Raw genomic sequence first — 144,179 nt, forward strand, 5'->3', positions numbered from 1 at the left:
ACACACACGTATAAACATAATATGGCTGTTTCATGTGGATTTCCTAGCTGAGATTAAAAGGTGAAATGTAAGTAGAAGGAATGTGATATGTGAGAGATGGGGAATACAGCCTGCAACCCGTGGCAGGTAAAAATCTACATTTCCCTCTCACGCGCAGTGGATGAGGTAAGCTTTGTGCGTGCGTGTGGGTGGGTGGGTTGGGACATTCCATTGCTTTGAATCCACAATACTGTACTTCGTTGTACGACAAAAGTAGCCGCTCTACAAGCTCACTTCAGGACACGTTGTTGTGAGCATGTAGAAAGTTTTGTTACTACTGAAATTCTATAAAAGAATGCCCAAAATGTGGATGCCAGGATGAATGTGGTTACCTCGGCGTCCAGCGGGCACATGCTTCATTGCCTTGGACATGGTCACTCAGATGTGGACACACAAGTCTCTTTATGTCTTGGACATTATTTGTAAGGAGCTATCCACAACCATTATGCAGTGGTGAAAAGTATATAAGTACATTACTTAAGTAAAACTTTGGGGTATTTGTATTTAGAATTTATTCAATACTTTAAATTCTACGCCACTATGTCTCAGAGACAAATATTGTACTTTTACTCCACTACATTTATTTGAACAGCTACTTTGATTATTATTACAAAACATACATTAAATACTTTAGCCTTATATATATTTTGGGCATTTGAAAATAGCCGATCTACAAGCTCACAATGCGTCACACTTGAAATTGCACATTCTGCAAAGTGAGTAGGCTACTGTGTATTTTTGGTACTTTTAAGTACATTTTGATGCCGATACTTGATGCCAATACTTACTCAAGTACATTTGAATTCCGGACTTTCGGAGTAGTTCTACATTGCAGTATTGTTACTTTTACTAGTGAGTACTTGTTGCACCACTGACCAAATGGGAGAAATGGAACAAAACAAGTTGTATTGTTGGGACGTCGGCTCCCCCTATTGGCAAATTAATTCCAAAGCCACATTTAACCACTTTGAACCTGGCAGTGGCATACCTGTTTCTAGGTGATTTTTTTTTTACCGATGCAGATTTACAATGAATGCATTGCGATGCAATGTGTTGTAGGTCAGCTATTCTCACCATGCAACACCATCATACCACAGAGTATAAAACCGGGCCTAACCACGTGAACCTTCAGGGTTAAGCTGGGTTAACTGAGTTATTTAGTTCTGGTTAATATACAGCATTTTCATTGAACTCATGTATCAGTTATTCTGAAAAGTGTAGCGGTCGAAGCACATCCAGATGCTTTGTTCTTTACATTACTCTGTCAGGAGAGAGAGAGAGCGATAAAGGAGCGTCTGTCTCTCTCCCCTCAGCCTCGTCAGCCGGTTGGACGGTTTGCTGTGAGGTGAAGTCATGTGGGTCCATGCGGTCCCTTCATTACGTCCCCCGACGATCCTCATCAGTCACTGAGGATGACTCATTTATCACCTGCCAAGCTGCAGCTTCAGCACTGACACCGTTTATATTGGACTTCTGTGGGATCTTAAAATACCATGCAGCAAACCAGATGACTAGAGCCAGACCGTTATATTAGTCTAGCCAATATATCGGACAATTATTTGCCTTTTTTGGCAGTATCGGTGTCAGCAATGTATGCAGCTGATGTGTCATGATCTTTAACCTCTTTCAACCTGCGGCACGTTCGGAAATAGTGCACTGAGCTCACTGTGCAATGCAAACTAATAGGCGAGTGCGTCCGGTGCGGCATTTCCGAACGCGCCCCTGGGCATGTCGTAAAAGGTTTAAAGGTAAAAAACTTCAAGTCTTCAGAAAATTTCAAAAACAGACTATCTGTTGTGACGTAAATCAATATAGCGGTAATCAATATTTGCAGCGAAATGTTTTGATTTGTGCACTTTTTGACTAATTTACAGCCAAAACATTGGTAATGGGCTAGGACAATTCCAGATTTGAGATCTGAATCAAAACTCTGGCATCGGTCGAGATCGACACATGAATATTTGTCTCTTTCTTGTCTCTCCCTCACCGTCTCTCTGTGTGTGTCTCTCTCTCTCTCTGTCTCTCTCTCCAGGTGTTTCAGCACTGAGTCAGAGATTTTTCTACGTGAGGTGCTGCTCCCTAACCTAGTGTGGCATGCAGGCCGAACTTCTGCAGCCATCCGCACCTCGGCCCTCAGCTGTCTGCTTGCAACGCTGCATGGAGGGGCCATCGCGCCCGGACAGGTCCATACTCACTCACACAAACACTTTAACACTGGCACTCACAAACACACGCAGAGGGATCCATGCAACACACACAGCGTATACAGTGGGTCAAAGACGACAACAGCGCTGTGTCGGAAAGCACCCATTCAGCATAAGCTCCCTCGGAGAAGGCGCACATGTTCAACCTTTTGTCTGCAGAAGCGTTTGACAGTACGTACGTCGGCTGTAAAAGAAGGGAAGTGGTTGGGGCGTTCCACTAACCCTACAGGAGATGACATTTACCTCAAACTCTCCCTCTGTTTAGTCCATTTCACATCTACATAGATGGTCCCGCGAGGCCATTTAGTCAAATATACTGTCCCCCCCGTCCCGTCCCGCCCCCCCTTGGCCGCAAGAGTTGGCCAGAGCCGGGCAGCAGGTGTATACGGGGGCGAGCGGGTTCACATACCTTTGTCCCCACCATGGAACAATGCTTCCTTTATGCTGCACCGTGCTTGTGTGTTGAACTCGCAGCTATCATCGGGACACATTGTGACCAATCACACACAGTCACAGACACACACACACACACCCTCTGACCTTGCTGTGTGTTGTCCTTGTGAGGTGACCGGTCAGAACAGATTGCCACACCTTTTAACAGTCAAAGGCTTGCAGTGTGCATGCCGTGTAGGAATGCACCAATAATTCAAGTTAAATTCAAAATCTAAGTGTTTATAACTAGGCAATAACCCTAACCCAATATAAATATAAGATACATTTAAGATACTATACTATATAATAGGTGCTATTACTGCCTATGGGCAACCACACTAAGAACACATGGGTGCGTGTGGGTTGGTGCATGCTTGCATGCGCGTGTCTGCCTGAGAGTTAGAAAGTATTTCCCAAGGTGAATTAAATAGTCTGTGTCAGTGGGACATTGTTCCCCAACTCCTTCCTGTTAAAACAATTAGCTGCTCCACTTACACTTGGCACCCTCAGATTGTCACTGATGTAATGCTCACTTCTTTGCCAAACCCTCTTTCCGTCTCTCCCTCCTGGCTCCTTTTTTATGTTTTGCCTGCACAGTTACGATAGCAAACAGATACTGTAGCATGACAGCGGTTTTAACCATCTCCTCCGCAACACATCCAGACTTGACGACATGCACGGCTTCACCCTGTTTGTCCATTTCCTGTGTTTGTCATCTTCTGCTGTGATGAACGTCCGTCACTGACAGACAGCTGAAGTCACACATTGTGTTTTTCTACAAACTGACCATGAGTCCCGTCCTAACGAGCATCTGCCATACTCCAGTTTATCTCCTCTTTAATTCGTTCTCCGCATTTCAAAACCCACACATTCATAAAAGTGTCAACTTCCAAAACACACAGATTTACTGTTCTGCATCCCACTGGTATTTCAGGCTTCGTTTTCCAAGCTCTCCATGTTAATAACTGCACAGTTAGGCCACTGTCTTTCAACATAATGCTCTGACTGCGACACACATTGAAACATTAGTGAACATTACCGTTCTGTGATCCAAGTGAAAAAAGACCCAAGGCTGATTCTACAACAGAAAAACATATGTTGCTATATCAGTTGTGCTCAAAACCTTTTCATGTCAAGGAAACCCAATATCTTTTAATTTGGCCGCGGAAATATTTAGTTCCAGGGACCCCCAGAAGCAAAGATTTGAGTTAAAAATGTTCGCTTCAAAAGATATATCTTGAAAGATTTGCACAAATCCTTTCTAAAGCAGATCTACAAGTTCCTAGAAGTGACACGAAGTGGCATGCTATGAGCTTGTAGAGACGGGTGGCAGCCGGAAATTAGACGTCACCCGGTTAGCGCCCCAGCCTGTGTCTTCCGTGAGGAAGAAGCCCAACAAACCCACGGTGAGGCCTTTAGGAGGGCCATGCAAGCCTCAAGCGGAGCCTGCTGCACCACCAAGGGCAAGGTGGTGCCTGCGGAACCGTTGCGGCTTGAGAATCCACCATTCCTGAATGAAGTGCCTGGTGCTGGGAGTCTGGTGCAACGCACAGGGCCTGACCTGGTGAGAGCAGGAGTGGACCTGGTGAGACGTAGGAGGGGCCCGGACAGGTGTCAACCCACAGAGCCTAGTCCTTCCATGTGCCAGAATGGTACCTCCCAGTCCCGGCAGAGTAGTTCAGGAGGAACGGATTGTGTGGCCCTGGTTTTTCCCTAATGGGACTTATCGAGGGTAGCGACTTGATCACTCCCGGCTGGGTCACCTGAGTGAGGGGTATGATGTTGCGAGACCCGAAACCCCGATGACCTTGGGATACATCACTGAGGATACGTCCCAGGTGCATCCATTTATGTATGTATTTTGTTATAGTATATCTGCTATTTTTAAATAGCCAAAGTAAAAGATATTACTTTAAAGTGATTAAAATCTAACATGACACAGATCCTTTCTCGGTTTTAATGGGTTAAAGCTGCCATACCATAACTCTACGCACCCTCTACTCAATCTGCCCAGTTTGATCCAAAATGAAGAATAAAGCTGTCCCAATTGAAGTGATCACTGTGACAAACAGCAGGCCAGTGCTTATAATACAAATCACTCCACTGGGCGTGGGCGTTTAAAAGGAATTTGGACAAACCTGCTGCTCAAACTGTGACTGCAGTTGGTGTGCTTGGAAGAGAAGCTGACTCCGCAGGTGCTGTCTGCCCTGGAGGAAGACTCTCAGATGGCCAGACTGCTCGCCTGTCGCTCCCTCTTCACCATGCTCAAACTGATAGGACCTAGCCTGCATCCTGATGCCCTCAACAAGATCTACCCAGGTAGAGCAGTAGGAATATTTGTCGCTGAGATGTAGTGGAGTGGAAGTAAAAGTATTGGACATTGGGAACCCCTTTTGGTGTTACCAATACCATTATGTTATGCTTTAGCTATTTAAAAATAGCAGATCTACAAGCTCATCGCGCGCCACCGAGTGGCGCGCTACGAGCTTGTAGGTCTGCTATTTTTGAAAAATCGAAGAACGACTGACATAGAAACATAGCTTTTTCGGAAAACTGTCAGGACATTTTTTTAATCTTATCTCAGGTCAACAATGGGTTAAGTATGTATATTATGTATATGTTATTATGTATATGTTGATATATGTGATGTATGCCATGCTTTTAGTTTTTGCTTAAATGTATGCCATGCTTTTGTTTTTGCTTAAATGTAAGTCGCTCTGGATCAAGAGCGTCTGCTAAATGACTAAATTGTAAATTGTAAGTAAAGTACAAATACCACAAAATTGTACTGAAGTAAATGTACTTACAGTAGTTACTTTACACCACAGCCGTGCTGAAGCGCCTTGACGACAGCAGTGAGGAGGTGCGTGCCGTGGCTCTGCGGACCCTGGACCTGTGGCTGTCCAGCCTGAGTAAAGACTACAACCCCCAGACCTGTAGGCTGCACCTGGAGCTTCTGTTCCAGCAGCTCCTCCTGCATCTGGACGACCCGGACGCCGCCACGCAGGAACGAGTGCTGGGTGAGACTCGGGGCCAGGGGTTCTGACAGGAACGAGTTCTGGGTGAGACTCGGGGCCAGGGGTTCTGACAGGAACGAGTGCTGGGTGAGACTCGGGCCAGGGGTTCTGACAGGAACGAGTGCTGGGTGAGACTCGGGGCCAGGGGGTTCTGACAGGAACGAGTGCTGGGTGAGACTCGGGGCCAGGGGTTCTGACAGGAACGAGTTCTGGGTGAGACTCGGGGCCAGGGGTTCTGACAGGAACGAGTGCTCTGTGAGACTCGGGGCCAGGGGTTCTGACAGGAACGAGTGCTGGGTGAGACTCGGGGCCAGGGGTTCTGACAGGAACGAGTGCTGGGTGAGACTCGGGGCCAGGGGCTTCTAACTTGCTAACCTCGAGATTAGGTTGGAGCGTTCATAGCTTTGACACTATAGGATACGATGCAACTTGGGAACCTAATAATACCCGTTGTCAACTTTTCATAGCACCCATTTTAACTATCTGTCTGTGCCCATACTGTGTATGGAGATCTCTGTAGTATCATTACCCGTTGTCATGGCACCCATTTTAAAGGACCACTTCACCACTTTTCAACCTATCTTCATATAATAGGTCCTCACTAATAATCATGACAAAATGGCGCAATGTTTTTCTTCTCGGTCTGTGTCTCATAGGAGGGCTGTGGGCAGTTCAGAAGCCGTCTTCCTTCCAGTGACATCATCGATGGGGAATACAAGCTAATAGAAACTGCAGGCTTTCTAGTCCTGAAAAGTTGCAATGCGAAAATGGAAGCCATCGTTCTCATTCAACATTTTTATAAAGAAATCTTGTTTAAATAAATATCTGCCTAATGATGATGTCACTGGAAGACGGTTTCTAAACTGCCCACAGCCCTCCTATGAGACACAGACTGAGTAGATAAAAATCGTGCCATTTTATCATGATTATTAGTGAGGACATATTATATGAAGATAGGTTGAAAAGTGGTGAAGTGGTCATTTAACTGTCTGTCTGTGTCCCACATGGAGATCTCTGTATTTGTCTGTCTGCCTGTGTGTGAAGAGTGCAAACACACACACACACACACACACACACACACACAACGTCCAGTCCCCGACGACACACTGCATCCACGTAACCCTCACTTTCTGTCCTAAACTAACTATTAATTTAAGTATATATATTTTAACACCATATATTTCACTGTATAGTTTATAGGCAACAAAGTCTTATGCACACCTATATGCTCTGAGACGGGTGCGTAGGCAGGGCTCAATGCGCACAAAGTGCACAAAGACCCGCACACCGTCTGCACTTTATTTAGGCAACGTTTCGGTCAAAAACCTTCTCCAGGCTTCTGCTGATAATAGGTAGCCACATAGCTATATACATACACATAGATCCACAATGACCAATCACTGTCGCCCTCGTTAGTAGGGATGAGACCCATAGCAGGTGGTGACTGTGTAGTTTATGAATTGTACACATTGATATGGTTCCCTGTACAGGTTTGACACGGCCAGTGTGAAGGCAAACCGCAGCAAATGAAACATGCAAGAATGATACAACAAAGATTCACTCCCCTCACACCAACCTCTGGTATTACCTTCTCCTGTGTTCTACCCAGGGCTTCATACAGTGAGTTCAATGAGCATCTGATGCTCATTGGAAAACTGTGCGTGTGGAATGCTGTACTAGGTTAAAAAAAAAAAAACGTGAGGGATTTTAAACCACTGACCCTTTGTGTCTGGTGTAAGCTCATGCTCACTGTTAATCATCATAATAACTACAACCTGGATAAAACCTTGTTATTCTCCAGGTGGTCTTTAATTCATTTTTAACGAGTCTCTTAATGGGTGATCATGACGGGACGTTGATACCACTCCAGATAAGCACAGGGAGTGGGGTTGTGTATACGACATTGCAAGAGCACTTAATGTAAAACATATTTAGCCTACAGTGTGTGCGTGAGTGCGTGTGTGCGTGTGTGTGTGTGTGTGTGTGTACGTTTGATGATGTTCTGTGTGATGCCATTCATTATTCCGATACTCATATCATGCTGGTAGAGATAGTGGAGAGGGCGATGATGGTGAATATGAGGTGATGATGACACCAGAGTCTCGCTGTGATCAGAGGCGCTTGCACATGGGATGAGAGGCATTATGGGGGAACCCCCTGCCATAATCCAAAACCATCTCGTTGCCCTGGCATGCTGCCAACACACACACCCTTCATTTCAAAGGCTCTGCATTATCCTCCTTTTCCACTCCATTTATCATCAGCAGCAGCTCGGACGAAGCCCCCTGCCAAAGGTAGTCTGTCAAGGGCCGGGGTGCTAGGGAGTGAAACATCCAGGGACGGGGTGTGTGTGCGTGCGTGTGCGTGCGTTCGTTCCTGAGGCCTGCTGTGAGAGACACACACACACACACACACACAGCACTCGCATACAGGTGCCCTCCACTCAACACCACTTCCCCCTCTCTCCTCTGCCAGCACACCTAGCATTGAGGGCTCACAGTGGGGCTAACGTGAGCCTCATGTCCCCGTCTCCCTCTTCAGAACATCTCAGCACAGGCCCGTCCCCCGTCCCCCCCCTGTTAATCGCAACCACATGGCGACGCCATTTCTCCACGCACCCATCCCACATAATCCCCCTGTCTTTTATCCGCCTCCCTTCCTCATTTCTCCCTCTTCCTCACTTCCTCTTGTTCCTCCTCCGCTGGCCCGCCCGGTGTTTTCCAAGAGACTCAACGATCTGTATAACTTCAGTGGCTGTGTTTTTATTTATGCGCCCGTGGAAAGTCTGACCCTCTTTGTATAGGTCAGGGGTGATGGTGGTGGGGGGGGGTTCTGAGTCCCTCTGGACTTTCACTTTCTCCCACTCGCATGGATGTTAGTTGTCATTACCTTTGACAGGAGGCAGGTGAGCGCTGATGCCTTGGCCAGAGACCGGGAGGCCCCGCCAGGTCCGGTATCTCTCGTCTTCATGCGGGGAGACGAGAGAGAGAAGCACAGGATTCTCACTCGCCAGATGCAGCAATAGCTTCCATAGCCAGACGAGAGCGCTTTTGAACCCCATCCAAGAATAATAAGTTCCTTTTCTTCTTCTTTTTTTTCCATAACCGGTAGTTGTTAAGGGTGTAGCCTTGACTACAGAAGATGGAATTAAGAACAGGGATATAAATCTACTTCATGAACCAACCGTCACTAAAATACTTCTGTGTGTGTGTGTGTGTGTGTGTGTGTGTGTGTGCGTGTGCGTGTGTGTGCGTGTGCGTGTGCATGTGCGTGTGCGTGTGTGTGCGCGTGTGTCAACCAGATGTCTGGGTTTGAAGCAACATCTTGACAAACCAGCACACCTGTCCCATCAAATCTCTGGAAAATGCTAATCTGTCCTGGTTTTCATCAACATCCTTTTTTTTTTACCTTTTTCCCTTTCACCTTGCTGAGCGTGCAGAACTGTCTCCAAAAAGCCTTCCTTTTAGGCCCAGTGACACAGGGCCGCGCCAGCTCTGATACAGATTCCAAACGTCAAGCTGAAATACACATGATCCGCGGATTTCCCACATACGAGAGCTTTGAGTGATATCTGGAATGGAAACAAAGAGACATTTCTTTTTTCTTTTCTTTAGTTTCCAGTATTCGTTCTCAGTCTCACTTAGGGTAAAGAAACGTGTGGAGAGAGGAGATGCTCTGGAGTCGGGCTCACATTGTGCTGCTGAGTGATCATCCACTCGTAACGCTGCGGACACAGATCTCAACACATTCCGGCACTCTCATGCATGACTCCGTTTGAAGCCACCCCCCCCTCGCCCCCATCTCTTTCTTTTTATCTCTCCATCTTTGTTCCTTCTATTCTCAATCCCATTCTTATGGATCTTGGATTTCAAAAGCATATCTGTGTGAAGTGGCTGGACGTCTGCAGCATTCATGACAGCATGACGGACAGCAACCCCCCCCCTCCCAGTTCTCTTCTCTTCTGGTAATCCCACAGTCCTTGGCAGAGCTATAGCGTCTGCTACCTGCTCACACGCTCACACACATGCACACACTTAAGGTTGGCACGAGCAGATCCCCCTGCATGCTCACAAGTCGTCGTTGTTCTCCTTTGTTCCCATGATGCCTCCCCGACATTTCCCCACTTCCCACTGCAAGACAGGACAGTGTACACAACTGGTGAAAGAGACGGGAAGAAATCCCCTCCACCTCTTTTGAGGAACAAAGGCGCATTCCGCCAAGTATCAGATGATGAGTTTACGTGAGGGAACGCGCCCAGAGTGACAGCGGTGTCACCGCTGGAGCTGTTCTCGTTCAATGTGGTTTCCTGAGCATTTGCCGTTGACACCAGTTCATGTAACTGGATACCATTGAAGCTCTGCAATTTGTCCCTGCTGTTGGAAACTGGATACAAATCTGAAAGGGACATATCGCCACCTGGTGGAAGGTTATAGCATGTGCACATCTGAGTTGATATAGTTTGCCATTTAAATCTGGCGGCCTGATGGCTGTATGTCAACACTGCATTTGGCCAGAGCATTTACAGTATAGTCTGTGGCTAACCCTTACCTTGGCTTAAGTTGTAAGTAGGGTGAGAACTTGATTTTTTTGTTACAATGTATACAGTATTTTTATTCAACACAACATGTTGATAGATTTAAATCATCTCTGAAAGAAAGCAGAACTGGACCCCCCCCCCCCCCCCCCCCCCCCAATGGCTTTAAGAAAAAAGCTGAATTGGACCCCTGGCGCCTTTTAAGATAAACTGGACCACATGAACCTTAAAGCCTTAAAGCCCATGTTACAAGTGAGAAATAAATGAAATCTTCATAAATATTTTCAGATCTTGTGACCTCTGTCACAAATATCATTCAATGCCGACTACAGAAGTTGAAATACATTGAGGATGTGGCATTTCTCACTACCTACCTACTGTAACACTATTATGAAGATATGTACCAATGTCCCTTAGCAGCAAATGATATGACGTCATATGCTGGCACGGGACATACGGAAGCAGACCTTCTGTATTCACTGACGTGTGTGTGTGTGTGTGTGTGTGTGTGTGTGTGTGTGTGTGTGTGTGTGTGTGTGTGTGTGTGTGTGTGTGTGTGTGTGTGTGTGTGTGTGTGTGTGTGTGTGTGTGTGTGTGTGTGTGTGTGTGTGTGTGTGTGTGTGTGTGTGTGTGTGTGTGTGTGTGTGTGTGTGTGTGTGTGTGTTCTCAGAGGTGCTGAAGACGGGCAGTTCAGTCTGCCCGGCTCTGCTGAAGAAGGAAGTGGAAGCGGTGAGGGACAAACAGCGCAGCCCCGTCTACTGTGACCAACTGCTCCAACACATCAACTCTGACTCTCCCCTGCAGTGACTCGCTCATTGTAACACACAACAACTGGAACTCTGTACCTCAGTGGCAAATAATCACCTACTGTATGTGGACCAGTAGTGCTTGTGAACAGTCAAATGCAAAGTGCACTTCATTATGATGGGACAGATCTTTGCACGAAAATGGTCCAGCATGTATTCATTGAAGATGACATACCATATGCTGTGTTGTTACGGGACCTTTAAATCATCTAGATATACTGTACTGTTCTGTGTCCCAAAATTGTTGCCTTATTTCCATTTGTTCTACAACTAAAACGTGTACATTCTTATGAATATATTACTTAGGTGCTTTTCTTTTCCTTCACTGCATTGTTTTAATACTTATTATTTTGGGAAGATTTCTACGAGTAAATTGCTTTAACTGTGTTGGGTTGTGTTTTGCTTATCTTTTGTGTTATGAATTACAAAAATCACACACACACACACACACGTTTATTTTGCCATCGATTTGAATGCTACATGAAGTCACGGGGTGGAGTATACACATTGGAGCAGTTATTAGCACCACTCAATATTTATTTGATGCTACGACAGGTCTGTATTTCTCCACAGGGATGAGTAATCTCACAATCTTATTTAGTTTATAACACTTCTAAACAATGTTTGAAAAAGTAATACTCACACTTAACAAAATGGTTCATTCATGCTGCATACCATGATTCTGGAAATATAGACTACCTGTCCACCCACACACTAATTCCAATCCAATCTCAATACTTTGTTAAAAGTTATATTCTCAAGACCTGTGTTGGGCACCGGCCTACTTGGGAACAATGCAAGTTAGGAACAATCGGAATCAGGAATGCATGGCCCACCCGTTATGCAAAAGCCATTATATCCGTTGTTATAACACATATATGGAGATATCTGTCTGCCTGTATCCCTTTTATGCCTAGGGAGGCGCCCGAGAGGCATCCTAACCAGATGACCAAACCACCTCAGCTGGCTCCTTTCCAGTAACTATGATATTTGATATTCTTTTAATGCCATATTTAGCCAGTACGACCGCAAATGTCCCATGGAAGCTGATAGCCTAACCCGCAATACTGTTCATTTACACCCGCCCCATTTTCAATTCCAACTGTTTTGTCTGAGACCATGTGATGTACAGCGATATGTGGCCTCTGGTGGGTGAGTCAGAGGTACTGCAGCAATAATTCCAATCTACTCTCAAATCTAAACGGGTTTAAAGTACAATGGGTTATATGTACCAAGTATGAACGTCATATAGTATATATTTGTTTTTTAGCTATTAGCCAGATTTTGGTACAGAATAATACCAAATGAGTCGCCCATTTACCAACTCACTCCGGGCGTACAGCCAGAAGAACTGCTTAGCCTGGTATTCCTAAAGTAACCTAAGTAAATTATGCTTAAACGGTTAAACCAACCTTATTCCTAACTGTATCATTAGTAAAACTATATGTCTAAACCTAACCCTATTCCTAAACTTAACCACAGTAAAACTATGCCTAACCATACCATACCTTAACGACCTACGTGCAAGTGTAGTATGAATGTATGCAAGTATGTGCAAATTGTATGTGAAAGTGAAGTGCTGATATAGTATGAGCAAGTGAAGTATGTATGTACTGTATGTGCAAGTGAAGTACCGTCGATATGTGCAAGTTGACTATTCAATTCTGGCCTATACCACTTCCCATATCGAAGACAGAACATCCCTTCATTAGCCTTAATACAGAACACCTTTGTCAACCATGTGTGAAGGGAGACAGAAACACAGGTTATAGTAAAATAAAAGCATAAATCTATGTAAACATCATTTACAGCATATATAGAACGCATATAATCTATATGTTAATGTAAGCGACACCTAATTCTAATTTAAACCAAGTGAAAACTGAAACGTGATGGGCTCTAGGCTGGCTGATCTGCTGCTGTGTCTTGCTCAGGGACACGTACATCTCCTTCTCTTTGTTGTTTTCTTCAACCATGTCACACATATGCATGGTGAATGGAAGGAGTATGTAACATAACATGTACGTCTCTTCAACTTCCCTTTTTTCAGGGGACATTGCATAGAATCTGCGACATATTTACAGTGATTTGTACTTTGTACAATGATTTGTACTATTTGCACCACTGAGCTGCATCCATCTTGTTGACTGCATTTACAGCTGCAACACATTTACACTGAAAGCAGGCATGGCACATATAGCCTACCTATACTGTCTAACCTGAGTCCACCAGATGGAGGCGGTATTGATTCACAAGTTCACAATATATAGTAGCAGAGCATACAAGGACACACATTAAAGGTTTACACTTACAGTAAGGTTACATTCAAGATTCATGTGGATGGCCCAGGCCGTAGCGTAACGGTCTGGGCACCGGACTGGTAATCCAGTCGCAGTGTGCCGCGGGTTCGACTCCCGGACCCGACACGGCCTTTACTGCATGTCATCCCCCCATCTCTCTCCCGTTTCCTGTCAGCCTACTGTCTGTCCCTTCAAAAAACAATAAAAGGCGTAAGCCGCAAAAAAATATCTTAAAAAAAAAAAAAAAGATTCATGTGGATTCATGTGAACTCCTTCAAAACCGCTCTCAAAGGGCACCTACGGATGGCTGCAATTCGAAACTGGCCCCCATAAAAAAAAGAAAAAATCACTGTTTTGCCTCATTCACTGCCTATTTTATATTATTTTAATGTTGTTTTATGTTATTTATTATATTTAACTTTTGCTTTTCTTTTTTCTTTATTGCTCTGTAAAGCACTGCATTTCATGTCATGAAAGGTGCTATACAAATATAGTTGTATTATCATTATTAAATTATGTGGGGTTGTGGGCATCAGTGTAGACGAAAATAGCAATGCTTTGATTGGCTGAGCAAAGTACATATTGATAAGATAAAAGTGAGGGCAGAAAAGTGAAGACGGTGTGAGTGGCCGAAATTAGATGCATGATGATGTATGATAAGAGTGCCCCTCAATTCACACGGGTGTGATTTTGAAAAAATGCCTTGAAAATTGCAGATCTACAAGCTCACAACGTGTCGCAGTTGTGAGCTTGTAGATCGGTTATTTTCAGCACACGCGCGCACACTCAAAAGTTATGGCTGGGGCGTCTGCTGGCCTATTGGTCCAGGCGCATGCCACATATACAGTAGGCTATGGTCTGACAGCGTGACGCGTGTTCGAGTCCCGTTGCATGTCTCTCCCTGTCTCTCTCTCCCTCTTTCCTGTCTTCACTGTAACTATCAACAAAGGCACAAAAGCCAAAAACAAATCTTAAAAAAAAAAAAAAAAGGGTTAGGGTTGCTGTATACATTTAGGAATTCGTCTCTCCCGGTGGAAAACCCTATGGCCTATGGTGTGCACCCGCTTCAAATGTTCTATCAACCGACAACCGATAATCATCAGTAGTTTACTCAGCAGGCTAGCCCGGAGGCTCCGGCAGTGAATGAGGCAAAAACAGTGATTGTTGTGAGAACAACACAGAAAACAAAATAATCAACTAAAAGCAAGCCTGTGTCTGAGTCACCCTGATGAACCTTCCTCTCTTTGGCATTTCACTTCAGAAGTGCATTACATTTGTTTTAACTGTTTTTTGGTTGGTTGGTTGGTTGGTTGGTTGGTTGGTTGGTTCATAGTTTTTGCAAGGAGGTTCATTTGCAATGTGAGGCTTGAAGGCTTCAGAGCAGCTGGAGAGCTGGGGCGATTGAGGCCAACATCTTTGTAGGATGTTTGGTCTTCATGGTATCCAGATGAGCAATATCCTCAATTCCTCATATATTTCAGATCGACCAGGCCCTTTCCCAGAAACAGTACCCACACAATTGAAAGTGAAAGTATAGGCTATGCAATTTACAAGGAATGCTGTGCTTTAAGATTTGTTTTTATGGGGGCCAGTTTTGAATTGCAGCCGTCCGTAGGTGCCCTTTGAGAGCGGTTTTGAAGGAGTTCACATGAATCCACATGAATCGTGAATGTAACCTTACTGTAAGTCTTTAATGTGTTTCCTTGTATGCTCTCCTGCTGTATATTGTTAACTTGTGAATCAATATCACCTCCATCTGGTGGACTCAGGTTAGACAGGCTGCTCAGTGGTGCAAGACAAGTACAAATCACTGTAAATATGTCACAGATTCTATGCAATGTCCCCTGAAAAAAGGGAAGTTGAAGAGACGTACACGTTATGTTACATACTCCTTCCATTCACCATGCATATTCACGTGTGACATGGTTGAAGAAAACAACAAAGAAAAGGAGATGTATGTGTCCATGAGCAAGACACAGCAGCAGATCAGCCAGCCTAGAGCCTATCACTTTTCAGTTTTGGCTGGCTCCGATTAGGAAACACAGAAGTGAAATTACTGCCACCGAAGCAAAATCATAGTAGTCCGGCAGTCGAGGTGGAAATTTGGTATAGTCTTTTTTATTGGCCTAAAATATTGTCTACATATATTCATGAATCCACTTGCTGACTGGCTGTCTGTATTGGGCAATTCTTCTTATAGGGGTTTATATGTGACCCTACCATTAACATCCTATGGCTGGCAAAAATGTCAAACTTTCCTTTTGCTTTAAGTAGCATGTAACATGTCAAACTAGGGGGTTTTCATGATTCTGAATCCATTCCAAGCATTAGTTTTGCACACAATACATTCCTTAGGCTAAAAACTGCCATAGCCACTTGCCCAAAATGTGCTGACCTCATCACATTTTTGCTGACTTGCTGACCTTTAAGTAGCATGTTACATGCTACTTAAAGGCAAAGCAAAAATAAAGTTTGACATTTTTGACATTTTTGCCAGCCATAGGATGTTAATGAAAAACAAAATTGCCCAATACTAACAGCCAGTCAGCAAGTGGATTCATGAACGTACAGTATATAGACAATATTTTAGGCCAATAAAAAAGAGTATATACCAAATGTCTCACTTTAAACAAAAGAAGCCTGTCGGCTGCCGGACTATAGTGAAACTGACTTACATGGCTGATATGGTATATGGCTCTCCATTGCCACTTCCCCCCTCCCTCCCATCTTCACACCAACATCCGCACTCAGAGGTATGTCACACTCCTTCAATACTCTCTCTTTCTCTTCCATCTCCTACACACGCACGCGCGCACACACACACACACACACACACACACACAGTCACACATGTAGGCCTATACACCAAATGTCAAACATTTCTCTTCTATTGAGCGTTCTGCTCCACAGCAGTACTGACTCCACTCACTGTGAGCGTACATGTCTCAGACCCATACAGCAGTACTGACTCCACTCACTGTGAGCGTTCATGTCTCAGCCCCATACAGCAGTACTCACTGTGAGCGTATGGCGTATTGTCTAATAAACTAGCAGTACTGACTCCACTCACTGTGAGCGTACATGTCTCAGCCCCTTAGCAGTACTGACTCCACTCACTGTGAGTGTACATGTCTCATACAGGGTTGGGGGGAGCTAAAGAGTGACGCCAGGTGCTGTTGGAGCTAAATCTTAACTTCAATATCCCTCTGCTCCTGCTGTCATTCAAATCATTTTTGTGAGGCATCGCTGTCACACCTGGGGTCCCCCTGCTGACTGCAGGTATGACCCTTAGAGTATATACTGTCTAAGGTGTGACTGGTGTATGTGTGTGGCAACCCTGTCATTAGCGACCCGGCGTGGAATCATTGCTACCCGTCTAAAACACAACCATGAGTTGAGGATTAATCTGTTTGAGTTTATAAACTAGATGTGTGTATACCTGAGTATAGTATTTGAGGACAGGATTTGGCGAAAAGGTGTGCCTGTGGAACATTCTTACGATTCAGCTGTACTAGAGTTTAATCCAATACTCAAGGTAGTTCATAATGCTGATTAGACAGGACTGAATTGTTTTTGTTTTGTTTAAAAAAAAATCCTGCTATGCCCTTCATTATCTAATCACCTCCTGTTCCACAGGCACACCTTGCTGACATCCTGTCCTCAAATACTGTAGTCTGCAAAGCTAGCACTCTGTACTCTCGTATAATAACCATGAGTTATCTAGAATGATGTGCTCAGTAAGGAACGATTCTCCATCAGGATGGCACTATGGAGCAACTCAGATGATTGGAGCATCTTTCTATGGAACAGGGTGCAATTAAGGCACGAATGACGTTTCCACGTCAGATTACATCTTCGTCATGACCTGATGAAGACGTAATCTGATATTGAAACGTTGAAGTTGTGTATATCATCACAATATACAACACTATCCCTCAGTGCATAGTGCAGGACAACACAGAAGCATACCACATGGTGTATACATACTATACAATATACTGTGTTGTACATACTAAAATGTTGTACTTGTACAACGAATACACTGTGAACTTTGCTTGCACAAGTTAGGTAGCAGCTATACTGGGGAAGAAAATAAATGCTTTTTCATCATTAAATAAAAAATAACTGTTGTTATGCTGTAAACTGCTGCATTGTTTTTGAAGGAAGTCAATCCAAAATAAGTTTTACTCTTATGTACTGTAGAAGACGTAACAATCTGAATCTTGTGGTGCTCGAATGAGCCACACATGCATACACACATTTGCTGAACATACTTTCATACTTTCACTTTCTGTTTTGTGACTTTTGTCACACACAGACACAAACCAGGAAATGGGGTGTAGCCTATTGTAAATCAACTCTTGCTCATTTAAGACTGCTTCATAAGGCTTGATCGAGAGCACACGCAAGGAAGATTTATTTTAACTTCAGAAATTGGCAAAAGACAACGTAAGTATTTTTACTTTGATGGATTAATTCTAAGCTCAATATTGTACTCAATGGGGTGAAGGGAAAAGAGTGTAACTTTAATAAAATAATTCAATAATGCTCCATTCCCATTGAATATAAAGTTTGTGTGACGTCCCATATGGTTAACAAAATAAATACAAAACTGTTTAAATGGCATAATACAATTTATATAAGATTTTGATAGTAGGCCTCAGTACAATAAAAGTGTGTATACTATATGTGTGTGTGTGTGTGTGTGTGTGTGTGTGTGTGTGTGTGTGTGTGTGTGTGTGTGTGTGTGTGTGTGTGTGTGTGTGTGTGTGTGTGTGTGTGTGTGTGTGTGTGTGTGTGTGTGTGTGTGTGTGTGTGTGTGTGTGTGTGTGTGTGTAATGATATATATATATACAGGCAGTTAGACATTATATTACCTTTTGTGTCACTTGTGTCAGTATGTGATATTTATTTGATAAAAAAAACGTGTTAGATATACTTCTATATTCCCATAATAAACATTGTACAACATATACACAATTTGAAAATACTAAGGAAAGTTCTGGGACTGGAACAAGGAAGATGGAATGTGGGGATAGGAAAGGGTACATTATAATATCACATTAATGTAATATCACTTCAGATCACTGATCATTTAAACTTAACATTACCTCGTGTCAAATTTAACACTCCCCGGAACAGTCCCTTCTAATCTATTCTTGATTAGCAGAACGCTCTCTGAGCAGTATGTTATGACTCCGTCCTCAGTCATGCCTTATCAGGCCATGTTGTTGCTCTGTCTGGAATGAAAGTACAGCATGTCTGGCATCACTAAACTCAGCAGAACTGGATTAAATCAGGCAGGACTACACTAGCCTACCTTTACCTAAGGGAAACAATTGCCTTACTAATTGACATTTCTGACATTTATAACTGACATTTTTCACCACTCTTTTATACCACTCAACACCACTCTTTTATACCACTCAACACCACTCTACACTTGATCTTGCCTGCCTTATCTCCGGAGGCCCTGTGTGAGTGTCATGTATAGGGACAGTGTATAATAACAGCAAAGAAACACATGTTTTACATTGAGACAAGCAACCACCAGTCATTAATCCAATAAAAAGAAAATGTTGCAAACCGTCCAAGCACCGAAACATTACAATAAAATATTCCAAACGTCCAGGACCCTATTCCAAACGTCCCGGACCCTGACAAGACAATGTTCCAATCGCCCAGGACAATGACATTACTAGAAAATGTTCAAGAGCGTACCATAATCCACCTCACGACCTAATCCATGTCACTGGAACCGAGAGTGTTCATGGCCCAGAGCCAACAGTTCTTCATACTGGCAACCGCGCGCAATTGTCCCGTACCGAATCCATATCAGATGGCGCGCATGTGCCCCTGAGGCCGCGTTGATGATATATCCATAAAAGTTGCGCGCGACCAAATCTTGCGCACATCCTTGACCCAGGACGCTCATATCAGTCTGAGCAAAAATAGTCCTTCGTCACAATGTGACTAGGATCCTATTCCCGATCATGAGTTCAGGATCTGGGTAATCTGAACATGGGACGTCGTTCAAATGGCACACTTGCATCTGGTCTCCTAGCCCCCCCGCTGGGCCGACGCCGACCCGCCTGGCCTGCGGTCCGACGTGTGACCTGTCAGATGCCGCCCCTTGCAGGACGCGGTCTGCGTCCCGTGTAGGCCGTGGCTGGTCTGGCCCTGATGCAGACATACAGGGGGTCTGCAGCACCGACGTGATGGTCTGGCCCGCACCGACGCGATGGTCTGATGTGCACCGACGCGATGGTCTGATGTAGGCCGTGGTGGTTCGGCCCTGATGTAGGCCGTGGTCTTGGCCCAGCTGCAGCATCCGATGTAGGCCGTGGTCTTGGCCCAGCTGCAGCATCCGATGTAGGCCGTGGTCTGGCCCTGATGTCATGGTCGGTGGACCCTTGCAGGCAATGGTTGCTGTTCAATGCCCGAGGCCATCTCCCAATGTCCCCAGCTGACCGCTTAAGCCCGCTGGACCTGGTGCATACCAGGGCTGGGTCTGGAGAACCTTTCTGCATTTTGCAGGCTGCTGTGTCCTGTGGAAAAACTTGAACAGCACAGGGTCTCCCCCCCCCCCAAAACAAAGAATACACACGCATACTGTGTGTGTGCGTGGGGGCCTATGTCCTGTCTTCATGACATATTGTTTTCCTCAATCAATATGCCGCCAATCGATCAATCACCCATCCAAAAGGAATAATAATACAATTAAAATTTAAAATGTGTATTTTTGAGCATGAGCATGTTGCGTGGCGTGCCTAATACTTACCACCCATGACCCCTGAACACTGGTGCTTTCTGGACCTCTGCCTCGTGCTGCACACCTGCTCTGTGTAAACAATTGCTAACGGCCCACTGTTCTCAGTAGATAAGACACAGGGCCTTGCATTTTACAGCACAACACCGCTCAGGGCCTTCTCCCAAATTCTTTCAAACCAGAAGCCCAAACACTCGTGTTATGGATTAATCTTTCAGACCATATTGCGTCATACATCCATCTGCAACTACAATTTGTATTTCGCTTCTTGAAACACATTACACAGACACAATTCATACGAACGGCGGTAGGGGACATAAAAACAAATTATAGTTATTCAGCATGTCCCAGGTCCTGGTCCCGCCTGACTGCATTCCTGACTGCTTCTGTGCTTTTCTGTGAAGGAATATAAATATATTAGGGTTAACTATAATTAGGGTTAACTTTACTCCCACTCTTAACCACGCTTGTGAAACCCAATGTGGTTTTATCACAGATTATCAACTCTGTAATGCTGGCAACTCCCTAACATTACTCATGACGCTTCACACACTACTCTATTGCTTCCTCTCTTAACCATATTTTTCACTCTGGTCCTTTATAGCTTGACGGACCTTACATAATTTTGCTTTTCTCCCCTGAATAACACTTCATATACCTTCCACTTCATTTATGTCTAAACACTGTATCCATATCCGCTATTTATTTATTTGAACTGAATATGTACTTCTCCCCCCTCCACAAAAAATATGCGTCCATGCTGTGGAATGGAAAGAAGCCCCCGTCCAGCCAAAATCTAAAGCCTTCTCTCTTGACTGACCACTTCCTCTCTCAATCAACTGGGGTTTTAGCAACTGACCCACTTAGTAATTAAATACAAATTATTTCTGGCCTAATAGTGCACTGATTATATTACTACACAAAACTTGCACCCCTATCTTCTCTAATAAGCTTACCATAACATTGTCCCAAAACACCACAACAAACTCGCTGATGGATTTATTCATGAGCATACATTTCTGCTCCTTACCCAGGTGTACCTACTGGGTGGGACATGTTGTATAGGGTGTATGTGCTGTGCTGTAGTCCTGTATTACTTTTAACCCACTGTCTATTGTCCGAATGTTGTGGTCATAATTTAACTTTTCTATTGTCCTAATTTGACAGTTACTTACTTGACCTATCCGGACTTTATAAGACTAAAGTTGGCCTAATCCGATAAAACACAGTTACTTGTCATTCACTATTGACTGGGCCTAGGATCTATTGGTTTTTATTCCTCCTTAATCCTTATCTAGATGGAGTTCCCTTCCAAATGGATTACAGCTTGAGCTTATAAATTGCACCAAAATTCTGCTGAAACAATGGGCTAAAGGATGAATTAGCCCCCCTAATTACATTGACTAATGACACCTTTCTTACGAAAATGTCAGATCTACCCTGATGCACACACTTACTACTAAGAGTGATGCCACTCTTAGTAGACAAAACATTTCCCTGTTGTCTATCTTTCTGTGTGTGTGTGCGCGTGTGTGCGTGTGCACATTGATATGTGCCTGGGCGCTGCTCTAACCCTAAATGTGAAAATAACTTGCCACACTTTTCCGAATTCCACCATAAAACTGGTAAAATAAATATTTAACCTTCCCATTCAACATCGTGCTCTGATGTAGATGTAGATATGACGACAACACTGCCCGTAGTCACGTGATGGAAAGCCCCGCTTCCTTTCATATGAAACAAACAAAAACAAGTGTTCATTGTTCAATTCAATCGAGTGTGTCACCAACTGGCAACACACAACCCATCGCATGAAATCAATGTGTCCCATCCGACATAAAACAAAAATGCCCCACAGTTCAGTGCCAAACAAACGTTTCAGTGGTCAAAAACTCCACAAAATGTCTTTCTGCTGCTCCTCTCAGCAAAATGTCCCAAAGTTCATTGGCAAACACGCTTAGTGGTAAAACTCCACAAAATGTCTTTCTGTCACCTCTTAGCACAAAAAGAAAAGTCCAGGTTTATTGTCTTGGATGCTCCTGGCTGGGCTGTTGATGATTCAGCTTTTAGATGTGAGCAGAAATGGGAACCATAAATATTCATAATACGCTGGGTATTTTCTTTTTGAATGTGGCAGTTTTACTAACATGTAATTTGAACAAGAATGTTGACTAAACTTACACTTCCTTTTAGTGTGTGTGTGTGTGTGTGTGTGTAGTCGTGAGAAATCTACACACATGAAGTGCTTACTTCATAGCAGCTATATGACCTGCGCTTAGGTTGACTATTGCCTAGAATATACACCTGACCTATAAGCTGACTACACCTTAGAATATGACTTGACCTACCAGGCCGACTACGCCTGGAGTATAAACTGCGCTTCCTGAGTCATATCCATCATAGTTTAATTTGATAAACTCCCTATATGCTTCAGGCCTGTCTGATTCATATTCAACACACCCCCCCTCCATATAGGGACACTAAATTTGGGATCATGCATTTGGTGCAACCTAAAGGGCTGTGTAATGATTGTATTTGACTGGAACTCCACCAAATTACCGCATTATACACTGAATAATGACTAATTTTCACTTAGGTAATGCTTACATTTCTTGATACATACTACTTAACCTGGCCAATTTGCGCTATTCATTTTATTTATTTATTTTTCTTAGTGCATGCGGCCCTACCGGCCATACGAGCTTGTAGATCTGCTATATATATATATATTTCTGACCGCTTAGTTGGGTGCCTACATGTTCTATCTACCGTGACTTTTTGGCCACTGTCCTAACTACAAGGAGCAGTGTAATAAACACACAGAATAACTCTGTTCTGCTGACGTACCAAACGTCTTTTCCAAACTCTGTCAAGTCACAAGAACTACACCAGTCCGCTTCAAACAAGTTGACTACGGTGAATGCGGCCCGTTTCCTTAATTTTTTACTGCCGATCTATTTCACTCCTGATAAATATCCTCACTTGTTACCACCTTGGCATACTGAATGGCTGGCTTACATTAAGGTAAACTCATTTAAATAGTAATGTACTCGACCTAGCCAATTTGCCTATATTTACAGCTGAATGAGGCCCTTCCTGCCATTACCCGGCGTTTGTAGATCTTTCTTTTGGTGCCTACATTAATTTGAAGTATTTGTACTTATCTTGTCCAATTTGCCCTTGTAGCTCTATTTTCTTAATCACAGCCAGTGCCCTGCCGGGCATAATGAGCTTGTAGCTCTGCTCTTTTCTTTACTTTTTACTACTTGGCAACCTGTCACTATACACGTGACTAATCATCTCCTATTTAGTGCTCCTGATAAATAATCAAGTATTATTTGTTACACCTGAACTTTGGCCCAATGCCATATCACTTATTTGTCCTGTTACTTTACAGCATTTACTCGTCATTAATTAATATACTGGGTTTCCTGATGCGTTTTCAGTGAGTAATATTAGCTCATACTGAGAGCTTTATTTGAGTGTCTAAGCATGTCTTTGACCTTGGCTATATGAGATAAGAGATAACACATTCCGTGAAGCGCCAAACGCTCTCCCGGCCCAAATGAGTTCTAATACTCCGCTCCTAGATTAATACTGAGTTTCCCCCTGACTCTACAACAATCGAAACCCCCCCAAAAACAACTTTATAGCACTTCTAATCCTTCTATGAAGGCAATTTTTTATTATTATTACACTATTTATTAGTCACGTGCCTAATCCACTTCTGCTTTTGCAGTGACCATTCGCTCTCATACTGAGAGCTACACATTAACACAATCAATACAATCACAAGGTTTATTACACTTACGGGATCATATATAGTAATCACTTCATGTCCTACTGACGTCACTGACTAGACATCACAATCACTGCCTGCAGCACGTGGCCTGCGGCCTTCAGCGTGCCCCTAACAGACCTAGAGTATGTTACAGTTCAGACAGTGCACTATACACATATATCCATACATTGCATATTCACGTACAAGTACCTGTTATCGGTACACAGCCTGTTGGATATTACAACAGTTGGGGTGTTTGTTCAGTAACTTGTTTTTAGAACCATGGAAGATGGTAATGTATTGTAGATTATTGTGTTCTCTGACATGCACAATAACTTCAACTCAAGCTTGTGTTCAGTCTTAAAGCAGTATAAGAGAATGAAACTGACACGTTAACATCCTCTGTTTGTAGGCTACTAGGAATCAACCATGATTGGTCAGACCTTGTTGCAAACTCTGCAAGAGCTGACAGCAGCGCAGTTAGAGGACTTTAAGTGGAATCTGCATCAGCCTGAAAACTTTGTAGGCAACTTGAGGCCACTAGCACAGGGCGTAGTGGAGGAGGCTAATACGAGGCAGAAAGTTGTCAACCTGATTATGGCAAAATACCCGAATGATGCTGAGGAGATCATGATCAAGGCTTTGAGGAATATCGGGAGGAATGATCTGGCAAATAGAGGTAGGTGAAGAGAGGATACAGTACATGTTTACAGGTTTATGAGGTCGGACTGGTACAATAATTCAGAGTCTACAGTAGACCACCCTAGTACCTCCCTATACGGAAATATCGTGAAAAAAGGTTATGGCCATTTTTGTATACCATAGACAACCAATATAAGGTGATTAAGGTGTTTGATGAATTGAACAATGTGGACCCTGTTGTAAACAAGTGTAATGCTTAATTGGGTCGTCCACTCACAGTTGACAGTCTTTGTATTGAGTTCGTGCTTAAAATGTACTGTAAATTCTACAAACTGTTAATAAAGATTTCAATCAATCAATCAAAAAAAGGCTAAATTCCATCATGCGACATGTCAAACTAGGGGGTTTTCATGATTCTGAATCCATTCCAAGCATTATTTTTGCATGAAAAACACTCCTTGGCCTAAAAACGGCGATAGCCGTCATCACAAATGTGATGAGGTCAGTAGTGGATATGGCCCCAATCTCCTCCTCGATTCACGCTCTTCGTTCTGTCTATTCCTCTGGCAGTCTATAGGAATCTAGACGAACGACCGCACCCCGAGTAGAGCAACAATGCCCGTCAGCTCCTAATCCCATTCCACATTAATCTGATTTTGTTTCAATAAATTGTCAAACTTAAGTAGAGGTATGGTCTCTTAATAGTGAACAGTAATTTAAATAAAACACAAAAGCTTATCAATGTTAAAATCAAAAGACAAATGAATAATAATAGGACCTAAAAACAAATAACTAAATAGCCTGACTAAACAGGTGAGTCTTTTTTAATGTAACAGATGAATGGATGAATACGGTTTAACATTTAAATCAGATTTTCTGATTCTTCAGTGATTGTGTTTTAGTCATCTATTGTTTGACCCATGAGCTTTTGATAGTGATTATTGTTTTCTCTCTAAAATCTCAGGTGTGGAAAGACCTCACGCAACAGGTAAGAACTTTACTTGTATCTGACCTACTGTCTATATTTGACCCTGAAATCAAATAATATTGAAATGGACAATGATCAAATTCATGCTTGATGAAAAATTTATAAATCCCACACATTCTGTACACCTAATAGTAAGACAATTGTATTCATAGAGCACCCAGACAGTAATATACATAAATTACTGTTTACCATAACATGCAATTGAAATAAAACACAAAAGCTTATTAATGATAATTATATCAAAAGAAAGAATTATAAAACAATCATCATTCATATTTTTCTCATTCAACACTGCTATTAAACTTTAACAAGTGCAGTGTAACTTTACCTTAAGATTCCCAGACTTTCAGATTCTTCCCTGAGATTATACAATTTTCTGAAGGAGTACATTGTGTCTACTGTTTTGAGGCTGCTTGCCTTCTTCACATTAGGAACATGAAATTAATTTATCTTTTCTTCCAAATGTCTCAGGTGTGGACGCACCTGGTAAGACTGCAGGTAAGAAAACTGACTTCTCTCTGACCTGTATATTTGACGCTGAAATCAAACTACTAGAACTACTAATTCAATGAGCAAAGAGAGCATTTGTATTTGATGTCCTTTTGTTTCAGTCACTATTGAACTTGAACAAGTGCAATGCACCTTTACATTTCTGAGGACAGAAATCAAGTAACATAATAGTCTTTTTTTGACAGACATGATGAAAGCTGAATTTGTGAAGGAATGCCCTAATTCAGCACGTCACAGAGGTTCAGTTTATAATAGATGAGGATGCTCAAACAGGAGCAGTATAATGAAATCTGTAATGCTCAAATAAGAATGCTGCTTGATAAAATAACTCCAAGGGGAAAAAGCAATCTGAACATTGATGTTCTGAAACATCCCATCTTGTTGAAGACCAAGTAACCCCTGTGATGTATAATAATGTGTCACATGTAAGTAATTTAAGGGGATTTATCCTTAGAGGATTTATCCCTCACAAATCATGTTTTTGCGACAAACGGTTACGAAGGAAATTAAAAATGGCGGAAAATCTATCCTGACACATGGGGATGCATCATGCCCCAAGGAATCACGACCTATTCACGACCTACGGTTCATGAATTATAGGCCAAAGCGTAAAGTGGGCTGTTATAGCACAACAATGAGGCCGGCCGATGCATTTTTCTTGTAATTAATATCATTTTTGTAATTATTATGAACCTCCCCTCCCAGTGTTGTAACTTTAGCCTTTACAGTTTCTGAGAAAAATATACTTGAATGTGAGTGGGTCAATGGGGGAAATTTAATTAAACTCTTAGCACAAACATTTATCAATCAAAAGACAAATTAATAAAACAATCATCATTCAAACAACCGGCCAATATGAGACAAATCAAAAGACAGGACCTAACAGTAAATAACTACCTGTATGTAAAAGCCAGACTAAACAGGTGCAAGTCTTTAGTCATCAACAGTCAATAGATGAATGGATAATAAAGTTGAACATTTAAACATTTAAATCAGATTTTCGGATTCGTCAAAGATATTATCCTTTTTAGCAGTAATCTAGTGTTTGATACAGCTTTTGATGGTGATTATTGTTTTCTCTCAAAAGCCTCAGGTGTGGAAAGACCTCAGAGTACCCAGGCAACAGGTAAGAACTTTACTTCAAATCAAACCAAGACCTACAGAATAATGACATGGACAATATGATCAAATTCATGCTTGATGCTCTTATTTTTCTCAGTCAACAGTGCTATTAAACTTTAAACAAGTGAAGTGCACCTTTACTGTAAGATTCTCAGACAATTTTCTGAAGCAGTGTCTACATTGTGTCTGCTAGCTCTGCTGTTGCCATTTTTTGTGGCTGCTTGCCTGATTAATTAATTAAGAACTAGCAAAGAGAACATTTGTATTTTTTAGCTGTATTGGTGCAGTGCACCTTTACATTTCTGAGGACATAAATCAAGTAACATAATAGTCTGCCTTTTTTTGACAGACATGAAAGCTGAATTTGTGAAGAAGAACAGGAATGCCCTAATTCAGCGTGTCACAGCTGTTCTGCAAATAATAGATGAGCTTCTTGTAAAAGACGTTCTCAAACAGGAGCATTATAATGAAATCAAAGAAACAAAGCCCCGTAATGCTCAAATGAGAATGCTGATTGATGAAATAATTGCAAAGGGGGGGAAAGCAAGATCTTGAGTCCCTTCTTGTTGAAGATCTGTCTTAAAAGCTAACTGTCCCAGATTTAGTTGTTCTTCTGAGAGAATTTCTTCTTTAGGGAGCTATTTGTTGCCATTTGCGTATTTTAAAAAAACAAAAAAGAAGAAAAAAAAACCACTACTTTCCCATTGAAAAGCTTCTAACAGAATTGTGTCAATACAGTGTCAATACAAAATATATCAACGATATTTGTTATATCTTTGGGAATGTAAATGTGTTTATTTTTTCCAGATGAGCAGTACAAGATGAGCAGTACAAGTGATGAGCAGTACAAGTTGAACAGCAAACCTACAGGTCTCTGTGTGATCATGAACAATGAGAACTTTAAGGATCCCGAAGATAAACGAAATGGAACAGACAAGGATGCTGGTATGAATGTTGTTTGGATACTATCCCTCATCGTTTCTTACATGTTTACAAATTGAAGATCGCTCAATGGCTGCACTTGATGTTAATTGCTCTTGACAAAGGTGTCTAACTTAACATCTAAAATGTATACTGTATGTGAAATGTAAACACTATGCTCTGAATGTTTGGTGGTTGAAGCCTTTGAATCAAGGTTGTTTGTTTCCACCACTGCAGGTGATTTGGCACATACATTCAGCTCGCTGGGTTTCAGGGTGTTGATGTGTAAAGACCAAACCAAGGCCCAAATGGAGGAGTCACTGAAACGCTTCTCTTCGAAGGACCTCACTGGGCTGCAGCAGTCCAGTGTTAAGGAATGGTCCGGCTGGGCGTTCACTGACCTAAATGTTAATGATTTTCCACAGCACGGAGATGCCTTTGTTTGCTGCATTATGAGTCACGGAGATGAGGGTTGTGTTAAAGGAACAGATTGGGAGTCCCTCCCCATTAAATACATAACTAAGACTTTCAATGGACAGAACTGCAATGTCCTTCTGGGTAAGCCCAAAGTGTTCTTCATTCAGGCCTGCCAGGGTAACGGCGTTCAGTCTGGCATCGCTGCAGACAACGTAATCCCAGAACTTCAAGAGGACGCTCCAGTGGTCAAGGTCAAGCTGCTCATTCCTGTGGATGCAGATGTCCTGGTCGCCATGGCCACCGTGGAGAATTGTGTGTCATTTAGACACACAACTCTCGGGAGCTGGTTCATGCAGTCTTTGTGTAAACAGCTAAAAGAAGGCTGTTGCAGGTAACTCTCAAAATACTAATTAAGATTATGAATAAAATATAAGATGATATATGAATATATAATTAATTAAGGAATGGTAAGTAAAACTTTGTCCACAATATCTTTTAGACCTGACCATAATTGTTGCCATTGTATTACTGCATACATTGTTTAATTGACAGCAATTCAGTCAAGTGCCTGTGGCAGTGGTGGTGACTTGTTGGCGTGTTCTAAATGTTGTGTTTTTGTTACAGCGGTGATGACCTCTGTACCATTCTACTTCGGGTCAACAATGAGGTGAGCCAGAAGGTGGGAAGGATTCAGATGCCCGAGCAAAAGTTCACACTGAGGAAAAAGCTGGTGTTTTCGCCAATGTCCAAATGATTCCAAAATACCCCAAACACTGAGTGCATTCGCACAGCACAAAACATAATTATATTTGGCTAATAATGAATGTCCTGTGTAAAAATGATGCTGTTAAACAGGCATTTTTATATATCAGCACTAAAGATACATTTAAACAAATATCAAACTGTATTATGTACTAATAAATGGGAATGGGATAAATGTGGAATAGAGCATGTCTTGTGAAACTATGAGTGGGGTAATTTTTCTTTCTTTTTTTTAAATGGGGTAGTATTTTGTGTATTAGCAGTAATCTAGTGTTGATGGTGTTTTCTCTTAGTGTATTAATTTTGAAATGGAAAGGATGTACTGAATGTAATCTGTATGCTTTTATTGGCGGAACCAGTGTTGTATGTAATAGTTTTTGTCATATAACTATTGTATGATGGTGTTATTATGGGGCTAAGTACAAAGGTACAGGTACTCTTTTGTATTTGTGCGTTGTTTGTTTATTTTAAAGGTGACGATTCTGATGCCTTTTATTGATGCTTACTATATGATCAATATAATATAATATAATATATAATATATAATATATAATATAATAATGTAAGAAAAGCATATCATTCAATAAAGGTTATACAATTATAATTATTGTCTTTGCAACTACATACATAATTGTGTCTCACCTCTCTGAAGGATGACGGTTACTTCTTTGTCAACAATACAATGTTTAATCCTGCACATTGAAGACTCTGGAATGTTTGGTCTAGTTACTCTAGTATAGGCCTACTTACTACTACTGTGAATAAATTGTCAGCTACAACAACAGACATCTCTTAACAGGGAATCTGATTGTTAAAACTATTTACTACTGGTCATAGTGAGTGCATTTAGTAAGTAAACAGGGAATGCAGCAGTAAATGCCAGTAAACTACAAAAAGCCTTGTTTTAATTGTCAATGATATACATGGTTTGTTTAATCCACCGTGGTGCATCAGGCTTTCTTGAGCATCTACACAAACACAATTGGTCCTGGATTTTTACAGTTTGAGGTCGGAAATGCACCACTGTTGTGTAGCAAGGAGCGTAATATTGTTAACAGAGCCGGGTTAAATCACCACAGGGCCTTGTGCTAATTAGCTCCCACATGGTCCACATTAGCCATGGGGCTCAACAAAACCAATACAGTAAACTATAGGCCTAGGCTAGGCTAAACAACAAATCAAACACTCAAAGATAACAATTTAAAAAAAGACTAGAAGTGGTGAACTGAAATAATGATGTCTGCATTAAGTAGTCCAGCCAGGCATCAGACACAATACATACAGGCAATCCCTCTGGTGTTGTGGGTGTGGAGATCTCTTGTGGACCAGACCCATTGCAAGATGGTGCATGCATAGTCGAAGAAACATTGTACAAGGGCTCCTAACGAATTAGTAATTTCATATTTTCGTGTGATAATAATTCATAAAACATTACAGCTTTTCACCAGAGATTTTTTTTAATCGCACAGGCAGACTCTTCACATACTAGAGCATTACTGAAATAAGTGTCAGAGCTGAAATCAAATGTAAATATAAAATGCTTAAACATGTAGCTAGTTGTAATTTTAGAGACCACAGAAGTGAACCTTTCAAGCCTGTTTTCTCAACTCGTTGTTTTCTACAAGACTCTATAAGCCATATCTCCAAAACTGGTGCGTCAAACTGAACAACCAATATGTCAATTTGAAGCTATGACTTGCAAGGCACCAACTAGCACATCGGGAGCAATTAGGGGTTCAGTGTCTTGCTCAAGGACACTTCGACAGTAACTCTGGGGGAGCCCGGGTTCGAACTGGCAACCTTACGGTTACCATCCAGGCACTCTACCCCTGAGCCACCGCCGCCCCCTGTGGCAATGGCAGTCCAATGGCAGTCCCTCAATCAAATTTGGTCACATATTAATTTGTCACCCACTCTAACCAAGAAGCCATCTGCCTTGCTGAGATTACTTTTTGATACAAAGAGAATGGATTCAGTTTTTCCGAGGTGTTTTTTTTTTTTATCAGCAAGCCAGGTGCAGATTCTACCGATTTCAGAGCTGAGGGCCTTTTCAACCTGCAGTTTGAAAAAGCCAACCTTTTCAACCTGCTGTTGACGCGCCCATAAACAGCCATACTCCATGTTTATCCAATAAACAACCCTAAACTGGTCTTTCCTAGTGAACTGTTATCTGGGGGACACCCTCCTCCCCACCCCAATCATGTGGGACCCCACAGAAACCAACTCTCTGAGGTATTTACCATCTGAAAGCATACCTTCAATTCTAACTCCCTTTTCTGTGGAAGTTCTTGGCGTCCGACTTCCCAGTAACTGACAACATACATACATACTAAATGCCTGCCTAATGGCCTATATTAAAATCTGTGTCTCACTCACTCACTCACTCACTCACTCTGGTGTTGATATCTTCCATCTGGACATTTGTGGAAAACCCTCAACATTGAAAATTCTGTAGTGTACATAATAATGATCAAACTAGAGTTAGACAGTATAGGCCTACAGTACCTTTTGTCTTTGTGTCACATAAAATAAGTGTTAAATATATTACCATAATAAACATTGTTATGTCAGTTCAGTAACACTTATCTATGGAAAAGTCTGGGAACCTTATTCTAAAGTAACAATGTTTAATCTAAAATAAAGCATGTCTGAAGTCAAATCAGACACAAGTAGCATGTGCTTAAATTCACATTTAGATTTTTTCTGAGATGATAGAATGGTGATGGATGATGATGGTCATGGAAGGGGAACCTTCTGAAAGCGACTGAAAGCAACTTCAAAATCTCCAAAAAACGGTCAAAATGACCTCTCAGACATGCTAGTGTTAACAAAATAAAATTAATCCAAATTGTTTTTAGAACCATGGAAGATGAAAATGTAGATTGTTGTGTGTTCTCTGATGTGCATAATAACTTCAACTAAAGCTTGTGTTCAGTCTCTTCACACCCAAAGCAGTAAGATAATTAACCTGACATGTTAACATCCTCTGTTTGTAGGCTACTATAATCAACCATGGATGCTCAGAAGCTGTTGGAAATCCTGCAGGAGCTGGAGGACAAGGACATAGTGTCATTCAAGTGGCAACTGCGACAGCCTGAACACTTTGTAGGCGGCCTTGGAGGATGCTAAATATAGGGAGCGTCTTGTCAGTCTGATTATAGGGAAATACATGAATGATGCTCAGGAGATCGTGATGAAGGCTTTGAGGAAGATCGACAAGGATGATCTAGCAAATGATCTGATGAAATAGCATGGCAGTGAACATTTCAATATCAAAGTCACAATTTGATAATAAAACGAAGTTATCATTTTAAAGATAATAGTTTTCTCTTTCTTGTACATTATTGTTTTTTTATGCATTTTTAGCTGAAATTCTCATTACCTGTATTTTAGATTGGATAAGATATATGGATTTTACTCAAACTGAATTCACATTATTAATTATGTTTAGTAAAAGAAATTATTGGGAAAAAAGGTGTCGGCCATGGTCACGGTTCTCATCCTCTCATTTTTGAAGGACTGTTTAAATACACACAGAGAATTGCAAATAAAGTTAGATTTTGAATGACTCAACACATCAGTACATTCAAGATGCCTACCAGTTTAGCAGATCTTTACATAATCTTACCCAATGGAAATTTACATAAAACTTCATAAAATCAATGTCAGGGGGGAATTCATCATCGGGGAGCATTTTAAAGTGTATTAATGAGATGGAAATGATATAATATAATGTAATGTAATCTGTATGCTTTTATTTGTGGAACCAGAGTATTTGTTTGTATGAATTAATTTGGTCAAGCCTGATTAACTACCCTGGTTTCCTCCAAAGTTATGTTAAAAAACTTTTTTTTTTACTTCTTGCAATAAACATGTCTAAGAAATTCTTCTCATCATGGAGTCTCATTTCACTAGATGATTCGAGAGGACTCTTTGTGAACCCAGAATGTTAAGTAAAGTTCTGCAATCCATTCTGAAGATACTGGAAGGTTTGGTCTAGCAATTTGATCATTTCTTTGGAAATGTAGTACATGTAAACATACTACAGTACATTTTTATATAGTAGGCTCTAAGCCAGGGGTGTCAAACTGGTGATCCGTGACGTCGTCTTTTGCGGCCCGCCTGCCTCAAGCAACAACAAAAAATAGCCAAAATATAGGCTAATAAGTAAGGCTGCATGATATATCGAACATGAACCTTTATCAGAGTGGAGAATATAAGTATAAATCAAGTTGAGCAAAGCCACTCTTCTCTGCCCCTCTCTCTAACAGATCGCTTGTTAAGTGCCTGCCAGACAGACAATCAGATGAAATGAAGGCAGGTGTAGAGTAAAGTGTAGACTAGTGAACTGAACCTGTTTTCTTTATATCAAGTACTTCATACCAGCCCCTTATGAAACTACTTCTCCCCAAATCCAAATGGATTTCATTTTCCATCCTTCCATCCTTCATTTTCCATCCTGCATACATCTAGCATACAATGAGAACTGAGAAGATCTCCACAAAGGTTTACTCATCAAAACTGATTATAAAACTGTAACCATCAAAGCATGCACTCAACATATAACGGTTATGTGACCATGGCATGAGCATAATATAAAATCTTATAAGTTTTATCTGATATTGATTAATATGGGGGGTGGGTTCAATTCATCGATTATTAATCGGCAGAGCTGTCGACTATTCAATTTGGCTGATGGTCACTTTGTGGCATCCCTACAAGTTACGAGTGAGTAAGTGACTATCTCTCTTCTATACTGGTGTGTGGCGTCTCTTGCGTGATATGATGAAGTGGAACGGTGCCAGTAGCCCGTCCACATTATAGGGACAAAGTTGTGTGTGTGTGTGTGTGTAGTGAAGGGGGAGGGGCCGCATCGCGACTTGTTTCTGTTCAGAGAGAGAGAGAGAGAGCCCACAGATGTGTGGGCATGGGGAAATCATGGAATAGTTTGAACTAAGAAAATGTAAAAATAAGGCATTTTCCCACATTCCAGTTTTCCGACTTTTTATTTGGCTGGGTCGACTGTGTGTGGCTTGCTGGCTGGCTGGGTCTGAGCATACAGAGAGATAGATAGATAGATATTATAGCAGTGACTGACTGAGACATCGAGCGTGCGTCCGGAACTGGTTGTGGCCCCCATCAAGTGACCTTTTGACCAATGCGGCCCTCGCCCCAAGTTGAGTTCGACACCCCTGCGTCTAAGCTAAGGCTATGTTTAGTCAATACTTTAAAACTTCTTGAAAAGATGATGTAGTAATGTAATGTAAAAATAGCACTTAACCGATTTAAATAAATATTATATAGGCCTTGTGTATTAGTAGGCTATATATAATGTTTTTGATCAGTCACAGAATATTGATGAAGTTCTAATAATAATCATTCAACATTGTGTACAAATATTCTCATTTTATTTGGCATTGATCTTAGCGAAGCAAACAAAACTGAACACTGAAATGTTTGAACATACTGTAAATACTAGGTTGATACAAATTCAGCACCATCAAAGAGGTGTATATTCCAGAGTTCTTCAGCATAAAACATTTGAATTATTATAATGTACTTGTGAATGTGTCCATGGAAACTACCATTTGTGATGGCCAGCACAAGACCGATATTTATTAACACAATTAAAAGCGAAGGCAAGTATACTAGATATTGACAACACAACTGGCCAAATGTGCCAGATTATGACACAACATAGCAGGGATATTCATTTCTCTTAGGCACACGTTTTCAAATGGCATCCCTTTATCAACAACAGTCTTATTACAGTAGCTTACATAAAAGTATCTTACGTTTTTTTCTATTACTTTAAATCCATCAATCTTAGAGTTAACTATTACAGTATATCCCACACAAGGCATCTGCCTTAGCAAAAACCTAATCACATGAATATTAAAGGACAACTTCACCCATTTAAAACCCAGGCTTGTGGAGCTTTTCCAGCACTGAGAGCCAGAATTGACTGGGAAGTGTTATTAACGTGTTTACTTCTCCCATGTTTAAAAGTTAGCGAATTTGCCTTTTAAAGTATTTTTTAACAAATCAGTAATCACTGCGAGATAGCAAGGTGTGTGGTATCAACAATAAATAAGGTAGCGTGTGGTACTGCATACAATCATTACAACTTTATAAAGTAGATTAGCAGCGTTGGTGTACATTTTATTCAAGTTCACATGTCAGGGAATGTACTGTAGGAGTCTCCTGTTAGCCCAGAGAGTGCTGCTTCTTCAGGCTGTCTGACCGCCTCACTCTCTCCTCTGGGGTCTTCCTGTACCAGCTCCTGACGGAGAAACAGTGACACCACACTTTAAACCAACGGTTCCCAAACGTTTTAGCCCGTGACCCAAAAGAGAAATTAGACGTTTGAAAATAGCAGATCTACAATCTCACAAGGTATGAGCGTGTACAGTACCCTAATTTCCGGACTATAAGTCGCACCTGAATATAAGCCGCACCAGCCAAATTTTGAGAAAATCCCAAATATGTATACAAGCCGCACCGGACTATAAGCCGCAGGTGGCCCCCTAGTGGCCGTTACGTTAGCTCAGAGCCTTAGATGGCTCTGCGTTAGCTGTAAAAATCCATAGATTAGCCGCACCGTTGTATAAGCCACTGGGTTCAAATCATGGGTAAAAAGTCGCGGCTTATAGTCCGGAAATTACGGTAGATCTATTTTCACTACTTAAACATTTCTTTTCTAATTTATGGAATTTCTTGGATTTTTATTTATTTTTTCCTGAAATTATTGAATTTTGTTTTCAATCGATGAATGTTGCTTCTTTTTGGGAATGTTTGTTGTAAATATTTTTGAAATAATAATAATAATTAAAAACCAAACGTAGGAAACAAAACATAAGGGACCCATACAAGTGGTGCTCAAACTTTTTCATGTCAAAATTATGATGTATTTGGCCGCAGACCCCCCCCCCCCATCTCAAAATAGTGTGTTCCAGAGACCCCGATAAGCAAAATGTTAAAAATCTTCACTTTAAATAAAATAATTCTCAGATATTTGCAAAAATTTTCACAGTTTCTCAAAGATTGCACGAAAATATAGCTCAAATCTAAAATGACACAGATGCTTTGCCAGTTTTAATAGAGAACCCAAACCAAAAAGCATTGTTTAAACTAACACTTTTAGAAAAGTGTTAGTTAGAAATTAGAATTAAACATCACAGAGACAGAGATGTGTGTAAAGAAGGGGTCTACTGACCCCTGGCGGTTTAGCTGTCCTGGGGAGGGAGAGTTCTGTCCTTGGCTTGGTTTCAGAATCCTAGAGAGAGAGAGAGAGAGAGAGAGAGAGAGAGAGAGAGAGAGAGAGAGGCAATGTACATCAGTGACATTTAGATGACAGAGGGAGAACAAACCCCGAATAAGACTTGACAATGGTTCTGTTTAATAGAACATAGAACTCCAGACGTCTACGTATGGTACCTGTTGGTAGTAGGACTATTTGATTTCTGTTGTATAATCTTCCTGACCTGGGCTGGAGATTCACCAACTCTGAAAAAAAAAAAAAAAAAAAAAGAACATAGCTGATTACATTAACCACTGTAATCACTTATTAATTATTATTAAGCATAGAAGGACAACATAAGCAAAACTATTTGTAATTATTATTTGTTTTGAAACCAGACAAAATGTTTCAATGGTGTTGAAGTGTATATGTGACTAAGATATATAGTCAGGATTCAATTCAATTATTTCAGTTTGTTGGCACATTTAGCAATAATTGTGGATCTACTGATGAGGTGATGTCTGCTCATTTCATACAAAATACATCACTTCACTGGTGGAACGGCACTTTATGGAGTTTGAACAAAAAACAGGACATTTTAAATCTATTAAAGAATCAAGAAAATATAAACCAATAAGAGCAGAAAATGTGCTGAAAATCTGTTAATGACTATACTTTTTATAGACAAGGTCAATATGATCAGAGCACAAATTTCCCCCCCTGCTTTTGACCCCTCCATGGCCGTCACCTGCACAACTACACTTAATCATTTCCAGCCTATATCTTTCTCTAAACTTAGTGAAATTGTCTCGCAACTCAAAACATCATCCTGCCCTACAGACGCTATCCCCACACACCTCTTTAAGGAGGTCTGGGAGACCATTGGGCCTAGAGTCCATGCTATCATAAATAGCAGCCTTGTCTCAGGTATTGTACCAGCATACTTTAAAACAGCAGTGGTGACACCCCTGATAAAGAAACCTAGTCTGGATACCTCTGTTTTATCTAACTACAGACCCATCTCAAAGCTTCCGTTCATTTCTAAGATCCTTGAGAAAACGGTGCTGTCTCAACTCCAGTCTTTTTTGCAGCTTAATAGCATTTTTGATGTTTTTCAATCTGGGTTCAAAGCGTTTCACAGCACAGAGTCAGCGCTGTTGAAGGTTTTCAATGACATCCTGTTGACCACCGACTCTGGGGACTCTGTGATCCTACTACTAAGCTCTGCTTTCGACACTCTCGATCACAATACTCTCATATCTCGTTTGGAGCTTTGTGTTGGTGTCAGAGATACCGCTTTAGCCTGGTTCTCTTCCTATTTATCGGAGAGATGCTTCTCTGTTAAATTTGGCGACTTCGTATTGTCCTCCACCCCCCTGTCCTCTGGAGTCCCCCAGGGCTCGATCCTTGGGCCTATTCTATTTTCTTTATATTTACTTCCTATTGGCCTTATCTTTAAGAAACATGGCATTTCGTATCACCTTTATGCGGATGATTCGCAAATATACATGCCCCTTAAAAAGGACAATAACGGCTCCCTGAAACCTCTGCTTGACTGTCTAAGTGACATCAAGGCATGGATGGCTCTTAATTTTCTAAGTGTCAACGAAAGTAAAACGGAGGTTATAGTGTTTGGACCTACCGGTCCTGGTATCGTTCCCACTGACCTAGGTTCCCTGCAGCCATATGTGAAGCCTGTGGTCTCAAACCTTGGCGTCAAACTAGACAATGCCCTTAAACTTGACAAACAGGTCAATGCGGTAGTTAGCTCTAGTTTCTATCATCTGAGGCTGCTGGCCAAAATCAAGTCGGTGCTATCTTTTAGTGATTTTGAGCGAGTTATACATGCCTTCATATCTACGCGGTTGGACTACTGTAATGCCTTGTACGCTGGTTTAAACCAAGCCTCCCTTGCTCGACTCCAGCTAGTCCAAAACTCAGCCGCTCGTCTACTCACAGGTACTCGCAGACGTGAGCATATCACACCTGTCTTGGCCTCCCTTCATTGGCTCCCTGTCCGCTTCAGAGTGGATTTTAAAATTATTTTATTTGTCTTTAAATCTATAAATGGTCTGGCTCCTCTTTATTTGTCGGACCTTATTGAGGTTTATACTCCTGCTAGATCACTGCGGTCTGAGGGTCAGCTAAACCTCAGGGTCACAAAGAAGACCCGCTTAAAGTCCAGAGGCGACAGAGCCTTTTCTGTTGTAGCCCCTAAACTATGGAACGCACTCCCCTCCCACGTCAAATTGGCCCCCTCCATCGAGACCTTTAAATCCCGCCTGAAGACCCACCTCATTACCTTGGCTTTTAACCCCGCTTGAGTTCCTTTGGTCCTTGTATATGTTTCGTCTCACTGTGATGCTGTTGTTTTTCTGTTGTTTTCTGTAATGTGTCTCAGTTGTTGTCACTGTTTGTACTTTGTTTTCTCGCTGTTGTTTTTCTGTGTGGTAGCTTTAGTGCACTTGTTTTTATTTTATTTTATTCTCCTGTACAGCACTTTGTAAACTCTGAGTTTTAAAATGTGCTATATAAATAAAGTGGATTGGATTGGATTGGATATACTGTATATAGTACAGTATTCACCCTGAAACAGTGCACCCCAACCCAGTGGTTCTTCTGAAACCATCTGTTCTTCTGTTCTTTCACATTTCACTGCATCCAACCATCACTAATGTTTCTATTTGTCCCAATGAATGCAGTGCTTATGAACCAATGTTTGTATTTGTCCCTATGAATGCAGTGCTTATGAACTAATGTTTCTATTTGTCCCTATGAATGCAGTGCTTATTAACTAATGTTTCTATTTGTCCCTATGAATGCAGTGCTTATGAACTAATGTTTCTATTTGTCCCTATGAATGCAGTGCTTATTAACTAATGTTTCTATTTGTCCCTATGAATGCAGTGCTTATTAACTAATGTTTCTATTTGTCTCTATGAATGCAGTGCTTATGAACTAATGTTTCTATTTGTCTCTATGAATGCAGTGCTTATGAACTAATGTTTGTATTTGTCCCTGTGTGACGTTGTCTGGAAATGCGTCTATGGGGTGCCTGAGGTGGGGTTTCGCACCTCTGAAGAAGAGCAAAATGGCTGCTGTGCAAATATAGTTCAACATTCAAGCTATGAAACACTTAACCGTGCTCATCTCACCTCTTTTTTCTGTCCATTGACCTCTGAGTAGCAGCAGACAGTGTCACCTTCTCCTTGGGGCATTTGGCTTTCTCCTGTGGATGAAACAAACAGATCATCAGCAAAACAATGATTATGGCGTGTAATTTCCAATGATGAAACTGACTTATTTTCCCCTGTAGTGTACCTGTAGACTGTGATTGGTTTAAATTACAACCACTTAGTTTGTGGTTATTATTATACTTCGTTAACCAGGGTCCCCCAAGACTTTATATTAGTGGTTCTCAAACTTTGTGAATTCAAGGACTCCCACAACTCTTTGTGTACAAATGGAACCAAATATGTTCCATTTGTACACAAAGAGTTGTGGGAGTCCTTGAATAGCATTCTGAATCTGAGTTACCAGGGTCTGAGTAAGGGTCCATTTGAAACAACCTCAAGAAACTTTGAGGGTCACTGCTCTATACTAAAGCCCTAACCACACCAAAGGGTCACCATTCAACTCCTTGGGTCCAAACGGTTGCAAGGAGTTAACGCTAAAACCATCTCGACCCTTTGGTTTGGGCCATTGAATTCCATGCGTTGAATCACTAGGGTCAACGTGGGTTGAATACTGGATAACTCACCCCGTTGCTTGCCCGTTTTCTTCCCGGAATTGTCACCAGTGAGGGGGATAACTTTGTAATAATATTATGCTATTGGCTGTTTTTGGAAATATATAAAAATATACTCCTGTGGAAAGGCTATATTATTTTACTTATATTGACCCTATAAACTATTTAGTATATGTAAGGTTTTGCCCACTCTAATGGTATCTCGTCAGATAATCCCCACATATCCTACAACAACTTCTGTGAACTGACTTCACTGTAGTAGCTTTTCATAAATTATATTTGTACTTAGGCTGTCTGCTGTCATGAAAGTTTATAGTTAGAGATATTCAAAGTCCAGCCGTCTGTTGTCCAGCCTCTCCCACCCCTCACTGGGGAAAATTCTGGGAGGAAAACAGAAACGGGTGAGTTGTCTTGTTACCACACTGACGTGGGTCAACGTGCAACAAGACATCACACCGCAAGGACAACTCTAAAACCCTCTTGACCCTTTGGTGTGGTTAGGGCTTAAGTCTAGTATTTTCCCCCTTGTAGATCTGTTATTTTTGCAGAATGTTCACCCCAGAATAGGGACTTTCATGTGGTTAACAGCAAGCCGGTTACCATCTCTCGTAGCCTCCTCTCTGCACAGAGCTCCCTTTCTTGCTGCAGCAGTGCTAGTCGCTCCTCCAGAGGCATCTCAAAGAAGATGTCATGGACGTCATAAAGGGCTGCGCGTAACTGAGGGACAAGAAATAAACACCTGTTGCTGCTCTGGTCTTTTGGTCACACTATTACAACTATTGAAAACATGTAGCTATAATCGCCTGCTATAATCGCCCGCAGAGTTCAACAAGGCGCGTGTGTTTACCTGGGCTCTAACTCTTTCCTGTAGGGAGAGGTCCTGTGATGAGACTTTGTTTCTCCTCTGTGGATGTTCAGTCTTGAATGTGTGGATGAACTCCTGCGTGTCCTGAGCAGACAAACATATATAAGTATTAAGTACATAAACATAGCAGTTTCAACAGGTTACTTGACCCACCATTACTATAGTAGATGGGGAGTAAGTAGCTTATCTGAGAAAGGTGCTTCTCCAAACCTTATGTCTCTTACAGAGCTATTGAAAGGCAGTGCTCAGCTTCAATTGGTAATGTTGAAAACAACAACCCCAAGCCAGAACTCTTGGTTTACTAATGGACTCAGAGCTGAATTTCCACAGCCACATTAAGACAATTACAAACCAAGTCAGCTACTAATTAGGAATATATCAAGGATTAAAGTACTGTCTCAGCAGGAAAACCCCATCCATGCATTTATCTTGATTCTTCAGCAGACTTAACTACTGTAATTAAATGGTGTCTCTACAGGTCTCCCTAAAAACATCAGACAGCTGCAGTTGATTCAGAATGCTATTGTTCAGGTCTTCAACTCTTCACTAGTAAGGCCAAGAAAGTATCCTATCACTCAATTTCTTAGATATTTACACTGGCTTTCTGTCTGACAAATAATTGATTTAAAAATACTATGGTTGGTTTATAAAGATGGATGGCATACAGCCAGAATACATATCTGATCTTCTGCTAATATCTTATGAACTGTCCAGACCTCTCCGATCGTCTGGGACAGGTCTGCTTTGGATGTGCACACTGGTGAGTTTGTGTGTGCATGTGTGTGTATGTGTGTGCACTGCACTCACCAGCACAGTCTGGCGGAGGTGTTTGACTTTCTCTGTCTTGAGCAGTCTGCGGGTGAGGAAGCCACGGGTGATAGCACCTAGTCGACATAGCGCCCTCTGCTGTTCAGCAGTAAGTACCTGGTGAATGCAAGAAAATAGAATGAAAATGTTATGAGAGACTATGGGATATATATCTTTTCCAATTTTACTATTTTTAAAAAACTTTTTAAATTGTTTAAATAGCTGCTCTATAAGCTCACAGCGTGTAGATGTAGATCGGCTAGTTGAACTATTTTAAAATAGTAAGAAATGGCAAATAAGTTTAGGGATAAGGTGGCGCAAGATGGAGCCCTATATGTATGCAAATGGGGATAAAGACTAAAGAGTGCAGGGATGTGGGCTAAAGCTGTCCCCCACCTGGCTGAGCCTTGCCCGGGGCTTGTTAGCACCCCAGGTGGGTCCCCACAGGTACACAGGAGACTGGAGACAGGGGGAGGGAACAGTGGAGCTGAGAGGAGAAGGGAAACCTGAGGAGGATAATAAAAGAGACTATGAGCTTTCACATACATGTTAGAACTTAGAAGTGTATAAAAAATAGAGGGTTACTTTACTGGTTTGTACAGTACAGTACAGTTCATCTAACGCTGTTTTTGTCATCTAACAAACCCAACAGAGAGTTGATTTATGAAAACATAAACCATAGCTTTTTGTCAATGCTGATGTACTAACATAAAGGCTCATGTCTCATATGGAAGAATACGTTCTATCAACTTGGTCCCTTGTTAGGAACAATCCTTACTGAGTTCTCATTTTGTCAGAAATGTTGAATTTAAACGAGGTAGGAAGTTTGCGTCAAGTGACTTAACGTAAAGTTAAATGCAAGTGCGGTGCCTATGGTAATCAAGAGGCCATGGTTCCAATCTACCTAGGAAGCATAACAAGAAACAGCCAAAATAAAAGATTAGATTAGACTGTACCTACCTATATGACCAGGTGAGCGCTCAGCCGGGGTGTGGGCAGGACTTAAAGCAGGATAGTCACTCACAGACCTACGATCCCACCCACCTGCATCCCCACTCAGAAGTCGGTCACATCCATTCTCCTAAAACACGTGTATACGCCAAATGTCAAAATCTCACTTCTTTGGGCCAGCTACAAAAATGTGAATGCCTTGAGCACTGCACCATCCATGTTCAGGCCAATAAATAGTGTTCTTTTAGTGTATGTGACATAACTTGTATAGCTCCAATAGGAAAAAGACTTCAAACAAATACTGTAGTGTTATATCCTTTGTTGTACTACATGTTTTGAGCCGATAAGGTGTAATATCCCATCCTGACCTGTCTGAGGCGGTGTTGTTCTTTCTCCTGCTCAGCCAAGAGCAGAGACATCTGCAGGACATGCTCTTCCTCCAGCCTCCTCTGCATGTCTTCCAGAGCCTGAACTCGCTGGTGTGTCTCCACTGAAGATGATGACGCACACGCACACGCACACACACACACACACACACACACACACACACACACACACACACACACACACACACACACACACACACACACACACACACACACACACACACACACACACACACACACACACACACACACACACACAGTTAGACTTCAGTTCATCCAAAGGAAACGTTTTTAAGAGAAACTGATTGTAAGCAAAGCAGTCACCTGACTGGTGCTCAGTGGGATTTCTGAGGGAGGCTGGAGTGATCCTGCCATTGTTTGGCCCTTGAGGGCCATTGGTCTCCATCTTGAATTGGACCTGATACAGCTCAGTGGTCACATGGGGCCTCAGCAGGGAGGGTGAGGGATTCTCCACCTCATATGACTGGTTCAGGGGCGCTGCTGGACTCCAACGGCTCGGGGGCAAGCGTATGACTCCTGCCATGAAGCGCGGGACCCTCTCCTGGCTGCGGTCCACGTGGTCGACTCCAAAGAGGGGGTTGAAGGGATGCAGCTGACTGTCAAGGGTATGACAGCGCCGACGAAACCCCGGAGCCATATAATCACAGGGTCCCACTGGACTGGGTGAGGGGCCTGAAGCACTGAGGGGGCTACACATCTCACCAAGCGGACTGGAAGCGCAATGACTGGATCGACGACTGCTACTTCTGCCGCCAAGCCCACCTCCTCCGCCCCCCACCGCCACGCCCCAGTGATCAGTCGACCTCATTCCTGCTGACAACCCCTCTCCCCAGGCCGCCACGCCGGCACTTTCTCCTGACCTTACTGGACTTCTGGGGATGAGGTCTGCCGGGTCAATGGGGAAGGAAATGTGGATGTTACCCGCAGAGACCGGGCGGGGCCGGCGCCTGCGTTCACGAGGACTGAGGCTGGGTTCTGGACTGGGGAGGCGAGCGTAAGACTCCGGCAGACTAGGTGAGAGGCTTCCAGACGGGTGGGTCTTGGTCTGAGGTGGGCCGACAGGGCTGTGACACAGGCTGAATCCAAACTCTATGCCGGTGTCTCCCAGTGGACTACGGGTGTCATTCTCCTTGTCAGAGAGGCTCTCAGGCAGTGGTGTATGGCTGACCTTGTTGAGGACCTTCGGCCCTTGTCGGCTCTGCTCTCTCTCCACATAGTCTCTGGATCTTTTCAGCAGGCTGTCGAGACTCATGTCCTCCTCCTCTTCACTCTTCTCATCATTCTCCTTCACTTCCTCCTCTCCTCTGTAGCCGTTGGTGAAAGAGGGGGACTTAGGATGAGGGTTGATGGCATGGTCACTTGTTTGATGCTCAAACGCAGGGTTCCTCTGCAGTCCAGGTGTGTCAGTGACCAAGGTGTAGCTATTCACTATCTCAGTTTTAGGAGAGGGACAACATGGAGGAGTTGGCTGTTTGTCACTCTCCTTATTTGGCACTCTGTGTACCTGTTTAAGGACAGTTAAGTAATCATTAATTCATCAATCACATTTTTGGCACTTCCTACTGCCTGATCTGATGACAAATCTAATCATATTATTGTAAATCAAATAATTTTAATTAAATAGTTTTGCCAGCTAGACTTATCTTCCTCATTACTAGCTAAATGAGCTCATTTGTGATGTTTTGTGCCCAACATAAATATTTTATCTGAAAGAAATTAGTGTGGAATCTGAGCTGAACTTTCCTAAGAAGCTTTGTGTGTGGTGCAAACATGGCAAGGCAAGTGATTTCAAAACCTGAAAATATTTTCTTGTGGATAATATTTCAACAATTTGAGGTGACAAGGCCGGGCTGTCGTCAGGTTAAAATAGTTGTCTAGTAAGTAGAATGTAGGAAGGGTTGAGCGTGAGACAGACAACAGTCATAAACACTGAAGTGCCACAAGAGATTGCAAGTCAGACTGTCATTCAACTTTTGAGCTATATTTGGGGCCTGACACACAGACCTAATTAATAGAAAAAGCCACACTGAAAGCCACACCCCTGAGTCGGGAAAACAATATGGTGAAGCCAAAAAACAAAAACAGACTACATACAGTAGATGGAACCTTTCAACTGTATTTAATGATTATGTCTAAGGATTATTTCAATAGTCTCTTCTCTCAAAAGAGAGCTCAGTACAACTAAACATTGTTAACTTGAAACATTGTCCTTCATTACCTGTCTCAAGCAAACTAGGCTTTTTCTGCATACAGTACAGACCCGTACAGATCCGTTCTGGACTATCACAAACCATTGCATGGCTGAATGGGGCTTACTAATATGTAACTTTAGCTCAATAAAATAATCAAAACCGTATAAAGAAAAAAAATATATATATATTTTTTTAAAGTTAGTGTTAGTGTTACTGTATGGAAACCTAGCAGTGACTCCCATAGCATCCCTAACATCTAATTGCCTGAATATTTTTTTCCCCTCCTCATAGGCTTTTGTCTTTTTGTTCATGAGAACATAATACTTGAAATCTGTGTAATTAGATCTGTTATTAACATAAAACAACCAATAGTAACAACATGGAGCACAATCGATTGGGAACAGATATCACATATAATTATATATTGAGGCATGAGATAACTTTTGAGTACTTAGAAAAGCGTTATATACTGTAAACATAGTATTATTATTATTAATATTAACAAGACCTCCCATTCAACCATGTCCATGTCTGTGACTAGGGTTTGAACATTCTGCTAACCTGAGTTTGGTGGAGAATGTCCTGGACCCTGGTCAACAGACTGTTCCTCTGCTGGGTCTGTCTCTCCATCTCTAGCTGGATAGCCCTCTGTCTATAGTCGCACATCTCCCTGCGTTGCTCCACGTTCAACTGGAAACACAATACACACAAACTCAAAAAAAAAAAGCCTGTCACTGATCCAGCTCATTCATCTGGTCTGTTCCTGTAAACTCATTTAGTCAGCAGTCAGAAGCAGGCCATGCTCCTCCTGACTGACATGAATCAGCCTGGTTGTTCCTCAGCAGTTATCCTCTCTCTTGCGCATCTAAGCTCACATGCTTCAGAGCACAGTACAGCACATCAGAGCACAGTTACAGTAGTTTTTTTCAACATGCAACCTTAAATCAAATTAACCACTTTCAACCTAACGTCCCTATTTTGGGCATGTGATATTTGTTTTTTGTTTTTTTTTGTGATATGCAGAAGCTACATATTTTCACGATATACACATGCAGCTTTAACTTCAGTGTATCTCTCTAGCAGTGGTTATGGTGATTTTCGAAAGGAACATGCAAAGTGTGTGAAAGACGGTCAGACCTAACCTAGAAATCATTAAATTCATCAGTCATTATGGTATCAGATGAAATAGACAGCTTTTCTTCACCAAGATTGGTGTAAAATGTGAACTTTGGTAGTTTTTGGTAGCAGTAAGGTTTGCCTTATTTCATCCCTTGCAGTGTGACTGACTGACTATTGCACATGCATTACATCACAACGTTGAAACGATATATATTTCAGCCCTAGTCTGGTGTTACTGTTCAGATGCAACTGCCAATTTTATAAGCTACCAGTTAAACTGTATTCGCCTGATATCTCAAATGTCACTACTTCCTGTTTGGACAGATAGAATGACAAGAATCAATGTGAGTTGGTAGGATACGAACAGCCCAAAATCTGGAATGGGAACCAATGATGTTGTAAAGGGAATGGCCATCAAATAAATATTACGTTATATCCATTTACTCAACTTGCAGGTCTCTATTATTTCAGTTCCTTACCAGAGGTGAAAGCACAGCCCTTCCATGGAAATGGATGAAAGAGACAGGTTTAAAGGGACAGCATGACACCATCTTCTTGGATTTCTCCTCCTGCAGTATGGTGAGATTTCGTAGACAGAAGTCCTCATAGCTGTCCATCGCTGAGTGTCCACACCTTCACACTCTGTTTGGGAACAGGAAACACACGTCGTGTAGCCTCGTCATGCAAATGTGATGTTTACTGGAGATACATTTATATGTCGCTGGAATGTGAACACACTTGAATGCAAAGCAACGGCCGTGTTTGTGGTGCGGGAGCCATGAGGAGGATGCGGGTTACTATAGACAACACTATCTGTGATTGTTAAACTATGAGCAACTGGCAGAGCAAGATAAGCACAACAAAAGAGGGTCTGTCTGCCCCATAACAACAGAATCACACACATTCCAGCCATTCTATTCTGTGAGGCGAGGCTCTGTGTTTACCCCCATTTCCAGACTAATGGCAGGCAATGAGGGATCACATATCTAATCAATAAGTGTACTGTAGCTATTTCTGAAATGCTTGTCAGCAAAGGCAATGGGATAGCATCCATGCATATCCTTTCTATGAGACCATGCCATTTCTAAACTGATTAATACAAAATATAAGCTATATTTAAGGACACATATATTTTTCCATGTATTATTGTGCACAAAATACAGGCCAATACATCTCAAGAAATACAATATACAGATGCATCACATAGCTAAATCTTATATAGTATTATAATAGCATGCTAGCCTAATATAATAGCAGTATCTGTTTGCTTCAGCATCAGAGATTTCATATTTGATCTTTCCTCCCAACATATTAAATGTGATATTAATGGATTTCAAGCTTCTCATTTCAAAGAGGTTTATATAGCCTAATTAGCCTGCAGTATAGGTGCAATCACTCAGCCTAGGCTACAATACAACGATATAGGATAGCCAGCTATGCCTACAGTAGCTACTCTGTTATAATAAACAGCATTGATATAGCTTCGATCTTAAAGGTAGTCATTTGACAAACATATAAAGCCACGCTAGGAACAACATTTGAATCTAAAATAGATATACCAACCATCCTGTATTGCTGCAGATGTGCCAAAGCAGAATGACATTTCATGATTCACAGCTGCCTTTTTGTCTTACCTCGGTTTCAACGTCGCATTAGCAAATGGAAAAAAGCGCCGCGTTTCTCCTTTTATTCAGATAAGCATGTACTCTTTTTATCAACGTTAGTCGCTACTGATAATTTATGTTTTCTTCTGTCTTCTCCTTTCCATCGAGTTGAGTGGGTTCCTTCCCATCATCATCTGTCTGTCTGCCACTCTTCCGGGCCACAACAGCGCCTCCTAGCAACAGCACATGGGCTCCGTTCCATTTCAGCCCTAAGGCCATCTCCATGTTACCTTTACAGGAGCTTATATTAACCTCGCGTGTCGAGTGACTCGCGTCCAACTTGATTGATTGAATCCATACATCAACATCAACAAGAATTGGCTTGATGCTCGATTTATTACCAATTAAATTACCATTATTATAATTACCAGTTTTGACAGAGTATAGTACTGACTGTCTGACTCTCTGACTCGTGTCCAAAACGCTATATTACTTTACTTATATTGACCCTATAAACAATTTAGTATTATTTAGTATATGTAAGGTTTTGCACACTCAAATGGTACCTCGTCAGATAATCCCCACATATCCTACAACAACTTCTGTGAACAGACTTCAATGTAGTAGATTTTCATAAATTATATTTGTACTTAGGCTGTTGTCATGAAAGTTTATAGTTAGAGAAATTCAAAGTCCAGCCGTCTGCTGTCCAGCCTCTCCCACCCCTCACATTGGGGAAAATTCTGTGAGGAAAACAGAAACGGGGCGAGTCTTCTTGTTACCGGACCGACCAACGGTGAGAAATAAATGGTAGGCCTACAGTGCCTACCACCATAAAATAATTGCAATCGTGGTGCAATTAACGTGGTCAATTTTATCGTTTAGTTAGATCAAAATTAAGCATAAACATGCAGCTGAAATTCTGCAATTAATTGTGGAGATTGTAAAACAAGTTCCAAATTATATTCACTTTTTTTCCAAGACCTTCATTTAAACAGTTTACAATTTTCCAAAATGAAGACAGGGATCTTTTTCCAGAACTCATTGTTTATTCATTTCAGCAAAGATGTATCCATGAGAACATGTTACACTTTAGTAGCAAACAATATCATAAATTATATTATGAAAGCAGCTGCCAACTTATTTTGTGGAGTGACTGACTCATACATAAAAACTGCTCATCTGAAAAGGTGTCTGTCTGTCTGTGTGTGTGTGTGTGTGTGTGTGTGTGTGTGTGTGTGTGTGCGTGCGCGTGCGTGCGTGCGACGCGTGTTCCACTCCTGCATGGGATGAACGATTTTACAACTCTTCATGTTTGGGTAAATTCTGACGTGTAGGTTTGGCAATGCGCACGTTTGCCTCATTGTGCCGGAGTAATGTTTCAATATCGCTTTCCTTGAAAGGGACCTTGGAATTCTGTAATAAAAAAATAAAAAAATAAAGTTTCAATCTAACAAACACATGGATATGAATGGTTTAATAAGTTCAAAATGGATACTACATCCATCCTACCTCGAAAGACATGCGTTTCACACCCGTGCATGCTGTGGACTGCTCATAACATAGGACCACTTCCAGATGCTCTGGCTCTTTATTCAACAAAGCTGCACGGAATTGCTCATAGTGAGCATCTGAATAGAGAGAACCAATAAAAATATTAGACATTTAAAACACAAGCACAAACACACACGTCTCACACACACACACACTGTCACATACACATGCACGCATGCGTGTACGCACACACACACACACACACACACACACACACACACACACACACACACACACACACACACACACACACACACACACACACACACACACACACACACACACACACACACACACACACACACACACACACACACACCTGTGTAGTGAATGTACAAGACTTCATATACCATACCTAGCAGGTGTTTGCAGGAGGATATCATTTTGTCGTTGTTTGTAGACCCGCCACCATGCTTGTAGAACAGAGGTCTCTCACATACACTCCCACTGATGAGTCTTTCAACCTCTTGCTGTCTGCTCTCAACTGGGGATTCCTTCAGTATGTTTTCCATTTCTAGAAAGCAGCATATCAGTATTTCAGTATTTCAGGTCTTGAAAATGAAAAAAATGGCAGATCAAATGAGCTTTATAGCCCTAAATGTAAAGTGTTGATAAGGTGTTTCATGAAATTAGGGAACTTTAGTCACTCCGTTTTGCGATATGAAATGGCAACTAAACAGACTCATATAGGCTACTATATCCTACAGTTGTCAATAACTCCACACTTGTTCAGCAATCCACAGACAACTCCAAACAGATTGGCTATCCATCCTATACCTTGTGCTGTTGCAAGACAGCTTTCACAATAGATGTCTGTAAAAAGAGAGAAAATTAAGTTAAAGTTAACTTAACTGAAAATGTATACAATTTGTATAAAATACTGTGTACAAAAATCATTCTGACCAACTACTGTGTATGTAGCCTATACTTACAGCGGTCCTTGTCTTGAGATTGTGCCACAAGCAGCTGAAATGAACATATTGTGAAAAATAAGATTTTCATATTCAGAACTACACAGGAAACTAGTATCAGTTTGTTTAAATGCACAAAGGAGTAAGGTGGATGTGCAGAGTGGAATGACACCTTCACTGGGCTCAGTCATATTCCCTTTCAGACATTGAAGTCACATGATCTTGGGGACAATAGCATGACATCACTGGCATTTTCCATCCTGTTTTGCAGGTTTTCACTGACAATTTCAAGATAATCCACTAGCCCTATTATTGTATAACTTCCCAAAATGTTTCACATACCTTAATGAGCCCAAATACACATTGGCAAGGAATGTGAACTTTGATGAAGCAAGGCCTGGGGGGTTGGTTGGCTATGGAGGGTCTGTCCATCTGATCGTGGACAAAGATACCAGTGACAGGGCCTACAGTAGGTGCAGTGTTGTCCCATGAGCGGGAGAACGGATACAGCTGCTTCTTAAACTGGAAGGGAACTATTGTGCGACCAGACAGAACTGTTCAGGCTGTCATGCACTTCCTTCCGTACCTACAGTATTATGGACACAGGTTCCTGCTCCGGACCGATTATTCCTGACCTGGATTCTCAAAGGACAGCTAGCTGGCTCAGTGGTTTGAAAAGTTGAGATCTACCGTCTCTATGGCAATGCCGACAAGCAATCCCAATGACCATGTGGGGACTGAAGGGATCACACCAGTACCGCTAGTATAGCTGTTCTAGTGATGGTAACCACAACAGCCCCACAACAGTGCCCACAAATCCCGAGGTCACACAACCTGCAATGAGAGCAGGACAGCAATGCGGTCTAGCTGATGGTGATGTTGGGTCAAAGCCTGCAATAGCCAGACCTGCAATGCTCTGAGGGGTCTGCAGTGTCACCTTTGGACAAAGAAGGTGTACTATCCTGTATCCTAGGGTTTGCCCCAGTTCACCGCAGCCCGTCCAGCTATATTATGTGACAAACTGTATGGTGCCAACTGCCAAAAGACCCTACCTGTAACCTGACGTTCACACAACCTGCCGCAACTGTACAATGTGCATTCTTGGCCCTTTCCCTGTCAACGATGATATAAATCAATATGTCTTAGTCACTATCTGGAGACTATTTCAGGAAGTGGCCATGCAGTTTCCAGACCAGAGCTCAGCTACAATGGCAGCAAAAATGATGTATAGTATGTTCTTCTGGTTTGATGCACTAGAAGAGTGAAGTACTCTCATAGCAACCCAGAGCGCAACTTAAAGGCTTTCCAAGATGTCTGTCAATAGCTGGGGCAAAGCAAGGCCCACACGTCCTGTTTACCCTAGTTTACCCCCAGAGCAACAAATTGGTAGACGGTTTAATCAGTATACCTGACAAAGGCCCCTGAGGCCGAAACTTTGTATTGTTTTCCGCGTTATTTTGGGAGCTTTTAATACAGTGTGCGGATCTCTTCTTTCCTTTCTCAGTTATTCTTTTTGATCCTGCACCTGTTGAAATGTGTGGATGTGCGTGCACCTCTTGACCATTACGGTTTAATCTGAACATGCATGGCTACCAAGCCATTCTCACTGGCAGCCCATGCCAGTGGGGACTTTGTGACAGAGGCTGGGGTGTGGGTGTTTGACCGGACCATACTGGGCTGACTGCATGGGGGGTTCCAGAAGAGTCCAAGGGGTTCCAAGCAAAATGAGAAATACTATTATCTCACCCACAACAAGTATGCAGCCTAATAGGTATCAATTTGGAGGTCCTTGATTATATGAAAATGCTGTTTCAAGTTGCAGTGCCAGTGATCGACTGTTTCTCATCTAAACCAATCGACTGTGCAATAACTGTACATCAGCCACAAGATGGTGCCGAATGACAATCTGGCATCCAACTTGAAGGGACGTTCAAGTTTCTCACAGAAGCCATATTTGGACCGTTTTACCAAATAAGGAGTGGATACCATGTCACGTGACGTTACTGTCAACGGAAAATATTAGCTTGCTTTCTGTGTGCGGGAAAGGCGAGCGTTAAGAGACAGCATAGAGCATAGCAAGACTGCTTTTTGAAAACAGACTTCCAAATCCATGCAAAGATTTAACCCTGGAATCTATCTTCAGAATAAAGCCATTTTGTCCATCAGTCCCATCATCATTACGCGGAATACGCGCTGTTTGGATTTGACAGGTAAAGTCGACACGCCTAAAACGTTTGTATTCATTCATATGTAAATGTATATAGCTACATGTGTGCCTCGGTCGCGTTGTGTTGTGTGGTTGTAAGGGTAAAAGCTGAATGGGGGTATGGCAACGTCTAACTTGCAGCGTTGTTCAGAGATATGTTGTTCTTGTTCCGAATCGGAAGCAGAATCAAACTTCCTTTTCTATAGCCTACTGGCGGCCTGGCACATTAGCACACGTATCTTTATGCGGCTTTGTGCGACTTAATATTTAGCCCATTCGGATTCGGAACCCTGTATTTGGCAATTGGATAGTTGGATACCCCCGGCCGTCATCCCAAATAGAAAAAGGTACAGGCTTGAAAGGGGCTATTGTTGTGTGTAGTGTAGCTATAGCTATACTTATCTGAGCAGGCTTGTTTTCTATGTTTTTCTGACCAGAGCTGTTTGCCCACGTTCTAATAGTAATAGTGCACAGTATATGTTTGAAATGAGTTGCCATTACATGGGAAGAAATATAACTTTTATTCTAATTTCAAAAGTCGGATCTCTCCTGCGTGTCAAATTTCCTTGAGTGTCACTTCCAAGGAAGGCTAACCTTGCTTGGTGTCAAAAGTCCGCCATTATAGCCTATTAGTGTTGACTCAACTTGACTGTGATTGGTGTCAAAGTTTGTTCAAATTCAAACTCAAAGATGGTAGACTACTTTTGGGCTACGATGATTTGGCCGCCAGTAGATGGCGCATCGTCCCGTCCCCGAGTTCGAGCTTCTCATCTTGGCAGTTATGTAAATGAAACCTTTTTCTTAAGTTTAAACAAAAACAATTCTGGTTTTGTTTCTGACAATGTTTATCTATTTACGGGACAATTTTGTCATTGAATTACCTTAATCATGCTTATATATTGTCACCTTCCCTTTTCTTTAGTAACATGAATTGTGTTGTAAAAGTTACAACAAATATCTGGCAGGAGAAATCGTTTTTCATTGATCCTCCATACTTTGTAGTTTTCAAGGTCTCATAAATGTTGGTGAATGGAATAGTTTTTCTCCTGACAATGAGTGTATTAAGCCAAATAAACCGTTAATAGGGCTTTACTGCTGTGATTACTGTTGATCCGGATTTGATTGTAAAGTAGATCATTGTCGATTTGTCAAATCAACTAAAGACAGGCGGCAGCTCAAGTGTGACTGCATGGCATGACTCTGTTATGTATTTTTCTGTCTGTCTAATTTGGTGATAATTTGTGTTTTTTTAGGCTGTTTCTTTGTTTATTAATTAGTAGTAGTAGTAGTAGCAGCAGCAGCAGACAAACAATAATAATACTTAGTAGGCTTATTATTATATTGCTTGTACATCCATTAACAGTTTTATGTGATTCTTTATTGGATTTGGATTAAAATAAAAGCATGTGTAGGCTAATGCTGTAATGCACACATTAGCTCCTGAGCAGATGTGTAACATTATATACCTCTATTATTTAGTAATTTATCTGGGGGAACATCTTGAACAGTTGTTCTTGTGAATATGTCATGATCCATCTGCGTGGTGAAGTCATGTCAGGCCATTATGGACTGGTAATTTCTTCGTCCAGGCTACCGCTCCAGTTAATTACAAACACCAGATCTACAAGCCAACAACGCGTCGCATCGCGATGCGTTGTTAGCTTGGAGATCTGTCCTTTTTGTGGCGACACTGTCACACGACGCAGTATCTGCCCCATAGACTGACAATAGCAGAGGCCTGGAAGTGGGAGGATCAGCGATGCCTTCAGGCTCGGCTTTGTTGGGTTTGGGAAGCCATTTTGGAATTCTGCTTGTTGTGTGTATGAGCATAACACACTGCAGGAGCTTATTTCAAACTTTTCTGTCTGTCCCAGCAGGGAAATTGTTATTGTTGTCCGGGGATCGATCTCTCGTTTGCAGAATCGTGAAATTGCGCACGCCGGGAATATCGAGCCGTCTCGGGATGCGAGAGACGTGGAGCGTTGCGCGTCCAGTTTCTGTGGATTAACGCTCCTATAAAGAATAACATGGACTCTCACTACACCGGCAAGTGATGCGATGAGGATGGAGTGACCATACGTTATCTTGTGGATTTTATTTTATAGACAAAATATCCTTTTAATTTGATTTCAGAATGCTGAGGCTCCTTTACCTTGAACACAGTTTGGACAGCAAATGCAAGACAAGGCGATTTTCACGAAAATAATTATGTTTATTGTTTAGTGCTTTCAGTAGCCCATAGGTTACTGGTGTATTCACAACAAAACGACCAATAGCCCTGTTTGATTTGATAACAACGATGAGAACAGACAGTGCGTCGTCGCACCGGCTGCATTCAGTGCATTCATGAGTGACTGCGTTGTCGTCTAAATTTAGCATTAAGCAATGTGAGAGTGCAACGGGGTTTATATGTAATTCAGAGCCACACAGCAGCCATTCGTATATGGTATTACCGTATTACTATATTTGTGGCCGCTATATGCATTATCTGAGTATTACATTAGTATTACATTGGACCCTCAGAATGGTTGTTTTGACAGTGAGAGGGCCAACCAGTTTGTTTTGAACACACTATTGTTCTGCGTAAAGGAGCCAAAGTGTAGTAGAATTGAGAAGCGTGTGTGCAGTGCATAGAAGATATCTCACTGTATCCATCATTCCTTGTTGACTGTGTGGGTGTGTTTGAGCCTGATATTGTTCAGCCTGTGTTCCTCTGTCTTAAATGGTCAGTCTTGTTAAAAAAAAGAAGGGAAAAAAGAGATCCATTCATTCAAACGTGTCTTTGTCCTCACCAAGGTTTTATTTAGACCTAGTGTGTGTGTGTTGGCTTTATTGCATTATATCTGGTGTAATTCTAGTCCAACTATGGTCCATGGAACAGAAGGGATATTTGTATCTGTAAAATGTCCTCATTCAGTGATCATGATGGAATGCAATCACTGTTGGTGATCCAAAAAAACAATCCTGGCAGAATTATATAGCCCTTGTGGCCTTTTGCTATTTGTTTATCCCTCCTTTTTGCATACATTTGTAGCTTAGGAGAGGATTTAAACTCTAATATTACGGCTCTTCAGATTTTGGAGATGGAATTTGAGGCAAGCCATCTGTTATTGTACACTCCTTAGAGTCCTTTCATCATCTGTTTGGCACGTTTGTTTGAAAGCTGAATGAACGGTAGTCATCATCAGGACGTCCCTTCTTCAGGCTGAAGCTGCGGGAGGAAAACACATGCATCTGAGCTTTGCTTTCAAACGTTTACATTTCAAGGACCCCCAGATTGGCATGCAATGCATTAGTACCACACACCCGTATGACGGAGTTAAAGACTGTTTGGTTCCGAACTATCAATAATAATAATTTAGCTAGCCTGGGACCCACCCCCTTTCCATGCAAGTTTGTGGCATCATGGCATGGCAAGTGAACTGGTTGAATGTACTCTAATCACCTCAACTTGAGGCAAATGCATTTCTATTCTTTAGCTGGCTGCATTTGTGATCTCCCTGGCTGGGCGGAAACAGAGAACTTACTCCATATAACTGCTATACCTGCACCCTATTTAAACTGGAATTTTGGTTCATTGGTTTGTAGAAAAGGGAATCCGAACAACATGTTCACTCTGTCTAGGCAGTCAGCTTCACTCCTGAAAAGCCCAGCCCTGTGGGTGAGGAGTTTCCCTTCCATTACATAAAATTGGCCCCACCTCTGGCTTTTCCAGCCAGCATTCGCTGTCATTATTGAACTGGACTACTTGGAGTGAGCTTTGCTGTGTGGAATGAGGGAGAAGAGAGGATCCCCATTGTTTCAAGTCCTGTCTCCACCAGCCAAATCTGTCGCCTTCTGGTTGCAGACAGGGGAAGAGAAGAGGCGATTGATTCATTCCAGCCCTACTAGCATTCACATTTCACAGCCTTCGTCGACTACTAAACTGAACCAGGATGCAGCAGGAGGTTAGCCAATTCTTGTCCACAGGCAGCCTTTAGTCTGTAGCATTGTTGTCTTCTGCTCCTGGGGAAAGGGTCTGCATTAGTAACTGCTGGAGCCGTACTTTCTGTTCTGATGGCAGCACAGAGTAGCAGCCAGTAACTGTAGTGTGGGTTGTTGCGTTGGAGTGCAGCCCAGGGAACGGGACCAGAATTGGTTTAATAGGGTAGCAGAGGGTTTAGCAGCATAGCATTGTGTTGCTATACAACATTATATTTTGCTTTACTCTGCTCTTCTTAAATAGAAACAGAGATCATTAATATAGAATAGGACTAATCAAAGTGAACACCTCAAACTGAGAGAAACAGGCTGAACAAGGCATCGCATGCATGTGATTTTGAGTGTGTTTGTTTGCGCTGTTGGGTGGCATGACTGACTGTCTGAGTAACTGTTTTGGTAATCGCTTGTCCTAGCCATGGCCTAAAGAGCCTTCTCCTCCCTTGCGTCCTGACTCTAGCAGTTTAAACCAAGAATGACCATGGATTTCTCCCAACTGCACACATACACGCCGCCACAGTGTGCCCCAGAGAACACCGGATATACCTACTCCCTCAGGTGAGACCTCACTGCTGCCAGCATCAGTCCATATACAGTACACAGCATATCTGTCTGTTGGCTGACAGGTAAACAAAGCGCCTGCAGTCTCCGAGGCTAGCTGACGGGAGACATGGAGTGAACTAAGAGTGAATATTGTTCTCGACTTGCTGCTGCTGTAGGAAAAAATATATATTCAAAGAAATCTGCTCAGCCAGAAATGATGCGTTCCATATTTAAAATGGTCTCTCCAGATGTGTTATTAGTCTGCCCCTTTTCCTAAACCCAGTCTGTTATGCCTGTAAAACAAGCATGCTGTTGAGCCCCGTCAGCCAAGCCATAATGTGGTGCAGTATTGTCAGAACACTCGGCTCATTAGCACAGTGCTGCAGAATGAAAGGCTTTGAGTGTGATGAATTACCCCCCCAATGGTTGGGTGACATTCACTGCTGCTTGTGCTCAGTTTCTCCTTGATGCGTTTTCTCTCCAGGTCTCTTACGTGACAAGACCTTTTTAACAGCGATGACGTGATATTAACTTTAGGAAATCTGCGTGCATCGACAGCACAGACCTGTTTCCCTCACCTGAGTGAATGCTTTGATCATGAGATGTTTCATCAGCTTGCCACATAAAAGTTGTGTGGGTAATTGCTACAAGCTAAATGACATAAAATAAATAAAATCTCTTCATGACATTTGTGTGGATAGCGGATACATTGTTGTGGATATTTGAGGCAGACTTATTTAGCTGTTCTGATCATCTCAAGGTTCAAGGTTGTACTTTATTGTTACATCTTGTGTACAGGTACATAAGAGTAAAAATAATTTTTCTTTGGCTTCCTTACAGACAATGCAGCAGCATATAGATAGCATACGATTCAAACAACAAAACAGCAAGCACAGCAAACGAAGGGATAGAATAATGAGTGCAAGAAAGAGCATTCAAAGAGTAAAAATAAAATAGTAATATATGTATATGTGCATGTTTTCCCTGTAGTAGCAAAAGTTAGGAAAACTTTGAACAGCTTCACAGTAGGTAATGTTCCATATATACAACACAATTTAGTTCAATTTATATCTGTTTTCCCTGCTCCTGATAACCAGAGCAGAAGTGCATGGCTGCATGCTCTACTTTCCTTATTTTCCAATTAAATTAGTCCCTTCCCTTCCTTGTTTAATCAGCCCCATGATTCAGTGTGACAGTGTGTGTTGGTGTGAGTGTGTGGTTGGTTATAGGGGAATGACCAGTATTATGTATTGTGGAGCAAAGAATGCCAACAACAACAAGCTGTTGTTAGAAGCAAGATGCACTTAACCATGCTTCACTTAAAGGAGCACTAAACATTTCCCCCTGAAATGTAGGTTCTTCCTGGCAAAATAGCCATTCTTTGACTTGATACTGAGCCTTCTACCAGGTAGTGGACACAAATCATGATGGCCTTGATGTTGAGCATATGACTATTATACACATACTAAGCATATGAAATTAATTTAATTGAAAACATTTTAAATGCCTTTAAAAAAGTAAGGCCTCATTCATACTTCGGTCAGGTGTACGAAGGTACGCCGGAAAATTATTTATGCATATATACACAGTTATACGTAGTCCATGGCATGTACCCTTGACATAACACTAGCCTCTTAGTTATGTCATAGTTTATGTCCTCCTCTAGCCCTGGTCTTCAGCGCTCTATCTCAGCGTTGGTGTGGTTTGCACTCCTCCAGGGTGTGACATGATGGAATGCTGCTGTCCTCTTCTCCAGAACTGTCAGCATTTGGTGCTGCAGGCTAAACAAGTGAACCAACATATTTGATTTGGGTGTGGCTAGACCAAGAGGTAAAACACCTTGCCTTGAAATGACCGTGTACGGCGTGTAGCAGTGGTTCTCAGTCTGATTGGGAATGTGATGGTGCTTGCTGCATGACCTTTTAGCAGAACCTTTGGTGGCTTGCCATCACTTAAGTGATAGTAGTAAACTATACTGCTATACTGCTCATTGAAGGTGTACACGGGCACGTTCCAACAAACAGCCATTCGATTTTCTGCCACATCTTAGTTCTTACACAAATGGAGGATGCATTCCACTGTCAAAGAAAGCCTCAGTCAGCAGATGTGAAGGATCCCATACTGAAAAACAGTTACAGACAGAGACTGCAGACTGCTGTCTCTCAGTGACTACAATAGATTATCAGGCTACGTTTAATAAAGGCTGGCTTTTAATGTCAGCTGCACTTATCCCTTTAATAGGGGGTGGGAGGAGTGGCAGTAACTGTGACTTTTTGCCTGTAGGGTCAGGGTGTCGACATGCTATGGATGAAGAATAGTAAAGAAAGATATAATTAGCGTGTGAAAGAATAAGAGAGGGGTGTTCCTAACATCCAGATTCTGGCACGGCCACTTTCTAATAGCAAGTCTAACACAACAGAGGTGTTTTTACAGCTTGTCTCTGCAGGTATCTATCCATCTCTTAACGGGGTCGGTCTGCATATCCACTAATCTCACAAACCGCGGGACCAATCAGTGGCACATTTCATGTGAACGCTGCTGCCAGTAGGCCTCAGAATTATATATATATATTTTTGCCATTAAGCAAGAATGTGAACCCAAGCATGTTGAGTACACCAAAGTTTTATGTTAGAAATGTTGAGTACAGGTCCCCAGCATGTAGAAACTGCCAAAACTAATGCTTGGAATGGATTCAGCATCATGAAAACCCCCAATTTTGATATGTCACATGCTACATAAAGCATGATGAATTTCTTTTCTTTTTTTGCCTTCTATAGGTTGTTAATGGTATTGGTCACATATTATGCCAATTCAGAAAATTGCTCAACATATGCAAGTTGCCATCCGGTAGTTTCTACAATGCTGGGGAGTCGGGACCCATACTCAACATTTATAACGTAAAACCTTGGTGTACTGTAACTCAACATGTCCAGGTTCACAACGGGGCTCTATGTGCTGGCAAGTCGACTAAAAGAGAGTAAGAGGACTGCATATTACACAACATTACACAACAAAGCAACACAAGTCTTATTAAAAACAAGGCCGATCTTTCACTTGTGAATAAAAGCATAAATCTTTTATGTATGAGGCATCAGCTGATGTTGATTTTTGTATGATTTATTGGTCGGGCCCCTGGTGTGTAAAGATCTTAAGCCTGTAATGGGGAGACAACTAGTGGAAATGGACCTTGTGTCAGCTGGTGAAAGTAAGTAAGAAAGCTCTGTCCGAACACCGCTGGGATGTCGCATAATGTGACAAGATGGGCAGGAACAAGTTAATCATGCTCCTTTGTATGCGGTCAGCTGAGACCCTATTAATGAACCTTTCTGTCAGTCTCTACTGTAGCAGCACTGATCCTAGGATTAGACTAATAGTTACTTTCTGCTTGCTACTTTAAAGATCAATGATCTTATGGTCAGCAAAAGACCAATGGCTCCCCTGAGACGAGACCAGACAAACTAGCATACATACATACATATACAATACATAGTCCCTATGTATGTATATCTGAGTACAAACAGCTGCAATACCGCTGGGTGACCTAAAGTGGCACTGTTGAGTAGCGTATGTGTGTGTCTGTGTCTATGTCTCTATGTATGACCCTAATAACTATGTACTGGTATGTCTGTTTAGCCAACACACACACACTCGGCACCATTCAGTTCACACGTTGGTGTGATTTTTCATCTCATTTGGCAGCCGAAAAATTATATAAAACTATATTGGGAACAGTTAATTTAGAATGTCAGTGGGTGCAATGTTATGCCAACCAAATGATAGATTTTACCCTCGCCTTTCATTTCCCTCCCAAAACCGGCAGGTGAAATCTTCCTTTACTACTGTACATCGCCATCGTAAAATTGATCTCTCAAGATGCATGATCAGAAATTAGTACATTGCCATTATGATCAATCTGCGTGGAGGCAGCGTAGATTCAGAGTAACTAAGGAAGTTTGTTGGCCCGTAAACAAAGAACTGAATAGCTGTGTGCGCAGCAAAACGGCTCCGGGAGCGCTGAGCAAGGCATTGCCTAGCAACGGCCGCTGTAAAAAAAAAAGAAAGATTTTAGCGATCCCGTTTTATTTGATAGGACGTGTGGATACGTCTTTAGCATAAGTGTTAATTGTTAATGTGTGTGTGTGTGTGTGTTGAGTGTTCGCATGTGTGTGTGTGAGAGCGCGGGTGGGGGTTACTTCATGAACGTGAGAGCAGGGGTGAGAGAGACGGGGTCAGGTGACAGAAACCGTTGGCCCATCTGTTGTCAGAAGTCAAAAGACCTCTAGACAAGTTGCATTCAGAGTGGGAGACAGAGAGAGGAGGTGCCAATAAAAAGCTTAGTTTAATTTCCACCCCACACCCAGAGCTATATTAGTAGCCCCTAGTGCAGAATTGGCTGGGGCTAGCTCCATGGAGAATCTGAGATGCCATCAACAGTGCCAGTGAGACTGCTGTCGTTTCACAGATTTATAACAAAACATTATTTTGTTATTGGGTTAACTGACATCCAACATTGAAGCTCATTGTTGACCCAATGATTTCCGTTAAAGGATTGTGCAACTGTTGGTCGCGTTGAGGGAGGCCTTCTTGCATCTAATACTGTTTGACAAATAGTAAGAGTAACCTCAGGGCCCTCAGGAGGGCCCTCAGGAAGGCCCGGACGGTTAGCTCAACCGTCCGGGCGGGCACCCACGCTGCCGAGCCAGCCTGACGGCATGCCGCGGGTTCGACTCCCGATCCCAACGGCCTTTGCCGTGTCTCCTCCCCCATCTCTCTCCCCATTTCCTGTCAGTCTACTTTCAACCTATCAATAAAGAAGACCGTGAGGCAGGCCGGTCTACTTTGAAATATCCAAATGCCTCAGGGGTGTGCAATATTCTCTTATTGGATTATTTTACAATTCTAGTTAATTATAATATCATTAAGAATACTTACAGGGGAAATCCATATAGTCTTCTAAGAGTAAGGTTGCACCTGTAATCCAAAACCATGATTGCACTATATTCATTTGTGATAACCAAAACCTGGCTGGGTTTATTTTATTTATCTCTGCATGAAATTCTCTCTTGCTTTCTTCAATCATTTCTGGCTATAACAATATGAATTAATTCATGAAAACGTGTCATTTGAACTAGAATCCATTTGAAATGCAATCATGATTAACTTACTCTTTTAAGAATAGTTAACAATAGTTAACAAGCCTTCTGCCATTTTCTTTCTCCCTGGATTATGACATAGCAAAGATAGTGAGGCTATTTACACCATGCTAAACTCTGTTGATTGGGAAGGACGGCAAGGTCAAACAACAGCAGTGCATACTGATTACCGCTTGCATAGCAAATGCATACATGGAAATATGCATTTGAATGTGGTTAGTTAAGGGCAGCAGGAAAGTATGACGTATTATTTTCATATTCATTGAATGAATATGAAAATCTGTTTTCATACATTCCTGCTGCCCTTAACTAACTATACTGTAAAGCAACATGATACCTACTTGTAGACATGTATCATGTTGCTTTACAGTATCTAGATCTATGCTTGAGCAATGGTCTATAGACTGTACTGAGTTGTGTCATACAGAGACACCTGGTCTTTGCAGCTCTGCAGCATCTGTGTTCAGTTACTAGGCCCCTCCATATTTTATGATCAGTCAGTGGGGCCTAAAGTCATAGCTAGTGTTTTCCCTCATGTGAGATTTGATATGTAATGCTAGTATGTAATTACTAGAGCAGTAAATGATAAGAGAGTCAGTTGTAGCTTAAAAAGGCAAGCGTAATAATAATGACATGTATGTGAATGACAACTTATTCCACTATAGTTTAAGATTCAGGCCTGAAAATTTGATCCCAGCCAAACTTGAACCATCTTCTGTTCTGTCCAAATAGCTACATCCATCCAACTGAAGGAATGAGCGAAAAAGCATTCAGCCTGACTGGGCTGCCCAGGTTTAGTCATGGCTGTCAAGTTCTTTCAGACAAGAACCACGGTGCGTTCCAGTAGGCTACAGGTGTTTCTGAGTATATACTTGACAGTTGTTGTCACACAGTACAGTAGTCTGTTGTCACAGTTGCTGGGACATCTGTTGTGAGAGTGAGTTTGGACCATTGGCCTAGTGGAAAACTGTTTATACTGGAAACCTCTGTATTGATATACATTTACCGGTATTCCACATTGTCATTGACCATGTTATTTTGAAAGTTCTCCTCTTGAAACGATACATACAGGCTTTAAACTTCAGCATATCACCCACTTGGGAATGGACCAAGTCCGCCTGGTTGCCATAGTGGCATTTCCATAATTGAAATATTCCAAGACATTGCTGTCTTGTTTGTTTTGGTGCAAGCTTTGCAGCCAGCTATTTGCTGATGCAATGATAGACTTCACTTCCTGCATCTTGCATACAGAGTACACAATGTTTCGCACTAAAGTGAAACATTTGGTTAGAATTTAATAATTGAATACTGATTGAGCAGTTTAAGTTAGCAGAAATAGGTCCAGGTCAAATTAATTTGTAAATTCCCATCCACAATATCTCCACTGCAGACATTTTAACCATTGCCACACGTTGTGGCGCCCGGTGGGGTAAATATACAAAGGATTTGGATTTGATCAAACTTATTGTAGTCGATACCAAATGGCTCAGATAGTTGTGATATCTGCACAACTATCTTAACATCCCTGCATGCATTTGTCTATAGTTAAACACCACTCACTTACTCTGGGGCCCAGGGAGCTGTTTGGATCAGTCTCCATGGCAACCACGGAAACGTGAAACGGCTGACTGAAGAGCATGTACTGTAGAGTGAAGGCCGTTAACTGAAAAAAGAGCGGGGGGAAAAGTGTAGGGCAGTCTGTGCGAGGGAAAATTAGGTTGGCAATCATAATCACAGAGCCAGCTTGTTCCCACCCGGAGATAGACGGATGGAAATATGAGTGCTTTCTGTATGAGTCCCTGGCCTGGTCTCTGATAAATATAGGCCTCAGGGGGGGAGACCACTGTCGCTGCTCACTTAATGGTTTTAGGAAACAGGAAGGTGGGACCTGCCCTTCTGTGCTTGTGTAATATACTGTACAGCACTCTGCTTTTATGTTCCCCATAGAGCAGGAGTGGGCGCTCTTTTGGGGCATAAGATGCTCAATATAGTCTAATTTGTGTAAACACTGAGTGTGGTACTAGTGTTGAACGGGAGTGGCTCCTATATACTGTATATACGATATACTTTGTCCTATGGCAAATAGCTTTGTAGATCTGTTTTCCAACTTCTGCTACTTTTGGACATTTTAAAGTATTTATTTTGAAGAATTATGAAACATTTTGTAACAAATTTTAAGTCTGCAGCTTTTTCACTTGTTTATTGTTTACGGTATTTGGATCCCCATTAGCTACTACCTTAGTAGCAGATACTCTTCCTGGGGTCCACACATAAAACACATTAATATGAAAACATTTTACAAGACGGTATAAGAAAACCAGTTACAATTACAAACTTAAACTACAACTACATTTAAAACAATTAATTATTAAGTATTGTGCATTATCGCATAAATATAACATCAACAACCATGAATACAATGTCAGTTTCATCAAAAATCAAATGATTTGTTTTTCTTTTTATGTTTTTAAGGGGTGATTGTCCCTCTATTTCAGGGGTGCCCTAGATCACAATGGCTCTGCAGGTAGATCACATGGCATGGTCCTAAAAATATATTTAATTTGAATATAAAAAATGGCATCTGACACAATTAAGGTGACTTACTTGATTGACAAGTTGTTATACAAAAATCCATTGTCTTATGTCTTACTATATGTAACGCTAGTGCCGCTATGCCAAAGCCCCAAAGCCCCCTCAGGTACATTTTTAAGTGGTGCAACCACTTCTACATCCAGCTTGCAATGTCCGTGTAGCTGTGTACCTGTGTGTGTGTGTGTGTGTGTGTGTGTGTGTGTGTGTGTGTGTGTGTACCTGTGTGAGCACGAGTGGTGTGCGCATGTGTGAAATTGGAACGAGAGAAGTATGTGACATGGCTGCCACCTGCTGGACGCAAACGATACAGAGAAGAAATTGGAACGATACAGAGAAGAAATTGGAATGATACAAATTGGAACGATACAGAGAACCAATAGACGGGTGTTGCACCACTTGGTTCACACTGGTGTGATTTTTAAACACATTTCAGCAATGGGATCATTTTTTTGGTGGGTAGATCTTATTGAGCTGGTCATTTTGAAAGTGACTCTCGTGTCAAAAAAGTGTGGGCAACCCTGCTCCATTTCTTCCTCCATCTCACCTAAACCTTAACCTGCCAACTAACGCTTTTATTTGAAGAAGTGCTTTCTGATCTGCCTTCTCACTCCTTATTTTCAATCAATGTGTTTGCACTAAAACAGCCAAACCATTTTCTTTTCATGTTGATACCTGACAGATGGTTGACTTGACCCCTTCATCCATCCATCAAACACTAGGAATGTTCCATTGGTTATATAATGGAGACAGTAGTAGGCATACATGTTGTGACTGCTAGATTCTTGCTCCTGCCTCTGTGGTTTATTGAAAACTGTGTGTGTGTGTGTGTGTGTGTGTGTGTGTGTGTGTGTGTGTGTGTGTGTGTGTGTGTGTGTGTGTGTGTGTGTGTGTGTGTGTGTGTGTGTGTGTGTGTGTGTGTGTGTGTGTGTGTGTGTGTGTGTGTGTGTGTGTGTGTGTGTGTGTGTGTGTGTGTGTGTGTGTGTGCAGACATGCATGATGCACACAAACGCACACTGTGGTGCATTTGTGTGTATGCAACTATGCATGTCTGTGTTTTCTGGCACACTTTCCTCAGGCCTTGTGTAACCACACCTGCGGTTTGGGGTTGAGATTTACAACCCACGTGGTTTCTATAATCTCTGTGTGTGTGTGTGTGTGAGCACTGTAGAGCAGACAGTCATGGATTTAGAGTGGGGGGGGGGGGGCGTCAAAGTTCTCTAGGTTCTGACTCGACTTGTTTTGCCGATTCTAAACCCCTGCTTCATCACATTGTTTTTTTCAGGTCTAATTTAAATATTAGCAAAGGGAGATCTCTGCCATGTCTGATTTCGTCATCCACTATTTGACTCCAGATTTGATTATATTTCAGGCAACATTTAACCAAATGTTCTTATTGCAGTCAATGCAGTGGGGTTGTCAGGCTCTTTTTAGTTGGAATGTCTTGTGGGCCGACTGGACAGCTAAGCACCGGATTATGTGTGTGTGCAGTGTGTGTGTGTGTGTGTGTGTGTGTGTGTGTGTGTGTGTGTGTGTGTGTGTGTGTGTGTGTGTGTGTGTGTGTGTGTGTCTCTCTCTCTAGCAGTGAGTCTCTATTTATATCACTGACGTGGGAGCTGCAGGGAGAAAGAGGCACATGGATCGATAGTCTTGAAACAAGTGAAATGGTTTACAAACAAAGCAAAACAACATTACAGTAGAGCCCGTTAGCCCGACTGTTTTATTGGTCAGCCGATGCTATTGGTTGATATTGGCCTATCGCAGCTATTTTGGTGTCGGGCTATGCAAACTACTATTTTACAGAACATAGGCGCATGCAAAAAGTGGGTAATTATTAGGGATGCACCGAAAAGGAAATTCTTGGCCGAAACCGAATATAGGAAACAGTTGGCCGAAAACCGAATATGATTAATATTCTATATCTTTTTTTTCCTACCATTGCTGTCATGGCTGTACTTTAAAACTACCTGATTTATGGCAAAAGAAATTGTTAACTTAACTTGTATAATAATCACTATTATGGGTCCATAAAACATTTATTCATTTTGAATGCATTAATTGCATACACTATTCGGTGATATTTTCTGCCTATTCGGGCCGAAACCGAACAGGCCAAAATTGCATTTTTAGCCATTTTCTGCCGAATATTTTCTGCAGCTGAATATTCGGTGCATCACTAGTAATTATCCTCTTTTGGTGTTTCTTTTTAATATATAGTTATTGAATTAGCATGCTTTACTGTTTCATTGTACTGATTTTGACTATAAAATATCCTGCCTCTATATAGTACAGTTATTTACAGGCATGCCGCATGACTATCGCGTTTGCGTTAGTTTGATAAGCCCTTGTGCTTCAAGGCGACGTGATATCATTGCCAGCTGTGTTCAGTTGAAGAGCAGTGGGCCAAAGTACCCATCAAACATGTAGAGCAGGGGGTTGAGTTGTGTCTGTCACTAGTACATTGGATGGCCTGGCTGGATGTCTAGGCTCTATTACAAACGGTACTGCCTACTTCTCACACACACACACACACACTCTGCCCTGCTTAGTGATGTGAAGCCACAGGCGCCGTCTCGGGGTCATTACCAACGCATGCTTGCGTCATTGTGTACTGGCAAGACACACTACAACATAGATGCAACTGTTGAAGAGGAGTGCACTGGCTCAGCGTGCAGACAGGAGGGTGGCTAATAACACTGCAGTACTATGTGCTGCGGCAGTAGCTTCAGTGTAAGACACGTGTGTGTGTGTGTGTGTCCACTGCATGTCACAGTGCATGTGCACCACAGCTGCTGTTTGCATCGTCAATAACACCGCTGTTGGAGAGGGCTGCTGACCATGTAACGAGTTACTTTGTGAGGGGGGGCATACCAGGTTTAATATATGTTTTTCTTCTTGTTTTCCACCTTCATAGTCTAAATATATGCATGCCAAATGTGAATATTTGACATGATGAGTTGCCTCAGGTGTGTGCTCAAGCATGCAGTGCCTTTTTAGGCCGGCTGAAAGCAATTTTAATAGGCTTGAGTCAAAAGTGCCAACCCAGCGTTTCAGGTGTTGCTGCACACGTCGAAATCTTCCTGAATTGAATTGAATTTGACTACACACAGACATCATCATGGCTGTGTGTAGTCTATAGAACTGGAAGCTGGGAGGTGTGCTGTCGCAGTGTATGCATGCGCACGCACAGTAATGGAGAAGTGATTATGCCAACATGTTCTTATCTCACCCTCCTGCACAGACTGTTAGCTCTCTGGGGAGTCAGAGTAACCTTGGCATGGCAGACACTAGACAGTAGCCCTATAACCCTCCACCCTGTTGGTAAATCTGTCCTCTATTTCCACATACCAGTGTGATGTTTGAGTAAACTGTACGCGCGCGCGCACGCACACACACACACACACACACACACACACACAGTATCAAACCTCGCAGATGACTGTCACGTTGCTACGCTCAACTTAACCCTCATTAATAGTGGCCAGCAGTGGTTGTCAAATTCTGTCAAACGGTACCGATGTGTTGCATTGGTTCTGTGGTAGGAGGTAGGAGGCACGTGGAAAAGGAAAGCCCATAATTGGCTCTTGGTGGGGAGGTGTAATCCTGGAGGTTTAGTGCCAGGTGTAGGGACGGAGAACAACATCTACTCTATGCTTTGCTAGTCTTTCCCAGGATGGCTGGGGAAGATGAGCCGAGTCACTTGTTTTTGTTAATTCAATATTCTGGGTATGTCACAAAAGCATGACTTTTTTTAATCACTTTACAACAACCCAGGTGTGCTGTGCCTACAGTGAGGCCTTGAGGCTCGTGAGGTATGCCTGAGCGAGCCGTAGGGCCAGTACAGAGTAGACTGAGATGGGTCGGCTCAGCTGAACTGTACAACGCATGTGTTTATTGCACGCGCACACACACAGAACACAACACATACAGTCATGTTCAGCACAATAGGAGCGGTATAATGGCTTTGTCGTCACATGTGTTCCATTAGGCTGTTTTCTCGTATAGGTCCTTGCAGCATGCAGCATTTGACTGTGTCACCAAATGTTTGTCCTCAATGTCCTCCAAAACAAACAACAGCTCTTGTTTATGGAAGGGACAGGGAGGTCACTTCCACTCCAGTGTGTGTCACTGTGTTTAAAAGCAGGAAGTGGACGGCCTGTTCTCAAAGTCGGTGATAAGAAGGATGCATCGCTCCTCCTTATCACCCACCCACCCTGCCAGTCCTGTCTTTTTAGTCTTTTTAGGGGGTATTTGTCACTGTTAGGGATGGGAATTAGCGATTAAGTCATTTGTTGATAATACGTTTTGATCGATTAACCGGTTAGTTGATAAGCGCCGTTTTATATATATATATCTGATAATCTTAATTTCCCTCAATGTCAAACATAAAAATCTACACTTTGCTGATATACAGAAAGAATACAAAAGGCATATTATATTCCTTAACCCATTTTGGGTGGGAACCCCTTTTGGTGTTAGCATTATGTTTTGCTTTAGCTATTGAAAAATAGCAGATCTACAAGCTCATAGCGCGGCACTCTGTGGCGCGCTATGAGCTTGTAGGTCTGCTATTTTTGAAAAATCGAATAACCACTGACATAGAAACATAGCTTTTTTTTAAAACTTGGACACTCAGGCGTGAAGGAAGCATGAGTTCAAGTCCGTTGCTCTCCCCTTGTCCCCCATATATGGGGACTAGGTTGGTGGAGGGTGTGTAGAGTCCAGGATCACATTAGATGATTGACACAGGGGTGAAAAATGGGTTACAAAATCGTGGGATAAAAAATATATATAAAAAAAAGAAACATAGCTTTTTCAGAAAACTGTCAGGATGCAGAAGTCAGAAGACATTTTTAGGTCAAAATGGGGTAATCAAATATTTATTTGACCATTTGTGATACAGAGCCAGGCAATGGCCTCTTTGTGTGAGGAATGAAATGAAAAGTGCACCGTCTTGTCTGTCACATCACAGCAGAGACATTTCTGTGGCTACCAAGGTTTTCTTACCGGCCCACATATGCGTTCCTCGGCAACGTGCCACGCGCAGACAGCACAGAAAACCACCCAATGATAGAACTGCAGAATTTTTAATTAATTATTAACTGTTAAGTTTAATTAATTATTTCTTAACAGCGATTAACTATTAACATGTCCTCTGCTTGGAACCTATCTTTAATGGGGGCAGTGGATGGCATTAATAAATAGGACTCCCGGAGAGCAGCTATAGAAGTTAAGTGTCTTTCTCAGTGGCACTTTGACAGATAGACTGGGTAGGCTGGAGGGTGAACCAGTGACCTTATTGGTGGCTGATAAACAGACGTGTAGCAACTCATAATGTAATAACGTTTCATATTGTAATAACGGTTCATAATGTTTCTACAAGACGTCCAGTCGTCCATTCTACCCACTCAGCGTTTGCCCTGTCTGTCCTGTCTGTCCTGTTCTGCTCGTCTATTGAGAGAACTGGAGACTCAAAAATATTTTCTTATGTCTGCATAGCAGGCAGCGGTCTTTATTCAAAAACATTTTGGCAAGAGGCAGAGATGGAGAAAACATGTATTTTAGATTAAAATAAATTTCTTTTTTTGAATGTAAAACTTTCATCAGTTTCCGCTAGGATGCTGTTTCATACTTTTTGCTATCTAACCAGAACTCTTAGCTTTCAGTGTATAGTTAAAGGTAGGTTAAGTGATCATCTTTGGTTAAAACAAAAAGTTTTTGCACTATATTCTCTACGAGTCTAAAAACACGATCCAGCGAGTTCAAAGGTGAATTCTCAGATTCATCTGCGTGTTCGTTTATAGGACAATTAATTACCGCGCTCATTAGAAGCATTTCCTGTGATATTATTAAATTTTGAACAGCAGACAACTTACTTTTCAGGCTCACGATATTGATATGCACGGCCCGATAAGATTTAAGAAGGTTTCTTGCATCCCTACTCGATGTAGAAAGGATATATTTGGAATAGGCTAGTTGAGTGCAGGCACAGGCAGAGCTAACCGCCCTCATCCAAGTCTCTCTTGGTTGGAATGTTGGCCTCTTGACTTTGTACTGACTCTGCCAAGAGGGGCGTTGCCATAGTGAGTCAGCTTCTCTAGCCTACTGTAGTATACAAGTCAATATTTACTAATTACTATTCATCATTTCTTGTACTTTTTCATACATTGCGGTTATGTTAATCTGATTATTGTTCCTATGGGGGCTTGCCTGTTGTCACAGAGATCCCATTATTCTTCTCCGTTTTTCGCGTGTGTATTGCGGAGTGAGTCATTTCCTGGCAGGCCCCTTTGGCGAGTTACGAGGAACGACCGCCTCACAGCTATTTTGTGTTTTCCCTCAGTGCTGCCTCTCTGCTTGTTTTGGTTACTAGTACTACCGTTCATATGTTGAGGCAGGTCAACGTGTGTGTGTGTGTGTGTGTGTGTGTGTGTGTGTGTCAAGTTGATTTCCCTACAGCAGTCATGAATATCTCCTGTTGGCTGACTCATGTTTGAGGTTACCTAGTCACCTCCATTCACCACACCTCTCTCACTCTCCACACCTTCATCTCTCTCTGTCTCTCTTTCACTTGTCATTTCCCATGTCATCTCTCTGGTGTCAATATCTGTTCTGTTCACACTCATTTTGTAACCATTCCTCCCTCAGCTCCAGCTACTCGACGGCAGCCCTAGAGTTCGAGAAGGAGCACGAGATCGCGCCCGTATTCGACTCTCCCAGGATGTCACGGCGGAGCTTGCGTCTTCAGACCAGTGGCGGTCTCCATGGCAACGACAGCCTGCAGGCCGACTACTCCCAGTCCCAGCAGCAGAGCAGCAGTGTCGGCTACAGCAGCAGCAGAAGAGAGGCCCGGTAAGGCTGTCACAGCACGTCTCAGAAACACACACACACACACACACACACACACACACACACACACACACCCACACACAGTGTGACTTATGTACTCGCAGCGGCAGCTCGCACCACACCAGCCTGTCTGTTGTATGTGTGAGACTGTCTGCCAGTGGGTCTGTTCAAATGTCCTCACCTCTGTCTTCATCACACGTGTACATCACATCTAGGGCTGCAACTATCGATTATTTTCTTGGCAAATGTTACTTTTTCACTTAATCAAATAATTGAGAAGCATGTTTTTTGATCAAATGTTTTTTATCTCTAATATCAACGATTCAATGCTGAGAAAATTCAAATAGATTTGTAATCGGTTACATTAATTAGTCCATTTAACGTTTGCAGCCCTATCCAGTGCCACAGGTGGATACCAGTTTTGGCCCTCGTTGCCACCGAAGTCCATTATAAATAAAAGAGAGAATTTGTAATATATTTTTTTCTTTCAAAAAGGCGCCCATGGCAACGAGGGTGTCACGGGATAGGCGTCCAAAGGCGTCATGTGGCACTGAATTTAAACGTTGCAGTCCATGTATGCTATTTGAAGATGATAGTACGGTAGTACCGTAACTGAATAGGTTCTCCAGAATTCCTTGAACATGGGACAGTCAAGGATCTTGACCAAACAAGTATTGTGTCATTATGATAACTTGATAAGCTTACCTTTTTATATTGTGCGCCATATCCACTACAATAACCTTCACCAGCAAAACAAAGACGTTTTGTAAAAGTAGTTTGATTAACTGTTTTGTGTTTTTTCCCCCGTCTCTCAGGACGGTACGAAGCAGAAGGCAGCAGTCCAGTTCCAGCAGCCAGTCTCTGTCCTCGAGCCAGACAATCACTCCGAGGAAAACCCTGTCCTTCTCCGCCACCAACACACCAATCGGCAGCATCGTGGAGCAAAGCGACGCAGCCGCAGATGCCTCCCTATGCACATCCTCTCAGAACCAGTCCAGCCTGAGACAGCGAACCACCACAACCACAACCACCACTGTCGATGGATACTGGGGTTAGTACTGTAACTGCGCCGTCATGTACTTTACCATTTATATGACTTTTAGGTACATCCTTTTTTTTATTTTATTATCCCGATATTTTTGTAACCCAATATCAATTATCTAATGTAATCCTGGGCACTACACTCCCTCTGCCAACCTGGGGAGAGCAATGGACTGACCTCATGTTTCCTTCAATGCATGAGGATTCCAATCCTCTTCTTTTCACCTGACAGGAGGGAGGCGCGTGGAAGGAAGGAACACGTTATTCCAACCAGTTTCTGGTTGGAATAACGTGGCGCCTGATGAAATTATTGGAGACCAGGATTACTGCATGTTTTTTGTAAGGGTACCAACCCTAGGGGACACATGCAAACTCCACACAGAAAGGCCCTTTTTTTCAACCCCACCTAGGGTATGGGCACTGACGCGCCCACACCTATTTTATGTATATTTTCCCTAAAGGGTTTGAGAGATGGGGAGACCCCTGTTAACTAACAAACACTTAATCACAATGATTTGGCTTCTATCTGAATAATGGAGCTTTCCCTTTTTATTTTATCTTTGTATTCTTTTAACAAAAATCACTTACACTCCCTTCGAGTTTAAATTCCAGAATCTACGATTGCATCAATCAGAACAGAACAGTTCAAATGAAACAATGTTTCAGCAATTTTGATCCATATGAGTCTACAATGTTGTTTATTTTCTTAATTACTTTTGCTAATATTGACATGTTATCGACAATATCAACATTTGAATTGCCTACTACAGTATTTTTACAGTATTTAGAAGATGAGTAAAGAGTGAAACGTATACTGTGGGGGCAGCATGCCATCTGATGTTTACAATGCATCACGTGATGGTATGTAGCATTGCCGCCAGTCAGGAAACACATGTTGGCCAATGAATCTGCTTGACTGAGATGAGGTGAGATCTCGCCAGCCCGGTCGACGGAAAAGTAAACCTCGTGTCAGAAAAGAAAATAGTGTCCCACCCCAGTGAGTCACTCCACAGCACAGCTGCATTCCAAAGGGAACTGAATTGTAGCTCAACTCCTCTTGTTGGCTGTATCCATTTAAAGCTGCAGTGTTAAATGTAGGGATTAATGAGTTGTGTTAAACGCTTACCAATGGGATGATGAGGCAGGGTTAATCGATGTATGTAAAACTCCTGTGATGGTTGCGCCGGTGATTAGCTACAGAACGAACTGGGACTCCCTCAAATTGATTTATGAGTGAAGTCAATGAGCTCTAACAGGCCATAACTGACAACTGCTTTTATGTCTTTACAGGGTCAGGTCACGGTGCTGAACTCACAGGTCAGTAATGGTTAGCTTTCTAGTATTGGCTCACTTCCCTTCTCCAATCGATTATAATAAAGTCTCAAATAAGTTTTAATTTAGCAATTGTTCTCCTGAGTAACTTACTCGGCAAGCGAGCTTGTCGATCGGCTATTTTCAGCGAATATATTAATGTATAGAGCAAAAGCGGAAAAGACTCTAGACTAGCATAGAGCCCTGAGGGACTCTGGTCAACCACTTAGGGTTTTAATGGTCTGTTTGTAATGTTTCTCCAGCGAGGAGTTCCAGCGCTGACCACAGGTCGTCGAGTTCCAATGGGGGTGTGTGCGCCAGCGCACACAAGTCCCGCACTGAAGTCCACAACGGCTACATCTGTAAAGACTGCTCTATCCACTCTCCCAGGACGGAGGCCCTCACCACCCACTCTGCATTCTCCTCCTCCTCCTCATCATCATCTCAGGCTGCTGCTGATGCTGCTGCCACCGCCTACAAACTCTCCTCTTCCTCGGCGGCAGCATTATCATCATCATCATCATTCTCCTCGTCCTCTAATATATATTCCCGAGACAAGAGCCGGAGCAGCAAGACAGGTGAGATGTTGATTAAAGGCATGATTCTGTGATGGATGACTGTCGCCGTGGTGTTTGCTCTTGTATGTATTTATTTTAGGAACCGCACATTGTGTATTCTATATGATTTTGATTTCTGGCACAGGAATCCAGTTTCTCTTCAGCGGTAGAGGGGTGTTATGGTCGGGCAGTAACCATCATTGGTGTTTCTCTCCAGGTGTCCTGGTGTCTATGTCTCACACGTGCGTGCACTACAGCAGACGAGCCCTGGCTCCCATAGTGTCCTTAGTCACCCTTCTCTTCAACAGTGTGCTCTGGCTGGGCTCAAGGGCCAAGAGCCCCCCTGGAAAAGGTATATATACATAACACAGTATACCACTGGGTGTTTCTCCACCCAGCATCAAGTTCCTGTCCTCTGATTTCTCTCTTCTCTGTTTGATGTGGCTGCATTTTGTATGGGTTGGCTCTGTAGCCGGTAGGGTCTGTCCATCGACGTCTGTCTGTTGTCTGCAGCTAATGTTACACATTTCCGGACTGATCTGTGCCAAATGTCTTGTGCATACAGCCAGCAGGCAAAGTTATATACCTCCACACATTTATTTAACTTAAATGTTATAATGGAAGTCACAGTATCCTTCAGTATTGTGAAGTGCACTGGAATCTTCAGCAGTCTCTGTGAAAATAACTTGACAATACACTAATATTATAATGGTCTTCTACTTAATTTATTATACGCCATCATAAAAGAGTGTCGTACACCGAAAATAGCTGACCTAGAGGCTCACAGTGTGAGCTTGTAGAAAATCTATTTTCGGTGTACGGTGAAGTGTAATACAGGCTACAGTTGGTTTCTCTTCCCCATGTTAGTTTTCACCTGAGCTGCCTCCTTGTCCTCGGTGACTGGTCTATTCATATCTCCCATCTAACCCCTTTTATCAGACTCATGCAGGCTTGTCTCCTAAGGTTTTCTTCCTCGGATCTCTGTACTTGGAGACCTGCTTCACTACCTGAACCGTTCCTCCAGCCTGTCTCTCTAGCCAGCACCCCGGTATGGAATCGTGGCTGTTTGACTAACAAGCAATGTGTGGTTGTGGGTTTGGGTGTGTCGCCACCAGGTGCCCTGGCCTCATTCTCGGGGTCCGTGAGACGGTCTGTGAGCTCCGGCGTGTCCCACCTGTGGCTGTTTAAGCAGAGCACGCTCCACAGGATGATTGGCTACAGGGCCAATGGCTACGAAGGAAAAGGTACCCACCTCAGAGGGGGTAAAAGTTCAGGGGGTGGCAGTCCCTGGACCCCACTGCCCTTCTATTTCTTATTAACTCCTATTCTTATACTTCTTTATTTCTCTCCCTCATTTACATGTTGTGTTGAAAGATGTTTGTGATGAGGATAATGGTTTTTATATTGTGAGAGGAAATGCACATCTGTCACTCTGTTTTCTTTTCTCTCTCAGCCAATCTGTTCTTCTCCATTACTATGCTCTTTTCTGTTCCACAGCTCATGGAAGTGTTTCCTACATCTTAACTCTCACTGTTTCTAATAGGTCTGTCTTCTGTCTAGTACTGATTGTAAGCATAACTCAAAGTTGCATGCATTTCTGTTCCTATACTTCTTCATAAGGAAATGGACCTTGTGTTGTTTGTCACCTTGGCGACATGCAAATTCTTTCTTTCTCTTTGGGACCAGTGGTTTCTCGTGGAATATAGAATTGCATTGTTGCTTTGCAATTAAATGTATTATTGTCTGTTTCAGCTCACTCCAGTTTCTGTGGAAGCATGAATGTGAAAGACCTGGTGACTGTAGATTCAGCACATCTCAATTTAAACGGATCCTTGTGTAAGTAGACAAACACACACACACACACACACACACACACACACACACACACACACACACACACACACACACACACACACACTATCTATACTTGGCATTGAGACTCATCGTAACCCTGACTGACAGAGTTAATGCTATGCGTGACCTGCGTTAGGACGAGTGGGCAGAGGTTGTGTGAACCTCTATTGACCACTGTGACCCGCTGGAAAACAGATGCTGGTCCAGCGCTCCCTTCCGTTTTTTTGAAGACCAGTTTATGAATTAGGCTTACTGTTCAATGACATTTATTCTGCACTTTAGTTAGAAGTAGACCATTGGGTGTGTACATTTCGGACCTCCCAACGCAGAAATGATTCATCAAAATCATAATTCATGAAATCCAATATAATTTTTATGTAATTCATCCATTTCCTATGGGCCTCATGGCTCGGCAAGGCTTACTTACTTACCGTCCATCCATCCATTTCAACATGTAAAACATTCTTTATTTTTTAATTAACATTAATAATGATAAGGAATAAAAATAATAGTTTTCACAAATTTGACTGGATGACCTGATCTACTTGCCATTAGTAGAATATGGACAAATAGATAGATCAAAGTTCCAAGCAAAGTTATTGTTGCCTTTGTTATTATCATTCAGTTTGACTTTTTACACACACACACACACACACACACACACACACACACACACACACACACACACTTTTCAATAAACCACAGAGGCAGAGCAAGAATCTAGCAGTCACAACATGTATGCCTATACCGTCTCCATTATATAACCAATGGAACATTCCTAGTGTTTGATGGATGGATGAAGGGGTCAAGTCAACCGTCTGTCAGGTATCAACATGAAAAGAAAATGGTTCGGCTGCACACACACACAATTTACAATTACAATTTACAATTTAGGCATTTAGCAGACGCTCTTAATCCAGAGCGACTTACATTAAGCAAGAACTAAAAAAGCATGGGAATAGATCACATAAAAACATTTATCAAGAAACATGCGTAAGCTAAGAAAGTAACAGTGGAATATCTATATAATGAAGCTATACATATGTGACTGAGAGACTGCCATCGCGCACATTCCAGCTTTTCACCAGAGGAGAAAAACTTTTTTTTATTTAATTTTTTCCAAAATGAGTTAATAGCACAGGCAGACTCTTCACATACTAGAGCATGTCTGAAATAAATGTCAGAGCTGAAATTGACATGTAAATATGAAATAAATGCTTAAACATGTAGGTGTAATGTTAGAGACCACAGAAGTGAACCTTTCAAGCCTGTTTTCTCAACTCGCTGTTTTCTGCAAGATGTTACTCTATAAGCCATATCTCCAAAACTGGTGGCTCAAACTGAACAACCAATATGTCAATTTGAAGCTATGATTCCCTGCTTTGATATGACATATAAACTATACATCTATACTACTATGCTATACATATGTACTATGACGTGCTATGACTACATACAATGCAATTATAGTGCTGTCTACATAACATGCTATAAGTCTGTATCAAATGCTATCTAAGTCTACAGAAATGCTATCCACACACACACACACACACACACACACACTGGAATTGTGCGTTGCTTTTGTCCGTTTACGTTTGCCCTATTTTTCCATGGATTTGTATTATTTGTTTTTGTGGCTTTCATTGGATCTGCTGATGTTTGTAGTTGCTGTCCATGTTAATTTATGATTTGATTCATTGTGTGTGTTCTGTCTGTTTGCTTCCATCCTGTCATTGGACTGACACAGGTGATGACTGTAAAGGCCGGCAGTACACTGAGACTCACTCGGCCCTCGTCCACACTAAAAAGTCCTCGAGGTCTCGGCGCCTGGTGGGGGCGCTGTGGAGCCTCCTGGCTTACACAGGTTAAACATCAATTACCATTGTCCCGCTAGACAGAGACACATCATACTAAATGGATGGGGGTTAATCGACCTACTTCTCATTGTTCTAAAGGTACATTTTCCCCTATGTTGTCCTGCAGGTTATTGCCTCCTCCAGCCAGGCTACTGTGTGGTGAGAGCAGGCAAAGCGCTTGGTTCGGGAGCTGGGACAGTGGTTCAGAGACTTGGTTCGGGAGCTGGGACAGTGGTTCAGTGTCTTGGTTCGGGAGCTGGGACAGTGGTTCAGAGACTTGGTTCGGGAGCTGGGACAGTGGTTCAGAGTCTTGGTTCGGGAGCTGGGACAGTGGTTCAGAGGCTTGGTTCGGGAGCTGGGACAGTGGTTCAGAGGCTTGGTTCGGGGACTGGGACAGTGGTTCAGAGGCTTGGTTCGGTGACTGGGACAGTGGTTCAGAGACTTGGTTCGGGGACTGGGACAGTGGTTCAGTGTCTTGGTTCGGGGGCTGGGACAGTGGTTCAGAGGCTGCTGTCACTGCTGTGGATGCTCCTGGCGGCTCCAGGTTAGTTCTACTCATACACAGCAAAAAGTATTAAGAATATAACTGAGAGACACTTAAGGGTCATTTTACACTCAATCCATTTTCTAAGATGTTTCCCTCTTTCCTGTCCAGTGAAGGCAGGCAGAGGTTTGCTGTGGTTCCTTGCAACAGGATGGTACCAGCTGGTCTCTCTTGTGTCTCTGCTCAACGTCTTCTTCTTGACGCGGTAAGAAGCTTTCCCTCATCTCAACTTTTAGTAAAGTAAATGTTTGCCTTTGTTGCTACGGTCATAGAGAGACTGAATTGCTGAATTACAATTTAGGCATTTAGATGCTATGCTACTTACTAAACAACTTAAAATGCAAGATTGAAGTCAATGACATGAACTCTTGTCAAACAACGGGTTAAAAGTCAAGTGAATAGAGTGCCAAGACATAAGTATAAGTATAAGTATAGCATATGTAAATACTTGGCATATTTGAACCAGTCACATAATAGCGGTGAATTTAAATGGCTTTCATATAATCTTAATCTTTTTGAGCACTGCTCAAGATCCAAGCCTTTGCAGTGAATTCTGGGTATTGTAGGATCAGACGGTGAAGCGCTGTGTTCAGATTGGGACAGAAAATGTATCTCAATGGGAATCTCATTTAATCAAAAGGCTGTGCACCAATCAACAAATTGATTAACCACCCACACATTTCATAGTTGAGTATTCTTTTCGGTCTTCATTTGGAGGCTCCCGGTGACCGTAAATGGTTGAATTATTTATTTATTATTATTTTATTATTTATTTTCATCTTGATTTAACGCAGTGTTCTCTCAGTGGTGGGGAAGAAAGGTTGCTGTGTCAGTTTCCCTTTGAAGCGTTGTGAAAGTTTTGATTTGTGAGGATCTTGGAGTGTTTATATCAACATCACATGTCTGCCTCCAACGTGGACGATTGTCTGAAATGTGTTTGTGGATCTGTGTTCCAGATGTCTCCCCAAACTTTGGAAACTCCTGCTGTTCCTCCTGCCTCTCCTGCTACTCCTGGGTGAGTTTGTTAGAGCTCAGACTTATAGCACTATGCCACTGTAGTGCAGCTGTAACCCACTTACCCTCGTACACACACACTCGCACATACACAGATGTACAGATCTGTCAGCAGTCAGACGCTTGGAGTCCAAACCAGCACACGTCCCTAGAGAGCATGCTTGGAATCCAGTACCAGAATCAGGCCACCCTCTCTGGGCTCCCAGTGACAGAACTACCCATCACTGTGTATCGGTCTATATCCTTGCATATTGTTGCACAGCCAGAGTTTGTTAGCCGGCACAAACTCTCCCAGCCGGAATGTTTTTAATCTCTTCAGATGAATGAAATTAAGACTTTATTTAATCTTTATTTAAAGTACGTTTTCGGCCAAGTGACTTTTCGAAATTTGTACCAACATGTATACCAATAAATATATTTGCCACTAGTTAGCAACTCTGGGATGTTTTGGGTAAGACTGTTTTCTTCCCTAGTGCATCTCTTATGGGTGGCCGTGGTGCTATAGGACCGAGACCGCTAGAAGAATACAGCTTTAGAATCTTCCCAATTATCTGAAAAATGTCCTGGACCACATCGACCAGCAGCAAATCTTTTTAGTGGAAATGTTGTTTCCACTGCTTGTACATGTACTGTGTATTTCCATACCTTAACTCGGTCCCAACGTCTCTGTCCTCAGCTTTATGGTGGTGGTGTCCGTCCACTGCTGTCCTCCTGGCCTACCTCCCAGCCATAAACCTGACTGAGTGGAGGCCTGTGAATCCTCTCAGCCTCCTGCCTGACCTGGCCCCAGCCTCGGCACCAGTACCTGCTGCCTCTGTCCCCACACCGGAGGCTCCACTAGTGCAGACCCCAGAAACCCCAGTCTCACAGGCACCGGTGAGAGAGACAGAGTACACGTGGTGTTTGTGTGTCCGTAGTATATTTGACTTAATTATGTTTTGGGGGGAATGCCACTATTGAATCTCTTGTATTACGTTTTGGGGGGAATGCCACTATTGAATCTCTTGTATTTGTGTAAAATGAGCTCACCGCTCTGTAAATACCACCAGTCCTTCCTGCTTGACAAAGAAATGGCTTCAACTAGGGCACAAAAGTCAAAAGACAACAATTGACAATTAGACTATTATATATGGGTAGGGTGATGTCAAAATCCACAGTGGAGTAGAAGTAAAAGTATTGAAAATTATAAATACTTAAAGGATCACTTCACCACTATATCTTCATATAATAGGTCCTCACTAATAATCATGATAAAATAGCACAATCATTTTCTACTCAGTCTGTGTCTCATAGGAGGGCTGTGGGCAGTTCAGAAACCCGTCCACCAGTGACATCATCGTTAGGCAGATTGTTTTTTTTACAAAAGTATTTAGATTTTTATTATCATGAGAACAATGACTTCCATTTCGCATTGCAACTTTTTAGTACTAGAAAGTCTGTTTCTATTAGCTTGGATTCCCCATCGATGATGTCACTGGTGGACGGGTTTCTGAACTGCCCACAGCCCTCCTATGAGACACAGACTCACGAGTAGAAAAACATTTGTGCCATTTTACCACGATTATTAGTGAGGACATATATCAAGTTAGGTTGAAAAGTGGTGAAGTGGTCCTTTTAAGTAAGTAAAGTACAAACACCTTAAAAGTACAGTACTTAAGTAAATGTACTATCCGCCACTGCCAATACAACGATATCATAACCCATGTGTCCCATGGTGTCCCTCCTTCTGTCTTCCCCTCCATGTGTCCCTCCTTCTGTCTTCCCCTCCATGGTGTCCCTCCTTATGTCTTCCCCTCCATGTGTCCCTCCTTCTGTCTTCCCCTCCATGGTGTCCCTCCTTCTGTCTTCCCCTCCATGTGTCCCTCCTTCTGTCTTCCCCTCCATGCAGCCCGTCGTCCTTCCTCCCGTGGTGGTGTCCAGCCTGGACTTGGAGCGTCTGGAGCAGGTGGAGCGGCAGCTGGCTCTGCTGTGGGGAACGATGCAGGAGGGAGACCAGAAGCAGGAGCAACGCTATGGGAACATGCTGACCCTCTACAACGCCCTGGAGGAGCATCTCCACCAGCAGACCGACAGGGAGAGTCTGGGACTCTGGGTCTCCTCGCTGTTGGAGCAAAGACTCCTTGTGCTGAGAGGAGAGCTGCAGCAGGAAGACACGCGCAGGGCTCAGGTACAAGCCCGACGTTTATTATTTTAGAGATGATGTCTTGATATTGACATTTTCTTGTTGGTTTGAGTGTGTTGCAATTTTATTTTAATTACGCAGCATTCTGCCTCAGTTTACATGGCTTTGGAAGCACAAGATTTCAAGCTAATGTCAAGTTGTTGCTTGTAAATTGTCCTGTGGGATAATGTTGATGTTTTATTATTGGAAAATAAGCGTGTCTCACTGTACATTATCATTAAGTATCCTTTGACTGTATATGGAGAAAAGCACTTGACAAAATGCTTATTCTCTGTCACATTTGAAAACTGTGCTAGAAAAGTACATTTGAAAGTCAAATAACACCTTTCAGTCAAACGAGCCAGCTCTAAACCCAGCCCACCTTTCTCCTTCTCCTGTTCATTTGTTCATTTGTTTGTGGTGGTGTGCACTGCAGAGTGACGAGGAGCAGCGGCAGGAGCAACAGAGCCAGAAGCTGCAACTGACAGAAATTGAGGGGCTGCTCATACTTCTTTCTGCCAAGACTGAGGTACAAATCAGTGTCACAAAATATAAAATTCTGTAACTAGGGGTGCGCGTGGGTGCATATTCCGTTAAACGGTTAAACAGGGCTTCCTCTACTAACCGCTTTCAAATATTTGGTTATTCTATGAAATGTATTTTTTAATTGAGATATTTTCATATTTTATCCATATTTCTGTCATAATAGAATTATGCTTTTAACAAGCAAAATATCAGGCGCCGATCACCCAGGGCTGCCTCGAGCACCCATGAGAGACCTCTATTTTAATGATATTTAGAAGCAAACGCAAAGGTAGGAGCGCACACCAAGAGTACAGAGGTGCTGACCACGGGAGACAAACTTTAAAATAGAAAGGGGAGGTTGCACAGCCGCCTTCAGGGTATGAAGAAGGCAACTTGCTTGTCTAACGTTGGTAACAATAAAAAGAGTATTTTTGGCATCGGGACTACGAGCTGTGCGACCTCCCCTTTCTATTTTAATGATATTTAGGACACAAGAAACACTTTCCTGGGATTTTTATGTGTGCAATGTGTTTTTAGATATTTTGGTCATGGCGCCATGTTCATGTCCAAGATTTGTCATGGAAATGTGGTCTCACTTCCTTCCTGGACTACAAGTCCCACCTCCATGAAGCCTCCATAGGGTGTACATTTCAAATTGTGCTATTGTCATCTACTACAAATGCTATTAACATTGAGTGACTGCAGTTTCTTCCACCGGTGAAATTATTTTTTAAGGGGAATTGGTCAGCTTTGTTCAGGCTGACTTGCTGGAGTATATTGACTTTTGCGCTGCGCATTGGCATGATGTAATTAATTATTTGGGAGCAGGTGTATATGATTCGAATATTATTTTCAACATTTTAAATGGCTTTCATATACTCTTAATATGTTTTGTTTTAAACTGAGATTTGGCCTTTGAAATGTGGTCAGTTTTGGCTATTGTCTGGGGCTTAATTTCAATTACCGTAATTAATTTTCAACTATTCGAATAAACTATTTTACAAAGGTCATGTACACGTCAGTGATATTAACCGCTGGGAACATCCCTATCTGTAACTTCCCACGAGACAGTACATGCTCCAGGGCCGAGGTTTTTAAACTATGGGTCAGGCCCCGAAGTGCGGTTGAGGGAAAGTGATTCTGGCATACTTTATTTTAGTATTTTGATTACGGTGTTTGCAACAGATTTAAGCTACTACTGTATGCTTCCATTTACAAATGTGTACTGTACATAATGTGCTTTATTTAAATTTTGAAATTGCACTATAAATCAACTGTGGGGGCCCCGCAAAAATAATTCCCGTAAAATGGGGTGCTGGTATAAAACACTTGAGAATCTCTGCTCTAGGGCATACACACCTATACCTACGAATAGCAGGGTTATTATTTACTGCTCAGGCATGCAGGTTCTCGAACGTAAAAGGCCTTTGATGGAGGATGATTGCATGTTTCTTTTAACTATGCATACCGCTACCACGACGTTGCCGTTAATTAAAAGGTTGTGGTCACGCAAATGAGACTGAGGTTTATGTTGATGTGCCGAAACATAACACGCTGCTGATCACTGTCAGTAAGCTGAATGGTTATGTAGCTCTGGGTGTGTTTCCACACTAATGCTGATTGCCTGACTTGCTTGTCTCACGTATTTATGGACCTGTGTTTATGTGCTTGTTTCATACTTGCCCTGATGAAGACTCGTTTAAGTCTAAACATGTTGAGTCGAAACAGGCGTTTTAAACTTTAATATAGTAACGTGATTTTATAGCCACCCTCTTTTTTTTTTAAACTTTTTTGGGTGCTCGGATTGCCCCTCTTTCTTGTGCTATATAGTCCCTTTGATCCTTGAAGCACCATTCGTACCTTTTTTACTTTTTGCACCTCCACTGAGCACCGAGTTGATTTCTTTTTTCGCCTAATGGTTATGTGTTTCAGGAGATGCGGCAGAAGCAGCAACAGTATAAACTGGAGAAAGAGGAGAAAGAAAAAGAGGCAGCCATTCCAACACCAGCTCCAGCGCCTGTCAGGTATACAAGGCTTTAATTAGTGGGTTCATCATAACTTTATTCTCCGTTATACTTGTTATATTTTTTGTTTACACTGTTGCCAGAGGCAAATCCATCTAGAATACTGTGTGTGTGTGTGTGTGTGTGTGTGTGTGTGTGTGTGTGTGTGTGTGTGTGTGTGTGTGTGTGTGTGTGTGTGTGTGTGTGTGTGTGTGTGTGTGTAAATGCTGTTTGTATGCATGTGTGTCAGCTCAAAATCATCAAATCATTGTGATATGTGTGGATTCGTTCACAGACTGCACACAGGGACAGGAGCATTGTCTTGTTTCTTGAAAGCTGACTTCAAGGGGTAAATGTGGTCTGCAAATAACCTTCTCTTTCTCCATAGTGTGGGTGTGAAGCAGGAAGAGCATGATGCTTTGCTAGCGGAGGTGCAGAGGCTTGAAGCGGAGCTGGGCAGGATTAGACAGGACCTCCAGGGCGTTATGGGATGCAAGGGAAAGTGTGAGCAACTGGACACACTCCAGGAGACGGTAAGTAACACAGGCGCTCTGTCGCAAATTTGGCAGGGAAGGCATTAAGCATTTTTTAGGAAATCAAAAAGAGTTGGAAGCATCTGATGCATCCTAGTTGGGTTCTTTGAATTGCTCACATCATTTTTCGGAGTCAGTTTGGCTGTTGCCTGAGAAGTTATTACTACAGAAACATGGTGCTACTTTTCTAGGTTTTGTCAAGTCATGGAATCTTTTCAAATCAAACTTTATTTATATAAGACTGGCAGGTTTAGTGCCACCCCTGAAGATGAGAGATATTGTCTGTTCTGTGATCTAGATGAAATTGAAAACGAAGTTCACTTTTTGTTTTACTGCTCTAAATACGATGACTTAAGGGATATTTTGGTTAATAAGATGTCTTCTATATGTGGGGATTTCCTAGATTTAAAATTTAAATGACTATGTAAAAATGGAGATATGTTTTGCCAAAGGGACTTTCGTTGTAGCAGATTTTATTTGTCAAGCTTGGGAAAGAAAACAGAGTACTCTGTATACATCTGAGGTGTAATATAATGAATTATGTAATGTAAACATGCTGTAAAATGCATAAATTATGTAATGTAAAACATGCTGTAATTGCAAATGTGAAATGGTGTCTTATAAACCCTTGAGGGTTGGGCACAATGTGTGCATGACAGGAAAATAAATAAACAATCAATCAATCAATCATATAGCACATTTTAAACAACGATTACGTAATAAGACACATTCCTAACTACGTACCAAGGTGATGAGGAACACAGATAAGAGGTTTACTCTTAAGCAGTGTTGGGAGACTATTTTATAAAGACTACAACACAGCATGAACATAATACTATATACATTCATCTTTCCAAATTCATCTTTTCACAGATATCATCCCAAGTATCAGCCCAGGTGTCCTCCCAGGTGCGTAAGGAGTTGCAGGCTCTGTTCTTTGGCAGTGGGCAGGCCGGAGAGGAGCAGGGAGAGCTGCCCGAGGCACTGGTCCTCTGGTTGTCCCAGCGGTACGTGAGCGGAGCGGACCTGCAGGCCTCGCTGGCCTCCCTGGAGCTGAGCATTCTGAGGAACGTGTCCCAGCAGTTGGAGATGAGCAAAGTTCAGACTCTGGCCGAGGCACAAGTTCAGACTCTGGCCGAGGCACAGGTCCGTGCACAGGCCCACGCCGACACAATCACCCAAACGGTGTCCACCAGCGTCCAGCACACTGCCACCGCAGAGGGACTGTCTGAAGAGGTACTGGGCCACGCCGTACTGCTGTTGTCCACGGCAATCATTAAACAATCTAGAAATCTTGTGTGTTGACAACTTGACATGTCTACGAGCTCCTAATGTGACTCCTCTGTCTCTCACCTAGCAAGTGCAAGTGATTGTCCAGAACGCCTTGAAACTCTACTCCCAGGATCGGACAGGCCTGGTAGACTACGCCCTTGAGTCTGGAGGTAAGAATAATGTCTCTCTTCAAATGAGTTTTCAGCCACAAGCCACAATACTCTTAATGCAAGAAATTATATAGCTGCGCACCGCATAGCCTGGGGTCCACCTATGCTTTCTATGGCATAGGCAGCTCCTGGCAGGATCCGCCGGGAGAATCTAGATGCAGCTGCGCGACATGAGACTAATTCATTAGAGCGACAGAGAGAGAGAGAGGAGTGTGTGTACGTGTGTGCGTCAATTTATCAAAGGTGCAGACGATCAGGAATCAGCAGAGAGTGATCGACGTTTGCGCTACTCTATGCTGCATTGAAGTGGACTCGGTCCCAGACTTTCTTTTTCTCCCTGGAAATAAAAACATCTGGGTTTCCGAGGCTACGCACCGCATAACCCGGCTATGCATGCTAATATTCTTTACTGTAATGGACCATATAGGCATTAGCTGTGTCAGGTGATATTAGACTTTTAGAGCTCAAAGGTCAGGTTCTATAGTTAAGCCAGTGTGATGACTCACGTGACCAGTATGCTTCATAAAATGCATAGATGAAAGCAATGGAGACCGTTTAATGTTGTTACAGATACAGTACATAGCAAAATCCATAACTCTTAAGAGTTATGAACGCTTACAGGTTAAATTGGTATTGGTACATTGATTTAACTCTGAGGATTTGTTGATTTATTTAAGGCAATATTGTTATATATTTATAGTGCCAGTGTTGATGTTCCCTGTCTTTAATCTCTGTGTTGTGTAGTTTCAAACCTGGCCCTGCCCTGTGGTTACACGACTGTCTGTTGTTTTCCCAGGTGGCAGCATCCTGAGCACCCGCTGCTCAGAGACCTATGAAACCAAGACGGCTTTGATGAGTCTGTTTGGGCTTCCCCTGTGGTACTTCTCCCAGTCACCACGCGTTGTCATCCAGGTGAGGCTCACTGGTGTCCCACGTAATCCCGGGAAACAACCTAGGAACCTGCACACCGGTCAGATACCCAAAAGGGAGAAATACCTCACAATAACTTGGTATTGTTAGTCCTTTAAACACTGACTTAGCTTAGCTAACAGTGAACTAGCATTATAAATAGCCAGCTGACCTCCAATTCCCACCTCTAACCACTGTGATTCGCTGAGATGTGTGGACGGAGTGCTTGTTTTGTTTAATGTGACCATTTATTTTGTCCACCACGGCTTGCCAACTCTGACGGTATGACTTGTCAAGGCCTTGCAAGCGTGACTTGTTTTCAAGTATTTAAAAACTCCTGCATTTGCTGTAAAAACTTGCATGAACCAAAACGAGTGCTGCCCAAAACAACTGGCTTGTGAATTGCTAGGACTTCAACAGAATATTCTGTTCACAGTCAACACATCTGTGTGTGATTAAAAAGGACTATATGAAGGAGCATGAAGTCACAGCGTCCCCTGGTGGAGAAGAAATCTCAGAGCATTATGTCACAGCGTCCCCCAAAAAATAGACCAGGCTGGTTAATATGACTGTCTCTGATCTAGAGAAAAACATCACTGAATATACCATAAAATAGCTCTTCTGCAGCCGACGAGTTCTCTCGTCATCTGGGCCCCCCCCTGCCCGATACTCCCCCAGTGAATGATATGGTTCAAATTTTTAATCTTAAACTAGAGTCAGCTCTTGATATACAGTAGTGGCTCCTTTGAAAACAAAAAAGAAACATAACACCAGACCCTGGATAAATGAGCATACACGCTCACTGAAGCAAGAGTGTCGTAGAGCTGAGCGAGCTTGGAGAACAAAAAAAACTCACCATCCACCTAGAGATTCTTAAAAAGTCAACAGTCGCCTATAACAAAGCCTTGCGTCTAGCAAGGCAGGCATATTTCTCTGGCAAAAATGTCTTGTTCTGGAGAACAAGAAAAATGCCAGAGTCCTATTCTCTACCATTGAACGACTTTTAAACCCCCCCCAGTCCTACAAGCAGTCATTCCCGGCCTCTAAAGCTAAGTGTAATGAGTTTGCATGCTTTTTTGACAACAACATTTTTAACATTAGAGCTGATATTATGAATGGTGCTGCTGCTAGCGCAAACCTTCAAACAGCAGCTAATGGTCCCAGGGTAGATCTCTCCAGGGGGAGCCTATTATCGTTCTATTAATTGATGAAGACGAACTCCGCAAAACCATATCACAGATGACATCATCCTCCTGTTCATTGGATATTGGATGTGTTTCTACAGAACAATAATGTCCACAACAAATTCCAATCTGGCTTTAGGAAAGGTCACAGCACAGAAACAGCACTTGTAAAAGTAATGAATTATCTTAGGGTGTCTGCTGACAAGAAACATGTATCCGTTCTCTTACTTCTAGATCTAACGGCTGCATTTGACACGATTGGTCATTCAATTTTAATACAGCGTCTGGAGCACTGGATATGCCTGTCTGGTACGGCCCTGTCCTGGTTTTCCTTCTACCTATCAAACAGAAGTTACTTTGTCAATCTAGCCGAGTTTGACTCAGACGAACACGACATCAGTTCTGGTATTCCACAGGGCTCGATTCTTGGCCCTCTGCTTTTCTCCTTGGGCGAACTCCATTGGGCGAACTCATTACCAATCACGGAGTCAATTTTCATTTCTATGCTGATACCCAACTATATCTCTCTGTGGCTCCAGATGATCCCTGTGCTTTAGACCCGCTGTTGACCTGTCTGTCTAGCATCAAATGTTGGATGAGTGAGAACTTTCTCAAGCTAAATGAGGATAAGACAGAAGTTCTCATCGGTTCTAGTGAGCAGAAAGAATCAATAATAAGCAGACTTGGCAACCTGACTGTAGAAAGTAGCAGTACAGTAAAGAACCTGGGGGTTATTATTGATTCTGAATTGAATTTTAATTCACACATTAATCATGTTACCAAGATTGCCTTTTTTCACCTTAGAAATATTGCACGAATCAGAGCCTATTTGTCCTTGGACAATGCAAAAACGCTAATCCACGCCTTTGTTTTTTCTCGGCTTGATTACTGCAATGCACTTTTTTCAGGACTGCCTAAGAAAACAACTGACAGATTACAACTTGTCCAAAATGCAGCAGCCAGAGTTTTAACTAGAACTAAGATGAGAGAACATATTACTCCAGTTTTGGCATCACTGCACTGGCTTCCGGTTGTTTTTAGGATTGATTTTAAAATTATTTTACTTGTCTATAAAGCTCTCAATGGTCTCGCACCTTCCTACCTACATGACTGCCTGCCTAAATATGTCCCAAACCGCCTTCCACTGCTGGCCTGCTCGCTTTGCCTAAAAAAATGGCAACTAAAAAATACGGGGAAGCAGCTTTTTGCTTCTACGGGCCGTCGGCATGGAACAAGCTCCCACTGTACCTTCGTCAGGCAGCCTCTGTAGACATTTTTAAAGCTCAGCTCAAGACCCACTTCTACAACATTGCTTTTAATTGATCTTTTATTTTTTGTTATTCATGTCCTCACTGTATTGCATTACTGCTTGTTTTTTAATGTCGTTGCCTTGCTTTTCTTTTATTCTCCATTGTTCTGTAAAGCACTTTGAGCTGCATTTCATGTCATGAAAGGTGCTATACAAATAAAGTTTTATTATTATTATTATGTTGAGGTTTTTCTCCCTGGTTGAATGTTGCTGCCGGTACTATCACCTCTAAAAGACTACAGTGTGTGTGTGTGTGTGTGTGTGTTTTCTTATTTATTTCTTATTGGAGATACCCAAGAGGCAATGGAACTCTACATTTTCTATCACCTTCTGGAAGGGATTAATATGTCAGGCTCTCAGATTTTGTTGAGTGTGACCGAATGATGAAAACCTGTGACTTCCATAAATCCACATGCCTGTGTCAAAACTCACTCATATGTCCTCCCTCACCCTCTTCACCCCGACAGCCTGACGTGTATCCAGGTAACTGCTGGGCGTTCAAGGGGTCCCAGGGCTACCTGGTGATCAGGCTGTCCCTGAGGATCCGCCCAACTGCTTTCTGCCTGGAGCACATTCCCAAGACGCTGTCACCGACCGGCAACATCACCAGTGCCCCGCGCAACTTTACCGTCTTTGTAAGAGACATTCCAGAACACAATTAAGGCCCATGTGTATTGTTTAAGCCGGTACTGTGCATTTGTGAGGCTGTAGTAGTGATATAGTTTTTTGTATTTTATTTTTTCACATGCACAGGGTCTAGACGACGAGTACCAAGAGGAAGGGAAGCTGTTGGGTCAATATATCTACCAGGAGGATGGGGATTCAATGCAGTCCTTCCCTGTTACGGTAACTAAATCGCTTGTCCAGCTACTCTTTAAGCAAACATAAATCCACCAGACGTATTTTATTTGGGAATAACGTTTGTGGTTAGTATTTTTGTTATATTTTTGCTAAAGTTAGCTGACACTGAACTGAAAAGAAACGCTGTGTGTCCCCGTCAAAAGTTTTATTGTGAAAAGGGTCCATTGCAGGAGAGCAGACACATGGGATTGTTTGATGCCATATTTACTCTGTTCCAAATGACTTTAAATCAAAATCACAATTTTTCTAATGTTTGCCTCTGTTACTGTAAATGAATGATTATTTATTTAGTGAAAATAGCACATCTATAAGTTCGTGATGCGTTGTGAGCTTGTAGTGATCTATTTTCAGTTATTTCTGTACACCATCATTGTACAGCATAAAATTAAACTTGAGGTATATAAGAAATGTATATACAAAAGAAAATCATATAAAGAAAAACCTGCTTCTCGATCTACAAGCTCATATCGCGCCACCGAGTGGCGCGATACGAGCTTGTAGGTCTGCTATTTATTTTTAAATCGAAGAACGACTGACATTTTTAGAATCTGATCTCAGGTCAGAATGGGTTCATCAGATCAGTGTGTGTCCGGCGGAAACCTCGTATGAATCTGATCTCAGGTCAGAATGGGTTAAATGTCGTATAATGTCGGAGTACAGTGTGATATTTGAAGCCCTCGCCAGCATACAGCACTGAGTGTGTCCTCTCTTTCTCAGGAGCAAAACGACAGGGCGTTCCAGATCATTGAAGTGCGGGTGCTGTCTAATTGGGGTCACCCAGAGTACACCTGCCTCTATCGTTTCCGAGTCCACGGAGAACCACGGCCTCAGTGAAGCAGCTCCGTCTAGAACACTCATACAGTACATATCACACTATCTGTACATATAGCTCTGTCTGGACTAATGGAAGGGGAATGGGGGGAAAATGCAGCGACGTCCTTACACGGAAGACTTGGACATGAAAAAGGAGTTGTGGATTTTTTTTAATGGAATGTGGCCAGAGAGAATCATGTTTGTGTTTTTTTTGTACATGGTACCGAGTGGAATGTGGAACAGACTGTTTCGGAATGTCAGGGATCGCGGAGGAGGATTATGATGATGGAGGAAGCTTAAAAAAGCCCCAGTCCCTCTCCTTAAACCGCCTCTTGCACTGAATTGCTCTTCCAGGGGGGCGTCAGGCCCCCAGTGGGTGCAGCTGACAAATCCTTAACCCCTCTTGGCACCTATATACCACTTGGATGTGAGTTTGGAACATTGGACTGAGAGGACAACCGACTGATCTCTCTCATTTACTCATACCATCCGATCATGGTTTGCATTTTTTAATCGCGTGTATTTAATTTAGACTCCTGTTGTGAGTCTATCAGACTTTCAGGATCAAAGCCACAGTACATGATCTTGCCTGTGAAACTGTTGTCCAGGCAACGGCTTCCCTTGTGTTTGTCGAATTTCCCAAAGTGACTTGACTGCTGCTGCTGCTGTTTGGGCAGTCTGCAGGACCAGAAAACACGGCAACAGCTAAAGCCCGATTTCATACTTCAGTCCTGTTCCCGGAGTCGCTTAACGTCAATAGCCGACCCACAAGCTCGCAACGCAGCGCAATGCGTTGTGAGCTTGTAGATCTGCTATTGTCAGTACGTGACACCACACGCAACAAAGTCTAAAATCAAGCCGAAGGATTGCTACCGTTCCCTCGATTCTAACCCATCATGTCTCATGGCACACAAGGCATCATGCATCCACCCACAGCCCGCCTACGCTGTTCTGGAACTGAACACATCGCATATGGACAGGCTTTGAATGTGTTTTCCGGTTGGGGGGGGGGCTCTCATTTTAGCAACACTGCTAAGCTACACTAAAACCACTGACACGAAGCGCACCTGTCCAGAGTTGGTGTTAACAAGTCCAGTATACAGTATATACGTTTAGAAACGTAGGCAAACTTTGTGAGCGGTTATATAGATGGACTCCTAAGATTACATTTAGCCAGAGGCGTATGTACCTTTTACACACTACGGATGTGTAAACTCTTTCCTGCATGTGCCAGTTTGACATGTGAAAGCCCACGCTCCATGTGTGCTCCATAGCACAATGGTGTCGATTGCCGACAAGATCAGCTCTTGTCACCAGGCGGCTCTGTCTTACTACGGAGTACATTAGGCCACCGAATGGACTTTTGGTACACTCTCAGAGTTAACCCATTTAGACCTAAAACCAATCCTGCAAATGCCTTCTAAATCCTAACCTAAGTTTTCTGAAAAACTTAAATGACCTATTTTTATTTTTTAATGAATCATGTTGCTATAGATCGTTGTCGGGTTGAAACCTTGTATGTCCAAAACTCTTCCTTTTTATTATTATTTTATAAACTAATAAAAATAGTGAACAGAGGTGTTCCCAGCTTGAAACTTATAACAACGTATTGGTGTAACACATCTAAATGGGTTAAATTAACACTCAAGGAGTTTTTACAGCGTAGATTTGGGGTATCACTGGGTGTCCGTGGCCTAATGCATGTCAAACTGGTGGTCCTTGAAATGAAATCGTTGAGAATCATTGAATTAGGCTTTAGGCCTGGATCATCTCATCAGTGAAAGGTCAAAGTCTACAGCCAGCCCTGTAGATGCTGTAATTTTTAGATTGTCCTACGTCGTTCTGAAACGATGTGGGACAGCTTCTGTCCCTGTTCCTCTGCAGTCGTAAACGTCCTCGTCACTAGGACTCCCTCTGTTGTTCACACACACCCTGAAGGAATGTAATCTGTATATTTCATTGTTGATAGTTGGTCCTTTTTGATATTTGCTTCTATCAGTGTTGCTTTACAAAAGGGGTGCATCCCGCCATTTGTTATCGTTTTTATTATATATTACTACCACCGTTAACTATGATTTATATTATTACTCATTGTATGCGTATTGTTTTTGTTGTATTTTTGTTTTTGGAGGCGGGATGAGAACATCAAAGGATGCACTGTAAAGACTTACTAAAGAGGTTTGTTGCACAAGTCTAAATCATTTGTGGTTTTAAAAATAAAGGTCTAGTTAACGATTTTGTTTGCAGAGACAAAGAAGTAAAAATGGAATGTAAAAAATCATGGTTGTATTTATTAATAGGACAATTAGTTACCACAATACAGGACTTGGTGCAATGTATATTTTGTCAAATGCTATTCAGTGCGTTTTGGAACCATCTTTGGACAGTAATTTGTATTATTTTATTTTGTCTTTAGATAAATTGTTATTTTTGTTCTGCTGTCATGAGATGGCTTAACTGCTTTGGAAATTATTCCAATAAAGAATTTAATTTTGAGAATTTAGATGAATGTCATATTTTCATAAAACTCTTCTGAGAGTCAAACAAGTGTCTTATATTTTATTCTAGTTAAAATAGTGGCAGCCGCACTTGATTTATAAAGCATTCCATTTGGGTGTAATTAGTGGTTAACTTGGATGAGATATGGCATTATTGCAATTCAGCCCCTGCACTTCTGGAGTGCAGAGGAGACATTTTTATCTTTGCTGTCATCTAGTGGTGAATCTTAGGATGCATACTTTGCAGGCTTTGCTGAATGTCGGACCAATCTAAATGTTTACCATTAGCTTTCTTCACACATGTGTTCATAAAGGTGTTGATGCGCCATCCTGTGAGAGGGTTATCTAATAGTCCAATAAACAGGCTGTACACTTAAAATTATGGATTCACAAGATCTGGCATTTATTGATTGCCCACAATTATCCCAAATTGAATGGTCATGTGATATACATATGAACAGCAAAGACATATATGAAAGCAAATACGACCCGTTACATCACAAATTCAGATTAGATCATATCAGTCCGCAGATCGGTGGGGCCCCGCAAAGCGCAGGCCAGAGGGTTAGTCTGTCCTGGAGAATTCTGACGTGTCACTCTTTTTACCAGCCACTATATAGAAATCCGTCTTGTCCTGAGTGACCTTGCATGCGCACAGCTCGGCTGCACACTCATAAAAGTAATGGTAACTGCTTAAAGGGTCTACTTTCCCCCATCAGTGTCTATCATCTCTGAATTAGATATGCATTGTTTTCATCTTTAAGGCCCTAAATCATATCCTATGAAGTACTGTCTATTTCAAACACAGCATAGTGACTTTATGGCAGAAACTGTCACAATTCCACTCCCCTCCTATCTAAGTATTGAAGTATTTAAACGGTTGATATTCATTGTGCGTTTATCTTTAAGGCTCTAAATCCCTATGAAGCACTGTCTATTTCAAACTGCATGTTTTTACCTGGGAGTGACTCACCTGGTTTTTACCTGGGAGTGATCTCCCACCCACCAACCTATCTAATTATTTGATGTGTGTTCATCTTTAAGGTGATATCTGTGACTGTGATATCTGGCTGGTGAGTGAACCAACAGCGACCTCTTCTGGCCATATTGCTCTCTGCTCTTCTAGCAAACCGTTGAATGTTGTCTTCCTGGGTAAGCAGTGCGTCCATGGCAACTTCAATTGAGCTGAAAATGGCAAAGATCATCGGCGCGAAGAAATCCTTGTGGCAAGAAGTGTGTGAAGGTAAGGCGAACAACTTATATTACCATAAATAAAACGGCTGAACATTGTGATAATGCAATGCTATTGTTGCTATCCTATCACTTTGAAGAGTATGAAGCCGAACAGCCAAGTCCTCCTCCAGACGATTCATGGACAGACTGTGGTTCTGTGAGCACTCAGGTTTCACAGTACAGTGCCAGCAAACACACCCCAGTTTTCTATGGACTGACCACAGCTAAGGTAGGTTTATTATTGCATGATTTAAAACCTCAGTGTTCATGTAACTCTGAGATGGTTGGCTCTCAGAGACGGTAATTGATATCTTTATTGATCATTAAATAGAAACATGTCACATGTAACATACATCAGACAAACCATAATCATCGGATAATGCAAAAAAAAAGATCTATGGAGCGTCCATCTTGGTAACGGGGCCTGTTTACCGCTAGCATTAGCAACCGCAAGCAAATCGCATAATACGTTTAGACGGCTTTCATAATGAATAATAAACGAATACCTCGTCAAAAGTCGTCCTTGGCAGTCTGAGTTCCCCCCCCCCCCCCAGGTATGGCACTTGGCCTTAAATTGGCCTTGGGGACCTCCAGGAGATTGGCTTCACTGGATCTGAGGGAAGCAGATTGGTTGTATGGGCCAGAAAGTAGTTTTTTTTTGGCACTCAGTAGGCGTTCCCGCATAACTTCCGGCCGGGTATGATGATGATGATGATGTCACACACATACTCTCTATTCATTGAGTGCCTTGTAGGTTGTACTTGTAAGCAGGATTGTGTAATGGATTCTTTGTTTGATGGGGAGCCAGTGAAATCCTCATGTGATGGTCATTAGTCTCATCAAGTGTAATGCTTTATTGGGTCGTCCACTCACAGTTAACAGTCTTTGTATTGAGTTGTGCTTGAAATGTACTGTAATTCTGCAAACTTTTAATATATAAATCAATCAATCAATCAATCAATCAAGGTTTTTGTGGATGATAACCCCTTGGAGAGCTTTGACCCTCTGCTTTGCCACCCTGCTCTGGCTGGCCACTCCATCTTGGAAAAACGCCCACCTACAGCTAGTCACAGTCGCCCCCCTGTGGCGGCAGACATCTTGACCCCACCACAACTCCACGAACGTAAGTTTAATTACAGTCTCTGTTAACTTCATCTGTGTATAAAAATGTTAACGGATAACAAACATGTATAACTATGACCAATAATGTACATGCTTTCGTACTCTCGCTTCAAGACCTATTTCTTTACCATTGTTTATAAATGCTGCCAAAACCTAAGAAATGTACAACAAAACACAAATTCTTGAATAGGGTCGTTATACTTTCCTAAATAACAGATCTTGGAGTGGAATAGGCAGTATTATATCATTCATATGAACAGTGGAATAGGCAGTATTATATCATTCATATGAACAGTGGAATAGGCAGTATTATATCATTCATATGAACAGTGGAATAGGCAGTATTATATCAATCATATGAACAGTGGAATAGGCAGTATTATATCATTCATATGAACAGTGGAATAGGCAGTATTATATCATTCATATGAACAGTGGAATAGGCAGTATTATATCATTCATATGAACAGTGGAATAGGCAGTATTATATCATTCATATGAACAGTGGAATAGGCAGTATTATATCATTCATATGAACAGTCAGCTGCATTTCTAGCTTAGGTGGCCATGGTGTGGGCCCTGGGGGGCATGATAATTTACAATTTAGGCATTTAGTAGACTCTCTTAATCCAGAGTGAATTACAGTAAGCAAGAACAACACAAGGTAATACATCAAACGCATAGAAATAGTCATCAAGGATAATAAGTAAGCTAATAACCTAACATCCGTATAACCGTTGAATATCTGTACAATGAGACTATACAGTAAGAACACTTTAGAATGCTATGTCTGCATAATATTCTATCTAAATTACATATTTTAGCCTTTGCATATATGCCTGCAAGGTTGTTGAGCCAGGCTAAGGCAAGTGCTACGGAATTGGGAGTGAGCATGAGAGATCATATAAGGCATGTTTTGATCTCTGCCATCACTTGGAAGGCCTGAATGACAACAGTGTGTATTCCTGCCTGAGTGATGAGCTGACATTACAGGCCAGGTGCCATTAACAAACAGCCCAGCCTAACTAAAAAGGAATCACACCGAATCATTTTGGCTTTAACATAATAAGGAATAAGATAGACATAAGAGCCAGCCTGATCACCCTATTCTTGTTCCTCCGACCCATACACACGCTGACATGCACAAGTATTTTGCTTCTATCCACTTCTATTTCTACCCGTATCTCTCGGCTTGCTGTCATTTGAGCTCAGTTCGTTTACAATTACACTTCACATCATCAGATAAAGCCACAATATATACACCCTTCAGCTGGTGGATACATGAGCACACATGTAAAAACAAGAGTTGATGACATACTGTAGTCATAATTACCGCTGCGTTATTATATCTGCAGAATTGTGGGTGAAATAACTCCTAGTGGGTTGTTGCAACTTGCTGGCTGCAATGCAATGCTATCCCATTGGCTGAGAGGTTGGCTAGAGGCAAAAAGTGTCTGGTTGCCTAGAGATGCCAATCTCAGAAATCTCAGCCAATCAGAAAGATAGGTGACTACGGCAGCCATTGAAATTGTGTGTGTGCGCGCGCGTGCGTTTTAGGTCCGATCACCAGGTATTTGGAGGAGAGTGTGTTTCCAGTGTTGCTGCCTGGGTTGGAAGCCATGTTGAAAGAGGCTGAGCGACAGCAGTGTTTCCAGGTCAGTACTGTCCCCTGTACACATAATGACCGGTCCAACTAACTGTTCCCTGACTGTGCACATGACCGGTCCAACTAACTGTTCCCTGACTGTGCACATGACCGGTCCAACTAACTGTTCCCTGACTGTGCACATGACCGGTCCAACTAACTGTTCCCTGACTGTGCACATGACCGGTCCAACTAACTGTTCCCTGACTGTGCACATGACCGGTCCAACTAACTGTTCCCTGACTGTGCACATGACCGGTCCAACTAACTGTTCCCTGACTGTGCACATGACCGGTCCAACTAACTGTTCCCTGACTGTGCACATGACCGGTCCAACTAACTGTTCCCTGTGCACATGGCCTGTCCAACTAACGAAATGACTGACTGACTGACTGACTGACTGACTGACCCACTGTGTTGCTGCAGAATAAAACACTCCTATTGTTGTGTAATTTATATTACATTCAGATCAGAATGCCTACTAATTGTCTGTTTGTTGTCTAGTCAATCACTTTTACTATTAGTAAAAGTAAGTAAAAAAAAGAAAAGAAGAGAACCGTATAGTATACACAGTAATCACAGTTAATCTCAGTTAAGGCTGTAATTTGTTCTATTAGATCAAACACTGAACACTATTGAATTGTTGCATATTGCAGTGCTTTGAATACTTTCCTTCTGGTTTCACTCAGAGGAGAAGAACAGCATTCAACCCATGTGATTTCCTTACCGAGTGGTTGTACAAGTAAGTCCTGCACTTCTTTTAAATCACCAATGTACCCGCGTGGGCCGATGTTCTTCAGAGCTTGAAATATCTGCTTACTGCTAAATCATTGTTTGAAATATAAAATTATTATCAGAGGTATCCATGGAAGAAAACTTGTGTTACCAGTTATATTCGTAATTTAACATTTTTCACAACCCAGTATTGGAATCAATATCTGATCCAAAAACCTCTATTGTTGTGTTGTCTTTATTCATCCCATAGCCACAGCTCCCACAGGAAAGGGCAGAGCCCTGTGGAACTCCAGGACATCCCTTTTGTCAAGCACTGGCTCACTGTACAGTAAGTGACAAGAATATGTATAGTGTAGTCTCTAAATGGAAGACCTGTGCATGCATGCAAATAGCAAATGTATGTGTGGATGCTATGTGTACACAAACAGACACACACACACACACACACACACACACACACACACACACACACACACACACACACACACACACACACACACACACACACACACACACACACACACACACACACACACACACACACACACACACACACACACACACACACACACACACACACACACACACACACACACACACACACACACGACAGACAGACAGACAGACAGACAGACAGACACGCTATCGACCATATTCAAATGCCCACCAAGTACTCTGCAAGATATGATGTGAATATGGTCAGTGCCGCATGAGTTGGTTGACACTGGCTTGTTCCCTAAACTGCAGCTGTATTTTATGTCCTTATGAAGTCACTTATCGTCCATCTCTCTGGTCACATGTCTCTCCTTGTCTCTCCACAGTCCCAGGCCTCCCATCCCTCTATCTCTGTTACTGACCGAGGAGGAGGCTGCTCTTCTTATCCAGGCGTTCTGGAGGGGATACAAGGTAGGCTGGACATGGTCAATAACAAGAGTCAGACACTGGGTTCACATTTTGGTCATTAAAAAAAAAGAAAAAAAAAGGAGCTGTTGCAGATCAGCTATTTTCAGTATTTGTGAAAACAAGGTCATAGGTCAGTGAAAACGATGATTAATCCTTTCCAATTCTTTGGGAGAATGATGCTAAAACATTATAACGACCTGTTTCAGTTCACATATACAATTTAGTCGGTCAAACTGTCCAGAATCTACTCATCCGATATGGAGTGTTACATTATGTGCAGGGGCTGACAGTTCACAGTACAATCAGTGATGCACGTTCAGTGTTGGCCAACAGTGACGTCTCTGTAACAGGCTCACTGCATAATCCCTGTTGGGTTGGAAAAGCTCTTTTTTCTCCCCCGCTTGGCATGCATTTTAATTTGATGGTTTTTTTTATGTCATCAGTAATGCTGAGCTTAATTCCTTCCTGAGTGGGTGTTATGGAATGAAGCACTCTGTACTGTGATATAAGTATTATGTATACTGTACAGTGTACACGCACGCACGCACAAACACACACACACACACACACACACACACACACACACACGTGACACACCCCAACAGGGGCTATATCATTGGCCTTTCCCACAGGCACACTTACAACAGATGCACCAAACCAAAATGTAGGGAAGGGTGTAGTGTTTTATCACAGAACAAATGTTTGTTGAATGTTGTCTATTCTCTATCATCTCCTATCCACCCTCCTCAAGGAAAATGTGTAGATCACACAAAGCTTCTACTGAGCAAAGAACGCCTGCTGGAGCAACATGAAGGATGATGTTCCTTTCAACTGATCAGAAAATTCTAATAGTGTAGTATACTATACAGCATGTGAGCTTATTCTTCCAACAGTGGGCAACATTTCATCTTCATAGGAGAATAGTGTAGAGGCAAAACGGTCCCAGTGTCTACCACGAGAGAGCAGTGTTGAGCCAGCTGTTTGGCTTCCCCACAGTGTTTACTCTGGACTGAGGTTCACAACATGATGACAACCATGGCATCACAGCCTCACAACACTGGGGATTTGGGGGTGGGGGGGTGGGGGGGTGACTGGGAGGCTGCGGTTTCATAAACCTCAGAGTATGTTTGTACTATTTTTGGATGGACGGGTCGGGTGGATATAGAAGCATAGATTAATGGAAGGGAAGCGGAAATGAATTGAGTGTAGAGAGGGAGAGAGAGGAGGCTTAGATTTTTAGGATGCAAGAGAAATACCACCTCATACTAACTGTATGAGTGTCGAGGTAGAGGTGACTCTAGGGAGGGAGAGAAATACCGCCTTAACTCTGTTTGAATGCACTGTAGCTGTAGAGGTGACTCTACAGAGAGAGAGAGAGAGAGAGAGAGACATTGGGGAGGTTATGTATTCATCTGGGGCTCAGGAACACGGTCAGAGACCAGGGTTGAGGATCACTGATGCAGGGTACAGCCTGCATCAGTGGCCCGTCGTCATAACGGGGTAGGCTGAAGGATATTTTGGATAGGGACTGAGTCACTGGGCTGTGTGTCACTGCTGCTCTGTTACTGTGCTGGCTGTAAACACACCGTAACAGTAACAGCCCGCTGAGCCCAGGACAACAGACCCACGGACACACACACACACACACACACACACACACACACACACACACACACACACACACACACACACACACACACACACACACACACACACACACACACAGTCACACACACACACACACACACACACACACTGCTCCCATTTCTCTCTCTGGTATGTATACGTAAACGTGTGGCTGTTTGTGACTCAACAGCTTGTGGATTGTGCGTTTACATCAATAAATGTTTTCCTCAGTCTGTTCCTACTCTCTCACCTCCTACTGTCAATCCATCCATCACACTCTCCCCATGTTCTCTTCTCTTCTGTTTGCATTTTTTTTTTTTTTTTTTTTTATCTTTTACTGTTTCCTCTCTCCATCTCTCTCTTGTTCCGTCTCTGTTGTTATGTAACCTGCCTGACGCAGCGCCGACTGCAGTGTGTGTGTGTGTGTGTGTGTGTGTGTGTGTGTGTGTGTGTGTGTGTGTGTGTGTGTGTGTGTGTGTGTGTGTGTGTGTGTGTGTGTGTGTGTGTGTGTGTGTGTGTGTGTGTGTGTGTGTGTGTGTGCGTGCGTGCGTGCGTGCGTGCGTGCGTGCGTGCGTGTGCGAGAGAGAGAGAGAGAGAGAGAGAGTATAAGATAAATCGAGACCAAGAGGGATCAGAGGGAGGGAGTGTTTTGTAGCAAGGGGCTGTTTTTCTCCATGCCTTATTCAGCTCTGTCAGTGCAATGTGTTGTGGGCTAAAGATGAGCCAAAAAGGAAACACAGGCTGCACCCGAGTCCACATCGCTGACCCAGACAACACTATTGTCTACTGCCTCACTATCATAGCAGAGAGAGAGAGAGAGACAGACACACACACTAGATACTAGATCTAAACATATTACATAATCTCCTTTACACTCCTTATCCTAGTTATAATCCACACACACACACGCACACACAGCACTGATCTCGAATCTCGATACAACCATTCAGACCATTCTAGTCCAGTTGTGCTGAGGTATGGTAGTGCTGTAGCAGTGTAATAAATAGGGCATCCAATTAAGATATCGATGGGAGTTTTTAGACTTGCTGCTGGGAAGAGAGTGGGAGGCTTAGATTGAACTACAAACCCTGGTACGCTTATTTTAACATTTTCTAAGCCTAAATCTTTAAAAATTTCTAAATCGTAAATGTGAGTTGTGAGATCTGCAGTTCTTCTGCCTACACATAAACCATGTATTAGCGAATAGGGGAAGGGAATCAACATCACGTGATTCCTTGTTTGACCCGGCAAAAACGTGGATGTGTTATTGTGTGGTTATTGGCATAAACGTGGAAAGTTTCGAATATTTTGAGGTCCGGTTTTCATTTTGCACAAGATTGGTGGTTGTTGCAATTACCTCCACTATAATAGTTCGCCATATTATGTTGCACTATGCTGAAATAAACTCATAAAATATAACGACGTGTATGTTCCGTAATGCATTTCCAAAGGTAAGCTGTGTGTGTTGTTTACTTTTACCCCATAAAGGATGGAATGGCGGATTCAGCCATGCCCCGAAATACCTGTACTGTATGTGTGTCTCAAAGATTAGGGATGCTAGGGTGCATATCTAACGAGGTTGCAAACAATTTATAGTTTTGCAGTTTGTTAGACAGCAGGGAGTCAATGATGTATGCTGGCCCTAACCCGTTGAGAGATTTATACAGCAGTAGAATGACCTTAAAATCGACTCTGGAAGACAAAGGGAGACGGTGAATCTCCAGTCTAGATGAGACTGGAGTGATGTGTTCACTTACCTTTCACCAGACGTTTTAAGTAGTCATGTAAGAAATGCATTGCAGTAGTGCTACTTGAGATGAAAGCTTGAATTTGTTTTTGGAGTGGTAGTTCTTTGGCAATATTAGATGAAATAATGCTATTTTGGACACTTTGTATGGGACATCAAACTCAAATCAGAGTCTAAAATAACAACTAGGCTTGTTATTTCTGCTTTGATTTGTTACTTGGTTTTTGTTTTTCTTCTTCCTTTGAGTTTGAGCCCTTTGGGGCCAACTAAAATGATTTTTGTCTTCCTCATTTAATTTGAGAAAGTTATTACTCATCCATTTATTCTAACTACATCACCTAGTCCTAGTGGAAGCATTTAGTTAGAACAGCAAAGGCCGCAAAACATAATACTTTATGAGCATCGACACACAAGTCTTACTAACTACAGTATCTTAGTCAGGGCAAGTATCTTGCTTCGAAAGAGGAGGTTTGATAATATGGATCTGTAATTGCGTAGAACTCCATTTCTAATTAGACTTCTCCAGAAGATATATATAATATATTCATGATGTTGTTGTTTGAAATACTATTAAAGAGCTTCTTAACGAGTAAAATTGGATCAAGACGGTGTGGAAAATTTGCTCATAGCTACAACCCTGCAAAGTTTGAGATGCTGGTGAATTTTCTCATTGTTTCCTGTAGAGATATGGCCCGGAAGAAGACCAAGTGGGGAAGAAAGACATAGAAAATCTGTCTTGAGAGTTTAGGTCATAGTGCTGAAAATCTAGAAATACCCCACTTATGAAGCACGTTTATTGTTATTGGTGAAGCATTCGTAAAGATTGCTATTTCCATTTGGCCGAAGGAAACATACATACAGTGTACTGTAGACCATCGGTGCACTAGACTAGTTAACATGGACACAACATGCATACAGTGTACTGTAGACTATCGGTGCACTAGACTAGTTAACATGGACACAACATGCATACAGTGTACTGTAGACTATCGGTGCAGTAGACAAGTTAACATGGACACAACATGCATACAGTGTACTGTAGACTATCGGTGCACTAGACTAGTTAACATGGACACAACATGCATACAGTGTACTGTAGACTATCGGTGCACTAGACTAGTTAACATGGACACAACATGCATACAGTGTACTGTAGACTATCGGTGCAGTAGACTAGTTAACATGGACACAACATGCATCCAGCCCCTGTCCTTTGGCCTCACCAAGGAACACCACATTGTGATTTGTGTGGCTTCGTTCAGAAACTGCACACAGTAACAATCGATAGCTAAACACTAAACAGTGGACTTATCTTATCTTATAGTTATCTTATCATAGTTTTTCAGAGTGGAGTCTCACAAGTCCTACCTGTCTGAGGAGGGATACTGGTGTATAGGCTTACTCTTTGTTGAAAAGTGGGGCATTGTTGAGAGTATTCTCCAGCCTGTACAGAAGACAGAGAATTAAGGATTCAGACAGAGTTTATCAACATTCATTTGCCAGGAAATTTGACCCATTTCTGTACTATCCTGCCAACCGAGCCATATAAAATACAAGAGCATGTGAAAGTGCCCACACAATCTTTTACACACACACACGCACACACACACACACACACACACACACGCATGCGTGCACAGAGAGCGAGCAGGGGAACTGGGTCTGTGATTCCAGCTGAATGGTCTTGGGAATGCCCTAGTTGGTCCCCTTTGTTGGCCGTGGTGTGATCTGAGATGATTTGACCACTGTACAGTCAGCGATGGACCATGTGCAGTGGCACCAATGTTGATGTAGCACAGACTCTCAGGAGTCAGGACATATACAGTGGCCCAGGGCGTTACTTAGATGTAGCACAGACACTCAGGAGTCAGGACATGCAGTGGCCCAGGGCGTTACTTAGATGTAGCACAGACACTCAGGAGTCAGGACATGCAGTGGCCCAGGGCGTTACTTAGCCCTAATATCCCCTACCCATACCCCGATTCCTGTATTTGATATATTGCAGAGGACTGAGGCCTACACATGCAGGATAGCCATATAATATCCACTGCTACAGTATATGCCCATGCTCCTGAGAAAATCCACCCTATAAAGCAGAATGGATTATTATGTAATGGCTATTACACCGTTGTACTGTTAAATCAATATCTACAAACATACACACTGATGTCCCTACGCTGGAAATCACGTGTAGCATCATGACCTGTTTGAGATGCATCCAAATCTTTGTTTTCTTTTTAACCATATAGAACGCTAGCATCCCTATTCTGTTCATGTCATAAAAGGCAAATATTCGGTGAACATAGGCCAGCACCAAAATAGCCAATTGGTCCAACACTTTGGATCTGCAAGCACATCATGGGCTGTTTTGGTGTAGAGGTAAAAAGGAAGGGGCCAGTATACAATTTACAATTTAGCAGTCGCTCCTAATCCTGAGCAATGTACAGTAAGCCAGATAAACACAAGGTAATAGTAATACACAGTGATGTAATGGTGATTTCTCTTTTGGTGGTACGGCATTTTAATGACGTCATGTGCATGCGGTGACGTAGACTCTGTGGGGGCGACGGGGCATGAGGAATTAGACATGAATATATTCGCTTTAAACACGCTCTGTTTATAATCTAAACACTGACACGTTTAAAAAGTGTTACAAATAAGTGTTTAGAACCTAAACCGCTTGGGTTTAGTGTGAAACGGGGAAAAAAAAGACGTCGGGCATGAAAGGGACACAGACATAATATCTGGGTGGGGCATAATTTCCAACTTGCATCATTCCAAGTAGGCCAGTGCCCAACGGGCACCGCCGTAGAGGCCCCACGGGCACCTCTCTAGTTATTATCAAAGATGACTACAAACAGGTGAAGACTATAGCAAAACAACTACACTCTGCTCTCATAAGCACACAGGCGTGCGCGCACACATACAAACACACACACATGAAGTCGCGCTCCCTGTGCTAGACTGCTCTCAGTCAGACAAAAAAATAACGAAACTTCGCCCCCGCTAACTACCTGAGCTAATAGACATAGACATGCTTAAAAATGCTGGACGCTAATGTTTTTGTTATTTCTTTCTCCACTCTTATCCTTTTTGGACTGGAGGGGGGAGGGGGGGTGGCATGTTAATGGCATGATGGTTTTTTGATGGTACGGTTGGTTTGATCCCTGGGTCGTGGAGCGGTTTCCAAATGTAAATGCAGTAAGGAATATCAGATATCATTGATGGCGATAAAAATGCAAACAGGGACATAGGGTGACGTTTCTGCCTGACACGGACAAAATGCACATGCAGAAGGAAAAATGCACAAGGGGGAAAAGGCAACACAAACACAAACGCACACATTTCGCAACCTTCATTTCCATCTCTATTGTATCTCCCATCTGCACAAAGGCTGTTGCAGTGTTCCGACACCCACTAAATTATCTATTGTGGCCCTGATCCAATAGCCTTATCCTCCATACTCTTTAAAATACTGAGTGTTAATTTGACTCTGAGGGGGTTCAAACGGAATCAAATGGACCCATAAGGGTCCATTTGATTCGTTTGTCCATTTGATTCAGGACTTTAATGTGTACCGCAGCCCCCTTTCAACAGGCTGCGCGTTATATAACGGCCCCACTTTTAGGCATAACACTAAACACTAGCGACAGTAAAGGCTAGCGCTGCTACCACAAAAGGAGGGACTGGGGGATGAAAAAAAGTTGGAGGCGAGCGGAGAGAATTAAGGAGGCGGAGGGGGGGGGGGGGGGGGGGAGAGAACAGGAGAAGGAGGGGGTGAGAGGTGCAGAAGAATGGAGACCTGCAGGGAAGGAGGCAGGCGGTGGGTCCTAGGGAAGGAAAGGAAGGAGAAGGCACGATTTAAGATGAGAGGAAAGAGAGAGAGAATTGTTGTTCTGGATGTATTCTATTCTATTCATTCACAACCTCTAACCAACAGTGGCCCAACCCTTTCTCTCTCTCTCTCTCTCTCTCTCACACACACACATGCACACACATGCACACATGCACGCACACGCATGCATGAACGCATGCACGCACACGCATGCATGAACGCATGCACGCACGCACACACACACACACACACACACACACACACACACTTTACACACACAGGGAAAGTACAAATATTTTAGGTGCAGTAAAGGTTACATTCACAAACTCATGCATATGTCCTCATGATACAACACGCATATCACTCAGCACTCCCATGGGCACAAGTAGCGGCGGCTTCGCCATATATGGCAACAGAGATGGCACAATACTTTGCCAGCATTTCTGCTTCGTCTTTGGGCATTCCAAGTTGTCAAAACCCTCCACCAACCAGTCCGTGGACTGTGGGTATGTGTCCTATACAGGCTGGGTCACCAGAGAGAACACAGTTCTTAGCCTTGCACTGCTGCTTGCTGTTAAAGCGCTATCTGTCATTGTTGTCATGGGCCTGGAAGTCCATCCATTTCTATTCCGATAGATTCCACCGGGGGATAGTGCCTTCTTGTATGCAAGCTATAGTCCACAGAGGTTGCAAATGCATCCACTGTACCTACTACATTGACTACCAGTATGTAATGGTAGCTACACATTACATCTGTCCTCTCTGGTACCTTTTCTGACACCTCCCGCTTAAAACCCCAAAAGCCAGAAGGATGGTGAGGCCGTGCTTTCACGGTCTGTACTCATACTGAAAGTCTATCAAGCGGGCTATTGCCCTTCTGGGAGGTTTCTGCCCTCCCTGAGCCCGCCTTAGGACACCTGCGTTACCGTTTGACAAGTGTACACCTGTAGGCACACACACACACACACACACACACACACACACACACACACACACACACACACACACACATAGAGGTAGGGCAGTCGATGGAAAGAGAGCAGGGCTTTCTTCCAAGAAACTACAAAACAACAGAAACAACCCAGTGACTGGACAGATATAAAGTATTCAGACAGAGTTTATGAACATTCATCTGCCAGGAAGTTTGACCCATTTATGTAGGACTACTACCCTGCCAACTGAGCCATATAAAATACAAGAGCATGTGAAAGTGCCCACATGCACTTTTACACACACACACACACACACACACACACACACGCACACACACACACACACACACACACACACACACACACACACACACACACACACACACACACACACACACACACACACACACACATGCGTGATTAAGCAATCTCCAGCCAGGTGTGGTATGTAGGTTTGTGCCCCATCTGCTCTACACAATAAACTCTACCCACAGTAAAATCCTCAGTCTTAATGTATCCATTTGTAACTCTAAAAGTGTACAAATATGGAACCAAATGGACTCGTAAACCTTGCGGGTCCATTTGGTTCCATATACGTCACAGATTGCGTGACTGTGTGTGCTCTTTGCCGCAGTGGGATTTGGACCACTGTTAATTAATTAGGACAGCAATTTAAAGGCAATACTGTTGACTATTGATTGACCTGCTGCACGATTACAGTATCGATGAATGTTTATTGGCATTTACTGTATGCACGTCTGTACATGTGCTGCTCGGGCACATGTAACATTGCCGCATATCCTGAATGGCTGAATGAATGTGTATAAGGTGATGTACATTGCTAGTCATAATAGTATTGTTAATTTGTCAGATAAGGCCATATAAATCCATATGTGTCATTGTCTGTCAAAATCTACAAGAATGCATGTGCTTTAACTACCGTGTTCAAACAGTGAAATAGTGAATATGATGCCTTTTCAGATGTTCCAGCTAATTTGTTGTTCATGACGACAGTAGACAAGTCACTAGGGCTGGGGCGGTATGGGATTTTTATTACCGCGGTTATTGCCGGCCCCCAAAAAAATAAAAATATATATATTATTATTTTTTCGGGGGGAATAATAAGAGGGCTAACTAGAAAAAGTCCCCTTCCGGGCACAGGTCTCCACCAGGTTATCCACAGATCCGTGCAGTTAGAGGTAAAAACACTTTTCGGCCAGTTATAGCGCCACCTTGAGGCTGAGTTGAAATTGTTCATGTGGCATTTCGTCCTCGGCCTAGTGGGAATGTGGGTGCACAATTTCACGGAAATCACGCGATGTGTTCATGATTTGCAGCATTTTGTTTGAAACTGAGAACTCCTGTGAACTTTGGAAGCCAATCTTAACCAATCAGGATGGAGTCTGATAAATCTGAAAGACCCGTTTCGTTGAATGGCTCTAGAGAGACTGTGTACCAATTTGCGTGATGTTTGGACAAAATCTGTAGGTGTACTGTGCAAAAACTTGTTTTGCACAAAGCGGCCTCCTGGTGGCGCTATAATAGGCCGTTCTGGAAAGTTTGGGGCAGAGGTTCATCGTTGGCATCCAGGGAGTGTGTGTGCAAAATTTGGCATCGACCGGGTTAACGGTGGCCGAGATTAGCTGTTCACGGACACACGGACGGACGGACGGACGGACACACGGACGGACGGAGTGCAAAACATACTCTCCCCACATGCCTTCGGCCTGGTGGAGACAATAAAAGTTACAGGTATGGTGTGTGCGATATTAATTGTGAGATTACCATAATGACGGTAATCATTAAAGGACCACTTTTGAACCTATCTTCATATAATAGGTCCTCACTAATAGTCATGATAAAATGGCACGTTTCTTTCTACTCGGTCTGTGTCACATAGGAGGCCTAATCTAATTGAATACCCCTGCCATAAAGCATTACACTTGTTTACAAGAGGGTCCACCATTTTCAATTCATCATATCATTTTGTACACTATGCACTTCTATAAAGCCAAAAACAGGAAATCATCATAAAGGAGGTAAAAAGGGGGAAAACGTATACAGTGAGGGGGGAAAGGGGTGGGTGGAGTCAAGGGATTTACATCTTAATGACAGTTGGTAGGGCGTTCCACATTTTTGTGGCATAGGAGTGAAATGAATTTAGGTGGACCCTCTTGTAAACAAGTGTCCACTCACAGTTAACAGTCTTTGTATTGAGTTGTGCTTGAAATGTAGTGTAATTCTGCAAACTGTTAATACATATTTTAATCAATCAATCAATCCTTGTTTGTGCCGAATCTGGGTTGCACATGGTTTTTTGAACTCCCTCTGGTGTTGTTGTGTTGCTGGCATGATTAGACTGACTGAGCGTCACTGTTTATTATGATACACTTTTCATTTCATAAAAAAAAAAAAAAAAAAGATCATAAAAAAAAAAAAGAAGTGGGACCCACGTTCAACCGTGTTCTGCCTTACCATTCAGTCCTATAGAGCGCCGAAGTCCTGACGTCACTCGCTCGTCCCCTCGATTCCCCTGGTTCATGGAAGTAATTTCTCTACGGAGAATAACATGGGCTCATCTTAAAATCGTTTGATATAAGCGTTGTGGTCCAAAAATGAACAAGCTGTCTCTGCGTTATTGTCAGGGAGGTGTCTCTTTTTTTTTTTAAGATATTGTTTTTGCGGCTTACGCCTTTTATTGATTTTTTTTTTAAGGGACAGATAGTAGGCTGACAGGAAACGGGAGAGAGATGGGGGGATGACATGCGGTAAAGGCCGTGTCGGGTTCGGGAGTCGAACCCGCGGCACACCGCGACTGGATCACCAGTCCGGTGCCCAGACCGTTACGCTACGGCCTGGGCCAGGGAGGTGTCTCTGTATCGTTTGCGACAGTCAGTCACTCATATATGATAATTTATAATTTAGTAACAATAGCGTTTTCTCTCAGTCAGTTGATTCTTCATATCCATATGAGTGGCCTGGATGATTTGTTTATTTTTCAGACAGTTATTATATGAGGCGATCTAAAATCCCCCCTAAATAAAAAGTACATGGATTTGCGCCCTCTACCGATATTGACGTCAGACAATATCTCAAGGATGCTATTATGTAGGATGCTATTATGCAAAATTCGCCTCAGTGTCTACGATAATTGCCACTCACCATATGGAGGAGCCGCTGCCTCCTTTATCTGTGAACTGAGAATGAAAACGTAACCACCGCAACTACGACGGTGGTTAGTAAAAAACAACTACCGCGGTGGTTAGTAAAAAACAACTACCGCGGTGGTTAGTAAAAAACAACTACCGCGGTGGTTAGTAAAAAACAACTACCGCGGTGGTTAGTAAAAAACAACTACGACGGTGGTTAGTAAAAAACAACTACCGCGGTGGTTAGTAAAAAACAACTACCGCGGTGGTTAGTAAAAAACAACTACCGCGGTGGTTAGTAAAAAACAGAGAGATGTGCTGGGGTGAGCGGTGAGTCACTTATCACCGCGACTCACTGACGCCATGTTTTCGTTTTCCCAGCAACCACCGCAGTGAGTAGTTTAACACCTAAAAGCTGGACTATGGGTCACCCTTTAGTGTTATTGTATTTATTTATTTGGAGGATAAGCCCCTTGAGATGGGTCATCTCGTTTTCGAGGGGGTCCTCAGTGCTCACATGTCAACTCAAATAAAGATATTAAGAGTGTGTGTGTATGTGTGTGTGTGTGTGTGTGTGTGTGTGTGTGTGTGTGTGTGTGTGTGTGTGTGTGTGTGTGTGTGTGTGTGTGTGTGTGTGTGTGTGTGTGTGTGTGTGTGTGTGTGTGTGTGTGTGTGTGTGTGTGTGCTTGTGTGTGTACGACTGTGTGTGCGTGTGCGCGCTTGCCTGCCTGCCTGTGTGTGTGTGTTCGTGCACGTATGTTATGCAGGTCAGAGGTCGTCCAGATGTGCAAGAGTTGCGCCAGTGGCAGAGAGAGCTGAGAGAGGATAACCGGGACATTAGCGAGAAGGACCAGGAGTTCTGGGCTCAACAAGATAGCAGAGGTACACACACACACACACACATGCTGGGGACTATCAGTGAATGCAGGTCTGGAACCTCCTCCCATGGTTCACAAGTAGCTCCTGATAATGACAGGAATTCAGATTTCAGATTTTTGAGCGGTGCACACCGCTCCAATGACTGGCCGCGTGTCTCCCTATATGTATGTCTGTTTGGAGTAGGAACAGCTGCAATACCTATAACTTCAAGTAGCGCTGTTGAGCTTCACACTGTGCTCTATAACTATTACAATTGTACTGTACAGAACAGAACTGTACAGTACAGAACTGTACAGTGAGTACAGTACAGTTCAGTGGTGCTTACCGAAAGGTCTATTATAGTTGCACCGCTCAGTTCACATGGGTGTGATTTTATTGAAGGGATAGCCCCCCCTGAGATGTAGCATCTCATTTTCAAGGGGGACCCATAACATGAATAACATAATACATATACAGTAGAAACATACAGCACACAGATTCAGACACAGATAGTATAGGCTACATATATACACAGATGACAGATATCTTGCTCATCCTCTTCCACCCACCTCACCAACCACCACCATCAGCTGTTAAACAACAGAGGAAAGAAGGGCACAGCGCAAATACATCAGTGTATATCATGTATATGTCATTGCTGGTCAGTTTAGAAGCGTAAACAAGGTGAGTCAAGATGTGAAATGTAGGGATGTCCTAAAGCGACTGAAGGATGAAATAGATCTAAGAGATGGAGGAAGATTATTTCAGATTCGGATTGGACTTTGTAGCAGAAAGACCTCCGTCCAACCGCATTAGAGCTTTTTGGTATTTTAAACTAAGGATATTGCAGATGTCAGTCTAAGTGGATATGACGAAGTAGACTGGGCCAAATACAGCTGCTTTAAGTAAGAAGGGCACCTAAAGGATGACAATCATGACAGCATATAGGCGGCAGCCACGGCACCCACACATGTACTGTATATATACACACACATGTACTATATACACACACATGAAACATGCATTCAACTAATACCCATGCCTGTGTGTGCAAACAGCACACACACACACACACACACACAGCCCCATACAGCTGCAGCATCAGTGTATTCATTCCACCCAGCAGGGCTTTGAAGTGAAGGGCTCTAGATGAGGATGCAGAGAGCTGACAGAGAGAGAGAGAGAGAGAGAGAGAGAATGAGAGAGAGAAGATGGCAAGTGAAGAAGAGAAAGGATATGTCTTCAGGGCTCAGGGTCTCTTATCGCAGATGTGTGTGTGTGTGTGTGTGTGTGTGTGTGTGTGTGTGTGTGTGTGCGTGTGTGCGTGTGCGCGTGTGCGTGCGTGCGTGCGTGTGTGTGCGGGGGGGCAGTCAGACAGATATTTTGTGAAGCCACTAAGGAAATCGTAGTTCATATAATGGCCTGTTGTGGCGCTGTCATTGGACCCAGAAAAACCCATAGCCCCATAGAAGTCCATGTATTTGGGCCCAACTTCACCTAGATTGTATTACCTTAATAAACATGGTCATGAATACTTTCTGCTTCCAGTCACTAGTTTAAAGTCTCATTTCTAATGTCATAATATTCTTTTTGGAAAATGATGGTCCCATTAACGGAGCCAGCCAATGGCAGCTGGGCCAAAACGGATCTAGAAAGATGGCGACTTACAGTGCAGGAATAACAGGCTTCATTTTACGTCCATGTTAGACCCGGGGAACGCTTTGTCCATATTTTTTACAGTCTATGGCGCGCACGTGTGGGGGAGAGAGAGAGAGAGAGACGGATGGGGGGCAGTGGGCATATCTGAAGCAAAAGAGATGAAGGCCAGAGAATACAGATAAACAAAGAGAAAGATATAAAATGGCGGGTGTGTGTGTGTGTGATGCATTCCACACTACAAAGACAGTGACAGTGGAACACAGTATCAGGGCAGTTATACATTCTTACAATAGATGAGCCAGCTAACTGCTGCTATACTGACAAATCCATAGTGTTCATTTGACACTCGTGCACAAATGGAACCAAATGGACCTGTACGGTCATGTTTCCTTTCATTGGTACACTATCAGACTTACAAATGGAACCAAATGGACCTGTACGAGTCTGTTTCCTCTCATTGGTACACTATCAGACTTACAAATGGATACATTAACTGGGATCCATTTGACTGCTACAGTAGGTTACCACGAGCCGGAGAGAGAGAAAGGAGAGGGATGGGACGAGAAAGGCAGAGAGAGAGAGAGAGAGAGAGAGAGAGAGAGAGACTTTGCTGGTGCATTGATGCTGAAGTTGCAGTTTGTTTGCTGGTTTCGCCTGTTGTTTTGGGTGTAATGAAGCGGGCACAGTCCCCGCCACAGAGGGCGAGAGACATATGACTCATACAGAGAGAGAGAGAGAGGGAGAGAGAGGGGGGGGAGGGATTAGTGAATGAAATGTAGATGCATGAAATAGTTTATACACTGTAGTGTTAATTTAAGTCTGAGAGTGTACAAATAGACCCTGTTCTGCTCCATCTGCGCTGTCAAAGTCTAATGAGCACTCAGGATTTTACTGTGTACTGTATCCACGTTCTTTAACCGGATCCCCCTAACAGCTGCACTGATCTGGGGGGGGGGGTGACCATACGATACCCACCATTACATATTTCACAGTCTGAAAAGGAATCAGTGAGCGAAGAGAAAAACAATAATGTCAGAGGAAGCAAACCGGCCGCCTCCCATGCAGAGACGGAGGTGGCGATATCTCCTCCAGGTCAAACGTTCAGGGCTCCATGGACAGGTGCAGCTTTCAGCTCCTCATGAATCATCGTCCGGCCTGTCCTTGACTCTAGTTGGCCGCGTCGGCGTTTAACGTCAGTCCCTCAGCTTCGTGAGTGAGGAGGACCCCCAATGGGCCCCCATCATTACCTTGTAAAAACTAAAAGTCTAAACGAGTTCCACTGGCACCATTTGCAATCTGCTTACACAGATTTTCCAGATTGAAATATCAGGAGTAATTGCCCACATTAACCCTGGTGTCTATATTTTGTTCTCTGAAATAGCCTAGGCCTGCAGTATTTATAATTGAAAAATAGCCAAGTTTGTAGACCGGCTATTTTCAGCGCACAACACCGTCATACATCAAAGTATAAATCTGGCTTAAATGCTCAACTGGTCAAATATACTGTGGCAGCCAGTTCACTTTGGCCATGATGTCAAAGGCCATTGTTTCATTCGGGGGAGTTGACAATAGGTCGGCACAATAGCCTTGCAGCTGCCACAGGCAGCGAGCACATGACATAATGACTGAGTGAAACATGGTTTGTTGACATTTTGTTCGGGATGTTGCTGTTTGTTTTTGTCTCCAGTGAGCTCGGCCGCCACAGATCTTCCGGAAACCCCTGAACCCACAAACTCAGGCGTCTTCATCCAGGTTGTCTCGCCGAGCCCGCAGAGTGCGGTGGTACATACCCCGAACGCCCTTATGACCCCGGAGAGCATTGAGTCACTGAACCCCAGCCTGCACAGCATACAGGGAATGACCTCCACACCGTCACTAACCAGCTCTCTGACCGTGCCCGAGAACGGAGGCCTGTCCCCGGCCGCAATGTCTCCGTCTCTGCTTGGCGCTCACCACCTCTACTAAGGCCATTCAGTGAATCCATTATGGCTATGTCTTACAAGTTTAAAGGCTGTTAAGCTGCATGAAAGGGGAAGTCAAACTAATCTAACTGATCAGTCAAACAAGCCATTTGGAATGCCTGATTGGATTGGACTAAGCATTTGTAGTCTGACATCCATGTCCAATTAGTTGATTGCTTTCATTTCTCAGCAAATAAGAAAACACCATATGCTATGGTTCAGATACTACTCTATCTCGCTTAGACCGGAGTGCACATATACTTGAACAAACAGGATATTTCCACTCAGTATGCCTACTTGACGGCTCACAAGCGGAACAATCCACAATACTTCCCTGATTTGTCATTTCCTTTTTCCATAGACAGATAAGACCTCAGCACTTCATGAAGCAGATTATAGCCTTTCCATTCAAAACAGGAATTTCGGCCAGGGACCAGATGACTGTGAATGTAATGGGTGGCCTGTTCTATCCTGCTAATCAGGAAACAGAACAAGACCTGGGCAGTAAATGGAAATTTGAAAACTGCTTTGCAGGCTTGAATATTATATGATAGGTTTGTGGAAAGACTTGAATTTGCTTCCTTTCCAGACTGACAATTATTGTTGGCTTTCTTCCAACGGTTAATTACTCAGTTACACATTGCCACACTGCACAGGTCCTAAATGTTGGACAGACCCTGTTCTGAAGGCCTGCCCATGCCATAAGAAGTATACTATACATCATTCAGTATATATCTTTCTACAGCAAATATGCTATTTGATTTGCAATACCTGCAGGAATCCTGAATAAACGAAACCGCTGATGTTGACCACTGGACTCTTTTTTTCCTCACTTAATGTCAACTTTAAGACTATGTATAGGTTGTAACTGTCCTCACTTGACGTCAATTACATTGAAGAGACAGAGTGAGTTCCTGGCCTGTGTCCAGCGTAACAAATCTATGAGGATACGTTTGACCCGCAACTCCTCGTCCTACCATAGCCCAAGTAACTGAGCGCCGAGGTGCCCCACATGATGAAGGGCTTTCCTGAGCGGTCCAGTCGGCGAAGCACTTGGCCGCCCAGCGAGCCGCAGCAAGGGTCATGTACTGTATCTCCCTCTGCAGGTGCTTCAATGCCCACGGGGCACAGCTGCCAATAGGTTAGGTGATAACACAGACCATCGCATTTCATTCCAGAGACATCTGATAGTGCCAACAGCTCCCTAGAGTCTGGTAGCAGTGGCACTGTGTGCCTGGATGAAACCGGATCACCCGGCCGCACTACTGTAGTACATTGTACTGTAGGCATTGGACTGGTAGGGAATAGACACGTACTTTAACTAGTGGTTGGGGCGGGAACCCCTTTTGGTGTTAGCATTATGTTGTGCTTTAGCTATTGAAAAATAGCAGATCTACAAGCTCATAGCGCGCCACCGAGTGGCGTGCTACAAGCTTGTAGGTCTGCTATTTTTGAAAAATCGAAGAACCACTGACATAGAAACATAGCTTTTTCAGAAAACTGTCATTTTCAAACAGACATTTTTAGAATCTGATCTCAGGTCAAAATGGGTTAACCACTTTCAGTCTGGTGTCCCTATTTTGGGAACATTGTATACTAATTGCTATAAACAAAAGCAGAAAACAGTCATTTGAACCACATTAGTAATGCTATACCTTATAGTTAAATCATAAGACACGACAGTGTTATGTTTGTAATGAAAAAGACAACATGGAATTCAAAGTTAACTATAAACATGACACTTTTATTGAACGCTTTTGTTTCCTGAATTAGTTACAGATACAAGAGTTAAACCTAATTCATTCTTTGTCGCACAACGGCCAAGTTGGCTTGGAAATCAGCCATTTTCGGCAAGTGGCACCGCCGTGCGACTATGCATAATTGAGGCTTTAACTGTGGGGCTTTTTTTTGTTTTGTTTTCTAATCAGGGGAAACACATTCTAGACTGTACATTAGGCATGCTGCATCACTGCACAGTCAACAGCTGTGAAAACCAATATCACCTCCATCAGCTGGCCCAAGTGGAACAGTCCAGAGGCTAGACCTTTCAGGAGTGAACAGAACAGGTAAAGCTTCACTTATACTCTACACTACAGTGAGCAACATTGTTTCCCCAGTAGAGTGGCTGGGGAGCACTCGGCCTGTGATTGGCTGAAACAGTGTGAAGGGAGCGCTCATTTTTCTGTCCACCATGGCTTGCCAGCTCATAATGGCTTTGCTCGGGCACAGATTGACTTGTGCGTCTCATGCCTGTGCTGTCGTCGTGCGGTGAGGTAACAAAAACAAGCCATCTTCTTCCCCAAACATAGTGAGGAAAACAATATAGCCTACATCGCTGCTTGCGAACAAGAACTGATGCACTGTGACGCTTGAAAAACTGTTCTTGTAAACAAGCGACATGTAATACAGAATATAAATGAGGCTTAAAGCAGTAGTTCACCCCAAAAATTACTTATTTTCCATCAATTACACAACCCATGAAGTCTTGAATTCCGTTTTTGTTTTCGTCGCATTCGTGAGATAATACCTGAGACCGATGACCGGTCACTCATCACCTACGAGCTTGTAAGTCTGCTATTTTTGAAAAATCGAACAACGACTGACATAGAAACATAGCTTTTTCAGAAAACTGTCAGGATGTAGAAGACATTTTTTTTAATCTGATCTCAGGTCAAAATGGGTTAAGGATACGTGAAAGCCAGAAAGGAGGAGTGTTTCATGGGCTACCCAGGGATGACAAAACTATACATATAGAATTTTTGTGCAAATCTCACCATAGTTTATTTCATTTTGATAAACACAGAGATATATCTCTCAGAAGTCGCCTCTCTATCCCCCAGTGAGTCTTCAAACCAACAGAGGAAGTTAAAATTAGATCCATTGATGATGTGACATCCATGATGTCTCTCCATTTTGGGACCTGTATTTTGTACCACCTCCACCATTTTTATTTTATATATATATATATAAATGTTTTTTTATTTTTTTTGTCTCTCAAGAATATCAAGAACAAACTCTTATTTTGTGTTTAGGAAAGCACAGACATAATTGTGTCATCTGATATACACGGAAAATATGATTGTTGCCACATGACCTTGACATAAATAGAATTAGTATCGAACGGTACGTCTGAGAAAGGTCTTACAAGTAGAAATGGTGATGAGCATGCACAGATAAGGTAGTCAACAAGTGCAAAATCTACGACGTCACATCCTATTAATATTATTCTTTTTTCTTTTCTTTTTTGTACTCCACGTTGAGTGAAAACAACACGATAATGAACCCCCTCCTCGCCCCTCAGCCCTGCAAGTTGAACCTCCAGTTGCTGCTGGCCACCCAAAGGATGGAACAGAGCTCCTTTCTCGCACGAAAAGCAAGGGTTCTCCTCCTTGGCCCATATAGTCTGACTCCAGGTCAGCCCAAACAGAGCCTGGCCCCATTGGACCACCTCTTTATTTTTTAGACCCGCACCAGTCCTGGGGTTAGACCTACTGGAACGGTACCATCCATTCCAGGGCCAACCCCGCGGGGGAAGGGCACTGGGAGCGGAGCGGAGCGGGGCTGGGAGGGTGACCGGTATGACCACTGGCAGGGTCACCATTCCACCATGCTCTCTGTAATCACCTTATAATATCACAGACACAGTCATTATCTACTGAATGAAGTGCAAAACATTATTCATAGCAATAATTCATACTTCTGAGAAAAGTAGTAGGTTTGTTTCCCCCATAACGGTTACAGCAGTAAACCCATGTGTTTGTCATCTCAGTCGCATATGGTTACAGAGGGGACACAAAATCCCATCCCCATAAAAGACAATGGTATAATTCTGTTCAACGTTAATCCAAATAAAAATAAAAGCATATCTAGTATCTGAATAACATTTGAAAATACTAGTAAAAAAAAAAGACACCAGCAAGTGAAAAATAAAAGCATAATATATGACAATCCAGTTAAAAATCCCTCAAAGAATACAAAATAAAATACTTTGCAGTAGTCAGATGTCCAGTGGTTTTATATAACACTGGTGTCTAAACTTAATATACCAAAAACAAAAAACGTAAACAGCCAAACAAATGCTATACAACACAACTATGTACACACAGTAAAACCCTCTGGGTTTATTTCATTCTAACGGCCGGGCTACACTGGGGACGGAACGGAACCGTACGCAGCTAGGTGGCTGCACCGACAATTCATCCGTCGAGTTCCGAATTTACTGTTTTTTTCCCCCTCTGAAGGCGAGGTGAAGGGCTGCATAATCCCTGTGGACACGCGGAAAAATAGAGCACTTGCTTTGAGAAAAAAGATTCACGTGCGGAGCTGCGGAGCTTACGCACAACCTGCACACCGCAGCCGCGTTCCATTGATTATAGTGGCGGTCAAATCCGGCCCCATTGTAGCCCAGGCCCAAGGGTGAAATGACCCAAATTGGTATGGGTATATTTGGGTCCATCTTTACACCCTCCGAGCTAAACACTGAGGATTTGAACTGCGCGGGTCCTTGGAGGAGAGAGGTGGTTTTGGGGGTAGAGGGCCTCGAAAACACGAAACCTCCGGAGAAACCGAAGTCCTTCTTGGCACAGCAGGGACGTACAGGCTAGAGACGAGCTAACCACTACACCAAGACAATGGAGGCTTCGCCAGATGAAGAGGACGGTCACAAAGGACGGCACAGCCTCCTACGCGACCACACACACACACATGTACACAACACACACACACACACACACACACACACACACACACACGCGCGCGCGCGCGCGCGCGCGCGCACACACTGCAACAAAGAAACACAAACACACTCAGCATCATACAGACACACACTCGCACACACATACTCGCAGAAGCGGAAGGAGCCATTTTCTCACACACAATACAGGAGGCTGACTGAAGGGACTCAGAGGGACGTCACTGACTGTCATATCGACTATTCAAGCCCCCTCGTCCTGCTCTCCTCCGAGACTCTTGCCTATCTATTCTGTCCTTCTTGCTCTACCCATCCCCCCCTTTCCCGTCTCCTCCTTCAGTCCTCTGCACCAGCGTTCATTTGATCTCGCCCTCTTGTGCTTCACACTGAAAATCTGATCTCTCTCTCTCTCTCTCTCTCTCTCTCAGGCTCTTGGATGTCTGCACAAAACGGTCACCTCTCTTTGTCTCAATATATACAATATAGGCATACTTAGTTGCGCGCGGGTATCTCGCAACGGATCAAGCTGTGAGCTTGTAGATCTGCGTGCTATTTGTGGCGCGTCACAACTGCACACGACTAAGACTAATCAGGCCTTCAATATACTGCATATTTAGTCACTCATCAAAAAATAACTTGATTTTCTATAAAAAATGTCGACTCAACCGAGTCGCATTTTCGAGAACTTCTCGTGCGACAAAATATAAACTAGGTTCATAATGGGATCTTGTGAGATTGAGGAAGAGGGGAAATGTACTGTAGCACCAGCCAACAGTCCTGGCTGTGAAGTGTATTCGTCGCGTTCGCACATGCGAAACAAAACAAACAAGAGAAATACAACACGCGTATATGCACACATACAACACAGATAGAGGGAATAAGTACAGTGGACCGTTTTCCCCCTGATATAAAGTGACAGTTTCTCCCGGCTGGCTTAGACTGGAGACACTGGAGATGAGCGCGAGAGCACACAAGTCTGACCTAGATTCATACGTTTGCTACCTCGCTGGCTGACTGACTGACTGACGCCTTCTGCGTCCAATCGGAATCTGCTCCATCCCATCGCAATCGGATGCCATTTAATTTAGCGCTGTGACTCACCACCCCCCTCTATTATTAAGGTGGTAATTTTTCTTGTTGCTGCTTTAATTTGTGGTCACATTGGAGTTTCATTCCATATTCCAGTGTCTGTGTTATACTGTATTTCGGGCACTGTCCATGCGGGTGATAGGATGAGGCGGTATGTGCTATATTCACAGTACAGTAGATACACCTAGAAGCACACTAGAGACTGACAAAGAGAGAGAGAGAGAGAGAGATCCATGGAGCGAGGATGTGTTATGGGCCAGAGTTGAGGTGAAGGGCAATACATGCATGCACACACACGTCACACGCACGCACACGCACTGTATTCTTTTGGATTGCTTAAACTGTACACTTCTCTCATGTGCATATCTCTGAGGACTTTATTTATTTCAGTGCGAAGCTGGTGAGTGCACGTGCACCTACAGCATGGATGAATGGAGCACAATGCCACACGTTTCTGTTGCAGCGCCAGCGGTGCGAGTCATAGCGTAACACGCACGCACGCACGCGCGCACACACACACACACACACACACACACACACACACACACACACACACACACACACACACACAGTCAGGAAGAGAGAACCAGAGACGGAGATAGAGGGAGGGAAATGAAGTGATACATTTCACAGTTTTGGAGGATGCTAACAGTGGTATACAGTCTCAGGGGAGCAAAATTCAAACAGAATAATACTCGAGTGTCAATATTTCCAAGAGCTACATCCGCTCATATATTGTTTTTTCTTCTCGTCCAACCATCCTACTGTACAGAGATGTGTAGGCTACAGGAGATGTTTTAGAAGAACACTGGCCCTGTCCTCCATTTCTCCAGTCTCACACACACACACACACACACACACAGTAGTTGGCGTAGCTGATTGGCGCAGTCATGTGAGTGTGTAAGTCCTCAGTCTATACACAGAGACATGGGGTCCATGTTGAGGTCCATGTTCTTCCATGGCTGCCAGCCCCTGGACCACTTATACATCCTCAACCCCAACCCCCTTTTATTTCTTCTCCTCCTCCTCTCATCCTTTCATCTTCATGATCTTCTCCCATCCTCTTCCTCACCACAGCTGCCGCCCCGTGTAGGTGGGCGGGGCCGAGGGTACCTGCAAGAGACAGAACACCATGAAGTCCACCTTGAGAACCACTGCTATATATAGCATTCTTTAACAACTTATTATTTTACCCCACCCAGAGTTCCCACTCCGAAAGAGCCACAACCCTGGTATATTGTACCATTAGCAAAAGTATATACATATTCATAATGAAGCATAATAAAATATTAGAAATAAAAAGGTTTAAAAAAAAAAAACATAAAAACTAATTACAGTAGGGTCAGTGTTATGAGTTATTAAGGATTGTTGATGTCAGCCGCATTCATCCTCTCAATATATGTTATAAAAGGTTGCCAAATGGTGTAAACTTTTAAAGCACCAGCGTACCCTCTTGTGGAGTACCGAATTTTCTCCAGTGTCAAGTGATGTAAAACATCATTAACCCATGATTTAAAGGTTGGTGGGAATTTCTCCTTCCATTTAAATGGTATCAGTCGCCTAGCCTAAAGAGATGCAAAGCCCATCATATTCTTTTTTTGCTGGCTAGAATATGTGTTGTTTTTTAAGTCACGGATCAGTGGACACACACTTTTCTGGCAAAGTGTTGATCTCTTATGCGGCGTATAGAGAATGTTACGCATATTCACAGAGAACGTTTACTAAATCACTATTTGAGATCTCCAAGAATAGTGCCTATAAACCGTTTTGGCTTAATGGTGTTTATCGATATACATGCCCAGAATATTAACAGAATGTTGCCTCAGCATTCTGGTGGAGTGTCTATACAGGCTTTATTTATAGTGTGGTGAATGGAAGGCAGGTGCCCTGCACCAGCCAGATCTATGCCCATCTATTCTAACACAATGGAGGACCTGACAGGAGGCAGGACACAACTGCATCACTCACTGAAGAGATAGCATCACTGCGTGCACGTGCGTGTGTGCGAGCGTGCGTGTGTGTGTGTGTGTGCGTGTGTGCGTGTGTGTGTGTGTGCGTGTGCGTGTGTGTGTACCTGCGACTGTGCTGATCTACTCACCGCGCCCCCGTTCAGAATCATGGTCATCTCGGTGGGCTGGTAGACGTTGCTGCGGAACGGAGCACTGGGCCTGGCGCCAGTGCTCCCATTATGGTGGCCTCCAGCGCTCCTCAAGCCTGCTGGCACACAGAGGGCACATCGGAGAGATGGGCCGGACATTACTCACACTTTGTCTCATTCAGCAGTGATTCTCAACCATTTGAATTTCAAGGACCCCCAGTGGCATATGCTGTTAGGCCACGGACCCCCCATTTTTATACACTTGCTTAGGGCTGTGAATCGATTAAAATTATTATTATTATTTATATATTTTTCAAATCAAAATGATTCTCGATTCAATTCGTGGGGTCACGATTCAATTAAAAATCGCTAGAGCCCAGTAAAAATATATATAATTATATAATACCAGAGAGGGTCGTGTATGAATTCTTGGCTTTGATGGTATCTTAGATCAGGTGTAGTTGATGCAGAAACACAACATCATTGCCTTGATGCAAGTCATTAATTAACGTATGTCAACGAGGGTCAGCTGGACAGTAGTCTCTCGGGATTGGCTGGACAGTGACACACACACACCTCAGCTGTGCTGAACTAGACTGTAAAGCTGAACTGTCTGTCTGTCTGTCAGACTGTGATTATTATTCATGATGTCAGTGCAGTGCTGACAAATGAGCATCTACAGGTGGCGTGTGTGCGTAACAGTAACAAAAAAAGAAATTATGAATAGTTTATAATGAGAATCGCTAATTCGAATTCGGAATCCTTGAGCAGTTACAAACCCGTAACTCCTGTGGGCCCGAGCCCTGAGAAGGACCCCGTGTCCCACATCCCCCCCACCCCCACCCCCTAGTCGGGAAACTCCTCGTTGTGCAGTTGCTGTTATCTGACCATTGGTCAGCCTCAGCCCCATGCTTCTATTCTCAACCAGTCACATGCACAACTTCACTAATAGAGTGTCCTGTTTAACTGGGGATGTTTGCATTGCTCATTTGCTTGTTTGCGCCGATGTCTCACGGCTCACGCTACTGCTGCTGCCCTTCTACGAAATGCTGCTCCCCCTCCACCCTCCACCTGTTGTTTTGGATCTGCTTTCATGTACTATGGGGGATTCAGAAGGCCCCTATTTGGTTGGGTTTAAATGTTAGTGTAATGCCTATAAATATCTAATACCCAATACCTGCTGGAGCACAATGCAAACAAACTTCGTCTTTTTTTGTGATTAATCCCTCTTGGCACTTTTAATTGGTGATAATGTGCACTTAATTGATGCCAACACAATATTCTATTCTATTAAAAGCCAAACTATATATTGCTCATTTTATATCCATTAAAATATTTTCATTCAATTCTTGAGTTGTCTAAAGACTAAAATGATGTGTGAACACAGAAACTCTTGATGCATAATCATGTCAAATCAAAGCAATCAACAAGTAAAATGTGTGGTAATTTCAAGCCGAATGTTGCCAGGTGTTGTTTCATTACTCACAATGGCCTACAATCTCCATGCCAGGCTGGAGCGTACCTGCAGTGTTCTCGTCGCTGTACCCGTAGCCCTGGTTCTCCACAAACTGCCTGTGAGAGAGAGGGATGTCCTCGTCGAAACTGGTCTCCCTCATCCTCGTGGAGTTCTGGGAGGTGTCAAAGTAGTCGGGGGCGGTGGGCTGTGGCGGGGGTCTCATGCAGATGTGCGCCTCGGGCATAGCGTGGAAGAGCAGCAGCAGCCAGCCCTGGGCCACCAGGGCGATAGCCAGGGCCGGGTTATCCCAGTCGGGGGACCTCCCCAGCCAGTCGTTGCCGTAGAGATAGAAGCCCACCCAGGCCACCCACAACAACAGCGACAACAAGCAGGTCACCAGCAGCCAGATGGCGTTGCAGCGCCACTGGCGTGTCTTCCCGCACAACGCCAGGGTGGCAGCGGTCAGCGCAGCTAGCAAGAGCGCTAGCACGTAGCTGCAGGCTAAGGAGAAGTCCAGAGGCAGGTACTGGCAGGCGGGGCGTCCCTCTCGCAGCACGGTCAGAAGCAGCCACTCGGCGGCGATAATGCCCTGCACAGCACTCAAGCCGAGCGCCAGGCCCGTGAGGGCACAGCCGCCCGGACTCCGGCGCTCACGGCCCAACCGGCGCAGCCGAACACCCTGCACCAGCAGGCAAGAGAAGCAGATGGCGAAGAGGAGCCCCCAGAGAGCCCTGCGGAGCAGACATAGCGACGCGTCCTCCTCAATAAGGTAAGCAAAGCTCAGGCCAAACAGGCCCAGGATGCCCAGGAGAAGGAGGAGGATCGGCCCCACGCCGCTGCGCTTCTCCCCCTCGCTGATGTGGCGCACGCGGCACAGCAGGACGAGGACGAGCAAGACGGACGCCAGGGCCCCGCCGGCGGCCACCGACTCCACGGCGACCCCCCATATGGAGTCCAGGTCACAGAGGAGGGTGTAGGGGCGCACCAGGCCCCAGCCACAGCCCCGGGGCAGCGCGCTGGACGACTCCTCGGAGTCCTGGCCACTGGCACGCTGGGACACCGTTGGCAGCAGCAGGAGAAGGACAGGGAGGAATCTGGCCATCTCTGAGGGAGTAAAAGAACAAAACAGAGAGAGGAGAGTGAGCACCGAGGATAAAGAATGGAAACAGGAAAAGATAAAGTGAGAGAAACGAAAGAAAAGACAAAGAACAGGAGAGAATGGGGGGGGGGGGGGGGAGTTGTCCTGCTTTAGACTCAAGGACCCCCCCATAACCTCCTGACTTAGAGTTTGTTGCGCTGGCAGTTATTTCCACAGTGATCATCTGCCTCTGAGTAACAGACAATCTGCCATAGTTCTGTTTCAAACAATGAACAGCAGTTAAGAGAGGGTGAGTGACATAAGGCTCTTACAAACAGAGTCTGTTGCGATTGCATGACTTTAAAATGCATTAATCGAAGTGAGTCAGACTGAAAACATTTCGGAGTATGCGTGCACAAGGTAATAGAAAATCTGAGGTTGTGTTCATTTAAAATGATCTGTGTTGTTTTAATACAAGAATGAAGAAAGAAGTCCGCACACAGGCTCTGCTCCAGTGGTGTTTCGTTTTATTTAAAACGCCATTAGTTAAGGCACAACGTTTCGGCCGTGAACGGCTTTCATCACCTCATGAAGGACCGTTCATGGCCGAAACCGTTTAGGCAACGTTTCGGTTAGTAGAACCCCCTTGTTGAGAACCCCTCTTCTACAGGACCGCAGCAGAGAGCCTTTTTTCAATTATTCAAAACAAGGTATAAGATTCATGATGTGAAACTGACTGTACCGCCTACAGTACAGACAGAAAGGGATGCATGCATCATGGATATGTTTTATGACAAACTGCGATACACGGAAAGGAACTCAAGTGTACAAACAGCTTCACTCGCTACCGTCCATCTACCAGTCCCAAGATGCGAGACTATACAATACAGTACACACACACACACGCACACACACACACAAACACAGTGCCTCACGTACACTTTTAAGTGAAGTGCCTATAGAGACACACTTGCAGCACAAAGAGTACCAAACAAGGAAGAAATCAATGCTGCATCAGTCTACCTGGCTTCACTTCGCACACACACGCACACAGTTAATCAAACATCTGAGCCAGCCTCACCATCAACAACTGTCTGCCCTACACATCACTGCACTGACCTTTCATACATTTTTCCAAGCTGCCTCACACACATTGTGCCGAATCATCGTCATTACCCTTCAGAAAACACATACACATACAAACGTGTACACGGTGCGCGCTCGGCGCTCGCACACATGCACGCCTCTATTTCTCCTTCACTGTAAAGTCCAGAGTTATTAATTCAACTTTGAAAGTGTGACCCTCACAGGTGCATTGTTTCAGTTAACCACTATAACCCACTACAGTGAAACTAAGACAGTTACTTACAGTACTGTGTACCATACTGTACTGTACTGTACAGCTTTTTTGCCCTCTCTTAATTTCTTTGCCAAAAATAGCCGATCTACAAGCTCACAATGCATCGCAACGTGATACATTGTGAATCGGCTATGTTCCCCCCAGAATGGGATGCTGGGGTTCAATTCGTTATTGCGAACGCAGTGAGCCACTTACTATGACAGCAAGGGCTGAATGTCTGTGTGTGTGTGTGTCTGTCTGTGTGTCTGTCCCGCTGTTACACCACCCGCCCGCCACCAGAGGGCGCAGCTGTAGCACACACACACAGGGCGCAGCTGTAGCACACACACACACACACACACACACACACACAACCACACACACACGAGCTGCGTTCGCTTCACGCGTTTGCGCGTCTTACTTGTGTTAAATAGAGATTTTCTATGTATTGTTCAAGCGTCTGTTTATTTCACACAGAGCTTCGACACACTGCGCTCACTTTAAGGCCATGGCTGAAATACCTTCCCCTGCCGTCTACAAATAGACTGCAACACAGTATTTACATACCACATAAAGGACACTGGATATCCTCAGAGCTAGATCCTCTTTCAGCGTCTTGCCAGAAAAACACAGTGCAACTGGCCAGACCAACAGGGGAGAGAGCCGGACTTAACTACACACCAGCCAAGGCTAAGGCTCACTCACACACGCACGCAACACACACTCCCTCAAGCACACAGTAGAACTGGGACAGTCATGTACAGAGTGGGGGATGATACAGACCTAGGAAAGTAGGTCCCATGGACACATTTTTTCCTTCTACATATGCAGATTATGAATGCTTCTCCCCTCACATCCCGCTCCTGTATATGATATCAGTTTTTATAATTAGTGAAACCACTACGATGTCATCAAGGTATTCCCTGCAGTGGCTATAGATTAATTCGATTATCTTTATGCGAGTATTGAAAGAAAATGAAACATAACATACTGGGTGACAACAAGGGAATACGGAAAATATGTTTTGTTTTGTGTAGCATTCATTTTCTGTTGACAAGGTTTGATCATAGGGGGAGCTGTGGGGAAAAAGCATGTCAACAATAGTTCCAGGAAGTGAGGTACCACGTACCAGGAGGACATCTATAAAAGTACAGGAAGTGAGGCGGCCCGGGAGGTTCCATTTTAGGTATCAAATGTGGTGGTGGTTTGTCAAAGAGACTCTTTTAAGGCCAATACTAAAGCATAATCAGAAATTGATAAACCACAGAGTAGTAACTTTGAGATCTGAAGAAGAAAGGTTTTGGTCAAGGAATGTGTTTAGTGTTTAGCTCTGAATCAATTCAGAGCTTTTGGAAAAAGGGTAACCTTGCTTGATGACGTTATGGATTAATTGGAAATTAGAATATCTAAAATGTTTGGTTCGATTTCTTTTGGATTACTTTTGATACTTGACTACTGATACTTGACTCATTGAAAGAAACTTTATAGGTAGCGCTCTATAAAGTCAGTGGTTTAGCCACGGACCCCCGTTTGAAAGATATTCAGAATCATGTCCAGATCCGGTCAGTATTAGGTCAGTATCATGGTCAGTATCACGGTCAGTATTAGGTCAGTATCATGGTCAGCATCAACTCACTTTTTATAATGGAAGATGACTCTCAGAATGTCATGTCCCACGTTAACCTTTCGTGTGTGTGTGTGTGTGTGTGTGTGTGTGTGTGTGTGTGTGTGTGTGTGTGTGTGTGTGTGTGTGTGTGTGTGTGTGTGTGTGTGTGTGTGTGTGTGTGTGTGCGCGCGCGCGCGAGCGAGCGCATGCGTGTGTGTCTCCCAACCTGAAAATGCATTTCTGTTTACTAAATAGCTGGAGAGACAGCGATGGCTACTATCAGAATATAGAGATATTTAACACTGATTTTAACAAGAAAATAATAATCACTTAATACATCATTATGTTGCTAGCTAACCTGTATGGTTTAGACACAGATGAATCAGTTACATGGCAATACATGGAGTTATTAACAGCCACTCTAAATAGTGTTTTACAAAAAACTTTTCTCATGAACAAATATGGCCACCGAAGTGGCTTTAGCCTTATTGAACATCCTAGTATTATGTTGTTATGAATCCATACTTCATTACCATACTTCAGTGATTGCGAACATCTACCTCGATCAAAGTAGGGCGATACATTTTCTCCCACTAAACCTTCTCTCTCAGAAAGCACATGCGCGAGACTGTGCTATCTGCATAGTTGCTCTGTTGGCTTCTTCTTCTAAGCCTTTGATCTGTCTATCTCCATAGCCTATTTTAGCATTTTAAACATAGTGGTTGTTTGTGACTCGTTAATTATCATTATGCAAGCTGGTCTTTGAGGCCCCAAAGGGCATAACAACGGAACAAACAGTGTGTGAGAGTCAGCGTGCGGGCATTTGTTTACAGCTATTGCATACTGTATTCTACTGAGAACGAAACCCCTTTGAATCCCATCTCACGCCTGATTTATATACAGTGTTGTACGACGGTGTTTGCCTGCCAAGAGTATGCGTTGAGTATAAATTAAGCATTACAACCCTCCCAACCCCTCCCCTCCCATAACTCAAATTCTCTTTCCTTTCTCCATAAGAGCCTCGTTCGGTGACATTTTGTCATTTGTATTATGACCTTGTGATGCAGATGGTGTGTTATTATTGGGCTACATTAACATCAATCAGCCCATACAGACGGATGAGTCACCCAAAACACAACGCTGGCTCTTAAATGCACGTACCTGCATGCACATACACTAGCACACGCGCATATGCACATGTGCACACACACACACCCTCTCACGAACACCCATAACACATGCACCCATCCGGTGCAAGCGCACGTTACATGTGCATTTGCAACAAAGACATACAATTTGCCTCTCACACACTTGAGAAACCAGTTAGCTCCTAACGGCATGGTGTTTTCTGGCTAAAGCCCTGATAACCATGGTTACGCTGCAGCTCTGAATGACAGACAGGAGCAAAACACACGGTGCACAGAGGAGGCGGGTGGGGGTGGGCTTTTGGAGGGGGGGGGGGGGGGGGGGTCATTCACCCTCAAAGAGCCTTCTACATCACTCCATCTCCCCTTTTCACACATTTCACATTGACTGTGCTCTTGTCCTCTCTACCTCTCTGCCTCCTTCTTTGTCTCGTGTTTAGTGACAAGGACTATAAGCCACACAGCAACAGACCAGTGCACACTAAACAGACGGGACGTGACGGGGTGGTCTGGGGTTCTAGGGAGGACTCGGAGAAGGAAGGACGGAGAGAGACAAGGCAGGACCTTTGTCATATACTCATATAGACTGTTACCACGTTAACTTGTTCACTAACTTCCTTCTTCCACACAGCACCCTTATATGAAGTGTACATTCAATTTACGGTATATTTTATATTTGAAGATTTGGCTGTGCTCTCACTCGCCCACTGATTGTGTGTCAGTCAGTCAGTCAGTCAGTCAGTCAGTCAGTCAGTCACAGCAGATCATGGGGTCCTGACCGGCTGGTAAACTGAAGGTTGAAGAATGTACACAATGTACTGTCAGTGACCACACACACACACACACACACACACACACACACACACACACACACACATACTGTAGAATGATGCGCACACAGAAAATCAAGACATGCATGCACAGAATTGCAGTCAAGACAAATCTCTCTCTCTCACCCTTTCTTTCTCTCTCACACACACATGCATGGCACGGTTGCATGCACGTACACACACGCATGCAACACACGCACGCACGCACACACACACACACACACACACACACACACACACACACACACACACACACACACACACACACACGCAACACACACATCAGTCTCTCATCCTCTCCTCTCCTATTAATATTATGAGTCATGTGAAGAGACAGAGCCCCAAGCCTTCCTTTCCCTATAGCAGAGTGGAGGATGCTGCCGTCTTAACCCCCCCCCCCCCATCCCATCCCATTTAAATCATCCCCTATTCATTTAGATTGGGATCTCCATCCGGTGCTGGAGTAGTGGTCTCATGTCACCGCTGTATTTGAAGATGTGCTGTGAAAGATGTATCTCATGTCCTCATCCTCCCACGTCCTCCCTTTCACCAAGTATACCTGATCGCAAGAAATCCCTCTCTTTCTGCATACCACGCTTTCTATTCCAATTTGGCTCTTTCGTTTTCTTCCCTCCCACCTGTTCTTTCTGTTACCCCGCATGGCCGCATCCCTCTCTGTACCCCAACTCTCACTCACTCTCTTTTTTTCTTACGAGCTTTCCTTTGCCACTCCTTGTGTCCCCTCATCACTTTTCCTCTCTCTCTCTCTCTCTCTCTCTATGTGTGAGTCTTATGTAACTAGGGAAAGAGCCATCCCCTGCCAGTGTTGCTGCATGGCTGCATGGCTGCATGTCTGCATCCGCCTGTCAGTGTCAGGGAGTCTTCTGGTGCCTCAGACATCCATCCTACAGTAAGCCTGATGCTGGATGTGACGCATTGTCAACTTGTAGATCGGCTATTTTCGACACCGCCGTACGACGGAGTATAAATTATACTGTAAGCATTAGCACTGTACACCGTGCCACCGCACATACATTTATTCATAAAGCATGTCACATACAGTATGCACTATGCACGCACGCACACACGCACGCATGCACACACACACACACGCGCGCGCGCACACACACTGGCACAATGCCCATTTATGCTGGATCCATTTGCATACAAATATAACGTGCTGTCTTGTGGCATGTATTATGCATGCGTGCAAAGGCGCAGTGTTTTTACACAATGCCTGAATGTGGCATATGTACTAATAACATAACGCTGATTTCCATGGCGGTGACAGAGAACAGATAAACGTACTAATGTGAGCACAGTTCTGAACCATTCAAATCTGCTTCAGAATGGATGGACAGAGCCGGTGAATCATCTAACAAGCCCTCCTGTACAATTACCGTCCACTATAATTATCAGACATAGTGCACAACCAGATGCCGTGTGTAATTAGCATAACCATAATTGGGCGGATGATTGCGTTTTGACTTCTCTCCCTTCCATCTTCTTTCTTTCACCTATCACTCCATTCAGACAGCTGGAACAATAACCGTGTGTGTGTGTGTGTGTGTGTGTGTGTGTGTGTGTGTGTGTGTGTGTGTGTGTGTGTGTGTGTGTGTGTGTGTGTGTGTGTGTGTGTGTGTGTGTGTGTGTGTGTGTGTGTGTGTGTGTGTGTGTGTGTGTGTGTGTGTGTGTGTGTGTGTGTGTGTGTGTGTGTGTGTGTGTGTGTGTGTCCAGCAACACAATAATCCAGATGCAGCAGCTAGCATGTTATTTCTGGGGCCAAGCAGGGACTGAGTGTCCTGACATCTGCCAGCTGATGATGATTATGATGATGATGATATTCAGAACTACAGCCCTTTATCACACACGTCCTACTCCTCCACAGTTTGTAACAGCAGTGATATCCATGATATCCTTTGGATAGCATGGCAGGCACCAGTCTTGTGGAATTAGTTTTGTTTGTTTGTTTTTATCTTTGAAGATTTTTAAACGTTTTTGCCCACATCTAATGACATGCCCACAATAGGGATGCCAGGTTGACAGTGGTTAGCACGTGGACAAAGAAATCTGTATTTTTAAAATGAAGAAACATGTTTTTCAGTTGAAAGCACACTTCCAGAGTGTTGAAATCGGATAAATGTACACTAAGATACATATTGAATTTCTCTATACTGCCAATGAATGTGTCTGGAGGTACTACCTCAATGTGCTGTGCTTTACTTTGCAATACAAACACATCTGTGTTGCTAATTGAGTCAGCGGAAGTGATTAACTATGCTTATAAATAGTAGGCATGTCAAACAGGAGATATCTTCTGTTACCTCCACCTCCAAGCTGTTTTGAGCATCTCCTATTCTCTGACAGTAATTGGCTAGAAGTAAACTTCCAGAGACAGAGTTTGTCCTGAGGCAAGGTTCACGGAGGGAGAGGGGAATGGTGTGGGTCACAGGACCAACGTTGAGGACAAGAATCTCCTGAGGGCTTAAATCTCTCTCTCTCCTCGTTTCCTCTTCTGAAGAGTTGCTTGGCAGGCAAACCGCCTCCACACTCCATCACTGTCACTCTGAAGCCTTAATGTCGTACGACATTGTCGCACACCGAAATTAACTTGTAAACCTGCTATTTTGGCGCATGACATCGTCATATGACGGAAATTCTGAATATAAATGTGCCATTATCTGCAGTAACGTTCAAACAGTGAGCAACTCCAGTCGTCATTGTCTTGCTGAGGGACATCCAGCCACAACATGGCTGTTGCATTGGTCAAAGCCATGAACTTGAATCAAAGCCACTCTTCTTCACATTATTGAGGGGCAAAATTAAAAACGGCATTGACATGGACAGAGTTTAATGTTTGTTTTGTCCATGTTTGCTTTGTCTGATAATTACGTCATAAAAGATGTATATATAGCGCCCCTCACTTCACACTGTGAATTTATTAATAACATCTTGCAGGCTTGATGCTCCTCATAGAGAGGAGACAAAAAGACAGGAGAGAACTAGAACTGCACTCTGTCGAGTGCCTATACTTGCTTGTTGCACACTACAGTAGGACATAAATGGCCATAAATGGCCTACTAGTGCGCAAGCAGAGCGCGCAAGTACTGTCGACCGCTACAAACTGTCAAATCTCAGCTTCTCTGTGAAAGAACGTTTGAAATATTGAATTATTAGGTTTAGCTTATATGTATACGTAATTTGTAAGTTGATTAGCGGTATAATGTGGTTACTTTGCGTATGCCCCGTTTGATGCGTATGTATCGTAGCAGCATATGACGTCAGGGTATAACTGGCATAACTAGCTCTCAATGACGTAATAAAGATGTGGATTAAAGGACCCAATGCCAGGGTGTCATTGGTTTTCGATGATGACGTAATGACGATATGTTTTAGTGTCGGGAGGATTAAAGGTAATGCCCCTATGTATACATGTATGTAATCTGACACCACTGCCATATCAAGCACAAGTAGTCCTTACGTCATACGCTGGCACGGCGTATGAAATGGCGACATACGCATCGAAGCACTGGACGAAAAGTATTACTTGCGCGCTCTGCTTGCACAAGTAATGAGCAAACAACATCATGAGACCATGAGAGATGAAGGATGAGGAAATATCGAATCGGTCAGTGGCACCAATGCGAGGGTTGAAACGAGACAGGTGAAGAGGAATGAGACTTTTTTTAAAGAGACTCACCCCCCCCCCCCCCCCCCCCCCCCCTTGGGTGTCTGCATGGAGAGATCGGCAGTGGAGTTATTCCCCTCAGTCTCCTCCTAATTAGGCCTCATTACCATGCGGCTGGGCTCGCAGCGTGACCGTATGCTAATTGACTTGGCAATTAACAGTGCCACCCCTCCCTGGTCTCGCTCTCGTGCCCCCCCCATTCCTGCATCGGAGGCGGAGATCAGTGGGATTAGAAGCCCCCCCAACACACACATCAAGCAAGAAACCAGGGCCATACTCATCCTAGTGTCAGGCGTTCCATTTATGTGGCGATATCAAGGTGGTTCATCCATTATGGATGAAGATGGGGGGGATATATTATCAGAAATATTAGACAGTGTGATGATAAGCACCTGAAGAAATATACTGTAGCACTGGGCCTGGTGAGACAAGATACATAGCAGCAGGATGTGCGGGGGAAGCTCGCAACCAGGAACGAAGCCTTGTCTGCTATGTGTCATGTGTTCACTTCTGCCTGGAGTATAATGTGTGTGTGTGTGTGTGTGTGTGTGTGTGTGTGTGTGTGTGTGTGTGTGTGTGTGTGTGTGTGTGTGTGTGTGTGTGTGTGTGTGTGTGTGTGTGTGTGCGTGTGCGTGTGCGTGTGTGTGTGTGTGTGTGTGTGGGAGGGTACACCTGTGCACAAATACAAGGGGAAGCAGGGAAGTTCCCATGGAACCATGCATGCTGTTCAGTTCACACACATACGATTCTCACGCTAGGTTGTGTCAGGTGTACATGTTTAATAAAGAGGTCATGGTCTCTCTCTCTCTCTCTCTCACACACGCACCCACGCACACACAACACACACACACACAACACACACACACACACACACACACACACACACACATCACACGTTTATCCAAACAAGATGCATATGGTGGGAGCGCCATGGAGAGTCCCGAGAGAAAAGCAAACCATCTCAACGTAACATAACAACACAGTGTGGGGAAATAAAGCAGCACCTCCGCTCTGCTGAATATTGATTCATGGTTGAACACAGAGACGTCTCTAAAATAGACCCTGGGGAGCGATCTGACCAGAAACACATAACTATCACAAGCCGTGTGCTGTGTCAGGTCTCATTCCATCTCGCAGGTGGAGCGTTATTAAATATCCAACCTCTTACCGGTTCTGAAGATATACAGTGTCCTGACTCCTGTCTCCTGGTAGATCTTGGATGAACATGGGTGGCCAGAGATAGTCTGTTGGAGGGATGAATCCCCGTATAAGGGACACCCATGCGTTTAGCTGACCTATAGGGTCCAATTTTAAGCAAAATACCTGTTTAGAGAGAATGGGAATGTTCTTCTCTGGCAGATCCCCCACCACTCGTTTAACAATACTGCACAACTATAGGGACCACAGGGGATTCCAGAAGAGAGTTTGTTTTAGGGACTAGCAGCAAGACCATTGTTAAAAGGCTGGGTGCCTACGTGTGTGTGCTCGCGCGCGTGTGTGTGTGTGTGTGTGTGTGTGTGTGTGTGTGTGTGTGTGTGTGTGTGTGTGTGTGCGCGAGAGTTGTGGGAAAGAAGGGTGGGATGGGGGAGGTTCTCAGTTCCTAAAATAAAGAATAACATCTAACCTCATGTGTCTGCAATAAAGAGTGGGAGGGGAGGGTCCCCCTGAATGACACTGTAAAAACATGCAAGTGTTCTGACTCTTCTGGGTCCAGATTTGGCACAAAATGGAGTAGTAGCAGTGTCAAATTACCCATACATTTTTCATCCGCCTGAATAAATAAAGTGGCATGAAAAAAACCACACAATGTTGAATCTACAAAGGCTATCTGGGCAGGGTGTTTTAATGTTTGTATGTTTTTGTCAAATGCCAAAGCTGCCTCTAAGGTCGAGGTGCGACACGTTATGCCACCTTACATTTCCCCAACAACATGATACAGATACAGTAGCGGAGTAGCCTATACCAGGGTGCCCTTTTTGGCATCAGCAAATGCCAGGGCCTCCGAGCGAACGAGCTTATATTACAAAATGTATGCACCTGGCTATAGGCTACTGTAGTCGTGCATCAACATCGCGTTTTTTCTCACAATAATGCCAACGGTGCAACTTCCACCCCACTGGTTTGACGATGATGATCGAGCCCTGAAATAGCCCGTGTGGTTCCATCGTAAGCCGAGGTGATGAATTCACAGCAATAAAAGCGCGTTAAATATAGCATGCACATGAATCTTGCCAGCTGAGTGACCAATGACTCTCCTCTATGAATCGATAAGCCTAAGCTACTAAGTGGAATCTGTACCTACCTTGAGCGACGTAAACAAATCCAATGGGGAGCGACTGGGGGGGATGCACGTGCACGCTATTATTATAGAAGGCTAAGGAAAAATGTCACATTTCGGAATGAACCCCATCTGACGGGGGTTCACTCTCCATCCACGTCCCCCACCGCGGTGGACCAGTGCGATGTTTCCTCCCGCTCCAGGTTGCAAAGAGGAACGCTCACTCAGTCGTTATGTCCTCTTGAATAGAACATGCATCAATAACCCACCAATTACTGTCTGCTTGCAACGATTCGACAAGTCGAACGGCGAGATGGGTTGGTTGGTTGGGGGTTCGTGGAATTGGTCTGTAATAGTGTTAGTAGACCGCTTTCTGTCGTTTTTCATAAATCCTTTGTTCAGTGGTGCGTTTCCCCCCAAACCGAACCTCGGTCCGCTGTCATTAATAAATTATCCTTTTATAAAACAAATGAATAAAACACGTGAGCCGTGGCGTCGAAATCCACCGCTCGTTCGCAACCCGCGTGCGCTGGAAGAATGTGTGACTGCTGTGGAGCCTGTGCTGGTTGTTGCGCCGTTATGCCGCTGTGCTGTGAGTCCAGCTCGACACTACTAGCTGGCTGCTCCCAACTGACTGCATCAGCCGCGGATGGATGACAACACGCGCTCCGCACGCGCACACACACACACACACACACACACACACACACACACACACACACACACACACACACACACACACACACACACACACACACGCGCGCGCGCGCGTAATGATAATCCCTCTCTCTCTCTCTCCGCTCGGCTACTATAACGTGACAGCTCCCCAGAGAGCCACCGACCGACCGCAATGTCCACTGACTGTCCACAATGTGATGATGTCCCTTTCTGCTTGGTCCCCTCGGACCAATATGGTGTACATGTACAGTACAGTGAAAGGAATACGATCGTTTTTAGGCCTATACATTGCTTTATAGCCCCTGCCCAGACCTGCAGGTCACCCCCAAAACTATTTTCACAGCCTGAGTCACAGACACGTGGATAAGCCTCGTCCCACGGGAACGGATCACCTACGCTATATACGCACTATTTGGAAGCTCCAAAGTGACTCCTGTGCTGCTCATTTGCAGTTGCTGGCACGGATCACAGAGAGAAGCTGAGGCCTGACCACACGTCCTCAGCAGCTGTTCCGTTCCATTACATGGGACTGGGAAGGCGTGTTTTGTGTGATAGAAGTGAGTGTGTGGACTGGAGGTCCCGCCCAGCGGTGAACGGTGTTTTGTAGCAGCGCTTCCCCTACAGCAGCCCCTGAAGTTGTTTTTCGGATTGGGAGTTGGGACATCGACTCACGTTGACGTACGCAAGGAGGAGATGGGAGAACATGGTCAGCACTCACCAGCCCAGTGCCCACGAATAGCCACGATAGTTCTTCTGTTCTATGTCCCCAATCACTGCGACGTGCGTAATATTCTAGGGCAGGCCATCATACATCATTATTGCCTATTGATGATTTATGATTGTTGCTTGCCTTCTAGAATATTTTATTACGCACGCAGTGATTGTGGAAAAATATACCTGTGTTGTTAGACAGGGAAAGGGATGAGTTTCCACTCAAGCATTGCGCATTGTGTTCCATAAATTGCATCCACGAGATGTGATTATCAATGGGCGTAATTTGGGTCTGCAAATTTATGGCAACATTACATTTTTTTGTTTTGTTTTTTTGTGATGATAATGCATGCAAGCAAGCAGGACACAATGACGGCCCCTGTGGCACGCACGCACACACACACACACACACACACACACACACACACACACACACACACACACACACACACACACACACACACACACACACACACACCAAAAATAAGTGATCTACAAGCTAACAATCAGTTTATTTTTGGCAAGCCTACTATGGCTACTATAGTATTGGTGTATAAATGAGGTTTAAGGAGGCGTGTCATATAGGGGGGATGGCAGCTGAAGGTTGAACACTAAGCTGACAGCTGCAGGCTGGGTGAGTGAGTGGCAGCATGATGGAATGACAGCTCCAATGAAAGTTCACCTCCTGCAACTGAAAGACAACAGTCAACACTGTGGTCTTTAGCATGGCTATCACCAACATCAATATACCTGTATCATCATCATCATCATCGTTTGGCTGTCTTCACAGAAAATTGTTTTCTTAGAGCCACTTAAACACTATAGTTGAACTGATTTACAAGGCCCCCTCCTGTTTTTGCTCGACAATCTAGAGAGATAAGGAGGCTTCAACAGCAGGCTACCTCCTGTTCCTGAAAGTTGTGTAATTTCTCTGATAGGAGTTGAGTAAGTGAAGGCCTGCATGTGGCAACGTGCTGCTGAAGAGGAGTCCATATGGTTCCGTGTTGACCATTAGTCCCCCTGAGACACACTGCCTTGTAAACTAACATTTGTGGAAATAATACAAAAATATAAATAAAAGGCAAACACAACATTACAATACACATGTTGGTGCATGCGTATAACTTTGACTGTGGTCGTGGAAACCATCAAGTCAAGTACCGCTGATGAGCCAACTGCAGAAGCTTCTTTCAAACAGCTCTAGGTCAAGATGTACGTGCCCAATTAACTCAGCTATATATAACATAACTGGGCACCTCTTGACACATTATTATGTCCTTATGTATTTGTGTATTATATATCTGTGATCCTGCGATGGGGCTGAGATAACATAGGCATGGTATAGGCATGGCAAGGTTAGTTTAATAATGGCACATTTCAACAAAGCAATTCAAGGTGGCTTGACTCTGAGGAAGATGCTTTTTGAAATGTGAGTCCGTCACTTTTTGCAGACTTAATGAGTGCTCCAGTCTTCTGTAACCTATTTGAAATGTCCAGGTAAAACGTTTTTGCAATTCAAAATTATTAAAAAAAAAACATTTAAAGCAAGTGCAAACAAAACACTTATACACATTATAAAGTGAAGTTTACATACAATTAAAAATAGTTGTGAGAGTGAGATAAAATAAGAATGGTAAGCTAAAATAAAACAAAAATACAAGAACAAAAGGCAGTGGCAAACAGAAATGTATTCAGAGAGATGTAGCAGTTGCAGACCTGCAGTTTTCTGGGAGTTTGTTCCAGATATACAGTATGTAGAACATCTGCTTATACACTATAAAAACTTTATTTCTGACTCAGGGGAGAGAAAGCAGACCTGTCCCAGACGACCTGAGACCTGAGAGGGATAGTTCATGGTAGAGTAGAGTCAGTAGACAACTGGCCTGGCATTTCTAAAGGGAGACAGCTATGGTTCTGTGGATCACCACTCATTGACTATAATTACAGACAGGAAGCAGGGCTATGTTTGGCTCGGTGAGTTTTGGTTTCAATGGGGAGAGTGCTTGTTTAAATGACTTTTTGTGTGTTATGTTTTTTTCTATAGACAAAATCTGTCTCTTTACTATTATTCGTCATTATAACACTTAATGCACAAGGAAAAGTGTGATGAAACAATAGTGAGCCAGGGCCCCAAATGTGTGCCACCCGTACCATCTGGGGGCAATATCATATAGTCATGTTTGGGAAGGTACACACAGCCCTAGTGCTAGAAAATATGTGATAGCATTGCAGCAGTGGTAGCTTTATGTGTGTTATCACTCCATTCATAACTCAAAACCAAAACACACTTTTCAAAATTATAGAACCGAATGAGGCTATCCACTTCAAACTGATGGGAATTATTGCAAATAGTTGCAAGGAGTTGCAAGTATTGCAGTTGCAACTAGTTAGCAAATCATTGGTGTGTGTTCTCACTGGACTGGCCTACCAGGAAATGAGAAAGGATTGACTTGGAACTCAATTTTTAAGGGTAGGCGTTCTTTTGCAGTGGCGAGTCACTTCATGGATGAATTTCTGATTACTTTTTCAGTAAAAGTAAAACTTCTGAGTCTGACCACCCATTTCATGAAGGGAACATCTTAAAGATATGAAGAAACAATGTCACATCTTGTCGTCGTCGTCCCGATAAAAAGTAGGACCAAAATGACATGAATTTAGTGAATAAGTGAAGTGCACAGAAAAGTTAACTTTTTGTTATCTCCGCCTATTTAAGGCCTTATAGAAAAGGCTGCTGATTCACAATAGAACCAAATATTTGCGTTCTGATTGTTCTGGGATGTAGGGACCTGTAGACAATCTGTGCAAGCATGATGTAAAAACAAACAGCAGGTAGAAAATGAGGATTCACTTGGAACTCCCTCTTTCAGGATAGGCTTTTTGTTTTAGTTTTTTTTTAAGAGAGTCACTTCATGGATCAATTTCATGACTTTTGCAGTAAAAGTAAAACTTTGGACAATCCATTTAATGAAGGGGACATCCTAAAGATATGAAAAAACGGTCCCGTGTTGTTCTACCCCGGGTATCCAAAAAAACAAAGCACTAAAACAAAATGTGGTGTTTGTAAGTAATGCATAGAATAACCTTTATTTTACCATTAGGCTACATACATGAATATCACCTTTGCAGCAGGTGCTTTTTCACAACAGTTGTGCACCAGAATCGCGAATTCATGCATTCATTCATTCATTCATTTTTTGCAGGTTCCACCCCTATAGTTCATGTAGTCCGTAAGATAGGACCCCAAATTTACCATCTACACACTAAACCCAAGCGTTTAGGTTATAAACAGTTTTAAACACATATTTGTAACACTTTTTAAACGTGTCACAGTGTTTAGATTATAAACAGAAGAACATGTTTAATCGCCTGTAACACTTTTTAAACACATAAATGTGTTTAGTTTTTACAATCAAAGTCAGTCATATTATAGGTGTTTACAATTTGAACACAGGTGTTCTCGTGAGGTGTTTGAGTGAACTCGTGTTCTACTGTATTTTATGACCATTAATAAACATTTGGCATTTTATTATTACACACATGGTGTTTAGGTTTAAACGCATCACATGTTCCAGGGATTTACAGTGTAGGGGGAGTAATTCTCATAGTGTTTTTGGGGAAGTTATACACCCCTAGTGCTGGAAAATATGTGACAATATTGCAGTGATGGTATCTTTCTGTGTTATCAATCCATAACACCATACCAAAACACACATTTAATTTAGCCTGCATTGTACTTTAAACTGATTCTCTCTTATTATTGACCAGCTCTGTTTTTGGGCTCAAACTGTATATGTTCTCCATTAGCAGTGACAACATAATAGTGACTATACATTACACAATATGTAGGCTACTTCTGTTATCAAGATGTTGCACAAAGGTTTCCGCTGTAAATAACCTAAAGTAAATAATACCATGATTACATACATAGATTCTAAGAAAATGTATTATGAAATTCAATAAATTAAACATAGCCTAAGGTAAGTGTGTAAATTATGCATTCTGCCTTCTAAATCCTAACAGTTCTCTGAAAAACACATGTTGCTATAGCTAAAGTCTAAAATGACGGGACCGTACTATGTTCCCTGCAGGCTCTATGTTCCCCAACCCAGAAAAAAGGTTCTTTGTTCCCACAATAAACCTAACCTCAAATAAGTGGGGAACATAGGGATCCTACGGGTCCATTTGGTTTTATTTTACGCTCTCAAGAGTTAATTTATTGTTAAACATCTGGATTAGGCCTACTTAATTTACAAGAAGTCTACACAAAGACAATGTAGAATAATTGTTATCATTTGCCTGTTATGATCTCTCCTATAGATGGTACCACATCAATAGGTCTATATACAGCAGCCAGCAGGGGGTTTCAACCTCTATGGTTTCAACAGGTGGTCCATGGACCACAGGTGGCCCGTGAAGGTATTGCATGTGGTCCCTGACCATGCATTTAGTTATGTAGCATTGTTGATTCAAAAAAAAAAAAAAGAAAAAAAAAATCTTTCCACTAGTTGAGAAACAGTGACCTATGATGACCGTCCATGTAGTCATTTACTGACAAGTCGGAGGACAGAATTCAACAGAAAAAGGGAGTTAGAATATCAAGAGGGTGAAGTGCACCGGATTGTCTGGTTGAGTCATTATTATTAGGAAATAAATAGTAGTCAATGGACCGTTGGTTGAGAAACAGTGGGATGTATACACAAGTGTGTTACAAAAAGCACTAATCTTAGCCCATATTCCCACCCACCCAACACAACAGTGGTCCACAGGTTAATTTTGAAGTTAGGGTGGTGGTCCCTCGTTTACAATCAGTTGAGAATCTCTGCTATACAGCATGGAATTGTGGACAACATCGACAACAAAATATTCTAAGACAAATTTTGGGTCTGAGAGGCAAAATGTCATCAAATGGTGGTCCATGCCATTGGCTTAAATGCAGAATAGATAATGGACCTTGAACACAACTGCCCTAGACAGTGAATTGGTAGACACTCCCTGAGCAGGCTTCAAGCGGGCTCTTTAAAATCCTCTGATAGCCACGCCCCCTTCCCCCTCCACACACCTGCTGCAAACCCCGACAGACACGACTGACGACTCTCCTTATGTTTGTAGTAAAAAGAGTGAAACAGAGAACTTATAATGTAACTTACCTCATGGAAGTTGAGTGGAGTAGTCTGTGTTATTAGGAAGTTAAAACTGCCCAGTCACAACTGTATGTGACAGTTTGACAGAGAAGTTGATTCCTCTTCATAACAAACTGCTTGGTCATTTTGTTTTTATTCTGCAGGTGAGTTATAGCTACCCATGCGTGTGTGAGTGAGAGGGAGGGAGGGAGCATGACATGAACAAACATAAAGGTGCTTGAAGTGCTGTGTGCATGGGTTGTATACATTTATATAATAAATATACAGACACAATTTTTTGTTTGGGGTGTCACAGCACCAAATCCTTTAACGGTTTACTAATGATAATGGTTTAATTGAAAGTATTGAACCAATTGTGTTACAACCTGAATTGCACATCTAGATTAATATCTTATCAATTTATTTCAAGGAACCATATTCCAGTTTATAGTATACCTACTGTACATATACTAGGCTGTGTTGTGACAGGATATACAACTATAGTATACAGGCTGTGTACGTTTGTCTGCTGTTGCTAGTGAGTTGTGACAGGGTACAGTGTACAGTATGTTGCTCTTAGACTGCTCACTTTG

At 43.0% G+C, this 144,179-nt stretch overlaps 5 protein-coding genes and 1 long non-coding RNA gene across 21 annotated transcripts in view; 3 read left to right on the top strand and 3 right to left on the bottom strand.

Moving 5' to 3' along the window:
* Window positions 1-11,419, top strand: part of dnaaf5 (dynein axonemal assembly factor 5) — a gene marked incomplete at its 5' end in the record, with an annotated part of 48,682 nt that extends 37,263 nt beyond the window's left edge. The window contains 4 exons of the mRNA XM_083779713.1: window positions 2,072-2,222; window positions 4,838-4,994; window positions 5,504-5,695; window positions 10,897-11,419. Coding sequence (XP_083635839.1) covers window positions 2,072-2,222; window positions 4,838-4,994; window positions 5,504-5,695; window positions 10,897-11,033 — 637 coding nt within the window. The 3' untranslated portion in view covers window positions 11,034-11,419. The remainder of the gene's footprint in view (window positions 1-2,071; window positions 2,223-4,837; window positions 4,995-5,503; window positions 5,696-10,896) is intronic.
* Window positions 11,420-34,729: 23,310 nt separating this feature from the next.
* Window positions 34,730-48,346, bottom strand: ccp110 (centriolar coiled-coil protein 110). The gene is made up of 14 exons (XM_083780206.1): window positions 48,208-48,346; window positions 47,053-47,215; window positions 46,016-46,144; window positions 43,566-44,766; window positions 43,224-43,345; window positions 42,865-42,985; window positions 42,301-42,410; window positions 41,905-42,021; window positions 41,080-41,181; window positions 40,833-40,949; window positions 39,640-39,713; window positions 36,682-36,750; window positions 36,461-36,520; window positions 34,730-35,527 (listed from the first exon to the last, which is right to left on the bottom strand). The coding sequence occupies exons 2-14, from the start codon at window positions 47,188-47,190 to the stop codon at window positions 35,452-35,454; spliced, it is 2,436 nt and encodes an 811-aa protein (XP_083636332.1). The 5' UTR covers window positions 47,191-47,215; window positions 48,208-48,346; the 3' UTR covers window positions 34,730-35,451.
* A 1,127-nt stretch (window positions 48,347-49,473) lies between these two features.
* Window positions 49,474-50,809, bottom strand: LOC310868794. Its single transcript, XR_014570098.1, has 5 exons — window positions 50,664-50,809; window positions 50,509-50,544; window positions 50,087-50,245; window positions 49,690-49,808; window positions 49,474-49,593 (listed from the first exon to the last, which is right to left on the bottom strand). It is a non-coding gene; the product is annotated as an uncharacterized lncRNA (long non-coding RNA).
* Window positions 50,810-52,708: 1,899 nt separating this feature from the next.
* sun1b (Sad1 and UNC84 domain containing 1b) lies at window positions 52,709-94,376 on the top strand. Of its 9 annotated transcripts, XM_083780164.1 has the most exons (25): window positions 56,151-56,795; window positions 57,287-57,384; window positions 71,760-71,963; window positions 72,776-73,011; window positions 74,292-74,318; window positions 74,576-74,890; window positions 75,087-75,220; window positions 75,969-76,113; window positions 76,622-76,705; window positions 78,471-78,587; window positions 78,707-78,953; window positions 79,086-79,123; window positions 79,235-79,328; window positions 80,080-80,138; window positions 80,814-81,013; window positions 82,026-82,304; window positions 82,735-82,827; window positions 84,756-84,847; window positions 85,215-85,359; window positions 86,233-86,595; window positions 86,717-86,801; window positions 87,598-87,713; window positions 90,671-90,838; window positions 90,957-91,049; window positions 91,782-94,376. In XM_083780164.1, exons 1-25 carry the CDS (start codon window positions 56,784-56,786, stop codon window positions 91,896-91,898), a joined length of 3,561 nt encoding a protein of 1,186 aa, XP_083636290.1. In that variant the 5' UTR covers window positions 56,151-56,783; the 3' UTR covers window positions 91,899-94,376. The 9 variants fall into 9 exon arrangements, with proteins under 9 accessions (XP_083636292.1, XP_083636288.1, XP_083636289.1 ...); XM_083780162.1 differs by lacking the exon at window positions 56,151-56,795 and adding an exon at window positions 54,600-54,894 and having other exon boundaries at window positions 78,707-79,123; XM_083780163.1 differs by lacking the exon at window positions 56,151-56,795 and adding an exon at window positions 54,600-54,894 and having other exon boundaries at window positions 57,290-57,384; window positions 78,707-79,123.
* A 1,138-nt stretch (window positions 94,377-95,514) lies between these two features.
* On the top strand, window positions 95,515-115,784 carry iqck (IQ motif containing K; the record flags this gene model as incomplete). The annotated part of the gene is made up of 9 exons (XM_083779065.1): window positions 95,515-95,618; window positions 95,707-95,837; window positions 96,575-96,731; window positions 98,288-98,385; window positions 99,065-99,117; window positions 99,361-99,438; window positions 99,932-100,016; window positions 112,070-112,184; window positions 115,507-115,784. The coding sequence occupies exons 1-9, from the start codon at window positions 95,543-95,545 to the stop codon at window positions 115,782-115,784; spliced, it is 1,071 nt and encodes a 356-aa protein (XP_083635191.1). The 5' UTR covers window positions 95,515-95,542.
* A 6,780-nt stretch (window positions 115,785-122,564) lies between these two features.
* gprc5ba (G protein-coupled receptor, class C, group 5, member Ba) lies at window positions 122,565-138,178 on the bottom strand. Of its 8 annotated transcripts, XM_083779569.1 has the most exons (5): window positions 137,776-138,177; window positions 137,102-137,743; window positions 125,144-126,217; window positions 123,634-123,776; window positions 122,565-122,672 (listed from the first exon to the last, which is right to left on the bottom strand). In XM_083779569.1, exons 3-5 carry the CDS (start codon window positions 126,213-126,215, stop codon window positions 122,628-122,630), a joined length of 1,260 nt encoding a protein of 419 aa, XP_083635695.1. In that variant the 5' UTR covers window positions 126,216-126,217; window positions 137,102-137,743; window positions 137,776-138,177; the 3' UTR covers window positions 122,565-122,627. The 8 variants fall into 8 exon arrangements, with proteins under 8 accessions (XP_083635695.1, XP_083635699.1, XP_083635700.1 ...); XM_083779573.1 differs by having other exon boundaries at window positions 125,180-126,217; window positions 137,102-138,178; XM_083779574.1 differs by having other exon boundaries at window positions 123,634-123,773; window positions 125,180-126,217; window positions 137,102-138,177.
* Window positions 138,179-144,179: the final 6,001 nt, after the last annotated feature.

This window comes from Protomyctophum parallelum, assembly GCF_964188405.1.
Source record: "Protomyctophum parallelum genome assembly, chromosome: 13".
Taxonomy (NCBI): Eukaryota; Metazoa; Chordata; class Actinopteri; order Myctophiformes; family Myctophidae; genus Protomyctophum; species Protomyctophum parallelum.

Coding starts and splice junctions, on each gene's coding strand:
- ccp110 (XM_083780206.1), bottom strand. CDS start 47,190: ATGGACAGCTATGAGGACTTCTGTCTACGAAATCTCACCATACTGCAG. Junction 36,521..36,681: donor AATAGTCCTACTACCAACAG/GTACCATACGTA, acceptor CTCTCTCTCTAG/GATTCTGAAACCAAGCCAAG. Junction 35,528..36,460: donor GGACAGCTAAACCGCCAGGG/GTCAGTAGACCC, acceptor TTTCTCCGTCAG/GAGCTGGTACAGGAAGACCC.
- sun1b (XM_083780159.1), top strand. Junction 78,588..78,706: donor GAGCCTCCTGGCTTACACAG/GTTAAACATCAA, acceptor GTTGTCCTGCAG/GTTATTGCCTCCTCCAGCCA. Junction 81,014..82,025: donor CCCCAGTCTCACAGGCACCG/GTGAGAGAGACA, acceptor CCCTCCATGCAG/CCCGTCGTCCTTCCTCCCGT.
- gprc5ba (XM_083779569.1), bottom strand. CDS start 126,215: ATGGCCAGATTCCTCCCTGTCCTTCTCCTGCTGCTGCCAACGGTGTCC. Junction 123,777..125,143: donor CATGGAGATTGTAGGCCATT/GTGAGTAATGAA, acceptor TCTGTGTGCCAG/CAGGCTTGAGGAGCGCTGGA. Junction 122,673..123,633: donor GTAGATCAGCACAGTCGCAG/GTACACACACAC, acceptor TGTCTCTTGCAG/GTACCCTCGGCCCCGCCCAC.